Source organism: Lontra canadensis, unplaced genomic scaffold (genome assembly GCF_010015895.1).
Source record: "Lontra canadensis isolate GAN:19392208 unplaced genomic scaffold, GSC_riverotter_1.0 scaffold44, whole genome shotgun sequence".
In the NCBI taxonomy this organism is placed as follows: Eukaryota; Metazoa; Chordata; class Mammalia; order Carnivora; family Mustelidae; genus Lontra; species Lontra canadensis.
In genome coordinates this window covers 13,745,953-13,889,592 of record NW_022631038.1, presented here as the reverse complement: position 1 = coordinate 13,889,592, position 143,640 = coordinate 13,745,953, and the positions used below count along the sequence as shown (strand labels likewise).

General features: G+C 45.4%; 1 protein-coding gene, 1 long non-coding RNA gene and 1 pseudogene across 4 annotated transcripts; all 3 read left to right on the top strand.

Moving 5' to 3' along the window:
• The first annotated feature begins 40,450 nt into the window (after positions 1-40,450).
• Positions 40,451-41,023, top strand: LOC116876170. Its single transcript, XR_004384355.1, has 2 exons — positions 40,451-40,541; positions 40,683-41,023. It is a non-coding gene; the product is annotated as an uncharacterized LOC116876170 (long non-coding RNA).
• Positions 41,024-52,758: 11,735 nt separating this feature from the next.
• ZCCHC2 (zinc finger CCHC-type containing 2) lies at positions 52,759-114,569 on the top strand. 3 transcript variants are annotated; one of them, XR_004384364.1, is made up of 15 exons: positions 53,024-53,752; positions 68,428-68,539; positions 71,533-71,609; positions 73,902-73,973; positions 77,620-77,732; positions 89,218-89,312; positions 91,550-91,633; positions 93,544-93,601; positions 95,636-95,771; positions 96,844-96,908; positions 97,490-97,584; positions 102,147-102,275; positions 106,576-108,069; positions 113,411-113,499; positions 114,334-114,569. XR_004384364.1 is itself a non-coding variant. In XM_032872282.1 (14 exons), exons 1-14 carry the CDS (start codon positions 52,790-52,792, stop codon positions 109,093-109,095), a joined length of 3,561 nt encoding a protein of 1,186 aa, XP_032728173.1. In that variant the 5' UTR covers positions 52,759-52,789; the 3' UTR covers positions 109,096-111,145. The 3 variants fall into 3 exon arrangements, 1 of the variants encoding a protein (XP_032728173.1); XR_004384363.1 differs by having other exon boundaries at positions 113,411-113,651; XM_032872282.1 differs by lacking the exons at positions 113,411-113,499; positions 114,334-114,569 and adding an exon at positions 109,028-111,145 and having other exon boundaries at positions 52,759-53,752.
• Positions 114,570-119,078: 4,509 nt separating this feature from the next.
• LOC116876236 lies at positions 119,079-131,556 on the top strand (annotated as a pseudogene).
• Positions 131,557-143,640: the final 12,084 nt, after the last annotated feature.

Genomic DNA, 143,640 nt, shown 5'->3' with positions numbered 1-143,640 from the left:
TGGAACTGTCCTCGTACTGCCGATGAGGAGCCCGAGGCAGTCTTGCTCAAAGAGTGGCTGCGGGAGGAAACAATGAGCTTTGAGGTGTGGCTTGTAGGAGACAGAGTCACCCCCTTGGCGGTGTGCTGTGCATATGACCCACAGCCCACAGCAGCTCCGTGAGCTCTGGCGCCCAGCAAATGGCCTGGGAGAGGTGGTGGTGGAAGGGGCACTGGGTGCAAGAAATGTGGTCATAAAATGTAAAACATGAGATCCTTTGTAAGTAGCGGTCCTAAGTGGCAGAAGGATGGTGGGGGATGGAGGAGCAATCTCTTCCCTTGCACCTTGGCTAAACAGATCTCTGACAGGCACTTCCCTCACTTGTCTGGTCCCAGGTTGGAGGACACAGTTAATCAGGCCATTTTGCCTGAGAAAGCTGCTTTAACAATTGGCAGCTCAGAAGATAATACAAAAGTATTTGTCCTTCTCATGTTTGATATATTTTTCAAGGAAAAATTTTTTTTTTTGAGAGCTCCGGACACAATCCATATTTCGTTTTCAGAAAGAAAAATCTTCAAGTCTTCTTGCCTTTTCCTTAATTTACAGTTATCACTGAAAATAATAGAAAAGCATTAGCAACCTATGTTGTGTATTTTCATAAACTTAACCAGTTGGTCTATAATCTTTTATCCCCTTTGGAAAGGACAAAGACCTTTTCCAATAAAGAAGTGTCCTCTTTACTGAAGATTTAAATCTCCATGGCATTGTTTGTTCCCCATTGGTGGACTGGAAAGAGGCCAGTTTCAGAGCACTGGTAGATTCTAGGCAGAACACAGCCCAATCTCCTTGCGCTCCCGGCTGGCAGGGGCTGGGATCTGCAAACCCCAGGAATGGAAGGATCAACAGAGGCAAGTGAAAAGGAGGACAGAACACCTGCCTGCAGAGTCTTTGCGTCCCGGGGTCCTCCGGGCCGCATTTCCCTCCTCCTTCCCCGGAGCGCAGCCCACTTGTGCCCTGCTCATCTGCCTCTTTGCTCCTCTTATCTAAGGATGACTCAGAGGCACCGCTGAGCCAAGGAATTTCTGCGGCCTGGAATGGCAGCCATTCGATCTCCGTAGCAATAAAATGCAGATGGAGGAAGGCCTTTGTGAGTGGGGAGAAAAGGCAGTGAGGCTCCGGCTCTGGGTTTCCAACAAAGGCAGCAGCTACATACGTCATGCTGCACAAAGGGCTGGCCGGCCCAGATAGATTGAAATCTTGGGACTGCTCGGATCTGCTTCCTCGTAGCCTCGGGGGCCTGTCCCATGAGTGGAAGGAGCCACGTAGAAGCACAGAACACGGCTGAAATGTTGCTACCTTAACATGGGTTCTAAGAAGGGCCGTTTTGTATTCTTTACACATGCACCAAACACAGGCCTTGTTTTCATGATTCCTGAACCGCATTTTGACACATCGGAGTGGTTTGGGGGGTATATTCTAAATCTAGGTTCATCCCCCCCTCGCCCTTTCCCAGGCATCACGTTTCCCAGAATGCTGTAGAAAGTCTGTCCCTACAGAAGGATGGTACTTTTCAAAAGTCAGAAGAGACCTACAGAGCTGCCCAAGAAACAGCCAAACTGCAGGGTGGGGAGAAGGGTAGTTGCCTCCACGGTGAAGGGGAAAAGGGGAGCGATCATGACCTGGTCTAGACCCAGACCCAGCTCTTCTACTAGCGAGCTCTTAGCTGTTGACTAGCTCTTAGCTGGAGAATCACTGGACTCGAGTTAGCTCGCCTGCTAGGCGAGGCAGGTGTCCCCTGTGACCACCCAGGTCCCATCTCTTCCTAGTAATTCCTGATCTTGAAACCCATTTAGTGCCCAGGTTACCCTCAGACCACTGGACAGATGCCCCGTGGTTCTCTTGGATGGTTCAAACTCCTCTCAGCCCTGAAAAGCTTGTAAATGAAAAGCAGAGAACTTCTAGCTCGCAGGTGTCCCCTTCCCAAATAGTAAGCTTGAAAAGCAGCTCCCTTTCCTGAGGAGTGAGAAAATAAATCAGTTAGAAATAAGAGGGTGACGGTTCAGGTCAGGCGAGAATTTACAAGGGGCTGTTTCGGGAGGGCTGTTAAAGAGGAGGAGGCCTGTGGATTTCCTCTCCATAAATTGTCACAAAGCTATAGAAACAAACTAATAATCATGTTGTCTACTACGTAACTATGTCAGCCGCAGCTGGGAAGGGGCGGGGAGAGGAAGAGACTACCTTCAGCTTCCAATTATGCTATGATAACTGTTTAAATTTTATTGAGTAAATAATTATCTCTGAATTGAACAGGGAACAAAACACAGCCTAATTCCCATTAGTCGTCTGTCGGAGGTAAGACTTATGTATTTTACACGTGTTTTTTGTTTTTTGTTTTTAATTTAGCACCCTGATTCAGCCGAAGGCGTGAGCTACTCATACCTCCCAGGGGATAAAGGACTTGTTCTTTTGGTAAATTAGGTATTTGTTTTCCTCTCTTGTTAGAATCTTTGTTTTGGGTTCTTAATTTATTTTGAACCAAAGGCAAGAAGGGAGAAGAATATGCAGGTGTTTCACGGGGACCTATGTGAGAATGGGTGTGTTTGGGGGGGGGGGGGGGGAAGCAAGTCCAGTGGGGTTTCCATGGGTCTGGGTCACCAGAGAGGGACATAAATGTTGCTTTGAACCAGAAGAGAGGCATACAGCAGAGCTTTGGACACACTGATTTGTCTTTTAAAAGGACTAGTTAGCCCTCTTACAACGTCTGTGCTGGGCTGAAAACAAAGGCTTTGTGGACAATAATAGCAGACGTGACGCTGAGGTAAAATGAAGAGGTGGACAGTGTTTCCCTCTTTGATTATAAGCAGTCACATCAAACCAATATGCGTGTGGCTGGTGTTGATTCTGCTGTCAATTCAGATGAGATCTCTCTCTAATTAAATGTAGGAATGGGTCCGCTTCTGGGGTGCTGACTGCTGAAGTACGGTTTCCTACTCTTGTTCATGATTACATCTGGATTTTCTTCCCACCCACTACACACTTAGGGAGTTGAAATCGCAATGGCGAGAAATGTGGGTGATTACGGTGACTTGGGGCTAAATAGTATAGCTCTGTCCTACGCCGGTGCGGTGGGGGTGCAGGCCGTGGAGGTTCTGGAGGGAGATGCCAGAGAACTCAGAGATGGGATCCCTTGGTGAAGATGAAAAACTATATATTGTCATGCTTTGAACAAGTTTAGATAAAGCTGAGCCATTTGGTAGTGAAAATGTTGGGCTACATACGGATTTCCTCATCCTAGGACACCACTCTCTAAAAAAAACCTTTTGTCTTGGTTTATAGCTAAGCCCAATGCTTCTTGGGAAAAGGAGAAAAAAATAGGTAGATTTTGTGCTTTCCTTCATCTTTGCTGGCTAAGCCATCTTGTTCTAGTTTGAATCTCCTGGGAGTGTGAACTGATTGGCCTGGGTGCCAGTCCAGGAGCCCCTTACCTGACCAGTGTACCTGTCCCCCAGCTGCTTAGAGCTGCTCGCCTAGAGAGCTGGGTTGCCACATGGAAGCTGCCTTACCCAGGGGAGGGGTGGGGTAGCCCCTACTCCCATAAGCACCCTTCCATGTGGCCAGCAGCCTGGGACTGGTGAGCCACCAGGGGACAATGACAGGGAGACATCAAGATGGGATAATTCTGCCTTACAGCTTGTGTTCCAGAGCTTTCTTCAGGTTGAGTGATCTTAGGCTTCAGTAATTCCTCGGACAGTTTTGTGTAAGAGATGACGATGGCCTTCTGGCTGGAGTCCTGCATTTAGGAGCGGAGGTATGATCTTCTCTTTGGTGAGCGAGGTACTTAATTAAGATTTACTCCAGGTGGGTCAGGGAAGTAGGATTCGTACTTCTTTTTAAAATTCATTCATTCATTCACTCATTCATTCATTCATTTGAGAGAGAGAAAGAGCACCTGTGAGAGAGTAGGGAGAGGGGCATGGAGAGGGACAACCAGAATCTCCATTGAGCCTGGAGCCCCATGCAGGGCTTGATCCCATGACTCTGAGATTATGACCTGAGCTGAAATTAAGAACTGAACGCTTACCCGACTGAGCCACCTAGGCGTCCTGGGATCCGGCCTCCTTAACCAGCTAACCCCAGCATGCTGCTGTGTAGGGGAATGGCATAGGACCCAGCCGAGGCAGCTGACACCATGAAAACAGCACGGTCTCCAAGAAAAGACTTGTTACCAAAGCCAAAGCTTAAGGCAGTAATAACAACTTTGATTTATAACGAGAACTATTTGTACATAATTACTAAAATATTGATTGCACATTCAGCAGTATGCTTAAATTAACGACAAACCAAATCTGGTAACGGCGCCAAAGGAGTCTTCTTGCAAAGAGTCACCATTTAGTCCTTTCTGGCAATAATCTGGTGGGATTTTATGGAGCGCAGTCCAGTCCAGTGTGTGCACTGCCGAAGCCAGTGTGGACACTGTTCAATTTGTGGAGTGCTGCATTCATTGACTACGGCTCCTCGTGGCCCTTAAAGAGTTCCCAGTTAAAGGCATAAAACAGTAACCATGATACAATGTCGGTCTGATACAATGTCAGAACAGGGATGGGGGTGCAAATAAATCTGGCAGAAGGGGTCAGGGAAAATACCAAAGACGGACGAGGGGGAGGAGAGGACTCCAGACACAGGAGGGAAAACACCGGACAAGCCGGGATTGTTCCAGGGATTGATTGCAAGCCGTACTTTACAGCTAAATTCAAATTTAAATTCATAACTACTAACTTCATATGGGCCTTTAAAGTGTGATTGCAGGCTGGTACATCCTCTTACTCGGCAGGGCTCCCAGGACCTGCCTCCCATTACCTCTCAGAGCCCCCATCCCACTCTCCCACACTGGCCTCTTTGCCAGGAGGTCACATAGATCAACTGGATCCGTACCTCCAGGCCACTGTACTTGTCGTTCCCTTTGCCCGCTGTGCTTTTCCCTCCAGTATGCCCATGTGTTGTTCCTTCTTCTCTTTCAACCTTCACCCACATGTCCACTTCTTGGCGAGCTGTTTTTCCGTCCTTCCTATTTATTGAAACACAGCCCTACTCACCAGCAGTGCTCTCTAGCCTCCTTCCCTGAGTTACATTTCCGGATATTATGCTCTGTATTTTACTTACTTGCTACAATCTATTTTGTAATCTATGTGTGGGCGGGGACTTTTGTCTGTTCTGTCCATTGCTATTTTCTCCCAGCCTAGAATGGTAGTTGACTCGTGGCGAATATTAAAAACATTTTTGTTCAGGGAATAAAGTGACCTCCTCAGCTATGTCTAATTGGCTGTCTCACCCCCTCATCAAGGGGCATTGTCTTTAACTTTTACAATTCTGTTTTTCGTTTTTCACATTGACCTTTTAAATCTTTTTTTTTTTTTTTTTTTTTTCCCAAAACCTTCCTGGTCATTTTTCTGGTCTCTTACTGCTTATCTACTTTAATGATCTTTTTTTTTTTCCCCCCCAGACTTTCTGCATTGGCTCCATGGTTATTTTATATCTATTTGTGTCTGATAATTTCATTACCTAAAGGACGGAGGTTTAATTCTGGGATTCATAGTTTCTACTGATTCTCACTCACGGTGGCCCGTTTGCTTGTAGGTTTCATGTTCTTTAATTCTGGATTCATTGGTTGATCTTCATTGGGTGGAATCCTGAGGGCCTTCCATGGGGATGATTTATCCAGAGAGGCCTTGAGTTTGCTTCTGCTGAGGGTGGGACAACCGTCCTAGCATAATGCAAGGGTCTCCATCTTTGCTCCTTACCCCCTTTGGCTGATGGTCTGTCCCGAGGCTCACCATCACTGTGCTGACTATGACATCAGAGCTCAAAGCAGCTCTGCCTCCCATATTGGCTTCTTCCCTGATGGTCGCACTCTCGGTTCATCTCACTCTCCTCTCTCCCTTATTTCCCTTGTGGGAGTCTGTTTTACAGAGGAGTTAGTTCTATAGTATATACAACTGCCAGACTAAACGCAGGGCTTCCTTCTGCTCCCAGGACTGTGCACTGGGTTGTCAGCTCTGCTGGCCGCGGGTGCTTCTGGAGCTGTCTCAGGACTCTTGCTCTCTCTTAAGCAGGGCACTTGCAAACAGTGTCCAGTATATAAATCCTGCTTTGTTGGTTAATGTGTAAACATCCAATCAGGCGAGTGAACATGCTTCACAGCTGTGGCCCTTTAAGCGAATGCTCTAGATCCGTGTGATCTATGCTCACATTCTCTCCAGAGCTCCCCTCCCTTTGCGCCGCAGGATTACGGCAGTGTTGCCGGTACGATTTCGCCCACCACCACCTCCGAGCCTGTTGCCACCCGTGGTTTGAAGTGGCTGGGCCGGCATCCCGGAGGCCTGTTTGTTTGTCCTAGTATTCATTACTCCTTGGCTCTTGTCCCATCTGCTGCCAGTGCGGAGTTATTTATATCAAACCAGAGAAGCCCTGGTGAGCTTCACAGTGCTAACTCACATCCTCAGAAAGCCTTGCATCCCCAAGGACTTTACACGTGGTATCCTCACAGGAAACCCTTCCCTGCTGACCCAGGGGGAAACTCCTGGTTTCCCTGGGAAGTGGCAGCTGCTCCATCCATCAGCCTGGCTGATAAAGCCTTTGCATTTAGATGCACAGTGCTGGCCCACAGAACCTGCCGCGGAACTTGCCCACAGAGGTCATGACAGCTGAGTCACAGAGAAGAGCGTTTACACCGCAGTCCTGGGGAACGGAGAGCACATCTCCAGACTGGGTCCAGAGTGCTGAGTCATGCCCCTCAGGCCAGCACTACATGGTGTGTTTGAGAGCTTCCAGAAGAAGGGGACACCGCTTGGAAGTCACCAGCCCTCCCACTTCCGGGCCTGTCCTGTGCGTTCTGCAATTCTGAGACCAGCAGTGCATCCCCCTTGGAATGACTGCATCAGTGTCACATGAGGCCGCAATTTGTTAGCTCTCACGTGTTCAAGCCATAAAACTTCATCGCAGCCAGGGTTTCAGTGTTAGACACAGGACAGAGCCAAGTGAAGGTCTTCTGCTGGCCTGGCGGTGCTCTAACTCAATTAACAAATTCACATGCGTCTACAGGCACAGATCTCTACAGAAATTAGATCAGCTCTGAAAGATAACAGGTCGGAGGTGGAAAAGGTCAATAATCATTTTAAATGAAATTGAGCAAATCACGGTGGTCAAATCCGGACTTCTGTCGGTGTTTGCAGCAGGCAGCCCCAGAGACAGGATGTGGGGGAAGGAGCCAGAGAGAAAATGCACGGCCTGGCCAAATTTTGTGCTGAAAATAAATTTTCAGATAAAATGCATTTCTAAGTCTGCCACACACTATCAAATCACAGTGTGTGGGGAAGCTGCTAGTAGAAAGCCTGCCCCATCCTATAGCCTCTGGGAAGGAGTTTCTGCCAGGGAATATCAACATTGCACCACCAGGCCAGTGTTGAAATTCAGTGGGTGCAGGGAGGTGGCGAGTGTGGGCGGTCAGTTTCAAAACAGTTTTGAAACTCCCACGGCGCTTGGCAGCCCGGGTTCGGTGGTGGCCAGACTCACAGCCATGGAAGGTTTTTCTGATTCTCCTGTTATAAGAAGGCCAGGTCCGGTTCCAGGAGAGCAAAGCAGGCAGTATTGTATTCTTCAAGTTTCATCGCCTTTTCTCTTAAACACAGCACTTACTGCAGAGTGTGGTCATCGGTTAAAATTTTCCCTTTGCTCTAAAGGATTCCTTTGTCATTCCCTGAAGGTTAGTCAGAATAAATATTACAACTTGGACTTTAAGCTTAGGACAAGCAGATGGTAACTATTCCGTCACTTTTCTTTCTGGAGAAAGGTAAACAGAGTGTGGTTTGTAGAAATCCTCTGGAACTTGATGGTGTTCTTTGCTAGAGAAACTGGGCTTATGGGTTAGCAGTTTATTCCAAAGAGAAAACAGTGTGTTGACATCCCACTTTTGTTCATTAGTGAACATTTTAAGGGTTTTTTTTTTTTTGGTGTTTATCATGGGATATAAAAATTTCAGGAATAAAAATAAAAACCTTTGAAAGTTGATTAATATTATATCTGTTTCTCTCCTTTTCTCAAGCCTTCAATATCCTGCTCCCCTTCTTAATTCACCCAGAAAATAGAAGAACTTAGCAGAGAACTCCCGAGGTACCACCTCCCTTGGTCTACTTGTCTGTCTGTCTCTGTCCTCGTTTACTTTGCCTTTACTCCTCCTGTCCTTCCCTACCTGCTGGTGAGATCTCTCTCGCTCTCGCTCTCGCTCTATCTCAATTAAATAACTAAAATCTTTGAGGGGGAAAAAAAAAAGGCCTGACATCACCATGAAGACAAACCAACGCTGCCCCTGGGGGGTGGCTTTCCACCTTTAGGGCTGATCACGATACTTACTCTGTTCAAATTTGTCCATGCAAAACTGAGGCAAACAGCATAAAAAGCAAAATGAGCAAAAACAGTATGAACTTGCAGAGCTTCACAAGAAGCAGCACCAGCGGCCAATAAACACATCCCAAAATGCTAAAATTACAAAACATCTTAGTCTATCCTACTGAATTGATGAGGCTGTAGGCAGAGGCACTTGAAGACACAGCCTTCTTGAGGAGCAGATGGGCAAGATCTCCAAAAGTGAACGCTGTGTAGCCATTTTGACCGCAGCCGTAGAGAAACCCACGAGAACCTGCCCAAGAGTGCGTACAAGAACATAGCACCATTGTCTTTGATAAAGAAAGATTAGAAACGGCCTAAATATTCATTATCAGAGTTCAGATAAGCAGGCTTCCCGTGGAGCAGGGAGCCTGATGCGGGGCTTGATCCCGGGACCCTGGAATCATGACCTGAGCTGAAGGCAGATGCTTAACGTCTGAGCCGCTCAGAGCACTCTGTTCTTAACAAGGCCTGCCCTCAGGAAAGACTGGTTACCAGAGCCTAACTTTCTGGGGTGTTCTCAGAGCCTGGCTGACCTGGGGAAGAGAAATAACCAATTCTGGTGCACACGCTCCACTGTGTCACACCTAAGGGAGAGAACAAAACTGAGAAATGCATTTGTAGTTTGCAGTCCAGAGACAGAGGCTCGCTAGAAGACTGACATGTGTCACAGGACTCTGGGTTACTTCCCCTCCGCCACACCCCACCACCGTATTGCCAAAGAGCTGTTTATATCCATTCCTCTTATCCAGTACACCACACCTGGCAAACTAGAAAAAAATTATAAGGCATACCAAGGCGAAAACATACAACTTGAAGAGACAGAACACGTATCAGAACCAGACATGTCAGGGATGTTGGAATTATCAGACTGTGAAGTTAACAGCAGGGAAGAACAGACGTGGCATACGCAGAGAGGTGGGCATCCTGAGAAAGAACCAGAAAGAAATGCTAGAGAAAAAAAACACCATGACATCAATGAAGACCACTTTTGATGGTCTTATTAGTAGACCGGACTTGGCTGAGGAAAGAACCTCTGAGCTAGAAGAACTATCAATAGAATGCTCTAGAACTGAAAAGCAAAGAGAACAGAGACTGAAAACAAACAAACAAACCAATATTCAAGGACTGTGGGACAAGGACAGAAGGTATAACGTGCATAATGGGAATAGCAGAAGGAAAAGAGAGAAATAGAAGAATAGAAGAAATATTTGGAACAATAGTGACTGAGGATTTCCCCAAATGAATGTCAGACACCAAACCACAGATTTCAGGAAGCTCAGAGAACACCAAGCTGGATAAATGTCAAAACAAAAACAAAAACAAAAACAAAAAAACCCAAAAGCCCTACAGCTTGGCATATTATTTTCAAATTGCAGAAAGCCCAAAATTAAAACAAAAAAATCCCAACAGAAGGCAGAGGGAAAAAATACCTATAGAGAAACAAAATAAGAATTAAATCCAACTTCTATTCAGAAATCATGCGAGCAAGAAGAAAGTGAAGTGAAATATTCAAATCATTGAAAGAAACCACCAGCTTAGGGATGCTTGGGTGGCTTTGTTGGTTAAGCATCTGCCTTCGGCTCAGGTCATGATCCCAAGGTCCTTGGATCAAGACCCATGTTAGGCTCCCTGCTCAGTGGAGAGCCTGCTTCTCCCTCTGCCTGTTGCTCCCCTGCTTGTGTTCTCTCTTTCTCTTTCTCCGACAAATAAGTAAATAAAATCTAAAAAAAAAAAAAAAAGAAAGAAAGAAACTACCAGCCTAGACTTCTGTAGCCTGCAAAATTAGCCCCCAAATGCAAAGGAGAAACAAAGACTTTCTGAAACAAAAATAGAGGTAATTTGTTACCAATAGACTGGCTTTGCAAGAAATGTTCAAAGAAGTTCTTTTTTAAAAATATTTTATTTATTTACTTAGAGAGTGTGTGTATGCACATGCATGAGCAGGGGCAGGTAGAAGCAGAGGAAGAGAGAGAACCCCCAGCAGACGCCCCCCAGTGAGTTTGGGGCTGGATCTCACAATCCTGATATCATGACCTGAACCAAAATCAAGAGTCAGATGGCCAACCAACTGAGCCACCGAGGTGCCCCATCAAAGAAATTCCTTAGAGAGAAGGAAAATAATCCAGGTCAGAAGCTTGGACTTACATAAAGAAAGGAAGAACATCGGAAAAAGAATAAGTTAAGATAACAGACTTTTATTTTTCTTATTTTTAACTGATCTAACAAATAACATTTTGCTCCACATAATAATGGCAACAATGTTTTCAACTATGTATACTTAGATGTAAGTGAAATGAGTGACTGCAAGGGACAGGCAGAAGGAATTAGGATGATTCCTAAATAATTCCTAATACCACCTGTGAAATGGTATAGTGATATTTGAAATTGAACCTGGATTCATTGTAAAAATTTATTGCAAATTCTAGTGCAACCACTAAAAAAGTTTAAAAAAGAAATAGAACTGATTTGCTAAGAGAGAAAATGAAATCATAGGGAATGTTCAATTAAAACCACAAAAAGTAGAAAAAAAGTGGGAGACAAAAATAGGAACAAAGAACAAGGGCAACAAATAGAAAACAGTAACAAATACGGCAGAAATGAACTCAAGTATTTCACTGTATTCACTTAAACTATCTCTTCCTGATGGTGGTTGAGGAGGAGCTGAGTGTCGAAAGTTTTCTGAGCTCTCTGGGCAGAATTTCAATGTCCACTGCCCCCTGCCCCCCCAACACGACTGACGGCTCAGATAGACTTGTTCACCTCAAGGGCAGCGTGTATCAGAGTGATGATGGTAGGGAGTCATCCTATGTTAGCCTTGCAGGTAATTCTGGAATGTTTACCCCTTCCCCACCTACCCCCCCTCCTTTTTCAGGATCCCAGCCTTCAAGGAAGATGTTATTTGAATGTAAGGCAAGAAAACCCACATATAGTCACCAGAGCTAGATGAGTTGACCTCATGGCCATGACCTCAGAACACTCATGATCAGCCCTTCCTGCCCTGACAAAACAAACAAAAAACAAAAACTGTCCCTCTTTGTCACCAGGGCCCAGAATTCCACAATGAACATCATTCACTGGGCTTGAGGCTTTGGTATCAGATATGTCAAGGTCATTTGTGGAAGGGACTTGGACAGGTGAACTGGGAGACCTAACACTAAGATTCCACGGTCACGTGCTACCTTCCTTCAGGGTGAGTAAATTCCAGATTGTGACTTGAAAGGAGATTTGGGGAAAGGATTGTAATCTGAGGGAATGAGAATGAGAACAGGGAGGACACAAACCAAATTTGGGGTTCCTCACCTATGTGTGGGCTTTCCCACAAGCAAGTTTTCCTCCTCTTGAAAGGGTGTGGGGATGGGGGAGGAGAACAGGTCTCAGGGTATGAATTGACAAACCTGATGGACTGGCAACTTACCCGCAGCTTTGGGATGGAGAGTCTAAAGCTGCAAGAGAAGTGTCTGGAAAAAGCCCACCTAGATGGGTGTCATGTCTCTTTAGTCTCTCCAAAACTCATCTGTTCAAGTCCCAGCCCCTGGCCCCTCAGGATGGTAACCTGAGCTAGACATAGTGTCGTTGAGAATGTAAATTAGTTATGATGGGTCCTACATGAGAGTGGGCCTTAATCTAATTTGATTCATGTCCTTGGAAAGGGGGATGTTTAGAGTCTGATACGCACAGAAAGAGAACAGCATGTGGAGACTGGAGTCGTTCTACCAGAAGCCAAGGAACCTCCAGAGGCAGGAAGAGAGAGCTAGAGTAGATCCCTCCTAGAACCTTCGTGGGGAGCATGGCCCTGCAGATATCTGGACTGTAGACTTCAGGCCCCCAGAACTGTAAGAGAATCCATTTCTGTTGTTCTAAACCTCCTCGTTGGTGGGATTTCCTATGGCAGCCCTAGGAAACCAGTGCAGGGAGCTTGTGGGAGATCTGGCCTGGTCTCAGGGAAGGCTCATCAAGCCCTACACCAAAGAAGGGTGTGGGATTGGTTCCCCAGAGGCCAGAGGCCCCCGGGCACTGGCTTCTGATCCCACTGTAGCCCTGGGGGCCCCTGTTTCAGAAGAAAGCCTCTCTTCTAGGACCTCCCTCCTTGGACCCCATCTCCCTCCCCCAGGGGACAGGAAGGGTTAACAGAAATTCCCATCACACAGAAGCCTGCTGCTGGCACATGGTTTATTTAACTATCTGGCCCATTTTTATTACTCCTGCTACACCCTGTACAAGTGACTCATAAAATTGGATATAAAAGGAGGGTAGTATCATTTCTAATCCCTTTAATGTAATATAATGGGGAAATTAATCATTTATTACAGCAGACGATTGAAAACCACTCAGAGTGTTCTCTCCTGCCTGCAACTTGGCAGTAAGGCTCATTCCCCACAGTTTTCTGAAATCTTTGCATCTTTTAAATCTTTGGCAAAGGAAACATCAGATAATTTAAATAAAGGGGGTTTTGTTGTTGTTGCTGTTTCTGTAAGCTTCTTCGTTCAAGAAGACCCTAAGAAGCAAAGTGAAAGTGGGGAACCCAGCCTTCTGGGGCTTCGCCAAGAGGGGACAGTGAAGGAATCATCTGCCCAGAAGGGAAGACCCACATCTAATCTGTTATTCCCATTTAGTAGTCTCTCTCTCATCTCTACTAAGGGCCTCAAAATATTTTGCAAAGGGAATTGAAACTTTATAATCACCCAAGGGGTAGACCTAGGTCAGCTCGATTTGCAATAAAGTAGGGTAAACGAACATCGGGGGACAGAGCCGGTGGGGCCCGTCTGGCCACCCAGGCCGGCCGGTCTGACGTGGGCCTTCTCGAGCGGGCCCGACCTGAGCACTCCCACCGCCGTAGCTCAGTGCAAGTGCATCGAGTCTCACTACCCTGAACAGAGGCTAACTGGCTGTTTAAGGTTCCTCCAGGTCCCCCACCAACCACGCTGGTCCCTTCCCTATTCAGCCTCAGCACAGAGAAGCAGAGCAGATGCTGCTGTCAACAGCCCCTACACTGTCTGCAGGAGCGCAGCCAAGGTGACATTGTGGCACGTGGCCACCAGCTGCCCAGACGGATGCCGTGGTATGATTCAGAAGGCTCCGGCTGCCATGATGTGCCCGTCGCCCAGCTGACCGAGTGAGGAACGTGGATCTGCTCCAGGCAAGCCCAAAACACCAAAAACAAACAAACCCACAGCAACACAGGGGACTTGTTAAAAGTACTTAAAAAAAGAAAAAAAAGTCTCTGGCCTTGTTGGTGTATCATGGATTCAAATGGCAAAGCACGGGAAGGTTTCCAAAGAATTTTTGACTCAAGGTTGCATAGTGGTTCCAAGAGCCTGTCCCTGCGGCAGCGGGGCTGGAGCGAGCTTCCAGTAAAGAACGTCGTAGAGCGCCGTGAGTTCCGTGAGCCCAGCAGCCCTTCTGCGGTCTTCATTCGCCACCCCTGCCACCGTTCATCAACACGGGCGTGAAAATCATGGGAAGACCCCAGAGTAGTCCTCTTCGCCTCCCTTCGCCGGTGCTGGGGTGCCCTGGCTCTGGAAGCTCCCCCTGGGTGGTCGGATGTGATGGCGCGCACTCTCCCCACGGGACCCTGGGCCTCAGCCCATTGTCCCTCCCGCCTTCCTCTGCAAGACACCTGCTGCTCAGGAGCACACGGCCCCTCCCACCTCGGGCTTCGGTGAGCAATATAATTTCTTCTCCTTCACAATTCATCAGTGATTTGTGGGGTGTCCACTGGGTGCCCAATCCATAATGAAATGAAAGACTTGGGTGTAGTCCGTTCTGGAAAATGCCTCGTGTTTCTCAGACCCACGTATTTTGCACAGAAGCATTCCCGCGGATTCAAACCTGTTCGCTTCGCAAGTTTTGGAAAGTGGTAGCAAGAGATTGGATACCAAGGGCTGTTCTTTCTCCAAACTGCTCTATTTCAGAAAATTTTATCTAAATAATTCAGGTCCTGAGTAATGAATAATAAGAGGACAGCAGACAAAGGAGGGACTGATGCTTCCAAGAGAGCTAACAGACTAGCTTCCCAGCACAGTATTAGTTACCTACCTCAGGCTTTGTTTCCAACTTTAAAAAGCATTAGTTTGACCCAGCGTCCCTCTCAGGAATGGACTTTACTCTATTTTTTAAAAATGCTTAATTATTTCAAATATTAAAACAAAAACAACAGGGATATTAAATATTTTAAAATAATGCAAAATTCCCATACCTCACAAACCAACCATTCCATTTGCCATAGTTCCTACTAGACTTTTTAAAATTTTTTATTTATTTTTTATTTTTAAATTTAAATGTTTTTTTTAATTAAATGTAAGTAATTAACATATGATATATTATTGTTTTCAGAGGTGGAGGTTAGTCATTCATCAGTCTTATATAATACCCAGTGCTCATTGCAACATGTCTACCAGTCCCTTTTAAAGTGTATTAACATTTTATACATAATTATAGAATACAGATGGAAATGTATTATCCCTTCCCCCCGTTTTTACCTTAAATCATAAGCATCTATGAAAATTTCATACTTAGAAATGCTTACTGATTCATGATACTTGGTCTTGTAAATATCCTTCAATTTACCTACCATCATTTACCGTTACAAACACCTATGACAAAGATCTTTCTTTGTGAGTCTATCGTTTTTTTCCTTTGGTGGATTATTTCCTTTGGAAAATTCCTAGCACTGCGAATATTTGCTCAAAGGGCATTTTTATGTTATTTTACTGTTTTTGGTAATTTGAAGTGTGTTTTGTTTGGAAAATTTCACAACAGCTCTCAAGGTCATGGGAGCACAAGGGTGTTGCAAAACCAAGGCTGGTGATCCTAGAGCCTGGCATCGCGTCTGCTCTGGCTATACCACTGGCACAGACCTGCCAGGCTGGCCTTGATGCACAGAGGAGGGTTTTTAAAAGCAGACAGGAAAAAGAGACAAGTAAAACAATGCAGACATGGCATACGAATGACTCGACTAGAAAAATGGTCTTTTGCCTTCATTGATTTTTCTTCCTGCTCTTACACAGCATGTTATGAAAATGTCGTTGCCAGTTTTCGTTTATCTGTGACTCATCAGAAAATCTTTTCAGCACATTCAGGGCTAGCAAGGAGCCTTATGACAAGCACTCAGCAATTCTTCCTTGAATTGAAGGGAACTTGAGTTTTATAAGACTTCATTCCGTTTTCCCGTTTCTGCAGTGGACATACAGCATGAGCAATGAGTAAACCATCAATGCTGAAAGCACAGAGCTCTGGGGGCTACTTGTTACCCAAGCGTAATCCAGGCTCTCCAGGCTTTCTTTGAAAAAAATGCCTGGACCCACAAAGGTACTTATTGTGGCGTTCTTTACAATGGCAAAAGAAAAGAAACTGGGAACTAGGGCACCTGGGTAGCTCAGTCGTTAAGCATCTGCCTTTGGTTCAGGTCATGGTCCTAGGGTCCTGGGATGGAGCCCCTCATCAGGCTCCCTGCTCAGCAGGAAGCCTGCTTCTCCCTCTCACACTCCCCCTGCTTGTGTTCCCTCTCTCACCGTCTCTCTCTCTGTGTCAAATAAAAAAATCTTAAGAAAAAAAAAAGGAACTGGGAATTATTGAGAACATAATGCAATTCCATCACTTTATCATATCATCATTAAAATTAGTGTCCACACAGACTTCAAAATTACATGGAAAACCCTCATCCTGTGAAGTTAATATAATTTTATTTTATTTTTTAAGATTTACTTATTTGAGAGAGATCCTGCACATGAAGGGGGGCAGGGGCAGAGGGACAGGGAAAGACAGCCTCAAACAGACTCCATGCCAAGTGCAGAGCAGGATGCAGGGCTCAATCCCACAACCCCGAGATCATGGTCTGAGCTGAAACCAAGAGGAGGTCACTTAACTGACTGCGCCACCCAGACAGCCCTGTAAGATTAATTTTAAAAGGAAGACAATTGCATATATACAGTTAATGTGACATTTAGAAATTATGTACGTGGAAAAAGGATGAAAACAATGCAGCTGAATAACAAGGATAGCTTTCAGGGCACCTGGGTGGCTCAGTCAGTTAAGTGGCTGCCTTCAGCTCAGGTCATGATCTTGGAGTCCCAGGACCAAGGCCCGCATGGGGCTGGCTCCCTGCTCATGGGGCGTCTGCTGCTCCCTCTCCCTCTGCCCCTCACCCTGCTTATTCTCTCTCTCTCTCAAATGAATAAATAAAATCTTTAAAAAATTAAATAAAAAAAAACCAATGATAGCTTTCAAGTTGAGAGAGTTGTTTCTCCTTCTTTCTCCTTAATTTTCTAAGTGTTTTTAAGCGTGTGTATTCTTGCCACTCTGGAAAACAGTATGGAGGTTCCTCAAAAAGTTGAAAACAGAGCTACCCTGAGACCCAGCAATCGCACTACTGGGTATTTACCATAAAGATACAAATGTAGTGATCCGAAGGGGCACGTGCACCCCAATGTTTATAGCAGCAATGTCCACAATAGCCAACTATGGAAAGAACCTAGATGTCCATCAACAGATGAATGGATAAAGAAGATGTGGTGTGTGTGTGTGTATATATATATATATATGTATATATATATATATATATATATATATAATGGAATACTATGCAGCCATCAAAAACCCAAAATCTTGCCATTTGCAATGACGTGGATGGAACTAGAGGGTATTATGCTGAGGGAAATAAGTCAATCAGAGAAAGACAATTATCATATCTCTGAGATGAGGAATTTGAGAGGCAGGGTGGGGAGTCATGGGGAGTAGGGAGGGAAAAAAATAAAACAAGATGGGATTAGGAGGGAGACAAACCATGAGAGATTCTTAATCTCAGGAAACAAACTGAGGGTTGCTGGGGGTTGGGAAGGAGGGATAGGGTGGCTGGGTGATGGACACTGGGGAGGGTATGTGCTGTGGTGAGTGCTGTGAAGTGTGTAAACCTGATGATTCACAGACCTGTACCCCTGGGGCCAATAATACATTATATGTTAATTTTTAAAAAAAGAGTGTGCATTCTTCTCATATTTTGGAGAAGACTTCTCTGCCTAGGGACCAGTTTTTTCTTACCTATTTCTCTTATAGTCGTTCATTCAACAAATATTTATCACTGAGCTCTGCCTATGTGTTTCTCATGGTTCTGTGCGCCAGCACGCAGTCGCGAACAATGCAGACAGGACTATTCTTGTTCTCACAGAGTTTTCATGTTAATGAAAAATTATAAGCAGAAAATTTCCATAATAATCATTTATTTAAATTACTTTGGGGCTTTTTGAAAGGAAAGGAAGGAGAGAGTTGTCTAAATGAGAAATCTGACCTTTTTTTTTTATGAGATGTTTAAAGATTTAATGAAAGTCATCGGCTAGCACTTAAAAAAAATCTTCACTGTTAGAATTGTATCTGCTTTGCAGTTTTAGTTAATATTAATAATTGTTACTAAAATATAGAAAATATTACTCAGTGGTTTCCTCATAAAGATGCCAATCATGGGCATGTACAGTATAGGGCAAGTACACAATTACTGGATTCCAAGTTCCATGGAAATGTTCATCTTGATCCTATAAATTCAGAATCAAAAGCCAGACTCATCAAAGAGCAGAAAGGCATAGTCCCACTGGTGCAGGAAGTGGCAGGGAATGGGATTTCCTCTGGCTCTCAGGGCTCTTACTACATTCTCCAAAGCCAGCCCAGAAAATTGCTCCAATTAACAAAAAATTTTTTTTCCTGAAAGAAGCATAAAACACTTACAAATAAAAAACTAAAAAGAATGAGTGGGGCACTCGCTCTGATTTTTAATAACCTTTATTGTTTTATGGATTGTAAAAATATATGTTCTTCGAAGAAAGTATGAATAATGCAGAAAATTAAGGAGACTATAAAGCTCATCTATAATCCTGCCACACACAGATAACCACTCTTATTAGTATGGTGAACCTCGACTTGTTCTTCCAGAGCAGGGCTTGGCAAATTTTTTGGCGTAGTGCCTGGTGGTAAGTATTTTCAGCTTTGTCAGGTGCAGGTGCCCACCTGTGGCATAGCAAGAAAGGGGCCCTCCGTGACACCTGAATGAACGAGCGTGGCTCTGTTTCAACAAAGCTGCATTTACAGAAACAGGAAGCAGGCCGATTGGGTCCCATCCATAGTTCATTCCTGGCTTATTCTAGAACATTCCATTTGGAGAAGGACCAGCTTGGACTTACAGATTCACATTTGCCCTCTTCTCTCCATCATGCCCATTGCCATCATCCCACTGGAGGGATCTCATTACTGTTCACCGTTATGAAGAAGTCAACAAGAATTCACTGCTAGTCTACTGCTCTGCGTTTGAACCCAGTGAGCCGTGTACGAGCCCACTGCGTCCCTGCCCTCCTTGAGGTAGAGGTGGTAGGAAACTCATTACAAACGTGTAAATAATAACGGGTGTGCCCAGGAGAACCGTTGGGTGCTCTGGGAGCAGAAACCTGGAGGGCCTAACTCGACTGGAGCTTCAGCGACAGCTTTCAGAGGAGGGTCCGTGTAGCTGCGATCAGAAGAATGAATGGGGGCTGCCGGGGCCACATGCTGGGAGAGTGTCAGGAAAAGGGAACAGCCAATGCGATGGCTGAAACGTGGGTTGGCCTGGACAGCCAGAGGAGCTGAAGAGAGGCCCGTGTGGCCAGAGCATGGAGATACCAGACAGCCAGCAAGAGGCATTGACCGAAGCCAGGATGGGTTTGGGCTATGACACCGCCTCAGGCATGCACCTAAAGCATTTTGGACTTGATCATGAGTGAGAAGCAACCTGAGTTTAAAGCCAGGGAATCATGAGATCAGCATTATTTCAATGGATCCTGAATTCAGCACCCTTACCCCTGGCCACTAGGAAATGTCCCTTTCCATCCTCTCTGTGCATGGCTTCAGAATGATCTCTTGAGTAGCCTCGTCTTGTCTTGGCTCTGTTAAGGCACCTTTACTGTCACAGTGTTGGGTGTGGAATGAAGATCAGACCCCTGGGGCAGGCATTACGGCCACCAGACCTCTTGACCTTTTCCCTCACTCTTCCTTCTCAAACAAAATCATTTGCTATTTTCAGTCCATGCCCCCTACTTTTCCATCTCTGTGTTTTGGTTCAAGCCATTGTCCCCATCTAGAATGGCCTTATTCCAAATTCTGCAGTCTAGTCCCAATTCATACGTAGCCTCCTAGATCCCAGTTCATGTTCAGGTGTTGGTGTGAACATCCGATCTCAAGAACAGAGTTAGCCCTCTCTCTTCCCAACTTCTGAAACACGGTGCCTTCCCTCTTTCCACCCCCATCATCATGTGTCTTGTATTAGAGTCACTTGTGCATTTGTCTTATGTCCTTTCCTTGGTGGTGTGAAGGAAAGAGACACGGTCTCTCTAAAAAATAACAAGAGCCACTGTTTGTAGAGAACTTGATAGTGGGTGCTGAGCTAAGTAATTCATGAATATTTTATTTCATGTTTACAATAACGAGGAAAGCTTGTGGTAGTGGTATTACTGTTTTATAGATGAATACTGAGGTACTTGCCCAATATTATCAAGCAAATAAAAGCTGGTGCTAGGATTTGAACCCAAGTGAACACTGCTTAGCCCTTACAGAGATCTGGCTGGAGAGCAGCACCATAAGAGAGAGAATCACTGGAAAGACCTAAAGAAGAATTCTGCCTAAAGCTTGACATTCCCTCCATCCCTGCCTGTCCATCTCATGCTTAGCAGGGGCAGTGAACCTCTTTATTTCACGAGGGTGGTGACTCACAGAGAAAGATCCATCACCGTTAAGGTTGCTAGGTTCAGCAAATAAAAATACAAAACAATGAATGATTTTTTCGTGTATGCCCAAGATTTATTGCTTATCTGAACTTCAACTATAACTGGGCCTCCTATATTTTACCTGGCAACTCCGATCAACAACTCAACAAAAAGCAAAAAGAACCCCATCACGATGTTTTCTAACGTCATTAGTAGAGACTGGTTAAAATTTTTGTTGCTCCTAGAACCTTTAATTTCCAAAACTTACAAAATTTAAAGCCTAACAGAGTTGATGTGCCAAGTTGTTACTAATATTTTAATGAAAATAATCTTTTGCCAAAAATGTAGAAACATTTAAAATACAGAAATGTATACATATTAAGAAAAAAAAAAACTCTGAGAATAAAAATCACCTAAGATCTTGCCATCCAGAGGCAATCATTTATAATAGATGGGACATTTTCTTATGATTGGTATTTTAGCAGCACTCCCGTTTAGGGAAAGCTAAAATGGGAACAACATGAAGGCAACAGTGCTTCTTAGGGAGAGTGAATATTTTCAATCTATCTGCTTTTCAACAGGACAACGAAGAATGCAAAATCTTGGTCAGTGAAAACAACATGCTCGCTCCCCTTTCCTGCACAAACCTCCTTCAGGGAGGGCGTGAAGACAAGAAGTGGAAAACAATGACAGAGAAGAGGTGGAGCAGAAGATGAAAAGGATGGGGGAGAGTAGTGTGTGACCAGAAGAGCAAGACAGAAGAGAAACAAGTGCATCCAAGAGTTTGAAGGAATGCAAGGGAGAAACAAGGGGAATGAGAAGCTTCCAGCACATTCTGAAGCGAGGGCTTGATTATTTGTCTGTCATCTGCCTTCGGGACAAAAGGACAGCAAAGTGGAAACAGATAAAGAGAGACCCAGGTTAGACAACGGCCCCTTTGCCAGACTCAGGTCCTGGGAGCCGAAGGACAGAGGGCCACAATGAGGTTTTGTTCCTATGTTTGCTTGGTAGGGGTTTTGGTGGGGGGAGGGGCAGAGGGAGAGAGAGAATCCTAAGCCGACTCCACACCCAGCGAGTGAGCGATGTGGGGCTCCATCTCACAAGATCGTGACCTGAGCCGAAATCAAGAGTCGGACGCTCAGCTGACTGAGCCACTCAGGAGCCCCGCTGGTTGTTTTTTAAAATATTTTTTTAGTGGAAGCACAACATAAAGAAAAGTACACAACTTATAATTGTGCCATTTGTTGAATTTCCCAAAGCACGCACAGTAGTGGAACCGCTCCCCAGAACAGGAAATAGGACATTCTCAGCACCCCCAAACCCTCCAGTGTGTTTCCTGTCCTCCCAGTACTGAGCCCTCACAGGTAATCCAGGCTTCTACAGTGTGGATTAGAGTTTGCCTGCGTGTTCTGACCTTCAGATATACATTTATATGTAAATTAAATGAGATTTCACCATAAATACCCTTGGAGACCTGGCTTCTTTTGCTCAGTATTACACTTATGAGATACATCAGTGCTGCTGTGGGTGGCAATAATTCGTTTTCGTTGCTCTCAATTTCCCTTTGCATGAGGATATCACAGTTCATTTACCGCTCGAACTGTTCATGGGTATTTGGGGTTGTTTCAATTTATGGCAATTATGAAGAATGCTGCCATGACCACTCTGAAACATGTCGTTTTTGGTACACACACACACACACACACACACACACATTCATTTCTGTTGGGAATGAACCCAGGAGTGAAAATGCTGGATCATAGGGTCTGCATGTTTTCAACTTTAGCAGAAACTGCCAAAGGGCTTTCCAAAGTAGTTTTACTGATTCGTGCTCTTACAACATATGAGAGTTCTGGTTGCTTGACATCTTCACCAGTTTGTAGTATTGTATTATCAGTTATTTGGTTTTCTTTCTGTTTAGCCATTTTGATGGGTATGATGTGGTATCACATGATGGCTTTTTTTAAAGATTGTATTTATTTGACACAGACAGAGTGCGCACGACACTGAGAGCACAAGCAGGGGGAGTGGCAGGCAGAGGGAGAGGGAGAAGCAGACTCCATGCTGAGCAGGCAGTGCAATGTGAGGCTTGATCCCAGGACCGAGATCATGACCTGAGCCTAAGGCAGACACTTACCAACTGAGCCACGCAGGCATCCCCGTGATGGTTTTAATTAGCATTACCATGATGACTAATGAAGTTAATCATCTATTTATAAGCTTATCAGTCCTTTGCTTGTTTTTAAATTGTTTTCTATACTTTTAAAATTTGATCTGTAGGTCTTTATATATTCTGGGAATAAGTATATACTTTGTAAAATGTGTGTATTACAAATGTATCTCTGGCCATGTAGCTTGCCTTTTCTTTCAGTGGTTTCTTGGGTTGAATAGAAGTTCTTAACTACGATATGGTCTTTTCTTTATTATTAGTGTCTTTTGTTTCCTACTTAAGAAATCTGTGTCTATTCTTAAGGCACCTGGCTGGCTCAGTGGGTAGAACATGTGACTCTTGATTTCAGGGTTGTGAGTTCAAGCCCCATGTTGGATATGTTGCCTACCCAAAATAAGAAGAAGAAGGAGGAGTGGAAGAGGAAGAAAAAGAAGAAATCTTTGTCTACTCCAAGGTCATGAGGTTTTGTGCTACAGTAGCCTTTAGAAATTTTATTATTTTACCTTTTATATTCATCCACCCATTATCTTTTTTTTTCCAATTAGGTGTATTTTATTACTTCTTTCTTAAATATATGAACGACTTTACCAGTGAAACCATCTAATCCTAGAGTTTTCTTTGAATCAATGCTTAAATTCAGTTTCCTGGGTAGACATCAGAGTCAGATTTCTTCTTTCATCCTATGTAAATTTGGATAAGTTATGTTTGCCTAGAAATTTGTCCATTTGATCTAAATTTTCTTATTTATTGGTACAAAGGTATTCATGGTCTTTTATATTGTATTTTTCAAGTCTGTAAGATATTTAGCAATGTTCCCTACTCAGTCCTAATATAAGTGGTTTGTGCCCATCCCTTTTTTTTCAGTTTTGCTAGGGATCTATCCTATTTATTTGTCTTGACAAAGAGTCAGCTTTCGGTGTTGTTGGTTTTCTCTATTGTACATTTGTTTTTTACTTTGTTAATTTGTACTCTTCGTTTTTTTTTTCTTCTTTTCTACTTTCTTAAGGTTTAATTTGGTGTTCCTTTTGAACTTCTTGAGATACTTAGGTCATTGATTTTCAGCCTTGCTGTTTTTTTCTAATACATGCATTTAAGGCTATACATTTCTAAGTACATCTTTGACGATATCTCATACATTTGTTTCCATTCAATTCAAACCTTTTTTTTTTTCAATTTCACTAAGATTCCTTTTTCTTTCTGTAGTTCTCAAAAATGTTATCTGTGTTGAGGCAGAAGATGAAACAAGGCAGACCATGAGTTGATCATTTTTGATACTTTTGGCAGGGCTAAATGAGAAAAACCTCTCAACTGAGAATTCAAGATTTGGCAAAACTTTCCTTCAAAAATGAAAGAGAAATAAGATATTTCCAGATAAACAAAAACTGAGAGAGTTTATTGCTAGTAGGACTGCCTGACAAGAAATGCTGAAGGGAGTCCTTCAGTCTCTAATAAGAGAACACTAGGCAATACCTCAAAGCCATATGAAGAAACAAAGAATCATAACCACATAGCTACTATTATATTATTGTATATTTGGTTTGTAATGGTTCATTCTTTTGCCTAAGGACAGATGTATAGATCGATAGACTAGAATTGAGAGTATAGAAATAAATCCATACATTTGTGGTCAATCAATTTTTGTCAAGATGCTCAGATCATTCAGTGGTGGAGGAGTGGCCTTTTTACCGAGTGGTGCTGGGACAACTGGACATCAGCATGTGAAAGGATACAATTGGATCCTACCCCATACCGTAGAAAAAAGATAACTCAAAATGGGTCAAAGACTAAAATGTAAGCACTAATAGCATAAAAATCTTAGAGGAAAACAAAGGTACATCTTCCTGACCTCCGATTTGTCACTGAATTCTTAGAAATGACACCAACACCACAAGCAACAATTAGACTCCATCAAAATTAAAAACTTTGTGCTCTAAAGTATACTATCAAGAAGATAAAAAGGTAATCCATAGAACGGAGAAAACACTTGTAAATAATATACTTGATAAAGGCTTAGAATCCAGACTACATAAAGAGCTCTCACAACTTAACAACTAAAAGACAGACTACTCAACTTAAAAATGGGCGGTGGACTTTAATAGATACTTCTCCAAAGAACATATACAAATGGCCAAAAAGGACTTGAAAGATGTTAAACGTCATTAGTTATTGTGGAAATACAAATCTAAACCACAATGAGATGCCACTTTCTACCAACTGGATGACTATTATAAAACAAAACAAAATAGAAAATAACAAGTGTCGTTGTGGATGTGGAGAAACGGGAACCCTCATCATCACTGGGGGAAACGTAAAATAGTGCAGCCAGGGGTGCCTGGGAGACTCAGTCAGCTGAACAGCCGACTCTTGATTTTCGGCTGGAGTCATGATTTCGGGGGCTGTGGGACTGAACCCTGCACAGGCCTCCATGTTCAGCATGGGGTCTGCCTGAGAGATTTGCTCTACGTTTCCCTCCCTCCAACCCCTCCCCCGACGTGTGAGCACATGTGCATGCATGCTCTCTCTCTAAAAAAATAAATAAAACCTAAAATAAAATAAATAGTGCAGACGCTCTGGAAAACAGTTTGGCAGTTCCTCGAAAAGATAAACAGAATTACTGCATGGCCCTGCGATTCCACTCCTGATATATACTCAAAAGAACGGAAAGCAAGTATCCAAACAAATGCTGGCACGTGAATGTTCCTAACAGCAGCATTCACAATAGGCAGAAACAAGCAAATGTCTGCCAATGGATGGACAACAAAGGTGAAATATCTGCACAGTGGAATACGATTAAGCCATAAGAAGAGCTACAGTTGTACCAAATCTGTGAATGTATTAAAAACATTAAATTATACCCTTAAAAACTTATACTCAGGACCGAAACGGAAGCTCATTCACTTATCTCTAAGTGACTGGTCTACAGCTTATTCTGACTTATTCTATTTACCACTGGGAGAGCGTGAAGGAAAAAGTGGTGTAGGGAGGGTGTGTTTTGACAGGTAGCACAGCCTTAAATCAAAGTACTAAAGCTCTGGGTACATTTTCAGTGTCAGCCCACGGGTCTGAAGTGAGCTTTGGGGTCTCCTGGAACAGTCAGCAGCTGGCTTTCTCTGAAGGGAAGGCTCGTCAGCTTTGCCTTAAAGCCATTATAATCTCCTTTCAAAGCTGTTCCACTTCAAATCTGCAAGGAAAGTCTTGCAGTTAACAAGCCTGATTGTGAAATATTTATAAGGCCTAATATAGCATTTACTCTGCTGTTAAGATATGTTGATAGTGTTAAGATTAGCTCAGGGCAACACTGCGTCACAAGGATTGTGGCAGACTTAATACATATAAGGTTTTCTCATCTCACCCTCAAACGTTCCTTCTGCCTTTTAAAGTAAATATTCCTCCCTTGGCATTCTTTGATCCTCTTTCCTTCCCTCCATTCCACAGCTTCTGTACTTAATGCTGCTTCCCCGCCACCAGCTCAGATCATTCCAATGCATCTGACGAGATCGCAGACTTTTAGAAAAGCGATTCTTGGAATGCCATCTGGCTAACCATTAGATGTGTCCAGACAGACACTTTGCGGATTATCTCCAGGAAGGAAGAAAAATAGAAGAGAGTCTCAGAACTATTTATACAATGATACTGCAGGGTTTGGCCTGGAAAATAAGAAACTAGGACTTTAAGGTTTTTTGACTGAGTTTCTTCCTTCTTGTATTTCCTGAAGTTTAAATTTATAACCATCTGTTTCAGAAGATATAAAAATCCTGAAATCCATCCTCTTCCACATTAACAGAATACTAACCCTTTGGGGAATCTTATGTTAATGGAGGTGCTCAGTAATGATGATACTAAAATCACATTATCTATCTACCTCATTTGCCTCTTGTATCTAATGATGAAAGGGGCATCTGTCTCCAAGGTGCGTCTTCCAATGTGAATGTTTGCCCGTGTGCTGACACTGACAGGTTTTTCTGCTCCTCGGATGATGGTGTTGTGGAGGTGATGCTAGTAGTGATGGTAGAAGCTCTCTTTCCTCCATTTCTTATTAGAGGCCATTACCCATTTGGGCATATTCTTTTACTCATCCTTAATTCTCGGTATAACCAAATCATTCCTAGTAGACTCAAAGGCCTTTCACACTTGGTGATTAATTTATTTTGCTTTCATTTTTACAGCCTATCAGACACTATCTGTGTGAAAAACACCTCTCTAAAATTCACCATCTGCAATGAATCTCATCCCGTTCTTCCCATCCCGCTCCCCCATCCTGTTCTCTGTCCCCCCTCAACCCCAATTCCGTGGGTAATTCTCGGTACCTCTCCAATAAGCTGGAGGGAAAACATGACATTTTGGCTGCACAAAATAACCTTTCCTATGGCACAGAGACTCATTATGTTCCTTTTAGTTAATGTGCTAGACTCCAATTTTCTCTCTCAATAGGCTTCCTCTAGTCTTTTCTCAGAAACACTTTCCCTTCTCCTTCTCATTAATAAACCTTCATAGAACATCCACTGTTTTCTAAACACCGGACTGGGGACTAGAGATGTGGACGTAAGCAAAATCTGGTTTTTATCCCGGAGTAACCAAAATCCAATGTTAATAGGCCATGTGAACAAATAGCCACGATGCAGTGAAACAGGAGCTTTAGGAGAGAAGAGTTGAGTGGCAGCCCCCAGAGAATGTAATCTCCCATGGCTGATTTCCTAGTGTTCCATGATGAAGTTTTTTCTCTTACATTTCATATATAGCCTCCAAATCTCTATGTTGTCAGTGTTTATCTTTTTTCATCATCTTTTATTATCACACTATCTTTTGTGGGTCTCACAGATACATATAACTTTTTATTGTGTCAGTTGGATCTTTGGGATCTGGAATGAAGTAAAGAGAAGGCTTTGGAGTGTGTGCTAATGCGGCATCTTGTTGGGGAAAACTCTTGCAGGCATTGCTGGGAGTGGAGGCAGCCCTTCGATGTCGCACAGCCTCGTGGGGAAATATGCCTCAATGAGTCAGAAGGCATGAGGAGGGGGACATCTTCCCTCCAGCCACGAAGAGAAAAGAGAAAGAGAAGGCTTGGAAGGCTAGAGAGGTTATACTCATGTGCCCTTCCAGGGAACAACAGAACACACTCTAATTTAATGACTGCGTCACTGCCAAGGGGACGCAGTTTTTAAAGAGTAAAACTAAAGCAAGTGATTGCTCCTCAGCATGGTGCTCCTTTCTATCGGGACCCCAAGGCCAAGGATGAGGCCAAAACAAGTTGTCTCAGAGTAAAGGCAAGCAAATGCTTTAAAGTGGTTGTGTGGGGGCTGGATGAGAACTTAAACATGTTGAATCTCATGGTGCTATTTTAGGATGAGGAATTTAGATGAGTAATCTCAGGCCCAGGGATAAGGCGACTTGCCCAAGGACAACATATCAATTTGTGGTAGATGGGACTCTCCTTTCTCAGCAAAGACAGTCATTCATTCTTACCTCGCATCGGGTATCAAATCGGGACCTGTTGCAAGAAGGAACACAAGCCATTATAGGCCCTGGGTGTGAAGAGTGACATTCATTCCATTCTGTTCCTGGGGGAAGGATGAAAGCGTTGTTCCAGAAACATTCACCCGGGAGAGGATTGCAGAAGGACTTTTGAACTAGGTGTCTCAGTCCATTCAGGCTCCAGTAACAAAGTACCATAGATTGGGTGACTTATAAACAACAGATGTTTATCTCTCCCAGTTATGGAAGCTGGAAGTCTGTGATTGAGGCGCTGGCAGCTTCCGTGTCTGGTGAGGGTCTGCTTCTCTGTTCATAGACAGCCATCCCCTCCCTGTGTTCTCATGTGGCAGAAGGAGGGAGGCAGCTCTCTGGGTCTCACAAAAAGCACTAGTCCAATTCATGAAGCTCCGTCCTCAGGACCTAATCACCTCCCAAAGGCCCGCCTCTTTTTTTTTTTTTCTTTCAAATTTTTATTTAGATTCTAGTTAGTTAACATCTAGTGTAATATTGGTTTCAGGAGCAGAATTTAGTGACTCATCACTTACACGTGACACCCAGTACTCACAACAAGTGCCTCCTTTATGCCCATCACCCATTTAGCCCTTATGTCCATCATGACCCTTTAGCCCATCCCCCACCCTCCTTTCTCCATCAACCTTCAGTTTGTTCACTGTCTTGAAGAGTCTGTTATGGTTTGCTTCCCCGTCTCTCTCCTTTTTTTCACCCCCTTGCTCTGTGTTCATCTGTTTCATTTCCTAAATCACACCTGTGTGTGAAATCATATGGTATCTGTCTTTGACTTGTTTCGCTTAGCATAATACCCGAGCTCCATCCATGCCAGTGTAAATGGCAAGAGTTCTTCTTCTCTGATGGCTGAGTCATATTCCATTGTACATATACACCACATCTTCTTTATCCATTCATCAGTCCATGGACACTTGGGCTCTTTCCATAGCTTGGCTATTGTTGATAATGCTGCTATAAACATTGCAGTGCACGTTCCCCTTTGAATCTGTATTTTTGAGCTAATCACGTCTCAAAGGCCCCACCTCCTAATACCTTCCCATTGGGGATTAAGATTTAAACATAAGGATTTGGGGGGAGACCAACATTCGGTCTATGGCACTGGGGTTAGACAGATGGTTGAAGTCCTCGACTCTGATGCTGGCAATGGGACTGGAGAAGAAGAGTTCAATCGGAAACATAGGAATTAGTGACAGGTTGGAAATGGACATACAGCATCAGAAGCACTCAGGAATGGCCGCCAAGGCTTCTAGTGTCCTGTGTTTGAAGCTTAGCTGTTTTCTGATTGCACCTCGTTCAGCAACTGGCTATAATTCTTCATAAACCTCACAACAATTTTTTTCCGGTTAAGTCCCACAAAAATATATTGTTTAACCGCCTTCTCTCTCCATTTTTGCTTTTCTCCTAAATTGCTTCCTGTTCTTTGACCTATGGTACCATCCATATCATACCAATGTCCATAGGACAGTTAGTTACACATCAACGAGATGAAGAATTAAGATAAATAGTCCATTAAAGAAGAACACTCCGCGTGAATGTTTCATGAAGGCTTCTGGGGAAGGCAGTGGGCTGGCCCTCCTGAGTGGTTGCCTCACCCAATCCCCGGACACTGAGGTCTGCTTTGTAGATAATGTCACAGGGATCCTTAAGTGAAAACAAACAAAATCCTGTATTTATATCTTAACACCACCAAAGCCCTATTCCTCAGTAGTCAACTAGTGAAAAGGGCGCTCTAGAATCAGAGCTAGGATCGGGATTGTATAATAAACCTTATTTGGATACAACCTTATTTGGAAACCTTATTTTGGATACAAATAAATGTATGGAATGTCCAGAATGTTGCGGTACTACTGGAGATTAGGAAGGCTGTGTGGTCAAGACTTTTTCTAAATCTAAATACTATTTAACATTCAGCGCCTCCTTTTCAACAAGCCACTTTTCACGTGCTCAGTACGTCATTAGCCATCACATGGCTAATGACCGCCATATTGGAGGGTGCAGATAGAGAATATTTCTCTTGTTGCCGAAAGCTCTGTTGAATAGTAGTGATCTAGAACGTGATCTGTGGTTTTCAGTTTTTAAATATACAGCTGTAGAAAGACCATACCTGACTTTGAAAGAAGTTTAGTAATTTGAAAAATTGATTGCATAAAAAAATGACTTTTTGTTTTGGAATTCCGTTTACCAATTCATGTTTTTAAAGTAATTAAAATGAATACAGCCCAAAGCATGTATTTGCAGAGCAGCTTTCTTCCAAGTTGCTTATCCTTCCATGCCAACATCCATTTATTCATTCACAAAATATTTGCTGAGTGCCTTCTGTGTGCCAGGCACTGTCCCGGGCTCCGGAGCAGCATAAATCAATGTCTGGCCTCACGGAGCTTACGTCGCGCCCAGGGGGCTGAGAGGCGAATGTTACTTCTGTTTTCAGAGGTAGACACAAACGTATTACGTGCCAAACCAGTGAACAAAATGAGAATATTCCAGTTCGTACTTTGTTGCTCATTGAGAAGTCATAGAAAAAGGCAAATATATTAAGAATATAACTTCTGGGGTACCCGGGTGGCTCAGTCAGTTACACATCCAATGCTTGATTTCAGCTCAGGTCACGATCTCAGATCTTGTGAGACTGAGCCCCACATTGGGCTCTGCTGGGTGTGGAGTCTCCTTGGGGATTCTCTCTCTCCCTCTCCCTCTGCCCTCCTCCCCTTGCTCTCTCCCTCACTAAAAAAAGTAAAATAAAATAAAAATCATTGAGTTCCTGACCTCTCTTTCCTCTGCTAAAGAAAGTATGTAAAACTTGGAAATAAAGGGTTTGCTCTGTTTAAAAAACAAAGAATATAACTTCTGATTTTTAAATGATATTCTCACCATCAAAAACAAGCCTTGCAAAAAAAAATATTTAAATATTATTTCTGAAAAACCATGTTTACCTGACAAAGCATGAGAAGAACTTATACACAATTTCTAATGTCACCATCTTCCTTCATGGAATCAGAGCGTCTACAGTTGGAAGTGGTTTGGCTTCTTCTGTTCCAACTTTCCTCCTACAACATCTGGCCCTGAAACAGTTTCCACTACAGCTGAGCACCTCGGGCAACAGAAAGCTCACTGACTGAACGGACAGGAAGGGCATGTTTTCATCAGTCCCAACTTTCTTTAGAATTAGCATTAGTATTAGAATGAGTATTACAGTATCACATATCCATAGTTCAAAGTTTAGATATAACAGATAAAACCAAAAATGTTAAATTAGTTGTATTCCTAACACCCAGAGAGATAACTGCCATCAACATTTTGATGTATATTCCTCGTGAATTTCTATCTCTGTCTCTATCTCTCTAGCAACTACAAATATATTTATATTAAATTAAAATTGTGCCATTTGTATCTTGCTTTTTCTATTTAGCCATATGGTACAAACATTTTCATTCAAATAAGTGTAACTCTACAACACCATTTTAACCACTGTATAATATTCCATTCAATGGAAATGGATACACCTGAGTATCTAGAGATCGTGATTTATGTAGAAAGTTCATGTTGTTTGAAATGTGTCATTATTATAACCAATGTTGTGTTGAACACCCATGTACACATATCTTTTTGATGCTGATAAATTTCAAAGAACAAAATCTAGAAATGAGACTCCAGATTCTCGAGTCAAAGGTTCTACGCATATTTAAAACTTCCATACATATTACCAAATTCTCTCCCAGAAAAATTGTGCCTGTACCCTTGTTCCAGCAGCAAAGAGAATGCCCGGCTCCTGAAGGCCTAGCCCATGATACTATCCTTAAGAAACTTCACCTTTTCTCTGTTTTTCACTCAGTGGTTCCCAGCTTGATCCTGGGACAAACTTTCTAGTGTTTGAATAAAACCATCCTGTCCTGCAGTCTCCTCCTTTTTAGACTTACTATCTCCCCAATATGGATTAATAAATTATTGTCAACCTGGCACCTGCAGGATCAATAGTTCTGTCCTTAAGCTTTTAGGGCTCAACATTCTAAAAATGACTTGGAGGAATCTATAAAAAGCACACTTGCAGATTCTGCTCAACGTTTACTTAGTGCCTACCACATGTCAGTCGTGATGACTTGTTCTTAGGACATAAATACAAATGAGCGCCCTTTCCAGCCCTGGAGGAGCTCTTGGAGCCATCCAGGTGGAGAAGCGTAAGATGTGGCTCGACCTAGTGATTTCCAACATGGCACGCATGGTAAATAGTATTTGTGACAGAGGGCACCAGACATCCCTGGCCCTTCCACAGGGCTGCCACACACCGACTGGGACACTGTGTGACTCTAGGCAGCGGTGTGTCAGGCCCTGTTCCCCAGACCAATGCCATAGAAATCATTTTTTAAAGCATCTCGACTTTTCTCCCAGTATGGCCGCAGCAGGAGCGTGTTTCCAATACGCTGGGACGCAAGTGTCCTCTAGCTCAATTCTGGCTCTCCCTCCTTGATTATTTACTTTCTCTGACAATCTCCCAAGAGACATTTTGGTTGGCAGATACAAAACCAAATGCATTTTGAGAAGTTTTAGGATCCAAACATATTAACCTTAAAGGAGATAAGCTGCTTCAAATCCTTTGGGGAAGATAACTAAGCAGGGCATAAATACGCAAGACAGTAATTCCAAAAATCCGCTGTGAAATATAAATTAGGCGGGGAATAGAGAAAGAAGTGCTCCAAACGCTAAACATACAGCACTTCATGACTGACGGATGATTCTGTTACTGATAATTATGAATACTAATCCAGAAGTTTCTTCCACTGCAATTTGCTCTCCCCTGTGCCCTCCTTCCTCCTGTGCCCTCACAGCCTCGCTCAGTTTATCCTCAGAGAATGGGCTTGTTGCGCTTCTCAGGAAGCTCTCGGGTCTCAGGACTTGGCACGAGAGGCAGCCGCTCCCCACTGTGGGCTTCCTGGGCAGACATCCTGGTGGAGCCAGAAGGACCTAGAAACTGTTACTGCACTTGGAACTGTGGGGTGCTGGATGCCAAAATCAACAGCCCTTCTTCCCAGAGAAGTACAGTCAACCTGTGATTTGAAGAGTGAAATGACGAAGCAAAATGCAGATGTATACGCTTTCATCTTCGGATCATGCCTGATGTTGGACTTGACGGCTAGTGAGTGGCAGGAGCAGAACAGTGGATCTTGCTTCTTGTGTGTCTTATGAACCACGTCCCACTTACAGGAGCTCGAGGAGTGGACCAGCCTGGATCTGCCTTCTTGCTCTCCTTTCCAGAATTCTGTGGCTCCGGAGGAGAGAAACAACGCGCCTGCCCTCGTTCCTCACTGGGTCACCACCATGCGGGGTTACCAGCATTCGAGCTCTTCATTTGCTGAATCGAATGCTGGTCGTAGTCTTTACAACCAGCCACCCCTTGGCCCAGCCGGGGCTCTAAAGGTGTCCACACAGGCAGTGAGTCAAGACCCAGTCAGAGTGACAGCAAGAGGGAAAGGCTGTGCAGGTCCCAGAAACGGGCAGTAGGCTGTTTCGGCAGAGAATTCCAAGGCCCTGGCTACCTGGAGCATGGTTTGGAAAGGAGGAGCTCGGAACAAGGAGTAGGCTCTTGTGGACTCCTTGTCCTAAGGCGGGGGGCTCCTATGAAGCAGACAGGCCTAGCGCAGGGGCACGTCTCCCTTGGGTGTGTGGGCCATACTGCACACATACCCCCCAACACAGACTCTCTTTCTCTTCATTCTTTACTCCTCCTCTTTTTAAAAAAAAATTTAATTTTTATTGAGATATTGTAGATCATTACCATGAAACGATTGTAGTTACAATTACAACTAAAGGTAGTAAGAATAGTAGAGAGCATGGAATGGTTGACTGGAGTGTCTACGTACAGATATGAAAGATTGTGGAACAAACCAGGAAGAGAAATAGGGGTAGGCTGTGCTCAAGGGTTAAATAGGAACCTGTCATCCATGTCATGATGAAGTTACATCTACATCAAGGAAGGAGGACGTGTCATTTGACAGTTTCCTAGTTGATTTATGACTTTTAAATATGCAGACATACGGCCTGTGACTTCCCCTTGCACCTCTGCCTCCCAGCCCTGCCAAGGTTAGGGGTGGGCCAAGGACTGGAGAGAGGTTCATTCCTAAGATAATGAGCCCTAGAGAAAGCCTGAAGATTCTGTAACCTAATGAGAATAGCCTGTTAGGCCCCAGGAAAGGTCCTGTCCCTCCCTCGGGGCACCTGTAAGACTGTGGCAGCCAAGGGGAGGAGCATGGTAGATAGGGGGTGGTGTGTAGAAAACTGGGGTTTAGGAAAAGACCCTTCTAGTGAGACTGAAATCAAGAACTCTGTTCCCTTGGGATAAATAATCCGTGTTCCGTAAACTTGTCCCTTTCTCTGCTTCGTTGTTTGCTTCTTTCGTCTTGTTCTTTGGAGATTTCCCTTAGCATGCCAGCAGAATTCCACAGGAGAAGCTCCTATGTGTCTTGGCTGAGCTGAGAGGCTAGGGGGCCCCATACCTGTGGGCCTGACTAGCTGTAAGCTCAGAGTCCTGGGGCAGGACGTAGCTGGTGGGGCCCTGGAAAAGTGACTTCTGCTTCAGTGCCCTTTATAGGACCAACCGAGGACCCAGCAGCTATAGGAAGACAGGGCCTGCTCCTGCCCCACCCTGAGCCCAGACTGTGTGCGTTTGTGCTCAGACTGTGTTCGCTGAATGAATACACAAATGTCGTCATCCACCATGGTACACAAGGTAAACCCTTGATAAATTGTTGAGTTAAAGAGTTATTTTTAAGCATTTTCATGAATGAGGGATTACTAATAATTAAGAAAATAGAATAACACAATGTGTTATAATTAAATATATAAACATACTAATAATAACATTAAAACATAATTAATACTAACTTAGTTAAAATTTGAATAGTAAATCATAAGTTATTTGGATAACCTGGTTGAATTTATTTGAACTAAATTTACTCTTAGAAAGTTCGATCATTTTGTCTAGAGAGAGAGAAAAAATTGTTATGTTAACCAAATGGAAAACAGGGGGATGATTTAAAGTAGCTTCAAGTTCACACATCGTAATTTCTTCCTAGTTTTAGCCTATGGAGCACCATATTCTGAATTGTTTGCAGTGTTCATGATGGATCTGCCCTTCCCTAAGATGTTTACTTGTATTTGTAGAATGAGTTCAGCCACCAAGATAAGAACCATTGCTTCTAGGACAGGTGTGCCAAGTAAGGCCGCTCAGCTTGTCTTTGTTTAGATATGTTTATTCCAAGTTCTTGAACAAGTCCCTAGATTGTGGCCTCTGCACATGTGTTTGCAGTATTTATGCTTAATGTTCAAAGCTCTGCTCTTTCTCACATTTACCAAGCACTATGTGTCTCAACCTTTGTCCAGGTTATTGACGTGTTACCGTGACTCTGTGTAAGGCAGATCACAGCCCATTCTGACACATGCTTACCCACACCCATTCAAACTATGACATACAGATGAGTGGAATAGAATCAAGGGTCCAGACATAAATGCATAAGTCTGTGGCTAACTGACCAGGGTGCCAAGCCAATAAAATGGGTTTTTGGTAAATGGCACCGGGACAGCTGGATCCCCACAAGCCAAAGAATGAGGTTGGACCTCTGTTCTACAGTGTATACAAAATCACATCAAATGGATCAAAGACCTAAATTTAGAAACTAAAACTGTGGAAGTCTTAGAGGAAAACATAGCAGTAAATCTTCCTGACCTTAGGTTTGGCAATGGAGTCCTTAAAATGACAAAAAAATACAAGCAACAAAAGAAAAAATAAATTGAATTTCATAAAAATTGTAAGCTTTTGTGCATCAATGGACTATTTATGAAAGTGAAAAGGCGACCTACAGAGTGGGAGAAAGTATTTGCAAATTATATATTCAGTAAGGGACTTGTATCAAACATATAAGGAACTCTTTAGAATTCAATGACAGACAAACAACCAAATTCAAAAATGGGCAAAGGACTGGCATAGACATTTCTCCAAGCAGATGTATAAATGACCAACAAGCACATGAAGAGTTGTTCAACATCATTTGTCACTAGGAAAATGCAAATCAAACACACAGCAAAATACCACTTCCCTTCCGTGAGGATGGCTACAATTAGAAAGAAAGTTAACAGAAGATAACCGGTGTTGGCAAGGAGGTGGAGAAACCGGAACTCTCCTACATGGCTGGTGGGAAGGTAAAATGGTGCAGCCACTGTGGTAACAGTTTGGTGGTTCCTCGAAAAGTTAAACAATTACCATATGACCCAGCATCCCAGGGATGTACTGGAGAAGACCTGAAAACAGGTACTCAGACATTTGTTATCTGTGCACAGATGTTCATTGCAGCACTATTTGCGACAGCCAAAAGGTGGCAACAACCCACACGTCCGTCAGTGGCTGGTATGGATGAACGAAGTGTGTGTTGACGCAATGGAATATAATTGGTCCACAATGCCCCAGTGCTACAGGCTACATTCTACAATGTGGGTGAACCTCAAAAACATGACGGTAAGTGAAAGAAGCGAGGCACAAAAGGCCACATCGTGTATGTTTCCATTTCTGTGGTATGTCCGCGATAGGTCAGTCGATAGACACGGAAAGCAAATTAGTGGTTGCTAGGGGTTGAGGCAAGTGGGGAATGGGAGTGACTGCTTCATGGGTATGGGGTGTCCTGTTGAGGGGACGAAAATGGTTTGGAACTAGATAGAAGCAAAGACTGCCCAACACTGTGAGTGTACCAAATACCATTGAACTCTATACTTTAAACTAAAAAATGGTTACTTTTACGTTACGTTAATTTTACCTCAACAAAATACAGGGGGAGAAGTGACAACAACCAGGCCCTTGCCCCCGCTCCCAGAGACCTCCGTGGAGCTACCTCTGTGGGAATGATCCCCAGTCCCCGTGAACCCTCAGATTAATCCTGTAGGTGCTAAGTACGTCCTCAGGGTACAGGAAGAACAATGCAGCCTTGTCCTACCATTCACTGGGTCATAGGAAAAAGTCACACATGCCAGGGCAGTTCTTGATTTCCCTGTGTCCCCCTCTTCACCTTCCCCCAGCGCTCTGCTAAGTGGGTCTTGGATGTCATACCGGGACTAGCTACATAATTGGTGGAGGCCAAGGTAAAATGAAATTATTAAAAGATTATTAAGAGTTTCAAGATGGTGATGGCAGAGGATTTAGATAAACCCAGGGCTCTTCTCTTCTGAGTCCTGTGTCCTGTCTGCATGGCACCCTTACCCTGTGATCCCCATCACCATCTCCTCTGCCTGGCTTGGTCATCACTTGATGGTGCACAGACCGAGCCACCTTGCCCCCTCAGCTGTCCCCACAGAGCTGTCTTATGAAGCCAGATCAGCTTCATGTCCTCTCAGCATTTCTTCTTTCACCCTGTCCCTCACGTTGCTTGGGACTCAGTTTGCCTGGGCCCTGAGTGGGCCCTGCAGAAACTGGCTGCCACGAGAGCTTGCTGTCCTGACAGGAGAGCCGTGGCCCTGAATGTCAAGGGACTGGGAGGAGGCATGGCTAGAACGAGGCCCTGTCCTGGTTGGGGGGTAGGGAGAGAGTCATGCCTGACGATCCCTAAGGCCCCCCCAGCCCTGAGGGTCTGTATTTAATCTTGGCTGATGTGTGCTACCATACCCATCTTCACAGACAACTAAACGAACACTCAGAGATGTTTAGTAACTTTAGCAAGATCACACAGCTGGTGACCTGTTTCATTTTGAGTAGAAATGTAACCTAGGACAATTTAAGACATTTAGTTCTCTTACTTTTGGTAATACTGGCTCGTATCTAGTTACCTGCTACGACTCTGTTAAGATCAGGACTTTTTTTTTTTTTTTAACAGCTTTGCTGGCTAGGTTTCAGTTTCGTTTCATTTTCTATCACTTTGGTTTCGGTTCTGTTTCTCAGGATACTCTCTTTCCCTTTCCAGGGGTAGTATTTGATCCTCTTAGAATCATTCCTTTGTGATTCCTTCTGATTAAAATACACGAATTATTCTAAGGCAGATATTCCTAAACGGGATGTTTAAGCAGTTTTAAAACTTAATACCAGGCAAATTCGGTCCAGCATTAAGCAAAAGGCACTTGCTTTATTAGTGTCATAAATTTGCCGAATAGCTGCGACAGTGTATATGTCCCATGGCTGACTTATTTTGTGTGTGGTTCTTGACGTGTCAAAAGATCACCAAGAATCCCTGTCACCCTGATCAGTCAAACGTAAGAAACCATTGCCTCTTTGCAGGGGTGGGGTGTGGGGGTAGAGGACAGACTGAAAACTCCCTGACTGAGCTGGGATACTGACCATCAAGTGGAGGAAGGGAGGTGTGAGTCTCTTTCTTCAAAGCTTATTCTCAACTCAGTGGAAGTGCAAATAGTTCAAGGACTCCACGGGACAGCATGAGCAGAAAGTTTGAGGAAGAGATTCAAACTAGTGACCGAGTGGTTGGGTCACTCTTCAGACTTGACGACACTCAGAGGGCGACAGAAAAGATCCAACTTCTATTTAGACAACCTCATCTTCTTCAGATGCTAAATAACTAAGATATTTGAGTTCTTAAAAAAATGTCTGCTTGAAACTTAAATCTTTGGTGACCCCGTATTTGAAATTATATTGTTTTCCATTCCAAATTGAATGTATGCTCAATTTCGACAATGTGGAAAACAAAACAAAGCAAAAAAGTAGAGAAAAAATTCAAATTGCAATTTTGCCATAAAAAGATAACGCCTTTTAGCATTTTAGTATACTCTCCTCCATTTCTTTTTTCTACTCCTAGTTTTGCATATTGCATTTTTTTGTTTTTGTTTTGTTTTGTTTTGTACAGAGAGAGCATGAGCCGGGATGGGGAGGGGCAGAACGAGAAGAAGAGAGAGAGAATCCCAAGGAGGCTCCAAGCCCAGCACTGAGTCCCACACGGGGTTTGATCTCAGGAACCTGAGATCACGACCTGAGCCAAAATCAAGAGTCAGGTGCTAAGCAGAAGGGCCACCCACACGCCCCTTTGCTTATTGTTTTGACCTTGCTATTTGTAAACGTTTATATCCTGATGTTTTTCGCTCAACATTATGTTAGAGCATTTCCCTGTATTGGTACACATTTTGCCAACTACATTTGTAATGGTTACATAATATTGTCTCATGTGTATATGATATACTTGCCCATTCACTTATCTGGGGATAGTAAGATTGCAGATTAAGCTATTATGCACATGTTTTCGTATAAAGCCTTTTTTTTTTTCTTTTTCTGATTTAGGATTATTTCCTTAGAATTCCTTCCCAGAAATAAGTATATTAAAAGGTACAAACACTTTTAAGATTCTTGATACATATTGTCACATTGTTTTACAACTTGGTTGTAGCAGTTTATGCTCCAAAATAGCCTATTTAATATAAGTATTACTGGTAAAACAAGTTCTTTAAACTTATATGAAGCAAATATTCCATTAAGACAGTTTGCTACACATCTAATTTATATGAAAATATCCTTCATTTTACCTATGCCTCTGAAAGGTTTTTAGCAGTTTACTAATATATTTGAATTTAAAAATCAAGCTTTAATCAGTTTGTTTATTTAACACAGAGTCATGAAAAGAAATGGAACATATGGCTCACGTCCTATAGGATAGACAAGAATTACACATAGAAATAACTGGGGAGAAAAGAGGCCTGGGTGGTAGAGGGTGTGGTAGCTCAGAGGGTGGGGAGGCTCAGGGGGACCAGATGGTTGGAGAAGACAGGTTAGTTCCTTTCCTCTGGGACTGGTAGAATCTGACCCTGAAGCAGGGTGAGACTTACACACACACAGACAGGGTGAGAAGGGCCTTCTCGACTGGGAAAACAGGTTTCACAAAGATGGTTCATCATAAACATTAGAAAAGGAGGAGACAGCAGGCTAAAATTTGCAAGTGATGTAGACTATATTTGTACAGCAAATTCTGATGTTCCACTTCCTGATTTTTATTCAAAGAATCAGACTGCAGAAGCTCATGTAATTTTAGAGCTCTAAGAGATTGTAGCAATCACTCAGCCCAATACCTCCCATATCCTATATTTTGCAAAGGAGGAGATGGACATTAGTGAGGGATTATAAGCTTTATGTCCTAATTTCAGGGACAATGCTCTTTCTCCTGGGCCCTGCACTCTCAGGCACACTATCTGGGAATCTGACACAGGCTGGGATTATTTAATGCTTTATGTGGTGTTATATTTATATGGTTATGCACACACACACACACACACACACACACACACCAGTCTTACAGAAACTGGAAAAATAATGGAGACGAGGGGAGCCAGGTGGGAGTCATTATGTAACTGTGACAAAGTGACAGACTTTTGAATAGTTTCAAAATTTAGTTCCATACCTGTATTGAGATATCTGGGGTGGAATGATTAAATAATATAAATATTGGAACTATTTGTGTCTTGCAAACTTCAGTATCTTTAAAGAAAGTCTACAAATGTAGTCATCATATAAATTAAACTTCCCTACCCCTTACTAAATAGAAGCACCCGACTACATTTTTTTTTTAAGATTTTTATTTATTTATTTACAGACAGAGATCACAAGTAGGCAAAGAGGCAGGCGGGTGGGGCGGGGGAGCAGGCTCCCTGCTGAGCAGAGAGCCCGATATGGGGATCGATCCCAGGACCCTGAGATCATGACCCGAGCCGAAGGCAGAGGCTTTAACCCACTGAGCCACCCGGGCGCCCCCCGACTACATTTTATAAGGAATGTAAGTAATACGATGGAGGATATAGCCCAAGCAACTCACAATTTAACTGAGAAAATAAGATATAAACACATATCTGCAAGTGCGAAATGATTTGATACAACTTTCCTATAACTTCTATTGCCTAATTGATGTCTTACAAAGAGTGAACCTTCAATACATATTTGCTGAAGGAAGGAAGGAAAGAGAAAAAGGCCATTTCCGGATGGGATGGTCATGGAAGAGTTCCTGAAAGAGGAGATGTGAGCTCAGCCCCTGAGGACAGGTGAGATTTAGAGGAATGAGGAGAAGATAAGCAACATTCCAGACAAGGAATAAAGCACAAACTTAGCATGCTTCTTCGTGGCAGGTTAGATAAACATGTTCTCGGATTGCTAAAAATTAACCTTCCACAATAGATAAATGCCATGTAACCAGACATGTGAACATACACATAGCAGAAAATTAACAGCATATCTCTCCAAGAGGTAATTTTGGGGCAAGAGAAAAAATATATATATTATGCTAATAATACATTATGCTATATATTATGCTATAAATGCTAAGAGACAGCATTGAAAAATAAACTATTCGTTCTCCAAAAAGGAAACATGACTAAAACAAAGACCACACCCTAAAAACTTTTCCTCAATTATATTGCTACAAACTAGTACAATCAGGAATGGAAAATATACCATTTCCTGACATGTCAAAGAGATATGAATGATTAGTGATCACGTAGTCACAAGATAGTGGTGGATGCTGGTTCTCTCCTGGTGTAAAAGTTATGTAAGTTCAGTTCTGTGTGATCTCATGGGGGCAAAGGTGTTACAAGTACACACAGATCACTCACTCTGCACATAATACCTTCGACCCAAATAACCCTCTGTACCTTTTATACGGTGAAAGAATTACAGCTATTATTCTAGGCACTAGTCCCTAAAACACAAAGACTTGCTTGTCCTTTCAAGAATTTTAAACTTAAGAAAAGGCATGTGTTATTCACAGATACATAACATATGTAAAGAGTTTTTGTTATAATTTTCTTCCTTCATTAAAAGCATTTGTGCTTTCTAAATGAAAAGGGGCTTTGTGACTATTCAATCTAAACCCTAAAATTTTTTTGCAGATACCCATAGGTATAGGATAGGACGGGAGATGGACTGAGTGTTTACATTGCCTCTTAGAAATGGTAAATGAACCTATGTATTTTGAGGTGAACAAACTTATGTATAAACCTAACACCAGTCAATGAACCTACACCTCACAAGGTTTCTACATTTTGCATAAAGTGGAAACAACATGAACTAAAGTAGACTGGGAAAAGTTAGGGATGTATAGCTCGTCCCTACAGAAACCGCTGGGGCTGGGGGGTGGCTGAAGGCAGGGGTTAAGGGTGCCTGAGTGACTGAGGGAGAAGCGTGCCAAATCCTTTTCCCAAAAAGCACTGATGAAATTGGACAAAACTATCAAAAACGGCCATTGCGGAACTCTGTAATTTGACCCAAGTCCTACAACAAATTGAGAAGAATTTGGTTGTGATCAACTGTTGAACTTCAGTAAGATCAGTGGAAGTCTGTGGCACTCTAGCCTGGGACTGTTCCCTCCACCCCTTTTCCCAGCTCCCAGTGACTTAGCTCTACTCAGGCAGCCTAGATGATGAGATGCGAGAGAGCTGAAATCAGCAACATATAACAAAAATGATACATTACGACCAAGTGGGATTTACCCTAGGCATGCAAGATTGGTTCAATATCTAAATATCATTTAATATAATATACCACGTAATAGAATAACGTACAAAAACCACATGATCACTTCCAAGACCCAGAAAAAGTGTGTGACAAAATCCAATGCCTATAAAGGATAAAAACCCTCAGCATACTAGGAATAGAAAGGAACTTCCATAATCTAATAAAGGGCACTTATGAAAAAGATACAACGAACATCATACTCAATAGTGAAAGACTGCATTTTTCCCCCACTAGATTGAGAATAAGGTAAGGATTTTCACTCTTACCTCTTCAACATTGCACTAGAAATTCTAGCCAGTGCAAATAGAGAATTTAAGAAGGCACACTAGCAGAAAGGAAAACGCAAAACTTGTCTTTATTCACAGTCTTATGATTCTGTACAGAAAATCTTAAAGCATGCATGCACACACACACACACACACATGCACATACACTACTAAAATGAGTAAATCTGCAAAGTGTGGAATACAAGATCAACATACAAAAATGAACTATATTTCTATATACTAGCAATGAACAACCCCCAAATTGGGAAATCTACAGTATAGTCTTAAGATAAAAATGTAGCACCCCCCAAACTAGTTTATAATACATATATACTCTGCACAAATATACACACATACATACATGCATGCTTACACACATTCAATCACAGAAAAATACTGGAAATGGAAGGCAGTGGAATGATGGCTAATTTCAAATTCTTAACATTAATCAAAGTTTTTTATTACTCAGATTTTTAAAAGCGAACACCTGTGGCTTTTATAGTGAGGAAACTAGTGGTAAATGTTGCTTCAAATCCTTTCGCTCCTTGAATTGAAAGTCTTCCACATTCTCTAGATGGTACAGTGGTTGGAAAGGCAGTTTTGGGTGGCCAAGCAGGGTTTGAATCAGGCCTCCGTCACATGCTGGCATGAAACCTTGGAAAATGGCTCACCTTCTCAGTCCCAGTTTATAAAATCATCTATAAAATGGCATTTATCTGAAGAATGTTATGAAGATTAAGAGAAACTATGTCTAAAGTGATTGGTTCGACAGCACGCAGCTCAATACCCAATAACCATTCTTCATCACTGTTGCTGTTCAGAAAGACTTGGGCTTTGCTGCGGCGAAACGATTCTTCTCTCCCGCCATTTCTTTGCTCCGACGGCTTCACGTCGCCGGAGTCGGGACTACACCGGCCACTCCAGAAGACGTGGAGCTGGAGGGAACCAGGGCCACTCTGCGCGATTGGGTCATCGGGCCGCTAGGTGACGTCAGCTCTTCTGGTCCCTCCGTTAAGTTCACGGGCAGGAAGTGTAAGGAGGTGAGTTGTGCTGCAGCCCTTGCCAGAGCCTTCCCAGGTGGGAGCAGAAGCTAGGATGAATCCAGAGAAGGGCTTTCCTCCTGGCCATGGGACCTTGAACGTGGAGACCTTAAGGTCAGAGGCGGAGGCGTGGGAGGAGAAAGGGGGAGGGGCTTGAGAAGGGGGCGGGGGGGGGGGTGCCTGTGAGTCTTCCCTTGGCCCCAGGCAGTCATCTCCTCCGTGTGGCTGACTGCCTGAGGTCGCCAGTTGAAGCCCAAGGCTCCTCGGAGGCTGGAAGTCGGGAAAGGACAACTTAGCCGAAGTCCTTCTATCATCCCACCCCTCCTGACATCAGCAGGCGAAGCCTTCCGGTAGAATTGAAATGGTTCTGCGCGCCCTCCGAATTTCAACAGCAACGGTGACGTTCGCCGCGAGTTTGCCAATCTTACACGAGCACAGTTCAATCTGAAAATCAGTAGATCTGTGTAGATAAAATCTTAAGGTCTGGACTTAGCTTACATTTCTGGGAAATAAAACTATTGTCCCCGTGCCTGGGTGGCTCAGTGGGTTCAGTGTCCGCCTTTGGCTTTGGTCATGACAGGGTCCTGGAATCCAGCCCCACTCCCAGCTTGGCAGGGAGTCTGCTTATCCCTCTCCCTCTGCCCTGCTCTGCTCTCAACCTCTCTATCAAATAAATAAATAAAGATATTATTTATTTATTTATTAAAAAAATTTTTTTGAGGGAGAAAGTGAATTTGGGTGAGTGGATCGGGGCACAGGGGGTGGCAGAGAGAGAATCTTAAGCAAGCTCCACGCCCAGCCCAGAGGTTTAGGGTCTCAGGACCCTAAGATCATGACCTGAGCCAAAATCAGAACCCTGAGGCTTAATCCACTGAGCCACCCAGGTGCCCCTCTCATGCCTTTTTTAATAGCAAAATATTTAAGAATTATGAAGAAAAACCTTTAAAACCTTAAAGTTGTAAATGTTGATTGAATGTTTTAAGTACAAATATTGAATGCAAGAAAAATAAATTCTGACTTGATGTTTAAAAGCAAAATAAATATTTCTTTTAATATTTCAACTATAGTTAGTCTACAGCACCAGTGTTCTGATGTGTAGATGTGCTCTGGGATCAGTGTGGCAAGAGGACTGTTTAATTTAGGTTATGTTTGCTTTACTTGTATCCACATAGTTCCATCAAAATCAGTTGAAAAAGTGAAAAATAAAACACGTATTTTTCTACATCAGAAATTGGTTTTTAATTGAAGTTTTTTTAATGAACTAAAAAAATTCACCACTTATTTATATATATAATACATATGTATTCTAAACGTAAATTTTAAAAAATTAATTAAATCTTATACAGCATCAGTTGTTTACAGGATTTAAGTAATAGTCTTTAGTATTTAGCATTTTCTTCTTCACATAAAAATTTGTAATCTGTCCTCTAAAGCTGCTAAGGAACATTTTTAAAATTTTAGAGTTTAAAGAAATTGTTTCAAATAGTTTTTTTTTTTTTTCCAAGAGAAAATCTTTAAATTGTATTATTTGGACCTAAATGTGTAGAAGTTAAAATTATCTCAGACAAGAATAGGGACTGCTCAAGGTAGTGTATGTAAGCCAGGATCCAAGAAAGTGATCTTGTTTACTCAGAATTGACAAGGTTCAGGGGAGTGACCCCCTCTAACTAAACCTACAAAGAATCAGTAAGCAGAATGTCAGTGTATTTATTTCAGTATGAAATGTCACTTCCTTGGGAGAGGATTACATATCTCCATTCTCTAGGGGTATCCTGTTTCCCAGCATTAAGTCAATAGGAAACTGAATTGCTAATCAAAAGGTTATTAGGTTCCGAATCAGAATCCTAGGGTGAAAACTACATGGTCTTAAAGACTTTCCATGGGAGTGAGGGAAAAGCCCAAAGAGCTCAGTCTTCTCCTGCCAAAGTGTGTCGTTCTGGGGACGGCAAAGTCATATCCATCAGATGCAACAATGGTTTACACGCGGAAGTCCCACGTTAACCTGAACAAATGCATTGACTCTCCATTTTCCCTAGTTAGATTATAAGAGATCTCCTTAAATCGCTTTTGGTAGAAGGTAAATAAGAAAAATGAAGGTAATTTAATTGTAACATGCTCCGCATGGAACACCATCCTCCTGGTACTTAACCAAGATTTCTCTATTTTGGTTCCAGCAGATTATTTTGCACCCTTCTTTAGAAATGCTTCTGCCTGAGGATGACCTTGCTTGCATCTGGCTAGATCCCAGGTTTGCTTGGGGACGCGTTGCCAAATTGACTCTTGGGACACTTCGATTCTGCAAGCCATTACAGGTTGATCCTAACCAGCTTCACTCTTTAATTTTCGGGAGGTCAGTATATCGAGGTAACAAATTTAGAAAACTAGTTCTCCATTAGGCTTCCCTGTTCCTTTCACAAACCTTACTCCTCCATTTTGTATATAGTTTTAAAGAGGACTTTGATTAATGTTTTGTCCCATTTATAAAACCAGTTAATTCGAAATGGGATAAACAACATTCATAAATTTAATATATATACTTTGTGCCTTTTACTCATCCTGTAGATCCGTATTTGTAATCTCCACTTTCTCACTTTATTTTGAAAAGAAAATCACGCCTACAGAAAGGGGAAAGTTCAATGTTCACCCATATACCCTTCACCTAGATTTGCCTATTGTCAATGTTTTGGCACACTTATTTCTCTCTAATTTTTAAATAAATAAGTTGTGGATACCATGATGTTTAAACCGTCAATGCTACAGCAGGTACCAACTGAAAACAAGGACATTTTTCTATATAACCACAAGGTCATTATGTCACCCAAGAAAGTTATTATTGATAAAGCAACCATGGCTAACAAGAAGTCCGTATTTAAGGGGCTCCTGGGTGGCTCAGTAGGTTAAGCGTCCAACTTTTGATTTTGGCTCAGGCAGTGATCTCCGGGGTCCTGGGATTGAGCTCTGCTGGAGCCCCGCATCTGGCATCTGGCTCCTTGCTCAGTGTGGAGTCTGCAATTCCCTCTCTGCCCCTCCCCCCACTCACCGGCTCTCTAAGATAAAATCTTTTTTTTTTAAAAGTCACTATTTAAACTTACATAATAATCCCCAAAATGTCTTTTAGAGGTTTTTTTTTTTTAAATATTTTAGAGAGAGAGCAAGCAAGCTAGAGAGCATGAGCAAGAGGGGTGGATAGAGAGGGAGCCAGAATCCCAATGAGGGGCTCCACGCAGGGCTCAATCTCATGACCCTGAGATCCCCACCTGACCTAAAACCAAGAGTCCTATCCTCCTCCAACTGTGCCACCCTGGTGCCCTGAGGGTTTTTTTGTTTTGTTTTGTTTAAGCCTAGGATCCAATCACAGATCATTAATTTGGTCATCATGCCCCTTGGCATGCCTCTTTAGTTTTCTTTTCTTTTTCTCTTTTTTTTTTTTTTTTTTTTTTTTTTAGTATTTTATTTATTTGACAGGGAGATCACAGGCTGGCAGAGAGGCAGGCAGAGAGAGAGGGGGAAAGAAGGCTCCCTGCTGAGCAGAGAGCCCGATGCTTGGGCTCGATCCCAGGACCCTGAGATCATGACCTGAGCTGAAGGCAGAAGCTTAACCCACTGAGCCACCCAGGTACCCCTCTTTAGTTTTCTTTAGCTTAGGACAATGTAGTCCCCTGCCTACGTTTGCTTTCATGACATTGATATTTTTTAAGATTCAGGCCAGTTGTCTTGTATCATGTCCCACAATCTGATTTGTTTTATTTCACCATGATTACATTCAGTGTAAACATTTTGTCAAGAAAACTACAAGTAGTATGTTCTTCCGATGGCATCCACAACAGGAGGAAGAATATGGTATTAGATTAGCCCATTATCAGTAATGCTTATTGTGACCACGTAGTTAAGGTGGTGTAGCTTTTGACGTATCCCAATAGCTCCAGATTTCTGGACCAACTGGCAAGAAATCTGGGTTCTCCTGATTGGGTTACTGCTCAAGATCTATCTATGGAGCCGGCAAAGGTGTCCCTCAAAGGATATGGGATCTTTGGGAGAAGGCTGGATGCTTGGGGAAAAAAATTAGGCTTCTTTTATGAGCAAAAAGATAAGAGATAATGGGTTTGACCTGGGTTGACAACCAACAGCTCACCAGTAATTTGATGTAACCATATTTAAAGCAGTATATGAATTCAGCAAATTCCATTCCAGAGAACACTACTGGAATAGTGATTTTCTATCTAGCAAGCCAAACTTCGGACACTTCAACTCTACCTTTCCATCAGTCCCTAGGAAGAATTGTTGTCTTTTCTGGGGAGACAGCCTTTACCTTTCTGAACAGTTGGGCACAAGGTCTATTTGTAGACATCCCACAGAACCAGGCAAGTATCTAATGTCATCAAGCTCCTGAAATTTTTTTTTTTAAGATTTATTTATTTGAGAGAGAGAGATGGGGAGGGGCAGAAGCAGAGGGAGAAAGAATCCCAAGCAGACTCTGAATGGAGCCCAGCTCAGGGCTTGATCTCACAACCCTGAGATCAGGACCTGATCTGAAACCAAGTCAGATGCTCAACTGACCTTGACACCAAGATGCCCCTAGTTCCTGAATTTCTAACACAAGCCAGTAGTCTGAGGATTTTCCAAATCAACCCACTTTAGAATCAGGTTTATTTCTGGACAGGCTTCAAAGATTTGTGGATTCCAGGGCTTCTCCACATTTCAGTGTACAAGTGAGAGAACTTGGGCCATCTGGTCCATCTAAGACCCTAAGAATCTCTCTGACAAATGAAACCACAGCTCCAGGGAGACTCTGAATTCAACCAAACACTAGTCTCCCAGGAAAAGTGCCACACATTAGTGTTGGGCATGGATTCCCAGCTTGCCAATGCTGTCATAGCATCAATACTGATCATTTCTATATCAAATATGTCTTATAAGATGCTTTTGTAAGTCTTATCAAAACTTATCTTTTTAATTTTAAATATATACTTAATTTTTCCTTAAGTTATATATCAATGAATAATTTATGTGTTGTTTGCAGGAACTTAAGACCAGCTTTTTAACTGTAATCTTTAACAACAATATTTAATAGCTCTTAAATGCATGATCTAACTAAACAAAAATGTATTTTTGAGGTACCTTAAATCCATGACGACTTGTGATCAAAAGTATAGACTGTAAGAACAATGGCACTGGACACACATTTGTTGTTTCCCGTCATCCATGTTTCCCTCGCTTTCTTCCAACAGCCCTGGATTTTTTGAGGGGGACCCACGTAGTTCTGAGGAAACTGACTCCACTTCTGTGGCTCCAGTGAATAATCAGTAATGGGCGTGTAACCTAAGCCAATTCATTCAGAATGAATCTCAGGGACTGGTCTGGCAATATTGGGACACAGGTGTTTTCTTTTCCCTTTCAGGTGACCCCAGGAGTAGTTGGAAGTTACTTTTGGTTCCTAGAGCATTATTTATTCATTTGTTTATTCAGCAAACATTTATTAACATCTACTGTATTCTAAATACCAAGACGTAAAACTAAGTACAAAACACATTAAGACTTATCTTCTAATGGAGGAAACAGAGAGGTGTAATGGGAGAGGGAGCAAATAAGTCAACACTCACAAAGACTGAAAGAACAAATTCTTGGTATGGATCAAATTAGTTGCTTTATCTGAGCTAGAAGTAGCTGTATCTGGGCATCCTTCTTATAGACTTGATATCATGATTAGTCTGCTCTGAACCATCCATTAACTGTGCTTTTACTGAAATTCCTCACAGTAACCTGATTACAAAAGGAAGGGTTGCAAAGTCTCCTTAATCCTCAATCACTGGCTAGTATCTTAATCCAAAGTAGAATCTTGAAACCAGTCTTCTGCTTACATATAAATATTTGGACAGTAATGTCAATATGCTTCATAGTTAAAGAGGCAAGTAAGACACAGTGAATATGCATTAAATAGTATATTGAATATGCCTTCAATATCATCTGGAGACAAGAGACAATAGCACTCTGTGTCCTTAAAGATGTCCTTGATGGTATATATCCTTCTGTGAACAACTTAGATAAAAATGTACCCACCATTACCACAGTACCAGTATCTGGCCCATCTGAATAATTACCAGGGAATATGTAAAATACCAGAGAATCTAGAGCAGATTGAGAAGCCCTCTTCTCAATAGGTAGGCTTGGTGGGAGGAATACCTTCCTAAGGTGTCTTATTACAATCATCTGGGTAGTTTTTCCCAACTAAACATACCTACACGTAGCAGAATTTGAGTATCAAAAAGAATAGCATGGTACCAAGTGACTAAAAAAAGAATCCAAGTCTATAAGAATGTTCAAAGAGAAAGTGTGGAGAAGAGTGCAGGGAAAGCTCTTCTTTACAGAAGAATGCCAGCTAAAAAATGTAGAAGGAATGTATCCTGGGACTTCCAACTGGGCCACTCCCAGAAAGGCACTGTAGTAGTACATCCCTCTTGCCCAATGAATGTATCCTCTCTCTCATTTTTAAAGGGTGGAAAAAAAGTTGAGTTGGTCTAGTGAGTTGCAGTACGGAGAGAGGTTTGAAACAATGCACTGGGGTATAAATAGCAAATTGTCCAGCTGATGGAAGACAAGCAGAATCATTAAATCACTGTGTATATGTTGTATATATGCAAAAGCTCTGATCACTGCATTTTCTAATATTGGCCACAGATAGGACAAATGTCATCATCTTATTTTACAAATCTGAATTCTAATATAAAATTCATGGGTCAGGTATCTCTGAGAGCTCCTACCAAATGGCTTCTTGTTGCCAAGGAAACTGTAAAGAACTTCTGCCTGGGTCACATATAAAAATCACCTCCCAACGTATATTATCTTACTACATGAGACACCTGGATCTAGACAGGTGACTCAGTAGGAGCCTGTGAGGATCTAGCTGGGCAAATAGAATTATTGGTTGCCCTAAAGTATTTCAGCCCATGCTTTAGAAACGTGGGAGGTAGATGAGATAGGGTAAAAGATTCCAGGTAAGTTGAAGAGGACAGCAAAAGGGAGCAAGGACTATTAATAAAAGTCTTTACGAAGGTTTCTCCTGATTGTAGGGATTTCTACATTACAGCCAAAGAATGCAAAGAAATAGTAAATTTCATGGAAGAATGCCTTTCATATACTTTGCCAATCTCAGACGTGTTGAAAATAATTCCCTTTCCCTGTTTTATTGCTGAAACTGACTTGGGCTTCAGTTCAGCCTTTTACTCAACTATAAATTAGCTTCTTAGGGTATAAAGTTGTGAGATAAAGGGCATGCTCTCCCATAGATGTCCCAACATTTCAGAGTTACAATGTCATTCTTATTTTTTACATACTCCTGCTATATAGCTGGGCTGGAATAGGACTTAAAACATTAAGGATTTAATGGGGCGCCTGGGTGGCTCAGTGGGTTAAGCCTCTGCCTTCGGCTCAGGCCCTCATCTCAGGGTCCTGGAATCGAGCCCCACATCGAGCCCCGCATCGAGCCCCACATGGGCTCTCTGCTCAACGAGAAGTCTGCTCCCCCCCACCCGCCTGCCTCTCTGCCTACTTGTGATCTCTGGCTGTCAAATAAATAAATAAAATCTTAAAACCAAACACATTAAGGATTTAAAATCAAACCCACCTTTTAAAAATTAACCCTCAGAAAATCCAGATGGGTATTAAAAAAAAAATTGGGGCTACGTTAAAAAAAAAAAAGCTACAATGTGAGAGAAAATTTTAAAGGTCCTCAAACCTTAAATATGTAACAAAACAAAACAAAAATGTTGAAAGCCTGTCAAGGTGGTAGCTTATTAAGTTCCTCGAAATCACCGGGAATTTACACCGGCACAAGGATCCAAAATGTTAGTGTTAGGCACCGATAACGTTATTTAGCAAATAAAATGATCCCCAAAAGATGGAGGCTGAGGGGTGGGGGTGGGGAGGAACTTTCGCTAAACTGTCCTGCAAAAAATTTCCCGAGAGCGTTACAGACCAGAGGCAACCGTTAGGCCAGGGGCGTCCACATCAGCGCGTCCCCCCTCGGCCCAGAGGCCGCGGAAGTCCCTCCGGTCGGGTGGCCTCTGCGCCCCGGGGCCGCGCGTCCCCACCTCTACTCTGTGCAGCCAGCACCCGGCGTGGGCGCTCGCTCGGGCTCGAGGCGTCCGGGCTCCCCAACCACAGCCACAGCCACAGCCCTGCCTCCCGAGCCAGCTCCCCGATTCGCAACCCAGAGAGCCAACGCCACCGATCCTTGTGAAGTTGTGCGGGGAATTCGGCCTCTGCCGACTCCCCGAAAGTCGGCCGGACTGTGGAGGGCTGAGCGAGCTCGTCTTGGGCTTGGCGCGCTCGCTTCAGAGGAACCTCCGCTGCCGGGACACGCTCGATGCGGCCTCGGAGGAAGCCCGGCGGCGCTGGCCGAGGTGGGGCGGCGGCCCCCGCGAGGAGACAGAGCAGGGAAGTCAGGAGTCCAAAGTCGGCCTAGGGCCCTGGGAAAACGTGAAACAATCCCCCTCAGTCCTCTCACGTGGGCCTCGCATGCCCCTCGTCGCGCTCGGGCGCGCCTGGCCACCGCCCCTCCGTCCCACCCGCGTCCGACCCTAAACTGGCAAAGACCTGCTCTTGGGACCGCGCGGAAGCCGCTGAGAGAGAAAGAGAGAGAGAGAGAGAGAGAGAGAGCCGGTCCGGTAGCAGTTGGGCGTGGCTTCTCTGAGAGGCGGCCCCCTGGGGGGCGGGGAGAACTACGCAACCGTCGACTCTGGCCACTGATTGGCTGAGGTACCTGCGCGGAGCCCGCAAGCATCTCCGCCCGGCCCGGGTGCTCCTCCTCCTCTCCCAGCCGCTGGGTCCACACCGGCTCGCGAGGGAACCGCTCAGGCGCCGCCGCCCCAGCCCAGGGCGGACGACGGGAGAGAGGGAGGAGGAAGGAGAACACACTCGCTTGCTTGCTCCCACCCGCACTCGGGCTTCCAGAGCCGGCGCGGAGCCCAGGGGGAGGAGCCGCCGCGGGCACGCCCCGCCTCCGGCCCGGGAAGACGACGCCGGCGACCCCTCCGGCCGGCCACCGCCCCCCTCGGCGGCCGAGACCCGCCCCCGGCCCCGGCCCTGGCCCTCCCCCGGCGGCATGGAGGGGCCCCGCTCCTGACGGCCGCGCCGCCGCCTCGGCCCCCGCCCCCCCTCCCGGCCCCGCCCGCCTGCCCGCCCCCGCTCGCATGTCCGCGCCGCCTTAGCCGAGGATGCTGAGGATGAAGCTGCCGCTGAAGCCGACGCACCCCGTGGAGCCGCCGCCCGAGGCGGAGGAGCCTGAGGCAGACGCACGGCCGGGCGCAAAGGCGCCGCCGCGTCGCCGCCGAGACTGCCGTCCCCCGCCGCCGCCTCCCGCGGGCCCGCCGCGGGGCCCCCCGCCGCCGCCGCCACCGCCACCGCCGCCGCCGCCCAGGGGGCTAGGGCAGCCTGTTGCTGGCGGAGCAGCGGCGGGGGTGGGCATGCCGGGCGGCGGCGGAGGCGGCGGGCCCGCGGCGGCGCTGCGCGAGCAGGAACGAGTGTACGAGTGGTTTGGGCTGGTGCTGGGCTCGGCGCAGCGCCTGGAGTTCATGTGCGGGCTGCTGGACCTGTGCAACCCGCTGGAGCTGCGCTTCCTCGGCTCGTGCCTGGAGGACCTGGCACGCAAGGACTACCACTACCTGCGCGACTCAGAGGCCAAGGCCAACGGCCTCTCGGACCCGGGGCCGCTGGCCGATTTTCGAGAGCCGGCCGTGCGCTCGCGCCTCATCGTCTACCTGGCGCTGCTGGGCTCGGAGAACCGTGAGGCCGCCGGCCGCCTGCACCGCCTCCTGCCCCAGGTGGACTCGGTGCTCAAGAGCCTGCGCGCGGTTCGGGGTGAGGGTTCGCGGGGAGGCGTGGAGGACGAGCCCGGCGAGCGCGGGGAGGACGGCGAAGGCGAGGAGGACGCGGAGAAGGACGGTTCCGGCCCGGAAGGCAGCGGCGCCGAGCCGCGGCCAGGCGGCGGGTTGGGCTTCAGGGCCCAGGAGGAACTGCTGCTGCTCTTCACCATGGCTTCGCTGCACCCGGCGTTCTCCTTCCACCAGCGGGTCACCCTGAGGGAGCACCTGGAGAGGCTCCGCACTGCGCTCCGCGGGGGCCCCGAGGACGCAGAGGTGGAGGTGGAGCCGTGCAACTTTGCCAGCCCCCGGGCCCAGGTAAGGCGCGCGAGCCTGCCGGCACCCGCGCTGCGGTCACCGCCCCGGCGGCCTCCCCGGCCTGGCTTTCGGACGCCGCCTGGCCGAGCCTGGCCCAGCGCAGGTGGCTCAGAATCCCTACCCTTCGGCTCCCGGCCCGGTAATACTAATTCTCGTTCTGCTGGGCGGTTCAGTTCCACTCTCCCACCCTCACCCCCCCCCCCCCCCCCCCCCCCCCCCCATGCACGCTCAGGCACCCGCCATAACAGAATGCTCTAGAAGTCTCTTCCGTGCCGGAGTTGCTACGGAAAACATGGAGCTCTCAGCCTGGCCCCCCTCTTGGAGGAAGGGTCTTAGGGCGTTTTTGGCTTAGAGCATCTCCCGCCCCAGGTGGTTGGAAAGGCGAAGCGCTGGGGGTGACTGTGTTAGCCTCGGTCTAGCCCCGGGCAGCGCCTTCTCTTTCTTGCCACCTGGCGCTCTGGTTGCAGTTTGAAAGCTCTGCCTTGTCCCCTCGCTGAGGTGTTTCCAAAGGTGCGCTCTCGGCGTGCTGCCCTTGTCTTCAGCACAAAGGGGGTCTTTTTGCTCAGTGAATGCCTGAGTTTTATTAAAAGGGGTCGTAGGGCTTTTGGCTCTTGTTGCTAACTTGGTGTTCCCAGAAAAAGCTTGATGTGGAGAGCTGCGAATTGACTCAAAAACTAGAGGAGCCGTAGCGCAGGTTGTCTGGGTCAAGAAACCTCTCCTAGAGTGGGCTGCTTACACTTTTTACCTCTGGCATAACTTATTTTCTGTCGGACTTGAGTCTTGCCTACAGATTTAAATCGGGGGTATTTGCTGGGCCTTTAATGTAGGCATACATGTTATTTTCTAAAAGTTGTTAAACACGATAGTGTAGACAATTCAGATGAGTCACTTGTCTCAAACATTAAGGTGAAATTTTATAGAGCCGTGAAAGCAGTTTAATAGTAATCTAGGCCCAATATAAAGTCCTTGATCGTAATAATTTAATGGAGGAGAGGAGAGCAGGTTTCAGTTAGAATAAAAAATTAGGTACAATAGGTTTATTTTCGTGGTTTACATTTAAAAGGTAGTAATTTGGTTGTCATACTTTTCAACTTAGGTGATCTCCAGGAGTGATGTATTGAAACGGGGATTTTTTTCGGCTTCCTTTCTTGAAAGTTAATTCAACTTATGTATTGCTGTCATTCAATACTTTGGAACTAAAACTGGGCATTGTATTTCTCTAAGGGCTGTGTGGACTCAATACCATTGAATCAAGGAATTTGGGGGCTGGAAGGGATTTAGGGATAATCTAGGCTGAGATCCTCCTTTTAAAAACGAGGCTTCTGTGAAGTGACTCACATTTTAGGGTATATTGTATCAGACTCTAGTGTAGTAATGCTAGTATCCAGTATTTTGGTGAGCTTCAAATTTTGTCTTCTAGTGTCTATTTACTACTAATATGTAGCTGTGTGTACTGTTGGTAAAAGCCCTTTTCCACTCTTAGCCTAGTCACTGAAATAATTGCAGAAAAGTCCTATAAGCCACTTATATTTGGAGAAGAAAGCCTGAAATCAGGAGGAATACTTGTATCTTTTTTTTAATTATATAGTATTAAGGTGATCTTAGATTGTAGGTATATGAAAATGTCACAGTGGAACAGTTTTATTCCATTCATATCATTCCAACAAGGATAATCGATTTCTGATTTTAACTGCTAGGAGTCTTTTTTTTTTTCCCCCCTCCATTAAATTTTGCATGTAATGAGAGGGTCGGAAGGCGACTAGAGAAAGGGAGATATGCGTGTACACTAGAGTAATGAGATTTTCATCTGGACTGTAGTGTGTGGCCTTTTCTGGCTACCGGTGAGTGCTGGGAGGAGTGGGCAAAGTGAGGTTGGGCATCCTGCCATTAATTTCAGCACATCGTTACTTCTCAGGCAGTGCCCTGTGCTGGGGCCATCACATCCGTTGAAGTAGGATAATAAATCATACGGGATACACGTACTACAGGTGACGCTGAAGGCTATTTTTAGACACTGGTGGCGTGATGAACTTTTTCCTCGGGTAGCTTAGGGTTACCGTAACAAATCATTCACGTCTCATTAAATTGTTCTGACCCCGCACTTTCTGCTTGTTAGCCTGGACTCTGAGGTCCTCAGCTGTCGCTAGTTGTTCTGGCCTTGAAGACATTTCCGCCGATCTTGTTGCTCCCAAGCTGTCACTCCAAAGGCAGCTGATGGGGGTGGATGGATTTGCATCCCGATTCGCCGCAGCCCAGACCGCTGACGCTCGGCCTTGCGCCGCTGGGACGCTCCCGGTGGGGCAGGGCCCACCTCCGAGTCTGCAGGGAGGTGCCGGAGTCTGGCACGTCCCTCGCGGGGACGCGCGGTAGCGCGTCGGAGGGCCCCCGCCTTCCCCCGGTCACGCGCCGCCGCGGACAGGCGGACGCGTTTGAGGACCCGTCCCTCGGGGCTCCTCCCCTCCCCCTCCCTGCAAGATGGCGGCTGCGGCCGTCCACGTGACTGGCGCGCCGGTTCCGCCCCTGGGAGGGCGGGCGGGGCGGGGCGGGGCCGCACCTCCCCGGGGCTCCCTTCGGCCTCTGCGGGCTTTAGGCCCCCGCTCCCGGCAGAGCTGAGAACCACGCGGATGGTGCGCTCGGAGAATGGCAGCGGGGAGCTCGTGGGGCAGACTTTTATTGCCCCGGAAGTAACCTTCTAGACACGTGTGTGTAACTTTCATTCTATTTCTCACTACTTTCATCCATACTAGACGCATAAAGTGGAACTGATTTATTTTTCCATTAGAATAAAAGCCCCTATTAGTGTTTCTGTCTCTTTCAAGACTCCTATTCAGTACTTAATATGGAGCAGATTCTCTTTTGAAATTTTCTGTAAAAAACTAGTAACGTTTTGCTGTCTCTCTCTCTTTCTGACAAATAAATAAGTAAATCTAAAAAAAAAAAGCAACTTGTGTTTTAACACGAATTTTATGTTAATTATATGCTTTCAAGTTGACCAGTCCCAGCAGCTGTTTAGTGACCTACCATGTTTACCATAATAACTGATAGTTGAGGGGACAAGTCCACAAGCTTACCGCTAGAATATACAAATTGGGTCATTTTCGAAAACTGAAGGAAGATTCAAGTAGATTTTTACATTGAAAAGTAATATTTCTCGAGTTTTTTTTTAAATGTGATTTGGAAAATGTTATGTGATTTAGAGTAAATGTTACATTGGATTACAACTTAAATATTGCTTTTAGGAGACTTGTGCATAAAGTTCATCTTCTTCAACTCCTGTGGACTGCCAGTCACTTATATAAAATTCAGCATGCAGTATGCATGTGTGTGATTGATGTAGTTTGCTGTGTTGCTAACATTACAGATTGCCTACATAGCCTAGCTGAAAAAAAATGGTTTTAAAAAGGGATCCCTTATTAGGAACCCAAACTGTAAATGACCTGTTAGCAATAGTGACCAAAAACTGCGTAAGTATTTTATTATTTTTTTTAAGATTTTATTTATTTATTTGACAGATAGAGATCAGAAGTAGGCAGAGAAGCAGGCAGAGAGAGAGGAGGAAGCAGGCTCCCTGCTGAGCAGAGAGCCCGGTGCGGGGCTCCATCCCAGGACCCTGGGATCATGACCTGAGCGGAAGGCAGAGGCTTTAACCCACTGAGCCACCCAGGAGCCCCATGCATAAGTATTTTAAAAGATGTAGTTTTGTTGGTGTTTCATTGAAAAGAGAAGAGTCAAGCTTCCTATCTTTGCATGCTTAAAGACTCTCCTAACTGCTCCTGAAAATGGATATTCTAATTTTGGGGACTTAACCCTCAATTAGCAACACAAAGGCTGAAAAAAAAGCATGAAATGCATAGACTATCATAGTAGCGGTTAGTAGTTAATATTGTTTGTGTGGTGGTGTTTCTCTGGAGATTGTGTTTTCAGTATCCTCAAAACATAGTTGCTTGGCAAATATCTTGAATGAAACAGAAACTGAAAACTTCAGATAGTATTTAGTGTGGTAGATAGTATTTAGCGTTGTTTGAATTCACAAGAAACATACCTGAATAAAAAAAAAAAATTAAGTGGCCGTGTGTCTTACAAAAATCAATGAAGAAAACTCAAAAAATTGTTACTTTCTTATAGCATAGGTTAATTAATACGGTACTTGACAGAGTATCGCAAGTCATTGTGATAGGACAGAAGATGCACTGGTAGTGTTGAGGCCTGGAAAAAAAGAGTGTTAACACAAATGCTCCTACTGTAAGAGAACTTGAATGTGTATGTGGCAACACTAATCCTAGTGCGAGCATGACTGAAAATGAGAGGGGAAATGTCAGTGGTCAGGATTCCTGCCATCAGGCACTAAAAAGATGTTTTCTAAAAGTGATTTTTAAGAAGAATGACTCTAAACTCCCAGACGAGAAATACCTTTATTTAATTGTTGGCCACCACTGGGAGATTTTAAACTGAATAGCAACACTGGAGCCGTAGGCGTGGAGAAGGCTTTCCTCCCTCCTACGGTGGGGATAATAACAGTGCTCATGTGAGATTGTTAGGATCAAATGAATGAGTACTTGTAGAATAATGTTTGGCACATGATCTTCGCTAAATGTTAGCAATTATAAGTAAAAGTTTAGTCTTGTTTGGAAGGTGGTGGTAAGAGGAATGGGGAATAGCATCTCACAAATTACCAGTGGGGGACAGAACCAGCCGTATCTTTTTTTTTAAGACTTTAATTTATTTGACAGAGGTCACAAGTAGGCAGAGAAGCAGGCCGAGAGAGAGAGAGAGAGAGAGAGAGAGCGCGCGCGCAGGCTCCCTGCTGAGCAGAGAGCCCAATGCGGGACTCCATCCCACTACCCTGGGATCATGACCTGAGCTGAAGGCAGAGATTTTAACCCACCGATCCACCCAGGCGCCCTCCAGCCGTATCTTTTGTGGGAAATTTTAGATTGGTTTGGCTGCAGTAAAATATAAGAACAGTTCAGTTAATAAAGGCCATTTTCCTGGAAGAGGCTTTTAGAATTTGAGAGTTAGTGATTATTTTAGTAGCAAATGGGAGCTATTGGTATCCTTCTCCAGTTACTTCTGTTTTTCTGTATAGAGATTTTTCTCAGGCAAGAACTCAAGGAAAGTCTTAGACCCACAATAGGAGGAGAGGGTGCTAGAGAGGGAGAGGAAGAAACTACTTTCCCGCACGTTAACTAGTGTGATACATATTTATACACACACACACACACACACACACACCTTTTGTTCGTACTACCTTTTATGATTTTTTTTTTTTTTTGTGGGCGAGAGGACAGGAAAGGAAGTATGCTGCAGAGGTGACCAGAGGCCTTGAAGAGTGACTGCCTGTTTAGCAGTAGACTTGGCTTACATTCCTGCTCTGCCATTCACTCTGTGACATTAGCCAGGATATTTAAGTTCCTGAGCCTCAATCTTATCTGCGAAATGGCATTAATAACTTTCTTTTGAGGTTGTAGTAATTGAATTGATGAGATAACATGCAAAATAATTCACATACTGTCTTGAGTACAAATCTTCTGTTGAGAATGATGCTCCGTGCACTTTCCTTTTCCACTGAGATGTAGCCATCCACATTGTGTTTATCAGTTGTATTCAGGAATGGGCTTTTGTTTTTTTCTTCCCACTTACATAGTATTCTCCATATTGTTCTCCATTACCATACCTCTAAATTGATTGGCATTCAGGAAGGATGGGGAATTGTAAAGGTAGTGTTTGAGGCATTTATTTGGGGGCAGTTCTTTAACTTTTTAAAATTTATCTATTTGAGAGAGCATGCGGGGAAGCATAGGGAGAGGGAGGGAATCTCACGCGTATTCTGTGCTGAGCTCGGAACCCAAGTCCAGGCTCAATCCCATGAGATCATGACCCGAGATCATGATCATGACCCGAGTTGAGATTATGACCTGAACCCAAATCAGTTATTGGACCCTTAGCCAGCCAGACACCCCTAGGGCATTTATTTTTAATATTTACGTTGTAAAGATCTGGTATGCCACAGATAAAAGAAAAACAAAGGAAGCATTTCTCTGGGTCACAAATTATTAAAATACATATTTTCTCCATAGCGGGTTCAGGGATAGAAATGGGGAACATACATACATATTCTGATTTTGGATGATCATTAACTCCCATGCAACCACAATCTACTTTAAATCTTTATCCAGTTTTCACATTTAGTCAGGAAACTATCCTATAATTTAAAGCTGTTTTGCATTTTTGTTAGATTACATAATTTTTAGTTACTTCAGAGCACGGCCTGCAATCCATGCACAATAAAGGAACATTTTATGCTTTTTAAAATAGAAGCTACTAAATTCACTATTTTTAAGCTTATTATTTTTGTCTTTTCTTGAGAAATATTAAGCTAAACTTTTTATTTTTCAATTTTTTTTTATTTTTTATTAAAGACAGAGGCAGAAGTGACATGCGCCAGCCTTGAAGCCAACTGAGCTTCACCTTTATTGACTTTTCCATCACAGAGGACTGTGGAGCAGCGCTCTTCTTCCTCACAGGGAAGGCCTTGTGGCAGAGCCTGCTTCTAGCAGCCTGTGTAAACAGTCACTCTAGAAGGGAAGTGCCTTGTCGCGTGTTGCTGTTATACATGGCGCAGCTCCTGGGCCCTTGGTAGGACATTTCCCTCCTGTCCTTCCTATGCCCCAGGGAACCTTTGGCCTTTAATTCCTTCCTCAGTGTCTTGGCTCATTCAAAATGTCTCATGCTTATTCAAGAATTAACTTACTTGAGGTCACGTACAGGTTTTAAACAGGTCGCTTTGGCAAGTTGTTTTGTCTTTACAAGTTCCCGGCTGCTCAGGCAGAAATCGGATAGCATCAGCGTTCCTTCCATGTAACTGCTGGGAGGATGACCCCGATCGCATGTATGAAAATGCCGGGTAAACAAGAGTAAGATGTACATATCCGTGGATCTGTCCATTGTCCAAAGAGGGACTAGCACAGTCGGGTTGCAGTGGATGAACAGAAATGCCAGAGTTGGAAGAGCCGGTAGGGGTTGGGTCACAGAGGGCCTTGACAGGAAAGGAGTGGGCTGCCAGCAGGTTGGAGTGAAATTGAAAATCTGTCTGGGTGCGCTGGCCGTGTATCTTTCTGCCACGTCCGCTGTCACTTTATGTGTGATGTGTATGAAAAGCATGAATCATTGATTTAGGAAAAAAACCCCAAACTCTTCCAGGCTAATCCAGTTCTCTCAGTGGTACCATTAAACTCCTAATCACTCTGATTGGTTTGATAACCTTAATCCTCTCTTCCCCTCATCCTTGCTGTGCCATTTTCTTCTGGGACTTTATTCAGCACCGATTCTGCTGTTTTCAGCCTTTCCACCTCTTCCCTGTGGGATACCACTGCCAGATATGTCTTCCTAAAGCAGTGTTTAATCGCATCACGTACTTTGCATTGACTGAGGGAACCTGGCCTCTAGTAAGTCTTTGGTCTTAAAAGCCCTGTCTCCCACTTTCTTCACACATCCCATCTTCCATTCAGAGCTCCCGCGTGATGTTTGCTGGAATTGTCCCTGTGGCTGTCTTCTCATAAGATTCTCTGCTGCCTCTGAATGCCAGCAGTGTGGGTATTCTGTGCTGTAATTGTGGTACTTCTATGACTTTTTTCCTGTTTTTTTTTTTTTTAAACTTTACTTTGAAATATTCTTAACTTATAAAATTGACCTTCCTCCTAAATTTTAAGTTCCTCAAAGACTTAGGCTTCATGTCTCTCTCTCTTTTTTTTTTTCTTTTTTGTCGGTGATGCATATATCCTAAAAGCTCACTCAAAATTTCTTATGCTTAGGCTTTTTAGATATGGCTCTGAAAAATACCAGTATGATAAATTGCTTTAAGACAAAGTACATCAGGAAGTGTTTTTTTTTTGCCTTGTATGAATTATGCTTCTCGGCTACTTTATAATAGTCTTTGCAGCTCTGTAGTACAGGCACAACTGTTCTGGAAATGATAAAGGGAGTTGCTGCTTTAGGTAAGAGCATGGAGCAGTATAGATTTGAACTGAATCTCCAATAGGTGAATGGTCAGTAATTGTATTTATTAGTTATTATTCCAAACTCAGGCCATTTATAGTCCAAGTTAAGCCGTTTGTGTGCGGGGCGTGCATGAGTTGGGCAGACCTGTGGATGGTGCTTTGATAGGGTGAAGAACTCCTACATCGTAGGCCAACCTCTTCCTTAAGTAGTTGTTTTTGGTCGCCTGGTGTTGATCTCCAATCTGTGATCCTTTTGAGGAGCGGAGGAGTCAGATGCCCAGCTGACCCAGTATCCTGCTTAGGATCAAAAAGTGAAAAACTGCTCCCTGAAGTGAGCCATCTACAGTCTAAGAATGGGGGATTTTACACTTCTTGTTAGGAATATCTAAGGAAACCCAGCTTTCCCCCATCATGTTATTTTTCGTGAGGGGAGGGTGTCACATGACTGTGATTCGGCGGTGGTCCTAGAAGCCACCACGAACAGCGTCGCGTGTGTTCGGAGCTACTTGAGAGAGAGGCCATCAAGCTTAGGAGAGGTTACCTGATGAAGAGAGTGGTCTTGGGTGGGTTTGGGGATAGTGCCTGTTCTAACAGGTGGCATTAAATGCAAGTCCTAATACAGCGTTTCTCTGCACTGTCCTGTTTACCAACCTATCCATTAGTCACTGTCAAAGATCCATTTTAAACACAGTAACTTGCGCGTCTGCATGGTTCCGGGAACGTTTCCCCGCTGGCGCTGAAGGCTGGGGCTCTGCTGCAGGAGCTGGGGGGCCCCGCAGTGCCGCGGGCGGTCGGGCTTCTGAGCCCTGGTCTTGCTTCCTTCCAAGGACCCTTTGAGCCTCCTGCCTCATCTCCTCTGGACTGGCCAGAGAAGGCAAGGGCAGCTGGCAGGTGTAACGCGCTGGGGAGGAGAGCGCATTCCTCGCTGGATCGCCGGATTGTGAACAGGGGTGTGTTCTGTTCACCTCCCCTGAAACATCTGGTAAGGTGGGATTTAAAGGTTTGGGGGGTCCTAGCCCAGGGGATGTTGCTGTTCCCGGTTTAGCCTCCTAGTTCAAGGGAATAAGAGGACATCTTTTCCCTTCTGTAGTAGGAAAGCAGAAGCTTGGTTGGTAAACACAGATGCTGGGTCTAAAGGTCGTGGAGGGATCCCAGCTTCGGTTTAGGCTGGGAGGCTGTCACCCTCCCCCTAGCCCTGCCTTCCATACTTTTGCAGTTTGTGGTCTAAGTTTATAGTCCTCCCCCGTCCACCTGTGAGCTACAGGCGCCTACTAGAGACTGCGCTATTGGCGTTGAAAGCAAAACATGAGGGGAGTTTTACAAGGAAAACCTCAAGGCCAGTGACATTTTTCTGGGATGAAAGCTGCCGTCCTCCTGCTCCCCAGTAGGCTTCCCTATCAGCATTCTTTTGCTAATTGCATATCCTCCTAGTTCAGTTCGCTGGAAAAGACAGTGATGTCAACAATTTGAATGGTTTTTAAAATTCGTAATAAATTCCCGGAACTTTCCAGAACCCGTAGAAAATTGTGTTTCCCTCCTACCTCTCATTCCACCCACCCAGCTGCCATCCAGCCATGCTCTGCACAGGTCACCACTTCGTGTCACGTCGAGGAGACCTTGCAGAGCTGCAGTCGCAGTGGCCACGGCGGGTCTGGGGCCTCCGGTGGCAGAGAAGACACATGGGTACAACGAACTTTGGGCCTCCCCCCCACCATTCAGTGGCTAGGGTGCATTGACCCCTGCGTTATGGTCCATTCTGCCACATTTGTCTACACCTTCTAGCCAGAAGAAACAAGAAGTTACAAGTGAGGTGAGCCCCGATCCCCACAGAAACTCTCATGGTGCTGTCCCCCAGCCCCTGAGCTGTGGCGCGGCAGGTGCTGGCAGCGGGGCTCTCCTGCACTGCTTACCGGTCCTGCCGCTTCCCGCACATCATTTGCCCTTTCTCAGTTGCTGGAAGGCGAAGCCAGGCTTTACTGTGGGTTGAGTAGAAATGAGGCAAATGCCTGCCCCTTCTCAGCAGCCTCTTGGAGAGGCAGCAAGGAACTCTTCCCTTCTCCCTGGCGCCTTCCCTCTTCTTCCACCAAAATGGATGGAATTGGACATCTCAGGACATGTTTCTTGTAACTAATCGTTTTCTCACATTCAAAGTAAGGCTTTCTATGAATCTTGCTTAAATAATAACATGCTTTAGTTGGGACTCTGGTGATGGAAAGAAGAGAATTTAAAATCTTTGCCTATGTAGGGGCGCCTGGGTGGCTCAGTGGGTTAAGCATCTGCCTACGGCTCAGGTCATGGTCTCAGGGTCCTGGGATCGAGCCCCGTGTCAGGCTCTCTGCTCAGTGGGGAGCCTGCTTTTCCCTCACTCTGTGCCTGCCTCTCTGCCTATTTGTGGTCTTCTCTCTGTCAAATAAATAAATAAAATCTTAAAACAAACGAAAAAACCTATAACTGTGTAACAGGTTATCCCCAGACTTGGTGGCTTAACCCAGACCCATTTTATTATTATCTCCCAGAGTTCCATTGGCCAGGGGTGTAGACAGGCGATGAAGAGTGAGGGAGGCTTGTCTTGGTTGCGGGGTGTCTGGAGGTGGTGGCTGGGACCTATAGCTTCCCCCCACCCTCAGCAGTGCGGCCTCCTCAGGGCAAGTGCACTATGTAGGTGGTGGCTGGGGGGCGGGGGCGATGCTCAGGCCCCAGGGCTTCTGGGGACCTGCCCCCAGCAGTCCCAAATGTTCCTTCCCTCACAGTCTGTGGGTCAGGCATGTCTGGGAAAGCTAGCTGAGACCCACCGGGTGGGGGGTTAGATCCACCTTTCAGTGGGAGGGCCATCAAAGTATTTTTAGCTCTATTTGATTTACCACAGAAACTTAATAAGATGTTGTGGTTAGATACTAATGTTAGTATTCAAAGTCTCACTTGATGAGTGTAAAAAAACTTCTGAAGAATTTAGTCCATTAAAGAAAAAGCTACAAAATTCTGAATTTCTTTATTTTTTAATAGAGAATGTCCTGGTGTTTTTAAATTTAGTCTGCATCAAAGGACAAGAGGAAGCGTTAGATGAGCTAAAATAAACTCCATCTACAGCTTGACCTTTGTTAAAATAAGAGACCACTGTGACCTTTGTTCTCCATGGTATGTTAGAAGACTCTTGTTTTTTTTTTTTGTTTTGCTTTGTTTTTAAGATTTTATTTATTTGACAGAGAGAGAGATCACCAGTAGGCAGAGAGGCAGGCAGAGAGAGGGAGGAAGGGAAGCAGGCTCCCTGCTGAGCAGAGAGCCCAACTCGGGGCTCGATCCCAGGACCCTGAGACCATGACCTGGGCGGGAGGCAGAGGCTTAACCCACTGAGCCACCCAGGCGCCCGCCCCAGAAGAGTCTCTTTTGGATTGTCCAGGCAACTGACTGTTACAGGCTTTCCTCACACTGGTGAAATCTCAAGTCTGTAATTGTGTTGGATATACATGTATAAAAGTTAAATTGGAGTAATCTCTGGAATGAATGAACTGTCCATCCTGCGGTGTTACCTGATGTAGATTTGCGCTAACTAGGAGCTCTTAAGGCTCTTAAGGCTCACCTTAGCACAGAAAACGCTTTACTCAGATGACTTACAGAAAGGAGGAGAGCACACACATTCTCATGTTTTTTTGTGTGTTCCTGTGCATATAGTTTACCGGCTTAGAATTTTTAAATTTCATTTTTTGATCCAAGCGGAGAAAAATTCGCCACTTTTCCCTTGTTCCTGACACTTTAACTAGTCTTTGTAAAATGCCAGTTTTGGCATGTCTTCTATAGTGCGTTTTCCTGGGAATCTGAACTTAATAGAGAAAGGGAGTGTAACGTCTCTCTGGAAGATTCCATAAACCAGTACTTCTCAACTTTTATGACACCCTCCCCCCTACTGAGAGTAAAGGAAGCATATTTGACATGTGGAAAGGGGAGACAGCAGAACAGAGAGCCATTCGCTGTTGGGACTCCTAAACTTGATTCTGACCTCTGAAGCTCACAAAGGCGTTAGATTAAATTTTTACTAAAGTGATAAAATTGCGAATTTTATACATAGTTTCTGAACTTAGTTTAAATAATTTTATAGCATTGAAGCATGCTGAAATGTAGGGTGGGAGAAAACTTAATTAGTAGCTATTTTCATGGGTTGATGAACTTAGGTCCTTGGAAAGACTCTCGAACTTCATTTTTCTCCCTAGGTTATTGAATAGGAGACCTTTTCCTGGCTGTTAAAAGTATAACTTCAGACTTTAAAAATTTGATATTGAATGTGAAGCGGACTACTTTCTCATGATGGTTGCTTCAGTGTAATATTTGTGGAGGCAGCATAATAAAATTATTTTTAAAAATTTTTATTTTTTGTTATAAAATGTATAACATAAAATGTGCCATTTTCACACCTTTTTGAGTGTACAGTACAATAGCAGTCAATACATTCACATTCTTGTGCAACCATCGCCATCATCCATTTCCAGGACTTTTCTTTTATCCCAGACTGACCCTCTACATCCATGAAGCAAATTCTCCTCTGTGCCCCAGCCCCGCACCAGTAACTGCTGTTCCGTTTCCTGTCGGTGACGGGGACCATTCTGGGTACTTCATGGGAGTGGAATAATACTTTGTGTTTTTGTGCCAGGCTTATGTCACTTAGCACCACGACCTCAGGACTCATCTACATTGTAATATGTATTCTAGTTTTATTCCTTCTGTAGGCTGAATCCCACTCAGTTGTGTACACAAGCCACATCCCGTTTATCTGTCCGCCCAGTGGTGGACATTTGAGCTTCTACCTTTTGGCTGTTGGGAGTGATGCTGCCATGAAAAAATTACTTGTTCACGTCCCTTGCTTCTCCACCTGGGAGCAGCGTCGCGGGACCACGTGGTAACTCAGTATCTCAGGGACTGCTGCTCTGCCTCCGCCGGGGCTGCTCTATTTTCCCTTCCTCCGGGGGGTGCACGAGGGTTCCAGTTCCTCCACGTCCTCACCAGTCGCCGTCGTGTTCTGTGTTTTTTGGAGAACAGCCATCTTAATGGGTGCGAAGCGGAATCTCAGTGTGATTTTGATTTGCGTTTCCCTGATGAAAACTATCTGGGTTGGTTTGTTTGTTGTTGTTGTTGTTGTTGTTGTTTGGTGGATTTTGCATTTCTATTTGAAGGTGTTATTTTTAATTTATAAATCACAAATGAGCAGTGTAGAAAAATATTCTATAAAAAAATGGTTGACTTACTCAACTAAACTTCCAGTGAACACAAGTATTTGAGAGGAGTACAGTGCTTACTTACACTGATTTTTTTGAAGTATTTACAGCAGTGTTAGGCCAGTGCTGTTTTATGACTTTGTCATTGATTATATGGTCTAGATTAGGAAACAGATAACTTTGTTGTTGCTAGAAGAATTCTTGCGGTCTACCTTTTTTAAATCATTAGTACTGAAAATTGGTGAATGCCATCATGCTAAATGTTTTGGAATTTGGATGTTGATGAAGAGAGCTGTGTTGTCCTTCTTATTAAGTGGTTCTGTGTAGACAAATGCTTATTTCCTTGGGTTTCTACAGAAAGACAAGCTATATGTAAGGCTGAAGCTTAGCTCCCAGGAGTGTCTAATAGGATGCTTTCTTCCCAGAAATAGAGCTGTCAACGTGCAGCCCATACCTGCTGTCAGGCCAGCATGCGTGAACAAAATATTTTTAAGATGGCAGAACAAAATATTTTAAATTAGGATTCTAGGGAAGTGTTGGGTCTTGTGTTTGCTTCATTTCTAAATTGACACAATTTTTTAAATTAATGTATATTATTGCACGTTTGTCAAATTGTAATTGTCTGTTGAAACTGGGGTGGTTTGTTCTGAGTAGTATTTTGAGATTCTGAATATGAAGGTGTAAGGTGTACATCGTGATAAAGAGTTCTAAGGCTTTTTTTTTTTTTTTTTTTTTTTTTTGGCTTAATCAATGTGTTGTAGGAACAATATATGCACTGCTTTGGTTCTGGAGAGCCGTGGGTGAGATAAGCAGGCCCTTCCTGACTCCAGGCAGTTCTATCAGAAGTAAAACTTCCTCCAGCTCACGGAGGATAGTGATTGGCTGAGCAAACTCAGATTTAGGGCCCAGTCGCTGTTAGGTGGCTTACCGTGACTAATGGTAAACCCACTGGCCACACTCATTCTTGTTCAAAAAGATTTGGCAGATCCTGATGCTAACATTTTGTAAAACTTTTTCCTACCAGAGCATCTTGTTAGACCATCACTAAAATCAAGTAGTGAATAGAAATTCCGAAATTAATGTAAAAAAGAAAATTCTCATGTATATGGGGTGTTACCATAAAGGATATCCTCTTTTATCTGTGTTCCTTTGATTCTGGTTCACTTTGGTTTGAATTGACATTACTGGGAAGTCCCAAGTAATAATGTGCAATATGTCCCAAGAACATTGAGACAGGAAATAATGGATAGAATATTACTGTGAAATGAAGATAAATACTGATTCTTTTTCCTTACTGATAAATGCCAGTTTGTGCCTTTCTACCAGTAATATATGATCAGCTATTTGAGCTCTAAAAATTGCTGTTAAAATCGTTGCTGTTACAAGTATAAGACTTGAATATGGTTTATTTCTGTGGAGTTGACTCTTCTTAGTCTGTGCAGTAGACTAACATTTGCCCCTCTTTCTCACCTAGAACGATTCTGCTCATGGTGATTACACGCCAAGTAACGAGGCCAGTTTACTAGAACAAGCCCCAATACCTCACGATGGACTTCCTGTGGCACCTCATAGAACCCAGCGAGAAGGTATGCTTGTTTTTTTGTTTTTGTTTTGTTTTGTTTTAAGCATTTTATTTATTTATTTGAAAGAGAGACACAGTGAGAGAGGGAACACAAGCAGGGGCAGTGGGAGAGGGAGAAGACAGGGAGAAGTAGGCTTCCCGCCAGGCAGGGAGCCTGATGCTGGCAGGGCTCAATCCCAGGACCGTGGGATTATGACCTGAACCGAACGTAGACGCTTAACGACTGAGCCACCCCGGCTTCCTGGTATGCTTGTGTTTTGTAAACTACAGGGGAAGGTTGCAGAGTGCTAGTTACCTTGGTTAACTCTAATTCTTCTCTCTTTTTTGGAGTAGAGATATCCTCCAGGTCCTAAGTTCGGCTCAGGCCCCAGTCCCCCACCTTTTGGATCTGCATCTGGGCTGCTGCTTTTCAACCCTTGGCCCATCCTGGCTTGTGTTTACTTGGTTCTGCCTTGCGGTCGGTTTTCTTAAATCTAGTTGCATACTTTTGGAGTGCAAAAACCTTCACATTTTCCCAAAGTATTTGGTTGAGTGCTTTATCTGGAGAATGTGCTCAGCATTTCCTGAAAAAAGAAATTTTACGGAAGTTCATTGTAAGAAAGCGAAGAAATTTCTTACAAACCCATGCTTCCTACAGTAAGGCAGATATCAAGAGGGCTGGGATGGGGGAATTGAAAGGACATTTTCATCTGAAAAGAAGGGGGTTCAGATATTCACTTCTCTTAATATTTGGGGAGTCAGTTAACCTGAGGGGAAAATTGGAATGGAGAACATAGACGCCCCCTGGGTAGCCTGGGCCCAGTGAAGTGTGTGCAGTAAGCGTCACACACAGTTATGGCAGCTTTGAATCAACATCATTTTGTCTCCTTTCAGAACCAACAATAGTCCTTTTTGTGTAGTGCATTTTTCCTCACAAGAGGAGAAATAGGTATGCATGTTTAATGTATTTTAAAAAGTCTACATAATTACCTATTCCAGCCTGTTTAAGACTATAGAACTACCTGACTCATAGCCTCCTTCAGCCACACTCATTGCACGTGCGAGTGACCCGAAGCAGAGTTTGCTTTTACAATGAAGGTCGTTTTTTTCTTTTTAATAGAAAATATTTTAGAAAAACAAAAAATGACATCAAAATGCTAACACCCACAAGATGGTACTATAGGTGATTTTTCTCACGTTCTTTAGTTTTGAACCAACGCATGTGATCTCTGCTCCTTAGTTTTAATTTATGAGGGCCGGAGGGTCTCCCTTACCGGCCATCCCTCACCATACTCTTGTCTTGCTCATCTTGATTCTGAGAGATCAGGCTGAAGACCTAGCCCCATTCCCTTACCCCATAATGCCCCAGTGGTCCCCTACCCTTACATAGCCCACGATTGGCAGAAGTAGAGCTGCTTTGTATTTTCTGAACGCAGATTGGTTCAGATGGTTGTTATTAAATAGCATTGTCCTTTACATAATTTAATAGGAAAGAAAACGGCAGCCCTCCCTGCCCCACACTGGCCTTGGTTGTACTGCATCAGATCTGAGGAGTACCAGGCTTCCCACCTGGCTTTTGAGATTTTCTTTTGTTTCCGTCCTCAGCATTTCTCACCCAGTGAGGGGACCTTTTCCTAGAAGCGGGCCACCAAATACTGTATATATGGAAATTTGGCACAAAATAATGATGGCGGTATCTCCTTTGTTAGGAGTGTCTGCTTTCCCCCAAATTTCTGTACCTTTACGTTTCCTGTTTCCCCAATTGCTCACTCTCCGTGGTCTATAACAATCTTAATTCTTCTGTCTGCTTCTGTTACTTTGTGTATTCTCCTTCATCTATTTTAACTTTTTTCTCTCCGAGTAAATCCTTTTCCTTTTCTTCATCATCTCCTGCCCCCTGAATTTAACAGTGACCCTAGTCTGTGGAGTCCCTCTCCTGACTCCCGTGACCTTTGTCATGTTCATGACTACAGTCTCATTAGTGCTTACATGCTGTTTGTTCTATTCATACCCTGAGAAACAGCTTCTCTTGCCTTTTTTTTTTTTTTCTCCCCCTCTAGTCCCTGTATTGCGGTTAGTAGCCTGGCTCTTTTCAATTTGTAAAGACACTTACTTCCTGAAAGATGGTATTAAATGAGTAGTTCCGGAATTTGCACATTTGCTTTACTTCATTAATAAGGTGGCATCTTACCTAGTTCAATTCAGAATTACATATGTAATTTAGGACCACTACTTTATCTGTGTAGTCAGTTGTGAAAAATTTTGCTATAGTGAAGCTTTACAGTGAAGTTCATTAATAACATTACATTTATAATACTATTATATGATATTAAGGGTCCTGTTGAGAACAACAATTTTTAAATTCCCAATTGGAAAGAAATTTTTATCAGTTTTATATATTACATTTGAAAGTTCTTTTTTCAGTTTACTTATTTTTTTTTTTAAAGACTTTATTTATTTGTTTGACAGACAGAGATCACAAGCAGGCAGAGAGGAAGGGAAGCAGGCTCCCTGCTGAGCAGAGAGCCCCGTGGGGCGGGCTCGATCCCAGGACCCTGGGATCACGACCCGAACTGAAGGCAGAGGCCTTAACCCACTGAACCACCCAGGCACCCCATAGTTCTTTTTTCAGTTTAAACAAAAACTAGGTATTTTCTAGTTTACACCTACCATGCATGAAAAATTGAATAAAGTGCTGTTGGCAGTAACTGGAATAACAAACATTTTGAAGAAGGTCCTCTAGAAAAATAATCTTTCCTGTAGGTGTATTTTATTTATTTATTGGTGCTTAACAGGATGCTTGGAGAACCGCTGAGGTCCTTGGCATGCTCAATGGATATAGGAAAAAATTCACAGATGAACAGCACGTTGCTGTGCTTCCGCGCTTTCCAGTTTTACGTCATGATTTAAGACCAGTAGTAAAGGTGAAGCTAAACAGCTTAGTCGTTTAGCACTTGTCGGACTGGGTGACTGAAGCCTGCATCTGTGGAACCAGTCCTCGTGTTTTCTCTCTTTCAGCCGTGCACATTGAGAAGATAATGTTGAAAGGAGTCCAGAGAAAAAGGGCTGACAAGTACTGGGAGTACACCTTCAAAGTAAGCCCCTCTGCCCCAATGGGGTCTCATGTACCGTGTTAAATGACCTTTCGGGAAAAATGAAAATTGATCTTTGGAAAAACTTACAGCAGGTTTGCTAATTTAAGAAAAAGCTGTACGTATACATACGTTTGTCTTAATTAAGGGAATATCCTGTTTTCGTATGTGCTGCATGGTTTGCCAAGTTTTTAATTGTATCACATGAAAGTTACTTGATGATTTTATAAAAAAAAAAAAGTAAGAGCCTTCGATTTAAGGTGTAAGATGTATCTTTAAAAGTAAAAGTGAACGTTTTCTCTAGTATTGTTTAAATCAAGATCATGGGCCTTGTCTTTTCCTGGCATGGTTTTCCCTGATATTTTTCTCCTCCTCTTCTTTCTCCACGAAGGTTTTATTCCCTGGCCTTTGTCGCCTTGTCTTCTTATCTCTAATTGCTTTCCTGTCATTCTGTCCCTCAGACAGCTGTCTAGTTAACCGTAGAGTCCAGCTTTGTCCCTCCCCATGTCTCCTTTTTGCCTGTTGACTGTCATGTGGATTCCTCGTCCACGTCCTCCTTCCTCCTCCCTGCTCTGGGCTTCACTGTCTAGCCCGTCCTCCCAAGGTTGGACTGAGCGCCCTGAAGCCCAACGGACCGACGCCTCGTTTCTGTGCTCGCTCACTTCAGTTCTTCCCCAAAGGTATTGCGCGCCAAACTTTAGCTGTGCCTTTCTCGTGAGGTCATTTCTGATGCCCCAGCACAGTGTGTTTCGTTCATTCCGCGGTGTCCTCCCTTCACCAGCGTCGCGGTCTTCGGTTTGGGGGACGTTTTTCCTCCCCAGTAGGTTATTAGCTCACGGAGAGCAGGACTCTTCGTCCCTTGTCCTCCCACTGTATCCGACTTGCTTAGTGCATTTGTTGAACGAATATCAGAACTCTGGCTTCTGCTCCGTGCGGGGAGTAGCCTCCGATGGCAAATTTTAAGTCCTTAACTCCACATACTTCCCTTAACGTGGTGATAACCCGTGGCACAGGCCACGGCACTCTCTTCAGGCGGTTCCACTGGTACTCCGTTTGTTGCTGGAGCTCTTAGCTTGTTCCTTCCTCCAAGCTTTGTCATCCCCAGCTCTGGAACAGTCTTTCCCAGACCATGGCACAGCTCACATCCCTTCAACTCCTAGGCTGGCTCAAACGCTCCCTCCTGTGAGGTCTTTCTTGGCACCCTTCTGATGTGCTGTCCTGCTCCTGCCCCATGCCCTGTTCATTTTCTCTGGAGCCTGGAACCCCGAGGGGAAGTCTTAACTATTCATTTGTTGTAATCTGTCTCATGCACCAGACCCTGAACCTCAGCCAGCAGAGACTTCGGCTGTCTTGTCCACTCCTGTGTCCCTTTCACTGAGAACAGTGTCTGACACAAGTAGCTGCTCAGCGAACATTCGAATAATTAAAAATCACTTAAAAGATGTGCCAGTTAATGAGGATATTTGCTTTGAGGGTTGGTAGATACAATCTCTTACCTATTATTAACTATCTGATGAATAACAGTGTGACTAGCCGGTAAGACTGAGGTATTTGCATAATGTAAGTTTCACTTGGCTCAAATCATTGTAAAGTAGACATTATTAGAGGGCCGCCATCCAGTCCACTGAATTAAAAGTGTCCAAGAGGTAAAGTGGCATAACAGATTTCAGTCTGGCTCTTCTGCTTCCTTGGGGTCAGACGTCAGTAAGGGAACCGTTAGAGTTGTAGTTTCTCCATCTGGAAATGGGAGGTCATCATACCTGCCCCATCCACCATAAAAGATTGTAAAGAATTGAGGTAAAGATGAAATCTCTTCATAAGCCATATATCCCATAAAAGTACAATGTGGTACTATCGAAGAGAGGCAGTAAACTCTAGCTATTTCCCTGAAGAATTTATGTTTAATAATTTCTAGGAGATAGAATTTTTATCTTTCTTGCTATATAGATCTGTACCATCAAAAGTGTCATTTTAGAGTCATGCAACTTCTCCCTTTTGAAAAATTACTATAATGTAGTCACATTTTAAAAGACAACTTGAACAAAACCATGCGTTGTGAAAGGAATTATTCAAACATTTTTTTGAGTAGAGGATGTCAATGTGCTGTTAATTTTAACGATTTTGAGGAAATTAATGACAATGCCAGATTAACTTTATACTTCTCGTTGTTAATTTTAATAAAATTTAAGTAAGGCCCTTTGTTTTACATGTGGCTTTTTCCAGGCAGTTCCTGCCCGAGAAATAACTATATAATGTGTGTGTGTGTGTGTGTGTGTTTTTTTTTTTTTAAATCAGGTAAATTGGTCTGATCTCTCAGTGACGACAGTAACAAAAACCCACCAAGAACTACAGGAATTTCTACTGAAGGTAAAAGTACAGATTTTGTTGTTAAAATGATTTTTACGTAGTATGTAGAATCCAGAAACCTTAATATCAAAACAGACACCAGGAAGGTTGAACTACATGCATGAAGGTTGACTTAGGATTCTCCATAAGCGTTAACTATAGAAAATGTCATGTTACTCTAAACCCAAGTTTTCTTATGTGACCCATGTAAGGAAATGAAGGGTTTTCCACGTTTAAAAGAAGTGGAGCCTTACTCCTTGTTCCTTGCCAAGGTGTATATTAATGGTGGCTGCTTGCGAGGGTGCTTTCTGTGAAAGGGTGTGTCTGCACAATGCGAGGAGGCTTGTCAGCCTTTGTTGTGCTTCTGAGCCCTAACAGCTCTTCAGCTCCCTCTGTGGAGCTCCCTTAAATCCATGTCCCTTGGTTCCTTCTTTGAGTTCCAGCACACACACACACACACACACACCCTGTGATAGACTCTCCGGGGTGTTGAGAATAAGGGATAATGGAAACATCTTCCATCGACTTGCAGAGGTAAAAGGTATCTCAGGTCATTTTGGTCAAACTCTTGCCCGTTTCTTTAAATTCTGTTTTATTGAAGTGTTTATTATGAGTTGAGCTAAATATTAAAAGGAGGAAATGGGCTTAAATGGTTAACCAGTACCTTCCTATTTCTCAATAAGCAAATATACTTTAAAATGTATTGCTAATAAGGAGATAGAAAGTCCAGAAGCCAGGAAACATTCCTAACTTTTGGGTGAAGGTGGGATGTAGTTACTGACTGAACCTGTAACATGGGAAACTTTCAGCACCATCTGGAGGGTAGGTTGCAGGGAGATGGAGCTAAGGCTGAAATGTCTTGTGGTGTGGAGTTGGCGCGGTGGGGGTCCAGGGCTGCCGTGTGTCAAGGCCAGTTCCCTGAGGTGTTACGGAATCGGGGTGCTACCCATCTGTCCTGTGTCCTGCCAAGAGACTTCAACGGAGGGCACATGACTGACCTCCAGCCTCGGGCCTGGCACCGGGCAGAGTCTCTTCTCTTGGGTTTCCGTAAGCTTCAGCTCGTTCTTCGTCTTGACAGATTTTTTTTTGCAATTGTCCAATTTTTCTAAAAGCTTAAGTGCTTGAAGAAAATACCACCCCCTCTAAGTCACTCTTCAGAATCATGGTATTTAATGATACCCCTAGTTAGTTAACTTTTGAATATAGAATTTTTCTAAAGTGGGACAGATGCCTTATCATTACATGAAATAATTGGCAACGTTGTATGCTTCCAGAAGCTAATTGCCTCTTCTCAAACATCCTTTCGAGTTTACCATTTATCTTTTCTCCTTTTTACCTTTTAAAATCGTCTATGAAAGTTACGAGCAGAAGTGTCCTTTTGACAGCCTGTGCATCCTAACAACCTTTAACTTTTGTAGATGCTGTTTAACTGCACTTAACTGTTTGCTATAATGTGGAAGAGGGAGTCTGAGGTCAGCGCTTTCAATCCTTTTTTTCCCACGTAAATGGCAGCCTCTGTCCTTGCATCCAGGCCCTCTTCCCCTGCTGCTTTGAAGCTGCATCTGGCAGCTGTCTGCTTCTCACTGCGAGGCTGGAAGCTCCACGCAGGCAGGCTTTGCGGCTTCCTACACTGCTGTATCCACAGAGCCTACAGCAGGACCAAGGACAGGGTTGGGGTTTGAATACTTGTTGATTGAATGAATGAGGGATGGCTGAGAAGAGTTACGAAAACTAAATGATAACCATGGTTCTCCATTAGGCCTCAGTGTTTTGAATTTTTTTTTTCTTAAGATTTTATTTGAAAGAGAGAGAGGCAGGGATAGTGACAGAGCATGTACAGGGAGGAGAGGGAGACACACAGACTCCCCGCTGAATGGGGAGCCTGATGCGGGGCTTGATCCCAGAACCCCAGGATCATGACCTGAACTAAAGGCAGTCGCTTAACTGACTGAGTCATCCAGGCGCCCCAGGCCTCAAAGTTTTTAAAGAGAAGCTTGTGCTAGCGAGGAGAAATGCTTCCCAACGCTCTACGCTGGTGTGAGGCTGAGCTGGGGCCCGGGGATGGGGGCTGGGCCTGGAACACAGACCGAGAGGTGAGGAAATTGAGAAGTGACTAGAATAGAAGAGACATGATTTAAAGCTGTATTTTTAGCAAATGTGCCTTCCTCTAGGACTGGAAATAGTCCTTGGAAATTGAAGATAAAAACCACTTGAAAATAAAGCATTTTGCAAATACTGATGACTGCACATCCGTGCTCTGGCCCATCACATGCGCCGTCAGTGACCAGGCGGAAACGTGTGTGCTCGTGCCTTCCGGCGCTGGAAGGGCCAGCAGTGATTCCGTGGTGGAAACAGACTTCACCGAGGCTGGTTCACTTTGGCTGTGTACAGATATTCCGGAAATACATGCATAAAATGGGTACTACGGCATCTGTATTAAAATAATATAAATACTGAAATAGTCCTTTCTCTGGAAAATGTGTAGATTCGGGAGCTGTTTCTTCCCGATAGTGACCAGAGGCCTCGCTCTGCGCAGCGGGTGTGAGGATGCCGGCAGGCCCTTCCACCGTACCACGTGGTAAAAGAACCAGGAAGAGCTTCATTCTGACAAAACATCTTGATTCCATAGTCTCACTGCCTAAAATTAGTGATACTTTATGCTGTCTGTTAACTTTTCTGTTCCTGAATTGTTGACTCAAAACGCGATTTGATGAGAGCGTCCTTGCTTCGGCTTCTCCGGTGAGAGAGCAGAGTGTGAGCTGACAGTTTGTCACATTGTTCTCTTCCCACAGCTCCTCAGGGACTGTGTTAACGCTTCTGCTCCTCATTTTAGTGGAAAGTGCCAGGAATTCAGGAGTTCGTTGTAAAGACTCGTTATCAGAGGTTAAGTTTAAGACTTGGAATTCTTGAAAGACTTGGGAAGTTAGTTTTATAAATGATTGCTTCATTAGGAATTTTTAAAAAGTGAGCTACTTAATAAACAAAATGACTTAAAATTTTGTTTTTAAATAAAACCTTTCTTGGCCAAGTCATGATTTTCTGTACGTGTGGCTGCTGGTACATCGCTCTGCGGGCACCGCCGGCACGTGGCGGGGAGGGTTACTCACCCTTCAGTTAGTGCGTGAGCAAGACAGAGAGTTTTCGCCCCACCTCTCACGCCCAGTTCTTTATCTGGTGCGCCGGCCTGTCAGTCTGGCATTGCCTGAGATTCAGATGCGGAGCAGGAGGCGCGAGGGTGGGAACTGTAAAGGCAGGGATAACACTTCTCAGAATCCTGCTTGAGGATTAAAATAATCATGGCCACGCTAGGCAAAATGTAGTTCCATGTCACTGAAGCGCTTCCGTGTGGATGGTCACTTCATGTGGCACGTGGCACCTGGAACGTGAGCGGTTTGCGGGCGTGTCCCAGGAGCGAGCTGAAGGCTGCGGGGTTGTTCTGCCCCGTTACAGAGCCCTGAGGTGTGCCCAGAAGGCAGAAGACCGTTTCCTAGTAGTAAAATCAATGCTGCTTCAGTATGGGGCCTGTGTCCTGAAGATTTGGAGAAGGAACTGTTTTGGGACGATGACTGAGCAAGAGACATTTATCTTCCTTTTATGCCTCTGGTTTGTAACCTACTTAGCGGTAAGTGAAAAGCTTAACATTGGCCTTGCTGTTTTTCTTTTCTAGCTCCCAAAGGAAGTGTCTTCAGAGACTTTTGACAAGACCATCTTAAGAGCCCTGAATCAGGGTTCATTGAAAAGGGAAGAACGGCGACATCCTGACCTAGAGCCCATCCTAAGGTAACAGTTCACTGACGTGGTCACAGCGGTGTCACAGATGAGATAATGGGCATCGGGGGTCTTAGAATGGAGTTCAAGGGAGATCACTTTCTGTGGTGCTTCTTAAAATGGACTTTTATCTGTGTATTATTTGGGTCTAGGCTCACACTAGGAAACATCAAACTAATTACTTTGATCACTGGACTCCTCAGCTCTCCGATATCATAAATAATTGCTTCTAAAATATACCAACATACAGTGACCCTCTTGTTTTCCCCATAAAATATTTATTAAAAGAGCTCCTGGCCCAAGAGCTCAATTTTAGAGATGTTTTCTATTTTAAGTTGTCAAGTAAGTAAGATTAGGCTAATGGGTTGGAAAGTAAAAGAAATTAACGCTCTGAAGACCAGTTCTTCTGTAGGGGCAGGGAAGTTACAGCGGCGACGGCTGGGACATGGCGGGTCAGGCACAGCACTGGGGTCAGCTCCCGGAGCGTGCTGCGGGCAAGTGGAGTAATGGTGGCCCAGGGGCTCTCTGTGGCCAGGATGGGTGTGGATGTGGGTAAATATGCTTATTTTGTGATGGGAAGTGGAGGGATCTCTTGCCTATTGCCTTTTGTTTTTTCCTGAAGTAAGAATCTGCTTAAGAATGGCTACCCTGAGGGTGGGGACCGAATGTTGGAGAGCAGAAGGGACGTCCAGGACTTGTGTGGGGATGTGCACAGTCTGATGCAGGAAACCTCATCGGCTGGCCAGGGTGTGGAGCCCATTTGAGATGGAATATCAGTAAATTATAGTGGTCTCGGGCTGTCCTGCTGTGTGGATTTTTAAAAACATCTTTCCAGCATTTCAGGTTCAAGTGCTAGGAAAGCAGATGGTTGGATAAGGACTTTATTGGATGTGATGAAAGGACACCGGGGCAAAGGAGTTTAGGGAAGTGCGTGCAGTGTTTAAAAACGGACAGCTTCCCAGTGAGAGGATAGGGGAGCCGGACAGGAGCGTGAACCGCAGTTGAAGAATCCGGCGCCGTGGGAGTAAGCAGGTAATGAAGCCGGTCAAAACATGAAATGCCTGAATTAGGGAATTCCGAGGCAGGACCGGTGGTTGTGACTCTGAGAGGTTTGGGGTGTGGTTTCCGTGATTGTTTAATTGCTGCAACTTCCTCCTCTGTGAGTGTTTCCCTTTAGGAGAGAGAAATGAGGGAGGTAATGGCCAAGGAAACAAATGCCATTTTCCTGGAGACTTGCAGTTATTAATAAGTAAACTAAGGAAAAGCAGTGTTGAAACATATGGGCTTGATTCTGGGCTTGAGTGGGGCATCCCGCCGCCATCTGATCCCCAGCTGGCACCGTTTTGTGGAGTAGCCTTGCCGAGGCCGAGAGTGGGCAGAGAGGGGTGTTCCTCAGTGCCTGGCGCTCCCCCTGTGCCGGGGAGCCAGCACTGTCAGGATGGGGCGGGCTGGGAAGAAGGGGGGATGTTCGCTCCCTGAGGAAGAGAAGCAGAAATCTGGGAAGGAGAGGGGTGTGCTCATTGAACGACAAGATCCAGGGTTGAGCAGAGACAGACACAGAGGAAATCCCTGGGGAAGAGGCAGCGAGGCTAAGAGCCCAGAGTGTTGGCTGATCACCCGTGTGGGCTTGGAAAGTCCTGGACACCTTGGAGGACCAGGAATGGGGGAAACAGTGAGGCAGGGGCCAAGATGAGTATGACTGTGGGAGCGTGAGTACAACAGAGGGCGCAGTGTCTGGAAGGCAGCTGCAGGGGACTCCCCTCACCTTCGCAGCCCTCGTGATAGGGCAGGGGAGCACCCCCGCCCGGATGGGCTCGCAGGCTTCTAGTCCAAGCAAGGAGGTGCACAGCTGTTCATTGAAGACCTGGCTCTCTGGGGCGGCTCAGCGCACCCAGCGGGAGGGCTCAGAGACAGCCCGGGAGCGGCAGGCAGTGGTCCCCGAGCATTCCGGGGGTGATGGTGAGGGAGAGGTGGTCGAATTCCAGGGTCCCCTGTGCTACTCAAAAGTCAGGGGGCTCATGCATCCCAGGGGATCTCGTTAAGGCACATATTCTTAGCCCGCAGCGCAGGAGTGGGCTCGGTGCTGCGATGTACTGGGCTGTGGAGTGCTCCTGGTCCGTGCGGCAGGCGCTGAGCACCTGGCCGTAGGGGGTGGGGAGCACTCAGACCGCTGCCTCCAAGGTGACTCAGGAGGGAGCTTCTCCAGCTGTGACCCTGGGGGGCGGAAGGCAGTCTGGAGCAAGAACCTGGCCCGGGAGGAGATGGAGAGGAGGCCAGCTGGCAGGCTGTGCGGTGTGGAGAGCGGCGGAGTGTGATCTTTAGGACATCTCCAGGAGGAAGTCCGCTTTCACCCAGTCCGTGCTGGCATCGGGATCTGTTTGTTCCCAGCCGGATGGTGCTGGCTACGAGGCCTTTACCTTGCCTGAGACCCCGCAGCTGACCAGTCCTATTGCATACTGCTCCCGTTGAGGGGGATAAAATACAGTAAAGTCTTACTCAGTATATTTGTATACAGACTGCTCCGTATAGAGTTGCTCAGTTTGTTTCCGTAGCTTGGGGCTTTCTTAATAAATCTGACAGATGCTCAATATAGAACATTTGGGAAATTCAGAAAAGTAATGAAAAGATGACAGTTACTCAAATAACTATTACTGACATTTTAAATTTTCCTTTTAGTTTTTTGTTTTGCTTGTAATATTAGTGAGGCAAGTTTTATATCTATTTTCCTTCTCACAGTATAAGGATTTTCTATTTAATTCTTCAAGATTATTTTGAATGTCTACAGAGTATGTCCCATCTGGCTGTGTAATCCTTTGACTCTTTCTTTGTTGTTGGGAAGAACAGTTTCCACCCCCCCCAATACAGCTTTGACCATTTTTATGCATAAAAAACTTTCTAGATTTATGAGTTATTACTGAAGAGAGAGTCTTTGTAATTGATTTACTGATTTAAAGAGTATGATCCTCTTTTAGGATCCCTGATAATACATATATTATTATTTTTCTTATGAAAATGTTACATAAACAGTATTTACTGTTAGTGTTTGAGTTTACTAGTTCATTACAGCTTGGCTAGATTTGAGTATCATTTTAAAAACTATTTCCTCATTTGATAGGAGAATGATTATCTCACTGGCTTAATGTTCACTTTCTTTGTTAGTGAAATTCAGTTATCTTTTTCTAAGTTTAGCCATTTGCGTATTTTTTAAGATCATCTGTCCTTTACCATTTATCTTTGTGGGTCTTAGTGTTTTTTAGACTTTTAACAACTTACCTTTAGTAGTATAACATTTCTCAGTGATGATTTTTTAGATGAAAATTAAAATACTATATTAGGTTTATGTGTCTATATTTCTGTGTTTCAGTTTATCTCTTCATGAATACAAAGTCATTCCCAGGTTGTTTGTTAAATGTTAGGTGCATCTCTATAGCCATATGGGGAAAAAGTTAGGCTAGAACCATATGTCATTCCTTACATCAAAATTAACTCTAAGAGAGGGGTGGGTTTATGGACTTTGGGGAGGGTATGTGCTATGGTGAGTGCTGTGAAGTGTGTAAACCTGGTGATTCACAGACCTGTACCCTGGGGATAAAAATACATTACATGTTTATACAAAAAAATAATAATAAAAAAAAAATTTTTTAAAAGTAAAAAAAAATTAACTCTAGATGGCTCAGAGATTTATTTTTTTAAAAGATTTTATTTTATTTTATTTTTTTAAGGTTTTATTTATTTATTTGACAAGAGATTCACAAGTAGGCAGAGAGGCAGGCAGAGAGAGAGGGAGAGGGAAGCAGACTCCCTGCTGAGCTGAGAGCCTGATGCGGGACTTGTTCCCAGGACCCTGAGATCATGACCCGAGCCGAAGGCAGAGGCTTAACTCACTGAGCCACCCAGGTTCCCCTAAAGATTTTATTTATTTATTTGACAGACAGAGATCACAAGTAGGCAGAGGGGCCGGCAGAGAGAGAGAGAAGCAGGCTCCCTGCTGAGCAGAGAGCCCGATGCGGGGCTCGATCCCGGGACCCTGCGATGACCTACATGGCTCAGAGATTTAAATGCAAGGAAGGAAACATGAAATTTATAATAAGTGTATGAAAGATTTTTCAAAGTATCACACAATACCTAGAAACGATTAAAAATGGAAATTCAAATACTCAGAAATGCAAATTTCTGTAAAGAAAATATAAACAAAGTGAAGACAAACCTCAAATTCAAGAAAAAATACTTGTAATAATTTCTTTCTCATTAAAAAAAAAACCTCCTAAAAGTCAGTTAAGATAACAAAAACTTAATAGTCCAAAGTAGGGAGAAAAATGGGAGCGTATATGAACAAAAAAGCACAGAGAAACTGGAATTTCAGGTGTCATTTTAACATATGAAAAGCTGCTCATAACCAGAAATGTAAATTAAAAACTTGAGTTTTATTTTTTTTTAGGTGGCCACTATATTTTTCTAATTTTAAATATTTTTTTAAAGATTTTATTTATTTATTTGATAGAGATCACAAGTAGGCAGAGAGGCAGGAAGCAGGCTCCCTGCTGAGCAGAGAGCCCAATGTGGGGCTCGATCCCAGGACCCTGGGATCATGACCTGAGCCGAAGGCAGAGGCTTTAACCCACTGAGCCACCCAGGTGCCCTAAATTTTAAATATTTTTAATTTAGTGTTTTTTTTTTAAACGTAAATTTCTTTTGGGTGGGGAGGGGTAGAGGGAGAGGGAGAGAGAGAAATCTTTTTTTTTTTTTTAAGATTTTATTTATTTATTTGACCCAGAGAGAGAGATTACAAGTAGGCAGAGAGGCAGGCAGAGAGAGAGGAGGAAGCAGGCTCCCCACTGAGTAGAGAGCCCGATGCGGGGCTCGATCCCAGGACCCTGGCATCATGATCTGAGCCGAAGGCAGAGGCTTTAACCCACTGAGCCACCCAGGCGCCCGGAGAGAGAGAAATCTTAAGCAGGCCTGAGATCATGACCTGAGCCAAAGTCAAGTTGGATACTTAGCTAAGTGAGCCACCCTGGTACCCCTAAATTTAGTTTAGTTTGTTTTTATTTTTTAAAGATTTTATTTATTTATTTGACAGAGAGATCACAAGTAGGCAGAGAGGCAGGCAGAGAGAGAGGGGAAGGTAGGCTCCCTGCCAAGCAGAGAGCCCGATGCGGGGCTTGATCCCAGGACCCCAAGATCATGACCCGAGCCAAGGGCAGAGGCTTAACCCACTGAGCCATCCAGGTACCCCCCCTAAATTTAGTTTTAATTGAAGTATAGTCGTCATACAACATTGTGTTAGTTTCAGGTATGTTATGTAACACAGCAATCTGACAATTATGTATATAATAGGATAACAGTCAGGACAACATGAGTGGTCCCCATCTGTCACTACACAAAGTTATAGTATCATTGACTATAGTCCCTGTGCTGTACTCTTCATCCCATGACTTACTTATTTTATAACTGGAAGTCTGTACCTCTTAATTGCCTTCGCCTATTTCACCCACACCTCTACCCTCTTCCCTTGGCAACCACCAATTTTCGGTATTGGAGTATGTTTCTGTTGTTTTGTTCATTTGTTTTTTAGATTCTACATATAAGTGAAATCATATGTTGTTTGTCTTCCTCTTTCTGGCTTATTTCACTTAATGTAATACCCTCTAGGTCCATCTATGTTGTCCCAAATGGCAAGATTTCATTTTTTTAAGTGGCTGAGTAGTATTCCATGTTGTGTACCACACTTTCTTCCCTTGATCTTAGCCCGAAGCCAAGAATCAATCCATTCGCCTGTTGATGGGCACGTGGGTTGCTTTCGCGTCTTGGCTGTTGTGAATAAGGCTGCGCTCAGTACAGCGGTGCAGATAGCTCCTCAGATTAGCGTTTTCATGTTCTTTGCATAAATATTCAGAGGTGGCATCCTGGATTGTGCGGTATTTGTATTTTTTATATTTTGAGGCCCCTCCGTGCTGTTCTCATAGTGGCTGTACCCTTCGCATCCCCAGCAGCAGTGCACGAGGTTCCCTTTTCTCCACATCCTCACTGACGTCTTTTTGATACTAGCTATTCTGACTGGCCTAGGCTGAGGTTGTCGGATTTCTGGTAATTTATCATACAGGAGTATTCCCACTGACATGCAAAGATAAGTGACTAGAAAAGACTAGAAACAGCTAGATGTTGATGGAGACTTGGTTAACTCACAGGATGAGTCATTTTAATGTCATGGGACATTCATTGGAATGCTCTGTGGCCTTACTGCAAAAGAACAACAGAGAGCAGCAGGTGCCTTCAGGAGTGCTGGGGGAGAGCTAGGTGAGAACAGTTACTAGAATGTCACCATTTTAAAGGATATGTACGTGTTTGTGTGCAAAGGATATCTCTGAAAAACACAGTAGTAAAGATGCTTGTGTCCAGGGAAGAAGAGGGGCTCTGGGAGTAGGAATGAGACCAGCTGTTCACTTGGTAGCTTCTGAATTTGGGCCATATATGTTCTTCACTTACTTCGAAAGGCTTGAAGCTATCCCTCTCTTGAAACACGATCAATTTACATTTTGTGGGGGTGATAGTTTCTGTTATTTTTATTGTTTGTTTTGGATTTATTTTGTTTCACCAAGCGAGGCCAGGATTGAAATCTATTTTTCTTTCTAAACAATGAATTGATTCTTTCTTATAGTACTGATTTCCTACGTTTCTAAGTAGATAACATTGTGTTCCTGGATTTTTCCTCTCAACAATCTCATTTTTGTTCCAAGATCACTTTTTAATTATTAGAACTTTAGAGTTTATTAGTAGCTGATTGATCTGATTTTTGTGCTGCTGTGCTGTTTCTGAAATACTCGTCTGTGTTCTCAGGCATCTGTTATTCAGCTTAGGTATTAGAACTTGATGCATATGACCTCTAGGAGATGTGCTAAGCAGTGGTTCAAGTCTTAGTAATCCCAGTGCCTGGGCTCTTCGTAGGAAAGCCTTTTTAACATTTTTAACAGTCATTTTTAACAGTCCTCATCGATTCCCTCCCTGTCCCGAACGCATATATCCTCAAGCCACTCAGAGCAAGGCCGGAGGCAGCAGCGCTTTCAGAGGACGCGCCTTAAGGGACTAGAAAAGGGGCCTTAAGTGGAGTGAGGCGTCATTCAGTCACAGGGACGGTGCTGGGAGGCCTGGCAGGGTGGGAGAGGTGGCCAGCAGGTGCTCGAGCTCTGCTGGTGTCAGGAGGGCACCTGCACAGGAGGTGGGAGGGAGCAGGAGTGGGAATAGATGACTACAGGGTTGACCTGATGTAAGTGTGTTAGGAACCGTGAGGTGCAGGTGTCTTTCTGTTGGGGAACGGGGTTACAGTACGGGAAGGAAGACCACCAGAATGCACCCTGGAGCGTCTGATTGGAATTGAAGATACGGACGCGAACCTGTGATTTTGGTATATATATGGAAATAAATATGGCTGTGTGTGTACACCTGTGTTCCCTGGCTCTGTTCTTTGAGATGGTCTGGAAGCAGCCACAGCCAGTTGCCGTGGGAATGCCTGGTGCCCAGAGCTTGACTTGTAACCATTCCGCTCTGCACGGAACTAGGGCTCCTCGGAGGAAGAGGTGATTGTAGCGCTGGCGCAGGAGCAGTACGAGATGGGCCTGCTGGGCCGGAAAGCTTGGCAGCGCTCAAGGAGTGGAGCGGCTCGGTCACGAGGCTCCAGACACCGGCTTGAAGGGGCTCCTATAGTCCTATCTGGAGCAAATCGAACATCAAAATAAATAAAACAGTAACATCGAATAGAGGAGGAAACCACGAGTCCTTGTTGAAATAACTAATGAGTAGATTGAATGAGGATATTTTATAGTATCAAAGCCCTTTCCCACACGGTAATGCTTATTATTCCTAAAAGGAGGAAGGGTGGCTTTAGAGTGGTGAAGCCTAACAGGTCCCTCTCTTCCAGGAACGGAACTTGGTGAGTGATGAGGGCGTCAATCAGAATCACCACACAATAGGCTGTAGCAAAAAAAAACAAAGCCTCAGTCCTCTAAGATTCCTGCTACGAATCTTGTTGTGAGGGCACATCAGACAAACATCAGACAAACCAAAGTTGTGACCGTTCCACAAACCACAGGGGCTGTCCTCTTAAAACCGTGAGAGCCGTGGGAGGGCCGAGGAGCTCCCATGGTAGCTGGGTGCGACATAGGACCTGAACTGGGTCTTGGTGGTGAAAAGGACACTTCGGAGTCAGTTGGAGAAACTTTAATGGGGTCTGAGGATTAGGTTTTAATTTATCATGAAGTGTTAATGTCCCATTATTGATTGTAAGAGAATGTCTTTGTAGGAGATACTGATGTCTTGCCAGGGGTTGGGATGTCAGAGATCAGCTTTTTATGGTTCAAAAAAGTATTTTTTACTGTATTTGCAACTTCTAAGTGTGAGATTTTTTTTAGAGGGGAAAAAATATTTCCATAAGGAGCCACTTTTAGAAATTTGGTTCCTGGCTGAGATGGCAATTAAGAAGTATGTGTCTGACTCTTTCTTATTAACAGCTTTTAGGGTTCTCCTCAGTGATGATCATGGAGGCGTGTGGGTGCGTGTGTTTTAAGATCATTTTTACTATAAAGGTGTTATTTGAGCTACTTGTGAAGAATGTAGAGGAAGGTGTGATGCTGAAAGTCCTGAATTGCCCTTTCTCTAAATTTAGTCACTAGAAATAGCCTTCCTTAAAAAAAATTTATGTAACTTTTCAGAAATTTTCTGTGCATATGCATACTCTGTATTTATGTATTTGTGCATATTTACTGTGCAAATGAAATGATCCTATGCACACTTTCCTGCCACTTACTCTTTATTAAATATAGTGGACGTGGTAGTACATCGGTACATGTAAAAAGATTGCTGCCTTTTTATTTGCCACATAATCTATTTTTAGTGGTATCATAACGAGTGTACTTAATGGCCATTCCGATTCTAAATATTCTGAGACTACAAACAGTATTACAGTGAATATCCACATATGTTTCTTAACACATTTGGATATGTTTATCTGTGAGAGATATTTCTAGAATTGAAATTGTTTGGTCATAAGTTACACATTTTTAAATATGTAATGATTCCAAGTTACTTCTGAGGATTCTAAGGAGGTAGCAGCCCTTGATACCCTGAAAGCCTTGCATTTGAATCTCTGTAACTCAGCAGACGTAAAATATTCTCCATCTCTCATCTTTGCCAATCTTAGAGAGGAAGACTGTATCTTTTTTTTTTTTTTTTAAGATTTTATTTATTTATTTGACAGAGAGATCACAAGTAGGCAGACAGAGAGGAGGAAGCAGGCTCCCCGCTGAGCAGAGAGCCCAATGTGGGGCTCGATCCCAGGACCCTGAGATCATGACCTGAGCCGAAGGCAGAGGCTTAACCTTCACTGAGCTACCCAGGGGCCCCGAACACTGTATCTTATTTTAGTCTGTGTTTGAGTCTGTAGTTAGTCTCTATTTGCACTTTCCTGTGAATGGCTTTTTCAGTCCTTTCCACTTTTTATTGGTCTTACTGATTTATAAGTTATTTGTTGGATTAAAGAAAGGAACCCTGTTTGTTGTTATTTCTTGACCATGTGGGCAGTTTAAATTTTTCTGAGATAGGATTTATCAGTCTTTTTCTCTGACGGTTTTAGGGTTTTGTATCCTGCTTGAAAAGACTGTACTCTTCAAAAACTATATTTTTAGAATACATTTCCACCCCTCCCGCAATATTTCCCTTAAAAAAATCTTTGATTTGTGTGGCTGGTTTGTGATCCCAACACCATTAATAGGATGTGAGAAGACCTCATTCTCAGTTTGTGAATTTTGGGCTAGTATGATTATCATTCATGTCACTTAAGAAAAGGAGCAGTTGTAGAGGAAGGGGCAATTATTGTACGTGAGAAATAGAAAATGAGTTTATAGGAGCAGTAGAGATGGGGCTGGTACAGGACATGGTGCGTGAGTTCAGTTCCAGATCCCTGTAAATCAGGAAGAGAGAAATATGGCACTGAAATGTACCTTTGGGGTTGGGTGGTTTCTGTCCTGTCCAAATATAATCTTCTTTTTCTTATTTAATATGTTAGTTTATGGCCAGTTTGGTTTTTATAGACAGGTATGATTACCATCTTGTGGTTCTGCAATCCTGAAACCTTGACTTTAGTGCAGAGGCCGATTTCCGGCCTGTGCCTTCATCTCAGGTGCGGCTTGTCTGCGTGGCTCAGTGTTCGCACAGCGGTCCGGCACTCAGTTCGTGGATTGGTGGGTGGTATCTAGGCTGTCTCTTGGGACTCAAGCCTGAATTAAAGGTGTGTCTGTCTGTCTGTCAGTGGACAGGCTGGTGCGTAAATGTAACCAGGTAATAGGTTTCACCACTGCCATTGGGTTTTAATCCCCAGCTGTAGGTAATGTGTTCAGACCTGGAAATTTAGATCAGCTCCTTGCTCGGTTTTCCTCCCATCTCTTCATTTCCCCTGTTTGTCTTCCAATTGAATATTTATTTCCACATTTGCATACCAAGAAGCAATTTTGCCTAATGTACAAGGTAATTTTGGTCCACAGGGTCATCTCTTGGTATGGTATCTAATGACTTTATAATTAATATGAATGACAGGTCAAACACCTTGGGGAGAAATTTAAGAATTTTAAATGAGCATTTAACGTGTTCAGAAGTAATGGAAGGAGGTGTGTATGTTGAGCAGGGCGAACAGTTTCGTGTGCTGTGAGTGTCGTAACCTTGATGAACTGGTAGTGTCTTTCCCTAGGAGGGGAGTAAAGCTGAAAGGGTTAGTAACTGGTTCAGGGCGATTCAGCTTTTAAGTGGTTGGGCTGGTGTTCAGATCCTTGAGGAAACTCTCCAGGAGACTGTCCTGTAACTATGCCCCTTGTTGCTGGGTCCGTTTGCCGAGAAGACTTCCCGCTGAAGTCTTAATTACATTAATAAAATGTGAGGAAAGCTGGTTTTCAAAGATAACAGCTCAGACTCATGGTACGGAGCACAGCAGAATGAATCATCAGTGAGTCCTGCCTAAGGATGCAGTCCTGCTCGTAACTGCCCAGACCTCCGCGTGCCACAGGTTCAGGCCCCTGGCACCCCGGCGTCCTAGGCTCTTAGGTTCGGGGGTGGGGTGGGGAGGGGAGGTGCCCTCATGGGACAGGCAGGTGAGGAAAAGCAGCACCTGTGAAGAAGAGTGAAGGAATTGCCGTTCTACTCTGAGCAGAAAGATGGCTGTTGGACCACTTGGGCAAAAGATGGACATAACATATGTATATATATTTTTTCTGCCAGAATTGCAATCATACCACTAGATTACAGAAAATTAAAAATACACCTGTGTATTCGATTTTTGCAAATAGGTTTCTTTTGTCCACTTCCTCCTATGGGAAGTGCGTTAGAAAATAATATTCTTTTCCTTAGGAAAACTGTCTGTTTTTTATACCCGAAGTAAAGGGCTGCGTGCGCTGGCCTGGGCACCCAGGCTGAGCCGGGCCGCGTGGCGCTAACACCGTCTCCTCCTTGCGCGCAGGCAGCTCTTCTCCACGGCCTCCCGAGCTTTCCTGCAGAGCCGGCGGGTGCACAGCTTCTTCCAGGCTGGACCAGCGGACCCCCTGCACAGCCTCAGTAAGCGCCTCCCCTCGCCTGTCCCCAAGCCGGTGCCAGGGTCCCGTCGGGGCAGGGCGGCATTCGGTTGGGAACCTCTGTAGTCGTCCGTGACGCTGCGTGAAAGCTGCTGTCCCAGATCTTACCGACCCCCGGGCGGAGGCCAGCTCTATCCCACCTGTGGGTCCCAGCCCTGGGTCCTCCCGGGCCTCGTCACCCTGGCGTGCGGGTCGTGGAGCTGCCGTGCTGCCGGGCGCCCGGTGTAGACCCTCTCAGCGTCTGCCTTTCCTCCTGGGTCCCCTGTTCCCATAATGACCTCCTCGCCCTCCGAGGCTGGAAACCCGGGCCTCACCCTCTTCCCCTTTCTTCTCTGTGCTCGGTCACTGGCAGGCCAGAGCGCAAGGGAGGGAGCAGGTCTTCCTTTCTGCCCATCCTCCAGGCCCGGCGTTGGCAGTGCAGCCTTCCTTTCCTGCACGCCCTGCGCCAAGCTCGCCCCTCTGGGGTTCTAGCTTCTCCCTTCACTTTAACCTGTACCAGGATTACTGCAGGGATCAGTGGCTTAATCCCCTTCTCACAACTTGAGAAGTTTGCTTTGAAATTGGAGCCGGGCCATGAGCCTCCTTGTACCTTATTTGCTAGTCTCTCTGGCTTGGTGTCTGCCCAGTACACCTGCCATTTCCTGTCCTGGTATCTTGGCTCGTTCTGCACCTGAACTTTTAAATGTCCTTCCTTTTGGCACAGCCTGTTAAAATCACACCTGTCTTAGGACCCAACTGAAATACCGCCTCCTGAAGATTTCCCCATTTTTTTTCCTTCTATTCCTGTGGGTTGGTGTTTGCCCTGATGTCTCATCCTTCATCACAGTTGGCCTCATGCATCATTTTATGTCCTCTTTCTCAACTGCCTGTTTAAACAAGTATTTTGCCAGGAACGTGGAGGTGTGCTTTAGGAGAACGTGCTGACTTCCAGCACAGCCACTCTGGCAAGTGGCTCTTCGCTTTTTTTAATCTTTTCTTCTGCTTTCAACAAAGTCATATTTTCTTGTTACCAAAGGGGAAAGAAAATGCATATTTCATCATTTTGAGGTGGAAGAAAAAGAGGTTATAAAAAGTAAAATGATTGGATATTATAACCCGGGCTAACTTGTCACAGTTTCTCTCATGGGGCACTTGTGCCTTAAATATTTTAAAAAAGTAGCAAGTAGAATGAATGACTTTCGATGACAAGTTAATAAGACAAGATGAACGACCCTGTGGTTAAATTTATGTCTGAATGGTGGTAGTAGTTGTATTTTTTTTTTAAAGGAAAATCCTAATCATCATAGCACTATACAGATTTAACAGTCGGTGCTTCCGCTTGGACTGAGTGTAAGTACTTTTAAGGAATACTCCTTAACTAGCATCTATTTAATTCTAAAAAAGCATCGAAACATGCAGTTAAACTTCACATTCAGATTTTTAGCAGGCTGCCTGGGAAAACTGGCCCAAATGAGTAGTGCTTAGTTAAATAGTAGAAAACTCATCATGAGAGCTTTACAGTATTTAAAGTACGCGAGCAGCGCTAAAGGTATCAGGTTGCTGCGAAATGAAAATGTATTAAACATACATGTTTTGGGATTGTGGAAAATCTCGTCAGGATGACCCCATTGTTTCACCAAAGAATACATTGTTGTCAAAGTTCCTTTGCACTTCTTTTGAAAAGAATGACTGCTCTACCCTTTTCCTCCCTAGGATAGAGCGTAGTGTTCTATATTCCGACGATTGAGAAAACAAAATTGTTAAACTCCCAAGTGACTTCAGTTTTAAGTTCTGGAGTCGCACTGGTCTGTATCCTAATGGAGAAGTCTTCCGGGGCTTTGAGAATGTGTTTGGTGACCGGCCTGTGTTGGCCTCTGAATCACTTGTCCCTGCTCTGTGATAGAAGAATAGAAAGTGACAGTAGACGGAGTCTGTGGAGCAGCGTGACATGGCCACACGGGATCGTGTTTTATAAAAGTAGTAGTTTACAGCACGTGAGAGGTTTGCAGTCCTCAGCCCCCGGTGACCTTGGGACGCACTCACTCGTGCTGCTTTTCACCTGGCACCTGAGCCTGTTTTTGTGCTCTGTCACTTGGGTTTCTTAAAGGACCCAGCTAGCAGAAATGTTCCCTTTACCACTAACTGTCCATTCTCTCCCTCTTGGGAGAAAAGGAATCCTTCCGTGTGTTTTCTTTTGTTATAGTCTTCCTAAAGATTAATGATATTGAATACTTCCTGCAGATAACTTACAGTCCTCTCTGAAGACTTCTAAAATCTTAGAACACTTAAAGGAAGACAGTTCGGAAGCTTCAAGTCAAGAAGAAGGTAAGTGTGGATTCACCGGAATAAATCATTCTGCCTGATACGGGCACAGGGAGAGGCAAATGGACCAGTAGAACAGATTAAGGAGCCAAGAAACAGACATCTGGGAATTCGGGATGTGACAGGTGGCATTATAAATAAGTGAGGAAAAAATAGACTAGTCAATAAATGATGTTGGCTGGCTTTCCGATTGAAAAAAATATTATCTCATTAGATGTATACTTATGTCAAGCCCAGAAACTGCAAGTGAATAACAAAATATATGTAACATAAACTTAATGTAACATGTAAATTATAAAACTGAACTTCTAAATGTTAATCATCTGGGACAAGAAGGCTTTCTTGACAAAGCAGAGCATGACTGTAGCAGAGATCTTTCTAATCTAAAATAACTGAACGTGTGACCCCAAAACCAGACAATTTGAAGACATTCAGAGGATATTCACAGTTGGAGAAAGACTCCATCCAGACGCTAGAAATACTCTTTCAAAAAATCAATGAGAACGTCAGTCTGGAAATATGGGGCAAAAGATAAAGAGAGCTCATGGAAGAAATTCGAATGGCTATTAAACAGTGTTTAGCCCCACAAGCAGCCTGAAAAATGCACACTGTAAAAACAGTGAGGTATCTTTGCATGCTCATCAGATCGGCAAAGCTTTTTCGAGTGACGTTACCAGGGGTATGAAGTAATGGGAACTCTGATCTGCCGCAGATGGGATATAAATTGGTACAACTCAATTTGGACAGGAACTTGACACTGTGCAGTGAGGTTGGAAGTAATTAATTTTATGCTACTGCCCAGCGGTTCTGCTGCTATGAAAATTGTTGTCCATGTGCCCAGGGGACATGAAGTCTTCACAGCAGCCTTGCGTGTAACAGCAAATACCTGGGTCAGACCAGGTCAGGGGCTGTAAGTCTTAATAAACACATGCACTGGAATGTTTCAGCTAGCTCACCCTTGGAGAGGGGGGAGTTGGAGGAAATGGAGGAGGCCTTTGGTTGTTTCTGTGATATATTTTTGTTACAACATGGAGGTTAGGGGTGCTGACCCCCATGCCGTTGTAGATCCTGGGCAGAACTTCTGACTCGCCCACAAGCTGAGCTTACGGGAAGCCTTACCGAAAGTGTTTAACACATAGTTCGTATTATAGGTGTACTGTCTACTGTGTTCTTATAATAGAGTAGGCTAGCGAGAAGAAAATGTTCAGACAATCATATGGAAGAGCAAATAGGTTTCTAGTACTGTACTTACCCATCAGAAAAAGCCTCTGTATGTAAGGGGACCCATGCTGTCCAGGAGTCAGTTGAATAGACCTGGGGCCTGGGAACGTGGGCGTTTCTTATATTAAGAGATAGGTATTTTTTGAATGTTTGAGATGCTTCATTTTTTTAACAGTTAAAATAAAAGCCTGAAACGGAAGGTCGCCGTTTCATAGTAGCACGTCACAGCAGACTTCCATAGTTTCAGACAAAACCAGTTTGCTCTTAGGTGGCCGGGACCACATTTGAGAGGATATTTGAGGAAATTCAGTAGTTCAGTATGTCTTTTAAAAACTGCCTCTTTAGGGACGCCTGGGTGGCTCAGTTGGTTAAGCAGCTGCCTTCGGCTCAGGTCATGATCCAAGGGTCCTGGGATTAAGCCCCGCATTGGGCTCTCTGCTCTGCGGGGAGCCTGCTTCCTCCTCTCTCTGCCTGCCTCTCTGCCTACTTGTGATCTCTGTCTGTCAAATAAATAAATAAAATCTTTAAAAAAAAAAAAAACTGCCTCTTTAAGGAATTTTCTGTGGAAAATGCTCGGAAGTGTTCTGCACGGTCTGTCGACACTGTTACAGTCTCATGAATGAGTTGCATCATCCTTTTGGATTTTTGCAGAAGCATTTGGCATAATGAGCTGTTTTTTTCCTCTACTCTAGACGTGTTACAGCACACCATAATCCACAAGAAACACGCCGGGAAAAGTCCCCTTGTGAAGTACGTATCTAATTTCTAAAACGTAAATGTCTTTGTGCATTTTTAATTAACTGGGTCACATTTACTTGAATTACCGACACATTTGGCTGTAAGTCTGCCATTCTACTGTTTGCTTGTTATGTGTCCCACCTTTTCTGTGTTGCCTTCTTTTTCTCTCCTTTCTGCTGAAGGGTGGCTTTTATTCTGTTTTTCTCTTGTCTTGACCTTGATTGTTCTATCCTGTTCTCAGTTTTTCTGGGGGTTACCCTAGAGATTGTATTCTGCGTCCATAATTTACCCAGGCCTGGTGTCAACTGTGCTGGCACCACTTACCCCGTGAGGACCTTTAATCACTCACTTCCCTTTCCTTCGTCCCTGTATAAACCGTAAATGTCACATATTGTTTTTCCTGTATTTTAGAGCTCGCAAAACTCTTTTTCACTCGTCGGTCAGAATTCCAAGGTCCTTCATTCTGGCCTGCGGGTCTTAGCATCGTCTGTGATTTCCTTCTTGCTGCAGAACACCGGAGTATTTCCTGCATCCTGTCTGCCAGTGATGCGTTCACTTTGTTTTTACTGGGAAAAAGTGTTTATTTGGTCCGTATTTTAACTGGATATAGGATCCTAGGTTGGCGATTACTTTCTGTGAGCACTTTTAAACTCAGTTTTACTGTCTTGCTGTCGAATGCCTTTGGTCACTCACGTGGTATCCCCTCAGCCCAGCTCTGGCTCCCCTCGTTGTCTCCCGTCCTGCCTAAGCCATAAGACTGGCCACCTTCCCCCTTGGGGTACTTGCTGAGTCTGGGGACCGAGTTGGCTCTCAAACAGGCACAGTCCAGAAATGCAAGTTAATTTGTCCCCGGGGCTCAGCACTCAACTGACTGCAGAGCTCAGCTTCCGATCCTTCGGTTAGATAATTCTGGGAGATCTCAGCTGCTTTGAACCTCTGCTGCTTCTGTTGGCAACCTCAGTAACGGACCCTCACGTTGGTTTTTCCTCCTTTCCTGTTTCCATATAGTCATTGTTCCTGCTTCCTAGGGTCACGTCCCCTGTCAACCATGCCGTCCCAGATCCTACTTTTCTAGGGGTGCTAAAAGACAGCCAGCCCTCATCGCTTCAGTCTTCTTGTTGCTCTTTGGAAGTTGGTGCACTTTTCAAACTCTGCTTGCTTTTTAGGATTTTCTCATTGTCTGGTTTTCAGCACTTCACCTAGGACATGTTTGTAACTGTTTTTGACTGAATTCTACTTCTCAAGTCTGAAGCCTGATACCTTTTGGGGTTAGAGAAGTCCAAGCCATGCTCTCTTCAGATACGGCTTCTGCCTGATTCTCTTGTTCTCTTTTCTGAGACCTGGACTTTGGATAATAGACTTCTCACCGTGCCCCGTGTGTCTTGTCCCCTTCTCTGTGTTCTCTGTATTTCCTTCCTCTCGGTGCTCCAATCTAGTTTCTTCTGACCAAAGTTCCTCCTCGCAGACTCTATTAGTCTGTTTCCATCCATTGAGTTCTTACTTTCAGTTCCTTCTACAATTCCAGAGTTGAAATTTGGTTCTTTTTTATATTTTCCAAGATTCTTCCAAAAGGTCTCATCGTCCTGTAGTCAGTGACCTCTGAAGCACTGTTATTTTAAAGGCCCTGCTCAGTACCTCCCTTCCCTGGATTCTTTTTGAGTCTGTTTCTGTTATGTTTCTTTTGGTTTTCAGTCATGTCATCCTGTCCTTTTAACATGCCTTAGACATATGCAACTCTCAGTGATCCTCACCCTTTGGGGCTACGTGCCCCTGTGGGTGGTACAGGACGACCATAGCAGAGAGTCTGAAGACCACGTGCATTTGTTACGTGCATTTGTTACTAATTTACTTAGAGAAAGGAATTAACTCTTAGATAGCTGTGTAATAGTCTTTTAGTATAAACTGTACTTTTTTTTCCCCCTGAGAGAGGTCACTAGGCATTGTGTAAAAAAATAATATACTAAAGACAGAGCTTCTTCATGCTGTGATATGGTAGGCTCCATTATTGAGGGTAGATTTTCATACTTCTGTGAACTTTTCTGATAGCACTATTGGTACAAGTTGTTCTCCATTGGATGGGCTCACCATGCAATATTCTGAACAGAATGGAATCGTGGATTGGAGGAAGCAGAGCTGTACCACCATTCCGCACCCGGAGCACTGTGTGGCCTTAGCTGACCAGGTATTGGAGGGTTTTGTTTCTGTCCTTGCACATCGCTGCTCTAGAAGAGGCGAGTCCTCTGTGCATTATTATCTTGGAGAGTGGAGTGTCGGACTTTGAATGTAAATGTCAGATTACATGTAAATGTAACTGAAATATAAAGTCTGAGCTCTTCTGGGGTCTGAAGGAATACCTTGAGATTGCCTTTATTGCTCAAAAATTTAGTACATTTTGATACAAATCCTGTCATGTTTATTCTAACTAGGGATACATTAAACGGTTTTGCCAACAACATTTTTTGCTTTTGAAACAATTAGTCACATGTCATTCACCATCTTCCTGCTGGTGACGTGAATTTGGAAACAGACCTTCCCTCACGAATTGTTGGGGCACTTTCCCTGAGTCCTGACTGTCATTAGGAAATGCCTGCTTTCTTAGGAGTTGGTGGAGGGAGAGCGCAGAATGCTGTCCGTGTGTCCATGAGGTGGGGTCACGCTGCAGGCAGTGGGGTGCTTACTCTGCAGCTCGGGGGAGAACCACGTTCTTTCTAGAAAATAGATGGGTTAACCTGGTTTTTATTTCTGGCCAACGCTCAGATCCAAATGTTAACCTTTACTGGAATCCGTTTTTACAAACTAAAGCATTGAAGCATATTTTGAGAAATTGTATGTTACCTTAGTCCTACTTAATGGCCTATTTTTGGAGTTCATTTGATTATACCTTTTTTCTCGCTATTTCAGTGCCTACACCTTCTCTTCTTAAAGTTGTCAAAACCTTTTGGAAGTTTTAACAACCTGGACTTTAAGAGAATACTGTTGAAGGTGTAGCAACTACCAGTTTCTTGACTGTGTTTTATTTTGTGGTCAGAAGAAAGAATACAGGTCCATTTTAAAAGGAAAATACAAAGTAGGTATTTTTCTTAGATTAATATTAAGTAGTTATCAGAGAATGTGCATATTTTAGTGCTTCAGGTAGGTATCTTCAGGAAGTAGGTTAGAAATCAGAATTTATTAGAATGTTTGATCTCAGAAGGATAACTCCACAGTGTAGTTTATTGTTAGTCTGTTTGATTTCTTTTTATTCTTTCCATTAGCATTCAACTGAGAAACGAGGCTTATCGTCAATAAATAAGAAGAAAGGAAAGCCACAAATAGAAAAGTAGGTTCAATGTAATTTTTCCAGTAATAGAAATTGGTAAGAAAGGCAACATGGGGGGTTTGACCATGGGCCTGTTTAGTTGACATCATACAGATGGTATTTTTCGACTAGTTTTCCTCCTATTTTTACTGCAGGGCTTAATTTTTTTAAATTCAAAGTTATCAACAAATGCAAATGATTGAAATAAAGCTATTGCCAAATCTCAGTTTGGAGAGGTTCAGAATTCTCAGATTACTGGTGAATCTTGCATTTAGATTATAGCTTACTAAAATTTTTTTATTATAAAAAATTGAGGGGAATTTTATTTGTTTAAAAGGTTTATTTATTTATTTGTCAGAAACAGAGAGCACAAGCCCGGGGGCAGGGGTAGTGACAGGCAGAGGGAGAAGCAGGCTCCCCACTGATCAGAGAGCCCAAACCAGGGCTGGATCCCAGGACCTTGGGATCACAACCTGAGCGGAAGGCGCATAAGTGACTGAGCCACGCAGGCGTCCCTGAGGGGAAATTTAGTGATAATACTTAACTGTGTTCTCTAGAGAAGCTTATAAAAAATGTCGCTAATGTGTGTACTTTGGGTTTAGGGAGAAAATGAAGAAAACTGACAACAGATTGAATAGTAGAATAAATGGTATTAGACTCTCCACTTCTCAACATGCCCTTGGTGGTTCTGTGAAAGGTAAGGAAGTTTCTCTGTTAAATACCCATCACCTAAATGTATTTAGCATGATACCCATTATGATAGGTATTGGAGTGTTGTGCCAGATCTTGATACTGTACTTCGCACTGATTGGAATTTGCACTGATGCGAACAGCAGTGTTTGAATAAATGGCGTTAATTGAGGACGTAGGATTCAGCAGTGGAGGTAAACCTTTCCTTTGCCACAGTTCTACTTACCACCTCCTCCTTCCTCTGGTAGCAACCGGCCCCTCACTTGTCTGCTTCTCAAGCCAGTCACTGCTGGAAGTTCTTTTCTACCCTCGTGGAAACCTGTCCTTGTTCTTGTGTAAAGTCATTTTTTGGTTTCTTGTTGACATTTTCCTGTTCTACTGGCCACCCTTCATGGGGTTTTATGGAGCTTTAGGGGAACGCAGACGCTCGGATTTTTATTGTGCTAGATTTGTCTAGTTTCCATTTACCCACTTTTATTTTAAGGTCTCTTTACTTTTTCTGCTTTTGTATTCATTTGAGAAATGTCCTTTCTGCTGGCTCAATGATAACTTTTCAAGGTCATGTTTACTATCAATAGGAAAGATAAAAGAGAATAAAAGGCCGTAGACTGGTAGGAGAATGTGTTTTGTTCATGCGTGTACCTAACACATTTGTTGAGTGGACTGACCTCACAAGTTAAGGGTTTTTTAGATGTAAATTTTATTCAAATATTAGCATACTCAGTTGTGATACAACACGAATAACCAGAATATGTATTTTTAATGGAGTTTGCTTTTAAGCCAGCCATTTATTCAGAGAGACTGAAAATTGATACAGGAAATAGAGTTACGTTTTGATTCTAAATTCATCTGGCCAACTCATTGAATTAGCCAACTGAACTGTCTTTGGGGGAGAAAATGACATGGGAAAAAACCCCACGTTGTCGATGAGTTTATTTTAACACTTAACTGTCTTTGAGGTTTCCTGTGGTAATGGCACCTAGGAGGAGGAGGAATAGCTAAAACAAGAACGACGAAAGGTCTCTGTCAGTGGATGGTTGGAAATTACTTCCGGCACATCTCCCCGTCTCCGGTTTTCCTCCCTCCAGCTCATTTTCTGCACTGCCCACATGTTTGTCTCCTAGATCACTTACCACGTTGGGTCATTTCCCAGTCGAAATTTGTGCCACCCTCAGAACATTGGCCTGTTCCTTGTCTCTCACATAATATGGGAACTGCTGCTCCCCAAAGAAGCACACAGCTCTTTTCTGCTCGTTAGCTTCCTCTTTGCAGAGAAGTTCTGTGGACTTTGATCTCAGCCCAGTGTAGGTTTGACTGTTGTACTCCACTAGTTTTGTAAACGTGTGGCCTCTCCAAAGCCTTATTTTTCTCATTTGTAAAACAGGAGTAAGAACCTCTTTCCCTAGATTGTAAAGAATTAAATATGGCTGCACGTGAAAAGCATTTCACCCTACTGAGCCCCTCGGTGCCCCGTAATTTAGTTCCTTTCCCTATTCGAAGGTAGAAGAAAACATAACTGTAGGTTATTAAGAACTTCTAAATAACATCCCAACCTCCCAATTCCTTGGGCTCTTTATTTTCCAGTATTCTGAAAATATAACATCAGGATTTTTTTTTTTTATTAGGATTAACCTTATTCTGTGTCCTGAAGTGTGACTGTATGTAAAATCTCTATAAATTTGCACTGATGTCAAATGTAGCTCGGATGTTTGCCGACTCCAATTTAAAAAAAAAACAAAACACAGAACCCTCTATTTATTAATGTCCCTTTGAAACATTAGGGTATAAAGAAGGAATTACCTTTAAGCATTCGGTAAACTCAAGATATATTTAAGATTTTGTTCTTTATGGAAAAATCCTGCATGTCTTAAAAGTGTAGAAACTGTATTTGAGTTGAAAATACCAGATCCTCTGATGGGGAGGTTGTCTGCGTCTTTAAATAACTAAGAGGAGTATTACTCTTTTTTGATCTTAAAATTTAACTTCCATCTTGAGTAATAATACATTTATATAGTTCAATATTCTAAAGATACAAAAGGGAGCAAAAGAAGTCCCTTACTGCCTCCCTTCATGTTGTGTCCTCCCAAAAAAGCAGGCATCCTATTCGTCATCTGTATTCTTTGCAGTATATTTGCTTTTAAAACCTCCAGCTTTAGGGGCGCCTGCGTGGCTCAGTGGGTTAGGCCGCTGCCTTCGGCTCAGGTCATGATCTCAGGGTCCTGGGATCGAGTCCCGCGTCGGGCTCTCTCCTCAGTGGGGAGCCTGCTTCTCTCTCTCTCTCTGCCTGCCTCTCTGTCTACTTGTGATCTCTCTCTGTCAAATAAATAAAATCTTTAAAAAACAAAACAACAAAAAAAAACCCTCCAGCTTTAAATCTGTCCACTAAAAGGCTGTTTGCTTTACTTCATCTGCGCTGTTAAGAACTTTGTCCCACTGTATCACCTGTGTTTCTTCCACCCCGTTCTTCCATTGCGGGTTGTGGCACCAGGAAGTTTGGAGGGGCTGTGAGATAGTTGACCTCTCAGTAGTTCTTTCAAGACATTTCAGAGACTTAAAAATCTCCAGCTTCCTCTAATATGGTTCTGTCATCTGACGGACCTACATACTTCTTTGGTCCACCCGAACTTCTGTTGGTTCGAACATACTAATAACCCGGATTTTTATTGTTAGACTAGAATATGACAAGTTTTGGGGTTTTGTCTTCTTAATAGCATGTATAACCTTTTACCCTTTGAGAGAAACAAATTAAAAAAATGTATGCTTCTGTTCGAAAGGACAGTGGGTGGACCGTCCATTGGCATAATTGTTTCATCCTCCCCATCCACGCCTCCTGACTCCAGAGGATAATGTAATTCCTGATGAGAAAAGTTCGAGACTCTTTACCTTCTGGATCCTTGAAGAGAGGATTATGTTTAGTATAGATTGATGTGTATAGCTCCTGAAAAACTGCAAATGATTATATTTGACAGTTCGGTGATGAGAGTATTTACTAGCTATGTAATCTAAAGTGAATCATTCTATAAATTGGCATTTGGAGAAATAGCTGCTCTTTTTTTTTTTTTTTAAACACATTCCAGAACTTAGGCTTTGAAGTTTCAAAGACTCCACTGGGGTTTCACTGTCTGAGTTTTAGTGAGCAAATCTCAGCTCATCCTACTCCAGGGGCTCCCTTTTAGTGTACCATTTCTGGTGTGAGAACTGTCCTTGGATCTTTGATTCCCTCAGTAGAATTGTTCATTTTGTTCATTTTGCTGCTTGAGATATTTATATGCACAATTTCCACACACGCCACAGTGGTATAGGTTTTACTTTCATCGGTCCAGTTTGGTGCCGGGCTGTTTGGCCGCCATGGCGCATTAAATGGTCTTCTGATCGCCGTTAGTGTTGGTTCGCATCCCTTTCCTTAGTCATGTTGTGACTGGTAATGCAGAACCTATTACCATGTGTAAGTACACTCCAGCTTACTTTTCTGTAAAACTGGTACTTGCACAAGTCACTCCTCTGCCACTCTTACAGGCTCATGAGATTTTGTGCCGTTTTCCTTTGGCAGTTTGGCATTTTATTACCCAAAGGGAACTGCAACATCTGCATTCTTAATGACTTTATTCTTTAATGTCTCCTTACCATTGGAGTGGGTGGGCTAGGCTAGGTCATCCTTAACCGTACTAACTCTGTTATAAATTTAATACCTTCAAAGGACACAGATTAGTCAGCTAACTAGTTCAGTATTACACAAACCATATCTTTTTTCTAAAACATATTTTGTCCAAGCAGTTACCTTTTACTGCTTCTACCACGTTGCCATAGAAATGGTTCACTCATCTATATAATTCCAAAATGCCTCCAGAATTCCTTATATGCGGATTTGTACACTAAACACATGTTGAGTGCTTGCTGCAAGGCAGAAACTATGTTAGCTGCCGAGTTTACAGAAATGAATAGAAGAGTTATCTAAGTTTGCACCAGTGCAGGAGTGTCTAGTACTAGGTATACTAATAATCTTTCCTCTGTGCCCAAAACAGATATGACTAATTGATCATGACAAGTTCTGTACTACACCCACTACGCCACCTCGATGTGGGCCTGGTTTCTGGGCAGAACTCAAGGGGCTACTCGGTCTAGATGGGAAGCATTTGAGTCTTTTTAAATACTCAGGCACAGTGATTTCACTGAATAAGCATTTTTGGCAGTCAGTTCTATTCTTGAATTCTATTAAAGAATGTATTTTCCAATAAGCTCTGAGAAGCTAAAATATCTAGACTTAGATAATGGCTTCATGTGCTAGGACTGAGCAGACCCTACAAAGAAACTAAAGTCTGATTTTTTAAAAAATCAGTAAGATGGACTTGTTCCCTCTGCCTTTATTTGAAGAATGTATTTGTTATTGTTATTTTCAATTAACATTGTATTTTAATAATGAATTTTTACCTAGGTCAAGGACCAGCCTTTTAGGTGTTTATAGACAAACTGAAAGAAAAAAATTTTTATAGCTGTAACTAATTCTAATGGTTCAATTTAGAAATTAACTACTTAACATGATTTTTAAAAAATAGAATTGTTATTTTTTAGATGTGAATTTGGACATTGGATCTGGACATGACACATGTGGAGAAACCTCTTCAGAGAGTTACAGTTCTCCTTCTAGCCCACGACATGATGGAAGAGAAAGCTTTGAAAGTGAAGAAGAAAAAGACAGAGGTTTGCTCTCTGGAAGGGAAATGGGGGTGGCAGAGGAAAATGTATGTTGTCTCTTAAAATCAGTCAGACATACATAATTTTATGTTTCTATAAATGTCATTATTGATTTTAAATTTAATTGGTATAAAGGGTGTCTTATAGACCACTGACTTGGGAGTTCCTAGCAGTGTTGATTTTTTTAAAGCTTTATTTCCCTGCATATGAAATTAAGTAGAAAGAAAACAGTCATAATAAAATAAAGAGTTCAGTGTAGAAAAATTAAAAATGTGTGTGTTCCTGGAAGTACTTATTTATGATATATGTATCTTCTTAATGGATTGATCCTTTTATCATTATAAAATACCTTTTTTAGTCTCTAGTAACAATTTTTGTCTTACAGTCTATTTTATCTGAAAATAATACAGCACTCTAGCTCTCTTAGGTATTATTTATAGCGTACTTCTTTTTCTGTCCTTTTACTTTAAGCCTATTCATGTCTTTGAATCGGAAGTGTATCTCTTACAGACCGCATGTAGTTGGATTGTGGCTTTTTAGCCATTTGCCTATCTCTACCATTTGAGTGGAATGTTTAATCCATTTAATTTTACTGTAATTGCTGATAACATAGGATTCACATCTGCCATTTTGCTATTTATTTTCTGTATGTATTATGTTCTCAATTCTTCCTTAAGCAGAAGCTCAGAGTCAGCCAAAAGTAAGAATGTAGGGCTTTCTCAGGTCTTTCCTGGGCTTACAGCTCAAGATACGAGCATGGCCTTTTAAGATTTTTAGGAATATGTGGAAGCTTTTCAAAACTCCTTGTGGACATCTCATTCTTCGTTTTTTTTCTTTTAAAGTTTTTTGGTCAAGCTCTTGTTAGCCCCAAGTGGTAACACTGCCTGATGCAGCCAAGTTGTTAAAACATTTGCTGCTGGTTGATTGTGACAAATGCCGCATGGGTAAGCAGCTGTTCACAGAGTGAGCTCTAATTGCTAGGCCAATAGTGACAGCTCTTTGGGGATGGGGCTTTTAGATAGCTCCAAATGCATGCTTTTTCTAGTGGCTGCTAGGCTACTAGTTTATAAAGCTACTGTAGCTGCAAAACTTTTCCTTTATAAAGCTACTTCTGAACTGGAGAAAATATATAGGAATTAGGGCAAGGTAAAATGCCACAGTGCTTGCTCCTCTTAAGAGAGTCAATAGCTTTTCTGGAATAAACACTCCTCAGGTTGCTGCAAGCCTTTAGTTAATTTCTAGAGTTCTGAAAAAGTTGATTTTGACAGTTTTTGCCAGGATTCTTGTTCCTTTTATGCAGAAGCGAAGTGTCAGAGAGCCTTACCCTACCATTCTGGAAATGAGATCTCAAAAATGTATATATTGAATGAGGATATCATTCTTTACACATGATAAACACATCTGATTGGTAACATCTTGGTTATAAATATCTGATTAGGAACATTTTGGTTATTTGATGGTTCTAAGATGTACCCATGCTAGTGGGAAGTATTAACTGATTTCTCTTGGGCCACAAAGAGTATTTGTGTAAATACTCCCACCACAGTATTTCAGCCATGTGTGGCTTCTTGCTGGGCAGTGTATAGCTTTCCCAGACCTTTGCTCCTGTGTTAGAGTATCAGGTCATGTCTTAGGGAGCTACAGCAGGAGTTGCTCCTGCATCACGATGTGCACTCACAGCCCGGCTCGACCGTGCGGTTGTTCTGAAACCCTACCAAGGAAGCATGTAGTGACTTGACCACGAGTTCTCATTGGAGGCAGCACTGTTTCTGATCTGCACTTTGCTAACAGAAAAGAAAAAAAAAAGTAAAATGGACATAACTGCCCAGAGCGCTAATGAAGGTTAAATGAGAGCATTCTTACGCCTTATCCAAGATAGATAGGCTTTCAGCGTGTTTCACTTCACATGCTCTGCTTGATTCTGTGGGATTTGCCAATAATCCGGGGGCTCTTGAGCTAACAGTGCACATTTGGCCCCTTGGTCAGAATTGGGAAGAGCACATCTGTGCACCCGGGTTACTTTGCAGCCTCCCTTTCCTGCCGTCCAGTAGGGCGAGTTGGCAGCCTGGATGGAGGAACTTGCCGTTTTCAGATAGGCTCGGTTTTCAAGTGACTCAGTTGAGCCTTCCCTCAATGAAGAATCATTTGGAATGTCTAAAACCAGCAGGGGGGAAAAATATCCACTGTGGGAAAAAGCTTTAATCATTTTTAGAATTTTGAGTGCATGAAAAGGTTGCTTTAAAAAGCATGTGACTTTGTTGTTCTGTTGCTCATAATGGGGTTTTGTTTTGAGACTTCCTACTTTTGAAAGCCAGTGCAGAAAAGGGAGAGACCATCTCTCATTAGCTAGAGGAGTCCTTACAATACTCAGAAAACCACTTGGGATTGTTTAAACTCATAGGGCCGTTTGCCATGACTTGAGATTTAAAGAAAGCCCAGTTCATACAGAAATGTAGTTAACCACCTGAAAAATGATCTGTCTTCTTTGGACTTAAGTGTTGGTCTTTGTGTATTCCTATGGTGTTACAGAACAGATAAAATGCCTTGAATAAGTTACTAATATTTGGATACATTTTGTTTTGAAGTGTTTAGGAAGAAACACCTCAGTTACTCAGGGAAGTTCATGCTAGAATCACTTACTCATATGTTGAAACTCTTCTTCCTAAATTGTTATAATCGATTCAATAACACTGTTGACATCCTGTGTCATTAAGCAGGTTCTGTTTAACCTTTCTTGAGAAAGACTACTAGTATGATTTGTTTTTAGTATTGTTTTAGAAGTTTTTAACATCTTTGCTGAGTATAGCTAGCATTTACCTTAATACGTGTAAACATTTTTAAGTATATGATGCAGTTCTGCTTGTATTTATGAGCAAAAAAAAATGTTAAAATAGGCACTACATTTAATTGCATGGTTTCTCTACGAATTATTGCAGTATCTGGATTTATAATACCTACCTGTTGTGGTCTAGACCTTATCTTTTGCCCTCTTTATACCAGAAGTCAAGACACCCAAGGGAAGTCTAGATTGAAGCTATTTCTACATACAGCCCTAAGAGCGATTGCAGCAGTAATGCCATGTAAAGTGTAATTTTGGATTTGCCACTTTGCTGTTTGGCCACGGGAGAAATGGTGGCACTCTCGTGTTTGCCTCGCTGCTTGTGCTCCAGCACCATTTGGTCTATGACTATCCTAGGAGCTTTAAATGTTCTTTTTCCTACTGAAATATGTCAAAGTACGAATATTTACCAGATATTTATTCCATTCTCTTCTATTCCCTACTGCTAGATGCTTGGGTGAAGGCTAGTCTTGTAATTGAGCTCCTTTAAATGGCATCATGTGTGTGAGACCCATCTGAAGACCTTGAGTTTGGCAGTGCAGAATACAGATCAAGTGCATTGCTTAAAATTGATTAAAGTTAAAAAGACCCAATCCTTTTCTCAGTAATAAGGTGATATTAAATAAAGCTCTGTTTATGTTGTGCTTCATTCAGTCTCCAGTTAACCTTTTGTTGCTTATCTCTCCATGGTTTGGTTTTGTTTGGGTTTTGTTTGTAAAGACTTAATTTTTTTAGAGCAGTTTTTGGTTTACAATAAAATGAAGAGGGAGGTACTACAGAGCTTTCCCCTGTACTGCTGCCACATAGCCTGCCCCGTTAATCACTAGCACTCACTGGAGTGGTGCACTTTTACCAAGCATGAACATCCGTTGACGCGTTATTATCACCCAGAGCCCACAGTGCCCTAAGGCTTCATTCTTGGTGGTTACACCTTCAGTGGCAGTGGACAAATGTATAATGTCTTGTATTTACCATTATAATATCATACAGATCATTATCACCACCCTGAAAGTCCCCTGTGCTCTGCCTCTTCGTCTCTGCCCTCAACTCCCACCCCTGGCGTCCACTGGTCTTTTTATTGTCACCATAGTTTTGCCTTTAACGAATCTCTATATTTTTTAAATGAAGTCCATAGGAAGTAAAAAATTAAATGAAGGTCAGCTTTGTGGTCAGGAAACCGAGGGACATATCTCCTCCAGTTCTAAACTTCAGAGTTCATTTTAGATACACTTAAAATTTGGGGCGCCTGGGTGGCTCAGTCGGTTAAGCGTCCGACTCTTGATCTCAGCTTAGGTCTTGATCTCAGGGTCGTGAGTTTGGGCTCCGCATTGGGATCCACTCTGGGCATAGAAGCTACTTTAAAAAAAATAAAATGTAAAATAAAAGTTTAAAAAAAAGATAAAATTTATTTCTAGCAAGGGATGGGAGTGATGCATGCTTTAACATCTATTTATATGTTTCCCTTAGACACAGACAGCAATTCTGAGGATTCTGGGAATCCGTCAACAACCAGGTTTACAGGCTATGGTTCTGTCAACCAGACCGTCACTGGCCAGCCACCTGTTCAGATTGCTTCATTAGGAAGCGACAACGGAGGCCTTTTAGAAGATCCCCTAACCGCACCCAAGTATCAGCATATTTCTTTTATGCCAACTTTACACTGTGTCATGCACAATGGTGCCCAGAAGTCTGACGTTGTTGTTCCTCCACCCAAATCTGCCGATGGCAAGACAATAGGGATGCTCGTTCCCAGTCCTGTTGCTATTTCTGCAATAAGGGAATCCACAAATTCTACCCCTGTTGGAATCCTGGGGCCAGCAGCTTCTACTGGAGAATCCGAAAAACACCTTGAATTACTGGCTTCCCCTTTACCTCTTCCGTCAGCCTTCCTCCCCCACAGCAGCACCCCCGCTTTACACCTCACAATCCAGAGGCTAAAGTTGCCGCCCCCACAGGGGTCTTCAGAGAGTTGCCCAGTTAACATCCCACAGCAGCCCCCCGCGAGTCTGAGCATTGGATCACCAAACACTGCCTTTCTTCCTGTCCACAGCCCAGGTAGTTTTCCGGGATCTCCTGTTGCTACCACGGACCCCATCACAAAATCTGCATCCCAGGTGGTAGGACTCAATCAAATGGTGCCTCAAATCGAGGGAAACACGGGGACCGTCCCTCAGCCTACCAATGTGAAGGTAGTTCTTCCAGCAGCCGGCCTGTCAGCCGCCCAGCCACCAGCTTCCTACACCTTGCCCGGCTCGCCCCTCGCCGCCAGCGTGCTGCCCAGCCAGAGCTCCAGCGTGCTCAGCCCCGCGGCCACGTCGGCCCCGTCGGCGGGGGCGGGCCTCAGTCAGGCCCCGCCCGCCGGGCCGCCCGCCGTCCCCACCCACACCCCAGGCCCCGCCCCCAGCCCGAGCCCCGCTTTGACACACAGCACTGCGCAGAGTGACAGCACGTCCTACATCAGTGCGGTGGGTAACACGAACGCTAACGGGACGGTGTTGCCGCCGCAGCAGGTGGGCTCAGGCCCTTGCGGTTCGTGTGGGCGCAGGTGCAGCTGCGGGACCAACGGGAGCCTGCAGCTGAATAGCTACTACTATCCCAACCCGATGCCCGGACCGATGTACCGAGTCCCGTCGTTCTTCACTCTGCCGTCCCTCTGCAATGGCAGCTACCTCAACCAAGCACATCAGAGCAACGGAAACCAACTTCCTTTCTTTCTGCCTCAGACTCCATATGCAAACGGGCTGGTGCATGACCCGGTCATGGGGAGCCAAGCCAACTACGGCCTGCAGCAGATGGCGGGGTTTGGGAGGTTCTATCCTGTCTACCCAGCACCTAACGTAGTTGCCAACACGAGCGCTTCGGGGCCCAAGAAGAACGGGAACGTGTCATGTTACAACTGTGGCGTGAGCGGACACTACGCACAGGAGTGCAAGCAGTCGTCCATGGAGGCCAGTCAACAAGGTAATCATGAGAGCTCCCAGAGGACTTGTTTTTGAGTGTGCCCGTTTCTCCCTGCCTTACTGAGCACGGTGGCCCCGGTGTGGCAGAAAGAGCTGGTGTGTGTTCCTTTACGGGTGTTGTGCTTGCGGTAACAAATCCCGAAATGCAAGTGGGAAGACCTAGTGTAGACCCAGGGCACACAGCGCAAGGAAGGGGAGAGGAATTCAGTTTCCAAGGAAAGCATAAAACCACTGAGGCACTTTGGAAGGAGTACCATGGGAATTTGCGTTATATATGTCAAATCTCTTGCTTGCAGCACTTTTTTTTTAAGCTATAATCCTGTTGCGTAGAGTAAGCAGACTTTTCAGATACTGAAGTTGTAGGAAGTCACGTGGTCCTCTGACATGTGTGATTTCTAGTTTCTCTTGAGTGGATCGGTGCCTAGCCAGCTGGCCTCATGCACATTCCCTCATGCTGCCCCTTTCCCTCCCAGCGGATGCTTCCAAAAAAAAAAAAAAAAAAATGCTGTTGCATTTTAAGGGACAAAATGTTTAAGCCCTGGTCTGGGAATAAGGGAATTATTTGAACTCTGTTTAATGTTATTACCACCAGAAACAAGAAAACGTTCTTAGATGAGTCTGCGTAAGACCGCACATTCAGCGGAGACGCCAGACTGTTCTCTCTCGCCTGGATTTGGCTTTTGTCGTTTTGCCAAATCTCACCCCGAAAAAAAAAAAAAAAAAGCTTGAATTGCGAGTGTATACTTGGCATTTTTACAGGAAGGTCAAGTTTGATAGCTTTAGGTTGAACTTAAAGCACAAACTTCATACTACTTTTTGAAGGTAGTTTATTTCCCCATTTTGCAACCATAGTAGTGCGGAGGATGCTGCCTTCTGCCGAGCATGCCGTTTGCTGTCTTGTGGTTTGTGATGCCTTGCCTTGTAAGCAGTGACTTAGCAGTTCTGTTTTCCTGTTTTAGGCACTTACAGACTGAGATACGCACCTCCCCTCCCCCCTTCTAATGATACGTTGGATTCTGCAGACTGAAACAAGTAAAGCTTGACTGCTTAATACCCTGACGTGTTGGGGAGTCATGGTGGGGTGTGGAGGGGAGGAAAGGAAAGGTATTTTGTTTGTGTTTCTTTGTCTATACATTTCCTAGATTTCTATGCAGTTGGGATTTTTCATTTCTCTTGTACCAATGTCCAAAACAAAAAAGAATGCATTGCTTTTGAGCCTCTGGTCTCCTGGTTCAACAACAGGCTTATCTGTATGATACATGTAATTTAAACCTCCAGACAAACTATCAAAAGGAAAATGTTTGCTGTGCTTTTTTTTTTTTTACACTGAATACTTGCTGTGTGCAATGTTTACTGAATCTTTAAAACTGTGTATTTGACCTTTTTTTATAACACTGGTGATAGTCATATGGTTTTGAAAAAGAGAAACTTTGCTTCTTCCGCACTCTTCTCACTTTCACCCTAAAGGACACACATCACCCCGCCACCCTCCTTCAAGCGACCCGTGACCGGGGCAGTTGGCCACGCATCGGTCCCCACTTCCATGACCTGCCCTTCCTATAAATCGAGGGTGGAATGTTTCACCTTCCTGTGAAAGGACACATCAAGTCCCCTGAACTGTGTGTATATATGTACCGAACAGCATCCCGTAAACACATATATGCAGTGCTTGTGGTCCAAATCAATATTAAAGTAAGTGGAAGAGAGCGGAAGAAGTAAAACCATATGAAACAAAAAAAAATACGAAGTCTGAAGAGGACAAAGAGCTTTTTATTAAAAAAAAATAAAATAAAATAAAAAAATAAAAACAAAACAAAAAACCCAAAAAACTTTTTACTTCATCATACTTTTTTAGCCTGTTGCTTCAGAGAGACATAATAAAGTAAACAAACTCGTGTGAGTGTTGTTCTGTGTGTCTGTGTGTAATGAAAGTCGACAGCCGATCTTACTTGTAGTCTACCACTGTGTCGTGCTAAAGAGACACTACCTGAGTAAAGAGTTCTTCTTTTCTCACACCAACTGTAGCAGTGTTACGTTGTGTTTAAAAATGTGTATGGTTTATTGCAATCTGAGCAGAAGCTCTGGTTTCTGCAAAAGTCAGGTTTGTTCCCTAACCCGTCTCTCGTAGCAAAGTCACTTTGATAAGTTTACCACTATGCTTGATTATAATGTGAAAGACTGAATTCTGAGTGTGTTAAGATGGTATTAATCATGTCAGTGTCATGTCACTAAGTTTAATGCTGCTGTTTAAAAAAAAAAAAAAGTTTTTTTTAAAGCCAATCTATGTACTAAATTGCTTCCAGGTAATTTTTGATTTCCTAAAGTGCACTGAGATTATCTGGAAGATTGGGTGTATTTTTGGAACTGCTGCGTTCAACAGCAATGAGCAACTACCACTGTATAGTCCGAGATAAGGGTCGGGGCGGTTTTGTTTTCCCATTCCTCAGTACGGAGCGGAAGGGATAGGTTTTTGTTGTGTGGAGTAACGTCAGTGTACAGCAGAGGGACTTAAATATTTGGTCTTGGTGCAGAAGCCTAACAGATTGCTAGATAAAAGGAAAAACTTGAAGACAAAAGAAGCTTCATTTAATGCTTCACAGGTAGCATTTATATTTATAACAGCGGTGCACGTTTTGAAACTAACTTTCAGGGTGGGAGTTAAAGGGGAAAGGGGCGGGGATGCAGGGGTAGATGAAAGCTTTAATTTAAAAAGAAAAGTTCAAGTAAAGGAAATTATTTTGATTAAATATATTTTATTTGATCTGGGTATTTTTGGACCACATTATTAAATTAATTGTTAAGCTGCAGTTGAGTTGTTCCGGTGAGAGTTTTGATAAGCCACGTGCGGACCGCATTGTGAATCCCTTGCCAGTTGTACTTCACGGAGCTTATTTTATGATTTAAAATACTGTACTGTACATAGGAGGTATGTTACCTTCTCCTTATTTGTATGTTTACCATATACTTTGATATTTGAAATGTTATGTACTGGAAAGGCCACTTATATTTCTAGAACAGATTGGATTTTATGCAACCCTTTTTCCTTGAATTAACAGCAATAAAAAAAATGAAAAACAGCTTAAGAATTGTGGTTTATTGCAAATTGTGTTAAAGTGAAAGGAGGAGGACATCACATGTGGTGATTTGTATTTTCTTTTTAAAGAATCACCCCATTTCCCCCGTAATGTGGGGCGGCGAATCCCCAAGTTTTTTGTTTGTTTTTTACCATTTGGATGTCCTTGAGTTTCTTCCCCACCCCCCACCCCCCAGTCTTACTCTGTAGGTCGCCTGTGTGACACTGGAAGGAGAGCCTGTGTTTCTGTCCTCAGGGCCTGCGCTGTGTGCCCAGGGCTGTTTCCGATGGAGGCTCCCCGCCCCGCAGGTGCAGGGGACCTGATTGACTCTCCCGGATTTATGACGATTGTGTTTTCCAGGCAGCTGTCAGGACAGTGTGGAGTAGCTTGTGTCCCCCCGGTTCTGTCTTCTCCAACCCAGTCTCTAGTCTGTTTCTGCACACCGAGTAATTCACGGGGAGACTCTGGCCTCGCGGGTGTGCACAGCTCTGTCCTGCCTAGCGGTGGTGACCAGGGGCTCGGCCCAGGCCCCTCCGGCCGTCCCTCAGCACTCGCAGCCGTGGGCGCGCAGGGGCTCGGGCGCACAAGGCAGGAATGATGGCCCGATTGTCCGGAGCCACCTTCTGAGTGTTCCCTCCCTCCGGGCCCATTCGGACAGTGGGTTTGAGCAGCCCCAGGAGCCGGCTCCCCCCTCAGCCAGCAGATGCACCTGCGCGCAGGCGCTCGTGAGGAACCGCTTGCCAGTTAGTGCGCAGGCCACCCGTGTTGCCACCTGTGTCCCCTGCCTGTCCCTTGTCCCTTCTCCTCCTTCCTCCGCTGCCCCAGGAGCCCACTGTCCGAAACTGCATTGTTGCCTGTTGCCATCTTCCCCCTTCACCCCTTAGGCCCTCCTCCCCCCACCACACTGGCTCGCTCTTTCCTGAGCTCCGCAGAAAAGGCAGCTCGCGGGCAGTCTCCTGTGACTGTCTCTGCTCATCGGGTGTGGCGGGCCTCATGTCCCGCGGTTTATTCGTCTTCGCTACCTTCACGGTGTTCCCTGCCGAGGGGAGAAGTACACGCACACACAGCTGAGCCGTTCTGTCCACACCCGGGTGGTTTTCGATTTTCGCTCCCGCGGGCGCGCTTTGGCAGCGGTCTCCGGGCTCGTGTGTGTGACGGTTCTCTGGGCTTCAAATCCAGGAGTGCCAGTGCCGGGCTGTAGGACCTACCCAAATCCTCAGTTTTCCAGGATTTGCCAGATCGTTTTCCGAGTGCTTCGCACTCATGCGGACCGCATCCCACCCACAGTCCGCAGCGACACCCCCCTGGGCGGACGCAATGGCACCGCGGAAGGCTCGGCTTGGGGGAGGCCCGCGAACCGTGGCTCTGTGCAGGGAGTGTGCAGAGGGCCGGGCCTTGGAGGGTCCCCGTGTGGAGGGGGCACAGGACTGTAAGGGACAGTGTTTGGTGGCTGAGGCGGGAGGAGGAGATGAAGGCAGGTGTGGGAGAGGGAACGTTTTAGAAGAGGTGTGAGGTTTGTGGTTCGAGAGATAAACCAGACTCAGGTTGGAGGTTTTGAGGCTGATGGAATGCAACATTGGAAGTTTCCAGGTTTTCAGTAGAGGAGGAACATGTTGACTATGGTATTTACAGAAACTTGGCTGGTGGAGGCAGGAAGGTCTGGCCGTTCAGAGACTGACTGGTTAGCGTGCGGGTGAGGCAGGGGGAGAAGCAGGACCGGAGGAGGCAAGTGGAAGGAACCTTGGGCCTCCGAGTTTCATTTTCCCCAAATAGAAAACAAGACTGTATTTTAATGTATGCAAAAGGTCCAGCTTTGGGAAATAGCACCAAGAAGGCACTTGGATGTCTGTTAAATTTGCTTTTGAGGACTAGGAGGATGGAGGTTGTTGGCGAGGAGACCTGAAGACGGGAAAGAGAGCTGAGTCCGGGAGGAGGGCAGCAGGTCTGGTCCTCTGGGTGGTGAAAGACCTGGCAACGTAGTTCGTTCTTATGTTGAGATTAGCTACTTCAGCTCTGTCCACTGACAAAAACCAAAATATTCCTTGTCCTCAAAAATCAGCTCTCGTTGGAGAGCTTACCAAAGGACGGCAGCCCTGGGTTGAGTGGCCCAGTCCCAATTATTCGACCCTGGAGTAGAAGAAGTACATTACAAGGCAAATCCACATTTACTTTTTTATGTAAGTGCTAAAAATCAAATCTTTCTGAGAAGGTTCCATAAAGATTAAAGCACAGGGTAAATTAATCTTTTTTTTTTTTTTTTTTTGACAGGTAGCATCTAGTACTTAAGAGCGTCGTCCATTTGAGCTTGGAAGACACCTTTTTTCAATTCTACATACTGATTACAAAAGCACTCTAAGGTTAAGGCAGTGAAAGCAAATGGAGGCAAGCTGGGACAGTAGCTCAACCCCGTAACCCTTCAATCACTTCATCTCAAAAGAATAAAGAAAAATGCTGACTTTCCCCACCCCAGCCCCCCACAGGAGGGCCCATTTATTTTCAGGGAAATGAGGTGTGCGGGAATGAGGAAAACATGGTCACCGTGTCTCTGGACCTTCCTTGCATGGTGGGGGACTGGGGGCTGGAGGAGGGGTGTTGAGGGACCAGCTATTACGAGAATGGACTCTAGTGTCCAAGGGCTGAGAGGCAGGGGTCCACTCGAGGTCCCCTTTACACTGACCGTGCACAGAGGGCAGCACTGTCCTTTCCCAGAGAACGCCCGTTAGCACACTGGCTGGCGCAGTTTGGCTGCCGAAGGCCAGTCCAACATCAGCATTTCATCACTGCTTACAATTTGCAGCTCTTGTGCCCATAACATGCAAAAAGTGACTTTCCTGGCCGTACCTTGAGAAATGAACCAAATTCTTAAATTCTTATTTTGAAAAATGAGAGGCCTCTGGATGGGAGTGGGGACACGTTGCCTGAACTGCGTGCGTGTTTGCAGACTCTGTCCATCTTGGGAGCACAGGCCTGTAGGCTTCCTCCTGTCTGCTCTGGAACGTGGGGCACATCACTGCGGAGGCATCGGAGACCCTCCGCCCCGCAGTCGACCCCTTGGGCAGCGACTGCAGTTCTCCGTCACCAGCGCTCTTATCCCCAGCTCCCATTTTGCTCACTTGGAATTTGGGTGGGGTGGGGGCGTGTGGTGGGGGGCCGGGTGGTTCTTCATTTTTTTTTTCTTTTTCTTCTTGCAGCTCCAACTTGATCCATGTAAAAGGAGGTCTCAGCCAGCCCCTCGCCAAAAGAAATTGCTAATTGGGAAGCAGCGCCACCTGGTGGGGGACAAGGACAATGCAAGCCAGCAGATGTTCTTTCCCACTGACCTAATTTAGAGAAAACTGAACGTAAGACAGAAAACATTTGAGATTGTAAGCCTGTGCCCCAAACCTTAAAGAACGCAGGCAGCTGGCCATAAAAGTAATTTGAGCCATCTCCTCTTTCAGTCATCGCATTCAAAGTTTATTATAAACCTTTGAAACACACTGATGGTGCCTGATGGTTTCCTCTGCACTTTGTCCCTGTGCTCCTTGGTCAGCACTATATGGAGGGTATAGGATCTTCCTCCTTCCCATCTCACAGATTTGGAACTCGAGTTCAAATGGGGTGAGTGCCACAGACACACCGATGGTGAAGACCAGGCTTCAGATTTGTGCTTTACTTCCTGTGCCACTGCCTGCCCTCCCGGGTGCGTCTCCGCGGAGAGACCCATGGTCTTAACGGCCCTGGGGTCTCTGGGTTTCTGAGAGAGGATGGGGCCGGGATCCTGGTAGGTCCGAACATCTCTTTTCTGTGTCTCGTTGAGGGACTTGAAGATGTGGGATGAGGGAAGCTTTGCAAAGATCGGAAACCCTGGGACTTTGGGAACTAGCTTCTAAGCATTTTCCTATCTCAGATACATTCAGGGAGCAGCAACTCTCACCAACATCCGGGGTTTTAAACATGCGCAAATATTCTGTTGGAGCTCTGAGTTTTTCATTGTCCTCAGAGGTCTTGATAAATTGAGCAGTATGTGAATATTCCATTAGCTATAAACTTACAGACCTTCAGAAATGGGCGAGATAAAGTAGCAGGGCAAGCAGAAGAGACACGTAACCACTGGTTGTTGGAAGCTCCAACATGTAGATGGTCCCAGGCACTCCCTCTACCAGCTGCCATCATTCACAAACAATCCAAAGGCCAAGAGTGACGGCAGCAAGGTCACCTCCAGGCAGGAAGAGTGACGGGTCACATCCACCCTGAAAGCCTTCCTAAATTCTAAGAATGCCACCACATTAGCTAACAGTTACTCAGTGCTCATTCTTGCCAGCACGTCAGGGTTCGGTCACGTTTGTCACATGGTCACTCCGTTGTGTCCTGGATGCTTAAATGACATGAACGTGGGGGAAGAGCTGACACCCTTCATGATTCCACACCACACCACCACCCAGCCACAGTACCCCTATTTACTTACGTGTATATACAGGCTTGTTTACAGGATGGAGGAAAGAGTTCACTCCGTAAGACAGTTACAAGGATCTCATTGGCAAAATATAGAGAGCATTCGATGTCTGACAGGTAGTAGGTGTTCAAGAAATTCATCGTGGTAGCTGATACCTTGAGGCCAAGATACCCTTAGCTCATTTCAGCATCCAGCAACCCTCTGAAGTAGGTGTTTTGCCCCGTTTTAACAGTTGGGGAAATGGCACAAAGGCTAACCACCCAGGGCACGGAGAATTCAGTGACGCACTGGAATGGAACCCACGGATCTTACCCACTGGGCTCCTCCACTTCTTTGTGCCCACGTCGCAGGACTTTTGCAGGCATGTCTGTGTGATGGTGCAGATCTTCCTGTGTTGGAGGCCAGCGGGACTCACGGGCAGGCTCGGCCTTAAACTCTGTCATCTTGAACAACTGGCCCTTCCAACCTTTCTTTTTCTTACCCGAAAGCTGAGTGCTTGCTTGGGAAAAGGGAGTAGAAATTGGACTAATCTCAAAATTCCGACTTAAAGCTTGCTTTTTTCACTTTAACAGGTTTCTTGAAGGTTTAGAGTTCTTTGCCTTCACCCTTACTTTTGGTTTAACGGATTTGAAGTCCTTGTTGGATGTGGTCAGGAACACAAACCCCAGCCATGGCCCTGAGCTGATGGGAGGGGAGAATGTTTTCCAGGTCCTGGGGGGCGGAGAGCCCTCAGAGCCGACCTCACGGGAGTTGACCGCTAGATGGCGGCATAAACGGTTCTGGCTGCAAGGGATCTCGGGGGAGCGCCCTTTCTGTTCCTCCTCACCCCCGTCCAGCCGTTGTTCCGTTCTTCTCTGCTTGTATTGATAAGTTTTCATTTGAGAGGCTTTTCGGTCAAAAAAAAAAAAAAAATCAAGCTCCTATACGAGTCTTATGCCGAAGGACGCGGGGTTAGGCATGGCTCGCAGACTGGTGACACCTAAGCCCCACAAATAAGAATGATTTTTACATCTTGAAATGGTTGAAAAAGAGTAACTCTTCATGACACGTGACAGTTATATGAAATTCAAATTTCAATGTCTACCAATAAAGCTCATTGGAACACACTCATTTATGTATTACTACGGCAGCTTTCGTCCTAGGACCGCTAAGTTGAAAGTTAGGACAGAGCTTGAAATAGCGACAGTCTGCGTCTTTATGGAAGAAGCTTGCTGACCCCCGACAGAGATCAGCCTCATCTAAATAAAGATGCACCTTCCAGTGTCTTTGAAGTTCCAATGTGTGAGTGTGGAATTTGCGGTTCGTCTTCTTGGTGCTCTGTTTCCTTGGTACAAAAATAGCAACTGATGGGGAGGCCAGTGCACAGTTCGGCAGCCACTCTGCAAACATCCCTTGGCTGGGACCTCAGAGTGTGGCAAGGGGTTCTCACTCGCGCCTGACCTGGTGACCAGCCGTGGGATCACAGGGAGGGTGGAGAGGTGACCTCGGCCTGCCCGCAACTGGGGAAGGGTTTTCAAAGGCCACAGCATTTTCACGGGGCCTGGAAGCAGGAGGTCAGATGTTCCTTAGTGAAGGGGTGAGACAGGGCGAAGAAAACCTCGGCAAAGCTGAACCACTGCGGCGGAGCGTGTTGGGCCGGGAGCGAAGGCAGGTGGGGCTCGCCAGAGCTGGGGCAGCCGCGGTGAAGGAGGGCGAGCCCCGGGGAGGCGGGGAGGCAGGAGGAGAAGCAGGCGGGGAAGGCAGTCACGAGTTCGTCTGCTCATCCGTGAGTTTGTGGCGCTTGAGTGACATGTGCCAGTCCAGTGTTTGTCGCCAAGTGTGGCCTTGGATCCCCTGCCGCATCACCCGATAAACAGGTTCCCGGACTCGCCCCGACCCAAACTCAGACCTACAGAACGCAAGTACCCAAGTTCGGGGCGGGGGGGCGGGGAGTGGGAGCAAAGCGGAGCCAAAGAAGCAGGTTGACATGAGAACTCGAAGATGGAGATCGAGGGTGTGCCCCGAGGAGCAAAAAAATACCACCACCACCACCACCCCCGCTGCGGGGAGAATCGGCCATCAGTGGCCCACGCCGACGGGGTCCGGAGTCGGCGACGGGGTCCGGAGTCGCGGCCGGGGAGCTTGGCCGTGGCGGTGGCCGGGGATCGTGGCCGGCGCGGGCCCGCGAACGGACAGGGAAAGGGACCGAGGGCCTCTCTCCCTCGGCGACACGGGCGCCAGGCTTTCCTGGAGCTGCTGCTGGGAACTTAGGGAGCCGACGGGCCGGGGAAACCGCGTCCCCGGGTCGGCCGGGGGTGCGCAGCGCGGTCGCGGGCCGCTTCTGACGCCGTGGGGAGCGGGGGGCGCAGAGCAGACCTTCCCCGCGAGGCCGGGGTGTTGGCTCCCGCCGGCACCAGCCTGAGGCTGAGCGCGAGCGCCGTCCGCGGCCGGCAGGGGGCGCTGTCGCGACTGCGGGCCCGGTCCTGGGCGGCCGCCGCCTCCCGCCCCAGGCTCCGTCCCCGGGGACCCCCCACCTGCCCCACAAGTCACCATTCAACCTCACACCAGCCAGGGACGGAGGAGTCCCCGGGCCACCGCAGGAGCAGCGAGGCCTCCAGGGAAGCCGCCTCTGATCCGCTCCGGCGGATTTATGGAGCCAGAGAAAGGTGAGTGGTCGAACTTTGCCTTCACCTCGCTCAACAGAGCAGCCGGATTCGATTTCTTGGGGCAACGCTGAAACCGCTAGGCAAGCACTTTCCGAGCGTTTCAGAAGGATCTGTTTACTAACAAATACGTGATGTTATAGCTTTGTTTTAAAGCGGTTCCTGCACAGCTTTTTAAATTCAGTCGAATTGCTAATTTGCTTTTAAGGCAGTATGTCCTAGTGATGGGTATGCACCTGTTTGAATCCCAAGACGGGCTGGGAGCTGGAGCCTCTCTCTGAGCGAGCTCCCTTACCCATAGGTACAGACGACAGGTTTGTCAGGGGCCCTGTGCGGGTTAATACGTTCAAGGCCCATACCCGCCCTAGCATATAGGGAGCTCTAACACATCCTTCCATTTCCTTCAGGAATGTTTTCTTATTCAAAACCCGCCTTCCTGTGTTAGCGCCTTCCAAAATTGGGAATGCCTCTTTTCTGTGGATTCAATTGCGTTGTATTAGCTATTTCTATTTCATAAAATTGTAATCATCCTATGCGTGCATTTTATCTTTCCTTTTTATAATGAATGAGCCAATATTGATACTTCAATGACTAAAGTTCATTGCATTAGAGTTCATGGCTGTGTTGTACATCCTGTGGGTTTTGACAAAGGTGTGACATGCATCCACCGTCTTTTTTTTTTTTTTATGATGTATTCATTTATTAGAGAGAGAGACGGCAAGCACAAGTCTGAGGCAGAGGGAGAGGGTGAAGCAGGCTCCCCACTGAGCAGGGAGCCTGATGCGGTTTTCTATCCCAGGACCCTGGGATCATGACCTGAGCCAACCGCAGACACTTAACTGACTGAGCCACCCAGGCGCCCCCCACCATTGTAGCATCCTATAGAACAGTTCCTTAAAAATCCTCTGTGCTCTGCCTCTTCATTCTTCCCTCCCACCCTCAGTAACCACTGATCATTGTATTATCTCCATGGTTGTGCCTTTTCCAGAATGTCATATAGTTGGAATCATACAGAATGTAGCCTTCTGACTTAGCAGAAGGTACTCAGTAATCATGGTGACTGAATGATTGGCTTCGTTCGCAACGTAAGTTGCATTTTTGGTCCCTTCATGTCTTTTCATGAAATAATAACTCTTTTCTTTTTTTTTTCCAAACAATCCAGTGTCTGGATGGGCCACAATTTATATATCCACACACCTGCTGAAGGATATCATGGTTGCTCCCAGGATTTGGCAATTATGAATAAAACTGCCCTAAACATCCACAGGCAAGTTTTGTGTGGACGTCCGTTTTCAACTTCTGGACAAATGTCAAGGAGCATAATCACTGAACCACACGGTAAGATATGTTTAGTTTTATAAGAAACTGCCAACCTGGCGTCCATTTTGTCTGGCGTCCATTTTGCATCCCCACCTGTATGGTGCGCGAGTTCCTGTTGCTCCACATCCTCACCGGTGTTTGGTGCTATCAGCCACTCTAGTTTGCCCACAGTGGGGTGTTATGTATGAACCTGCAGATGCCTAATGACCTGTGATGGGGAGCATCCTTTCATAGGCTTGCTTGTCATCTTTTTTGGTAGGTGTCTGTTCAGGACTTCTGCTGATTTTTAAACACTGGGTGGTTTGCCTTCTTATGTTGAGTTTTAAGAGTTCTGTGTATGTTTGGGGTATGAATCGTTCATCAGATAGGAGCTTTGAAAAGATTTTCTCCTTGTCTTTTGATTCTGTGAGTGCTTCGTTCCTTCTGCTGCAACGAAATGGAAACGTGGGAATGTTAGGAGATGGAAACCAGTCAGAGGGTTTCACTCTGTCGTTATTCTTGTTAGAGGCAACACAGAGCAGTTGCCCTTGGCACCTCCTTAAACAGTCAGCAGTGTGCCAGGAGTGGGCTCCTCAGTGGTGGCAAAGCCCTTGACCTGGAGCTGGCACCGATCACTTGGCAGCGGGGATAGACCCTGGGGGCTTCCAAGTCCCTTCCTTGTAGGGACAACCAGGCACTTTCAAGGGGCTGGGCCACCGCCAACCCCATTTATTACTTGCCTGGAAGACAGACACTGCAGGCCAACAGTGACATCCCTTCCTAACTTCTTCCACCTTATTTGGGATACAAAGGCTGAATTCCTCCCCCATTCATTTCTGGAGACATGCGTTGTAAAAGAAGAAGTCAGTTTTAAAACGCAGGCCCCAGGCTGGGTTTGCAGGTGCTGCCTGTCCCTCCTTGGTGCAGATGGGACTCCTTTCTGGAACACAAATGCACAGACCTTCATAGGGCCTTGGTGGAAGAAAAGACAATAGGCTAGACCACTAATCCCATCCATTTCCCACAGGATGGAAAATCTGTGCTTGGCACTGGGAAGGAAGTTCAGCTCCAGAGAGGGGCTTTTCCTGTGGGTCTCCAGAACCCTCCTCCCACTCCACCCTACTCCACCCTCCTCACGACACGCCGATGTGACATCCCAATACTTCACAATACCAAAGGAGCTGTTCAGTATTAAGACAGACATATTTTCAATATGGCTATATGGAAAAACATGGCAAAGCGAAAGTGAGCTTCTCTACAGTGGGTATGGCCCAGGTGAAAATAAATCATTGTGACTGCTGAGCTGGTGCAAAATCCTGTTCCCCTTAAATCAGACTTTCCACCTGAGGGAAAGGGAAAGCCAGAGGTGTGTTTGCTCTGGCTAATGTGGCAGTAATTCCTGGTTGCACACAAAGTTGGAAGGGTCCGGTGCAAGACAAGGAGCACCGTGGGTCATGGCGCTTCTCCCAGTGTCACCCAAGGGCCATCTGGGGGCCTGTGACATGCAGACTCCAGGGCACAGCCTGGCCTGACTGCACGGAACACCCAGGAGAGACCCAAGCAGGGGCATCTCAGAAGTTTCCAGGCTGCTCAGAGGTCCATTGACTTTGAACATCATTAAGTTAAAATCACAAAGTTTACAAACCTTGAAACCTGGATTTAGACGCCCTGTCCTCGTTCTTCAGAAGAGCAAAGTCTCTTCTCTGAAGTTCAGTATTACTGGAATATTAATTAATTCAGTAGTAACTGTGGGCCTGCAGTGACATCTCCTCATGACTCCTTTAACCTTATTTGGGACACAAAAGACTGAGGTCCTCGTTAGTGTATTTTTAGAGATACGTGTAGTAAAAGACGAAGTAAGCCAGGTTTTCAGCTCAGGTCTCAAATGGTAGTTGCTGTAGCTGAGTGACTTTGGACAAATATTTAAGTACCTTAATTCTCATCTGCAAAATGGGTATAATGGTCCCAGGACCCGCACAGCTGTGAAATATACTGAAGCTAAAGTGTTTGAGACCCACACAAAAGCACACAGAGTGTCTCTGAAGACAGGAAACGGGGATTCAGAAAGTACACAATGTCTCCCTCTTCTGCTGCTGTGTTTTATTTCACATGAAATAATAATAATGACTAGCTTTGAGGCTTTATCGTGTACTAGGTATTTGCCTAAGCACGCCATGTATTATTTAATTCTGAAACAATCCTAGGAAATAGGTTATACTCACGATGCCCATTTTATAGATGCAGAAACTGAGAAAGGAACGTGAAGCAGCTTGCTTATGGCCGCATAGCTAGTAAGTTGCTAAGTCAGGATTTGAACATGGGACCTCAGAGCCTGGAGTTTCCCTGTCTCTTTGGGCCTCCAGCCCTTAAAGACCCAATAATAAGCTGGAAGAGGAAAATTGAAGTCTGCTTTCTGAGAAACAGTGAAAATTTAATTCCTCTTTAGCAGTCATATGGTAAGAAGGTCCAGATAAAATTATTCTGGTGCCTAAGGCAAAGCAAAAAGTTTTCTCTGGTGAGATTTATATATAGCACCTGTTCTGAGACGCTTACAGTTTAAACCTGAAATGTCCAATTTGGTAGCCATTGGCCACAGGTATTATTTAAGTTTAAATTTTAATTCATCAGTGGAATACGAGAGGCCAGATATAGGCCCACACGTGTATCAAAAACTGATTTTCTTTTTTTTTTAAAGATGTATATATTTATTTATTTGACAGAGAGAGAAAGAGAGAGCACAAGTAGGCAGAGAGGCAGGCAGAGAGAGAGGGAGAAGCAGGCTCTCCGCTGACCAGGGAGCGGATGCAGGACTCGATCCCTGGACCTGGGATCATGACCTGAGCTGAAGGCAGCCGCTTAACCCACTGAGCCACCCAGGCGCCCCCAAAACTGATTTTCCATAAAGGTACAAGGTGATTCAGTGGACAAAGGATAGTCATTTCAACAAATGGTGTTGAAACAATTGGAAATAATAAGCAAAAAACTGAATAATCCCCACCTTGCTCCAGATACCAAATAGTACATTTAATGGTCCATTTAACTCAAATTGGACCATACATCTAAATGTAAAGACAAAAACTATAAAATTTATATTAGAAGACATAGGGAAAAAAACCTTTGTGACTTTGGGCTAGGCAAAGATTTCTTAGGTGCCACACTGAAAACATGATCCATAAGAAACAATAAATTAGTAAGTTGGGCTTCATCGAATTCAAACTCTGCTCTTTGAAAAACACTCAGAAAATGAAAAGTCAAGTCATCAACTGGGAGAAGATATTTGCACATCATGTATTTGATAAGGTAAGGGACTTGCATCTAGAATATGTAAAGAACCCTCAAAACTCAATACCAAAAAAAAATTACAAAATGGGCAAAAGATAAGAACACTTTACTTAAGAAGATATACCAATATCAAGCCCATGAAAAGATGTTCACCATCATTAGGCAGCAGGGAAACTAAAATTAAAACAGCAATGAGGGGCGCCTGTGTAGCTCAGTGGGTTAAAGCCTCTGCCTTCAGCTCAGGTCATGATCTCAAGGTCCTGAGATCGAGCCCTGCATTGGGCTCTCTGCTCAGCAGGGAGCCTGCTTCCCTTCTTCTCTCTGCCTGCCTCTCTGCCTGCTTGTGATCTCTGTCTGTCAAATAAATAAATAAAATCTTAAAAAAAAAAAAAAAAAGAGTACAGACTACAGAAGGCAGATCAGTGGTTGCCTGAGTGTGAGGGGCAAGGATGGAGGGATACAAATGGGTATGAGGAAATTTCTGGACATGACAGGTTTATTTGTTGTCTAGATTGTGGTAATGGTATCCCAGTATATATGTCAAATCATCCATCTTAACACTTGATATGCTGTTCACAGATGCCTTTTATACCTCAAAATAGCTGTTAAACATTTTAAATGTTTAAATAAAATTTAAAATTCAGTTGCACTAGCCACACTTCCAGTGCTCAGTAGTTGGCCACCATATTGGATGAGAACATTCCCTTCATGGCAGAAAGTTGTATTGAATAAGCTGGTACAGACACAGCATCTCTCGTTCCAGGCTGACAGGAGGTTCTAATAAAAACGAATGTTTCTTCTGGCCACAGAGCCCACTGCCCCTGTTGTCTACATGGGAAAATGGATGACGCAGGGGAGGGACATTGTCAAGCAGGCATCTGCCATCAGGACAGACCATTAGAAAGAGGCCAGGTGGCAGGTGCTGCTGAGGTTAGGGAAGAGGGGAGGTCCCGAAGCTCTGAGCTCTGAGGTGGGGGAAACCTTCTGCTAAATGAATTGAGAGGAGGAATGACGGGCGCAGAGGCAGCAAATGGTAGAATTGTAGAAAGTTCGATCTCCTCTAGCCATCTGTGGTTTCAAACTGGATGAGGGAAATAAGAGTGAGATGGGAAGGGTCCAGGTCTCAACAGAATTAGAAAAAAACAAAAAACCAGAACCAGGAGAATCCAGGTGTTCTGATGCTGGAAATCTAGGTTTTGATGATTAGGAAAATAAATAGAAATTTTAATTGTGTGGCTGATGTTAAACATGCTTGTTTCTTCAGTTGTACCCATGGAGAGCACAGTTTCTAGTTGCGTTCCTCGAACTTGGTGTACCCCTAAGTAATCTCCCTGTTCAGTGTGGCCTGGGGAAGCCACAGCCCCTCTGAGAATGATGTTTTGAAGTGGTGGAATCATGCACATAGAATTACAAAGAAAACCGATGGTGCTGAGCAGCGGTTTTGTGCCCAGAGGCCTGCTATCCCCGACCAAGAGTGGAACTGCAGGGGCAATGAGGCCACTCACCAAGTCGGTTTCATCGATTTGGAAATTCTCACCCTGATTCCATAATTCAATGGAACGAAGAGTTTGGCTTCGTTCCAAGCCAAATTTCTTTGGCCCAAGAAATTGGGCCTTTTTGAAGAAGGAGTTGAGGGGACAGAGGACTCCTGCTGTCCCCAAGTCTGGTGGTGACTTGTGACCAAATCCAGCCTCTGACTGCTTCTCCGTAAATAAGCAAGGTTGAAAATATGCATTGGACAAAAGTAGGTTGGGGCGGAGGCCTCAGTGTGGCCCTGGGATGAGACCCTCACGCGGAACCCGGGATGGAAGGTCGTGCGGTTTGAGGGCGCAGGGGTGGCCCGGGGTCGCTTCTCCCCGCTCCAAGGAGGTTCTTGGGGCCCGCGAGGGGGGGTTGTGCCCTCGTCAGGGGGGAAGGTCCCCCCCACCCAGGCTCTCCAAGCCATTTTTAAGAACCAGAGAGCCGCCCAGAGGAGGCCGCCCCCGGGAGTGTCGTGGTGCGGGACGGAGGATGCTAACTCCAGAAATTGCTGAGACCGCCGGGCCCGCAGACTGTCGTCCTTGCCGGAGGTCGTGGGGACCCCAGGAGGAGGAGCCCCGCCCGCCGCCCGCCGCCCGCCGCCCGCCGCGTCGAGCCCACGAGCACCCTGGGGGCCGGCAGGAGTGAGTCCCCGAGGCGCCCCGCGGCCCGGCCTCCCCGCTGCCTGCGCCCCCGCGCCGTCTCCACTGCGCGCCTGGAACAAGGCGAGGAAGGGCCCTCGCCCGGGGGCTGGGACGCAGCCTCCCCACACGGGCAGGCAGCCCCGCAAGGCCCGGAAATCTTCCCCTTCGGACGTCTTCTTCCTTCTCCGTCCCCCCAGGATCCTACGCCATCGGCCTCGGGTTTGCGACCTCAGCATTTGCGTCCATCCTGGGTGGAGAAGGGAGAGACTAGACCTGGGGCGTCTGCGAGAAGAGCCGGGTCTGCCCACATAAGCACTCGGTAAATGTCGAAGGAATGAAGCGAGGAGCCACCCCCCAAGCCCTCGCCTGCACCCCCTCCCTCGCCCCCCGCATCGCCACGGTTCCCTCTGGTTCTTCTGGAATCAAGCAACGATGATCCTCCGAGCGGACAGGGCAGGACCGCAGCCCAGATACGAAGAAGTCGGGCGGGCTTCACACCCCTGGACCTTTTCCCTTGAGACGAGGAAAGGCCCTTCAAAGCCATCAACTTCCTGAGAACAACAGATGGAAAGGCAGGAAAAACAAAGCAAACGCAAATGGCCTCATTTATCTATTTTTAAAATGATATATCGAAAACATGGACACATGTTCAAAAACATTAAAAACAACAAAAAAGAGTAAAACAGTTAAACATCCCTGGTCTCAGACCCCCCAGTCTTAGCTCTCTCCCCAGGGATAACCGCAGTTAATGCGACGGTGGCCGCTTCGGGCCACCGCCCCTTCCCTCCGCCTCCCCGCTGGGCTTCCCCGCCGCTCCTCGTCCCCGGGCAGCGCCCCCTGCAGGGCTTTGGGCGTTATTGTTCCCTCTGCCTGGAAACCCCACCGCGCCCCCCTCTGTGCTCTCTTTTTTCTTTTTTGGGAAGGAGGTATTTTATTTGATGTTTATTGCAGTACAACCTTCATATAAGAAAGTGCACAAACTTTAGAGTGTGCAGCCCAGTGAGCTTTTACACAATCCTGTACGTATATATTCCCCCAGGTAGAGAGAACAGACGCCGGCTCGCCAGAAGGCTCCCTCATGCTTTGAGCCAGGGTCCTCCCGGAAGTAACCATTGTTCTGACGTCATCGCCACAGACTCCTCTAGTCTGTTCACGTGAGTGACGTAATGTCCTTTTGTGTCTCCAGCACTTCCTGTGGGGGCTTATTCCCATCTTCCAGATCTCGGCCCAGATGTCTCCTCCTCCCTCCCTCTTCCTTTCCATAGCACCACCCTGTCTTTTTTTTTTTTTTTTTCAGAACACTTCTCTGTTTGAAATTTCTGTTTGTTTACTTGTTTACAGTTTTTCTCCCCAACTGGAAGGTAAGTGTCCTCTTCTATTCCCTGCTGTGTCCTGAACCCATAGCTCGGGGTCTAGCATATGGAGACGATCAACAGATATTTATCCAATGAATGAATATGTGTGTAAATGAAAGAAAGAAATGCCCCAGGTATCCATTTGTATGGTCCTGAATCTAGAACGAATTATAGTTTGTCCAAATGCCGGCCTTTGCTGGAGGCCTCTGTGCTTCTTGTCACAAAGACGATATTCACCAGATTCAAATGTGAAGACAGAAATACTGGCGTTGTTCCAGTCTGCCTGGAAGCAGAAAGTGGGCAAATCCTCACTCTCTCTAGCAGGATTGCTTTCTTCTCCAAGACTAGGCTTTCCCTCTATGCTGTTGAATCAATGTTTTAGAAAACAACTCCACTTGCACTACCTAAAAAGACTCTCAACAGTGGTAATCTCTACCGGAGGGAGCGAGGATACTGTGTTTTAAAATTTCCTTTGTATTTTGCCATGTTTTAAAAATAAGCATGTAATAACTTTTTGAAAGAATTTTAATGGTGGTAAAACACTTAACATGAAACTTTCCATCTTAGCCAATCTGCAAGGGTACATACAGTTCGCTGGGCCACCAACCTCCCAACTGTTTCAACTTGGAAAGCTGAAATTCTGTAGCCTCTAAACCACAACTCCCCCTTCCCCTTTCCCCTCAACCCCTTCTACTTTCTGTCTCCGTGAATTTGAGCCTCCCTAAGGAGAATCTGTAATGGAGCATTCGACATTTGTCGTAGTGGCTGGCTTATTTCATTGAGCATAAGGTCTTCAAGGGGCATCCATGTAGCGTGTTGGAGTTTACTTCCTTTTCAAGCCTGAATAATATTCCGTTGTATGTGTACCCCTCATTTTGTTTATCCATCACTCCTCGGTGGACCTTGGGTTGCTTCCACCTTTGGTGGTTGTGGCTAATGCTACTGTTATTAGCAGCGTTATGCTAATGCTCTTTGAGGCCCAGTATATATCCGAAGTGGAATTGCTGGATCGTGGGATAGTTCTGGTTTTAGTTTTTTGAGGAACTGCTGTGCTGTTTTCCGCTGCATCTGCATCATTTCACATTCCCACCAGTGGGGCATCAGCCTTTTGATTTCTCTAGATCCTCCCAAGTGCTTGATATTTTCTGGGTTCTGGAGAATGGCCGTCCTGGTAGGTCTCGGGTGATATCTCGTGGTGGGTTTTGGTTTCGAATTTCCCTGATGACAAATGATGTTGAGAGCATCTTTTCATGTGCTTGTTGGCCATTTGTACATCTCCTTTGGAGAATGCCTGTTCAAGTCCTGTGCCCATTTTTAATCAGTTTATTTGTTTTTGTTGTTGTTGAATTCTGAGCAGGTACTACTTTTAACATCAGAAAAGAATTTTGTATTATAAAGAGGGAGAGGGGGGCACCTGGGTGGCTCAGTTGGTTAAGCATCTGCCTTCAGCTTAGGTCATGATCTCAGGGTCCTGGGATGGAGCTCCTAGTCCGGGCTCCCTGCTTGGTAGGGAATCTGCTTCTCCTTCTCCTTCTGCCTTCTCCCCTGCTCATGTTCTCGTTCTCTCTCTCTCCCTCTCTCTCAAATAAATCAATGAAAATCTCTAAAAAGAAAAAGAGAGAAAGAGAAAGAGAGAGAGAAAGGGCATACAGAAGGCCAGCCAAGAGAGTGCAATGGTTAAAAGCTTGGGCTCTGAAATTAGAACATTCGGTCACTGTAATTACTGAGTACCTTCTGTGTAAGTCAGGGTAAGCCAACTAACACAGAACCCTAAAAGCTCAGTGACCTGATGCTCTAAAAGTCTTACTCCGAGTCCAGCGTGGTCTCAGGTGGAGCAGGAGAAAGGACGCACGTTACGAGGGTCAGAAGGTCGTTCCAGGACTTTGTGTCATGCAGTTAGGGACTTAGGTTGTTTCCATCCCATGGCACTGATGTCCATGAGATGTGGCCTCCACGGTCACCATGGGAGGGGATAAAAGGGGGGATTACACAAGGGTAACTTTTTATGGACCACTCTTGGCCTGTATTACATTAACTTAAGCTGGTCATACAGCCCCACCCACTACCGAGGAGACTGGGAAACTTGCTTTTCCTGTGACCTACAAGGAAAGGATATTGCACTGTCTCTGCCACAGTCCATCCCTTTGGTCATCAAACCATCTCATTCTTCCCACACATGGAAGCACTCATCCCCTTCTCTTGGGAGATAACACAAACTCGCACCCAGGATCTCTAGTCATGTACATTCTTCTCCCTCAAGACCGTATGTTGCTCCTGTGTTCTGATGACCAGTGAATTAAGGCGGGTAAGTTGTCTGTCCCACTCCCCACACTCAACACACAGTGGCAAAGTAGAAACAACAAAATTCCCATGCAGAAGAGGGAAGGCACGATAGCCCCTGGCCCAGAGAAGTGATAGACTGCTTCCTGTAAGACAGGCTTTGGGAGGGGTCCCTGCCCTGGCAAGGGGAGGAGTCCCCCATTCCATTCTGGTCTGACCTCTGAAGGGCACGCCTTGCCCGTTTTTCTCCATGAGCTCATCTTCACCTTGAAGGGGTTCCTCCTGTTACAATCTCTCCGCTGACGACACCTGAAGCAGTCTTCAGGAAGGCAGCCCTTCTCCTTGACGACATCCAGTTCTTGGAGCTTTCCTTCCACTTGCTTATGGAACCCAAAGGGTTGCTTCCTGTCTGCCATTTATAGGGTGACTTCATGATTTCCCTGGCGGTAATTCTCCCAGGAAGCTGGTGACCTTAGTGAGTTAGGGAGAACTCTGTGAGGGGCAGGCCCACTAGAAACCCACGCACAGATGTGGACAGACTAGTCAGATGTAGTAGCCTGGCCTGAGGGGAGTGGTCTGGGCCGGAGGGGGACACTGGGGAGCCATCGCCATGCCGCTGGCATTTATTAGCAGTGTGGACGGAGAAGAGGTCCAAATACTGAGCCCTCAGTCACTTCAATGGCCAGGGCAGAGGGTGGCACCAACTAGGAGACGAAGGACCCAGCAGCAGGTGACAGTGGAGAAGTCTGGGAAGACAAGTGAAGAACATGTCTCAAGGAGGGTGTGCCGACCGGTCACTAAGATGAGGACCGAGGCTTGACACTGATGACCTCCTCAAGGTCACTGGTGACTCTGGCAAGGGCAGTTTCCTCAGAGGAGCAGATGAGAATCTGAGTGAAGTGGCTTCAGTCAACAAGGGGAGGAGAAAAGTGAGTGACCGTGACCATGAACGGAATCGTCTTGCCATGAAGGTGAGCAGGGGCAGCTGGCCCTTGTCCCCCAAGAGAGGGCACAGGGTATGACACAGATGCTGGGGGACAGAGCAGCGGGAAATGAAATCTGCAGAAACGACATGTGTCGCCTGAAATTGGAACCCAATGAGCAGCTGAGAGGGAGGATGTAGAGACACATGGGGTCTGTGGAGAGCAAAGTAAGCAGGAGGGGGCCGGGGAAGGGCGGGTGTGCTGGGCAGCAGGAAGGGTCCCGCATGTTCAGGTCCTGCATTTAAGGAAAGACTGCCCCATAGGGCTGGCGTCTGTCTCCATCGGGGCCGCCACGTGAGCGGGGACATGGAGCGGGCACAGGGTTTGATCGAACAGAAGCTGGGGTTTTGCTACCATTGGCACTCCTGGTTCTTGGGTGTTCGGGTTTGGACTGGAGCTCCCCGCCTGCGGTCCTGGGCCTCCATCCCAGATCGAGAGACTTCTCAAGCTCTGTAACTGCACGCACCTGTCCCTCATCATAAACCTTTCTGTACTCTTGGTTCTGTTTCTCAGGAGACCCCTAGTACCAGGAATGGAGGGGCAGTAAGAAGGAGAGAAGGATGGGGTGTGGCAGGGTCAGGGAGGAGGGAGGGGGTCCTGGAAGAGCGAGGGGAGCACCTGGCCCACACGGAGGTCACCTGAGAGCCTCAGCTGCAGCACTGCCCTCAGGACTGCCCCCCCACCACCAGGTTTGGTTTGCACGTGGAGGTAAAGAGAACATTCAGGAGAGAGGATGCCAGTGTAGGAAGTGGGAGGGAACTGGAGAGAGCGGGAGATGGGGTTACAGAAGGGATGCACAAAGCCACGGAAGGCTTCACACCCCAGGGGAAGGGCTTAGGGCCTCAGGTATTTAGTGGACACAATTGTCCTTCCTCAAAGAGGATAAGAAACACCCAGAGTCACAAGACAACTCAGTGACAGAGACGGGACACAATCCTGATGTTGGAGCCTGGACTCCCCTCGATGTTCTACACTTCTTGGTGGGAAACACTGGAGTCGCTTGTCTACCTCCTATTCGAGAAAACTCCAAGACTCCGATCACCTTTCCTTTCCTATAAGGAGACCCCTACTTCAGTGGTTTAAACCCTTCTGGCCTCACAGGTCCCTCCAATTCACGTGTCCACAGGGTATCACCAGCTGTTTCCAGGGGTTGTGGACTTTTCGAAACCCATCCAAAGGCCTCCGGTCACTACCTCCAACCCTCTGGCCTCCTCTGTCTCATGGAGGTGGAGCTGAGGCGAGCAGGAAGTGGGTCCTGAAACAGAATGGCACAGTGGTCCTGATGTGACCCTGTTAGCCATGCCCCGTGTTTAAGGGCCAGGGGACCAAGCAGTCATTTCTGTACCTCGCTGCCTGGGCAGAAACCTCCCTGGCTGCTGCCTGGACACCAGGACGGAGGAGAAGGCATTTGGGTGGAGATGCAAGGAGTGGCCTCCTCGGCGGCCAGTGGGGTGGGCAGCGCGCAGCTCAGAAACGGACAGCCCGCCGCGCCCCAGCAGCGCTAAGTAGGTCACCTGGGCTCCCCGGGAGCCCTTTGGCAGTGTGTGCTCTGCCAGCAGGTCAGCCCTGTCTGGGAAGCTTCCAGGCGCTCCTCGCTTGAGAACACCCAACACAACCCCAGAAAGCCAGCCCGGTGGCGGTGGGGCTAGAAAGTACACGTCCCCTTCCCCGCGCCCCAAGCCCCACAGGGAGTTCCTCCCGTGGATGCCTTATGTTCTTTTCCAGGCTCCAAAGTAACAAGCATCTCCAACTGGAAACCAGACTTCTGCCTGGGAGCAGAAAGCACAGCTGTCCTGATGGACCAGGGCTTGGAAGCAGTGACCCTCGAGAGACAAGCCGGCTTTAGCTGACAGGAACCTGCCATGTCGTAGAACGCTCTGGAGGCCTGAAGAGGTTGACACAGATACCTCTGGGGAATTAGCAGGACCTTGAACAAGCTTGCCTGCCAAACATGCCTTGTTTTCTAGGCCCCCAGGAGTACCTGTTTTTTTCTGTCTTCTCATTTGATGCTAAAGAAACCAGCCGTTATTTCACGCTGGATGGAAACATTCCATTCGCCTTCTCTCCTCCTCTCCTGCCCACTTTTTACTGGAGAATATGAAGACTCTCATCACAGTAAAAGCAGTCCTTAATCTTCCTAACGATAACAAGAATAAGGAACATCAAAGTAAGCAGCTATCTTAGTCATTGGGGTATTAAACCGTACTCGGGCTGGATATGCTGAGAAACCAGGACTCTCGTGTTTTGATGACGATACCAAAGCCTGATTTCTAGGCAGCTGCTAGATCACCGGATTCCTAGCACCCATGTAGAGTATTATCATTTCCCAGACCAGCAGGGCCCATGTATCTGCTCTAGTAAGAGTCTTCGGTTACTTTAAAAAAAATTCATTTTTAGGATACCTGTGACAGGTGAGAACTAGCATGGGTCACTGTCTGGACCTGAGGGCTCTGCACACTGGCCAGCAGGGCCCTGCTCCCTGGGAACCTCTGCTTCTCCCTGGACACCCTCTGCTGGGTGCTCCTCTGTCCCCTGCCAGCTTCGTCTACCTGCTCACAGACCTGCTCCCTCCAGACCTCCACACCTCAAGTCTCTGATTCCCCTTCATCACCAACCGCCTCTTAGCTCTGATATCCAAGAGCGAAGCGGACTGGCCATCACATCTGCTAAGGCAGTCCTTGGGTAGGGCCCCTTCGGTTCTGATCCACTGTGGAGAGTGTCTTAGAGGATCCAACACTGGATAAAAGCAGGGACAGCTTGCTTCTCCTAGGAAAGGCGAGCATCTAAGAGACCCCATAACATGTCTCCCAGGGCAGAATTTCAAATGCACGTTCTCCTCATCCAAAGCCACGGCTAGTTATTGCCCCAGGAACAGTAGGGCAGGGCCGGCTCTGAAACTACTTGCTCATCCCGGAGACACTTCTGCCCCTGGTTATGGCGATACCCCTTCTAGATATTTTTCTCCATTCTGCAGTCCACTTACTAGCTGGTTACTATAGGCACAGCTGCTATAGATTCCAAAGGACACCGGGAAGAAAGGACTCATTGCATGGGCACGGAGAGCCTCCTTCTGCGCTCACCTCCTGGACCCACACGTTCCAGCGATGGCAGGGGCAGCAGCATCACAGCGACCTGTCCCCAGTCTGGCACTGAGTCTGCAGACACCATCCTCGCCTCCCGGTGTTGGACCTCCGCTCTTAGATTAACCACCTCACTCTGCACTGCAGTGACTTCTAGCTGCTTCCATGTGGCTTCTGGAGCTTCTGCGTGCTGGACGCTTACGCAGCGTTTCAGCCAGTCCTGCATCCCAGCAGGAACTACCCAGCTTCCCGGCTCTGTTCTCAGTGCTCAGGATTAACTGAGGGATCAAGAATCCTTGCAGTGCTCGTTTGAGTGAGACGTGCCCCCTTTTTATTAGGCTGGGGGTTTTTATGATGCTGTGGGCCCCGCAGAACCTCTGGGGGCTGCCCCTCCATTTCCCGCTCTGGGGTCTTCGGGCGGATAGATGAGTGATTTTGGATCTCCATGGGTTCGGGTCACCACATCCTTTGGAATGTGTCTTTGCCACAGCAGCTCTCAGCAGCTACAGTTGGGCCCAAAAGACCATAGTCCCAAAGCCTTGGTGCCTACTGATCCCCCTGGGGCAGGCCTCCCCGTGCTGGTGGCCGGCAGGGGGCGGGGGAGCATGAGAGCCTAGCGTTTGAGTGCTTTTCCTCCTGGATCTGATTTTGACCTTGTTGCCTGACTGGAGGCTGGATGGCTTCGACACATAAGAAGTGGTGGGTGGGGCAGGCACCGTGAGCACACACTGCAGACTATCATTATGTTGTATGAAATCCAGCGATGTTTAAAAATAAACTCAGGCCGCCAGTGGGTTCACATTTCCATACCCAGTGCCACCCCCCATGGAGGGCCCCAACCGGGATCTCCTGGGAGCCTCCAAATTATCCCCAGGTCTGGTCTTCAGATTCCCCACCTTACCACTGGGGAAACCGAGGCAGAGAACATTTAAGTGGTTTGCTTAGGGTAACAGGGCAAGAACAAAGAAGGAGGGCCTTCAGTTTGATGTGAGAAAGTCTGTCATTCTCGGGAGGAGGTGTGTCCCTGAGGGATGTTTCTCTGGAAACGGAGGACGAGCTCCCATCAGGGCTTAAGAAGGTCACCCTACTTCCTGCCTCCGGGCATCTGGGCTGCTTGTCTTGGCTCCCTCGTTATCTTACCTAGGAATTCACTTTGCCTGCCGGTGTGCTCCTCACACACTGTTCTGCGGGGACCCAGGGAATGATTAACTCCCAGGCTTGGCCGTCCCTCTGTCCTGAACACTTTGCATGCTGTCCGTCTTTCTCCTCTGGAGATCAAACTCTCTATCCCTTTCTCGGCTTTCCTTTGATGCAGGCCTTTCTGGCTGGAAGGATGTGCTTGTCAGTCCCTGTTCTAAGGACCCATGAAGGTCATTTCGGTCCGGGCTTCTGGAAAAACAGCGACTTTGGAGGAAGGCCACCCAGCCACCGCCCCTTCCTCCACTTTGTTTCCGTGTTTACATCATCTCTTTGCAGCAGTTCTGTCCTCTGTATGAAAAGACGAGCCCTTATTTTGACAGCTGGGCAGTGTCTTTGATATGGGAGATGTCCCTTGGAAAAAAGGGGGAGAGGACAGCAGATGGGCAGCAGCTGGTCCGCACGGCGGTGGCCCCCGAGCCCAGCTGCGGGCGGCTCTGGCGGGACTGGGGAGAGGGGGTGCGCTGGTGTCTGTTTGGGGTTTTGCCAGGTTCCCAGGGCTGCAGCCACCAGGCTCTGATTTGCTAGAACAAGGAGCTCCCAGCGGCGGGAAGAGGGAAGGGGAAGGAGAAGGAGCGGAGTGAGAGGAGAGGACAAGTCAGGAGAGGAGCCGGGAACCGACCCCGAAGCAAAGGTCCTGAGGTGGGGAGAGAAACCCCCGGAGGAGCGAGGGCGATAGGCAGGAGGTGGCCTGGGGCGTGGGGCGCGGGTGGGCTAATTGCCTGGACTTGGGCTTTGTCTGGGTCTGTTCAGGCCATTACGACAAAGTACCACCGACTGGGTGGCTTGTGAGCAACAGAAAGTTCTTTCATTTCTGGCGGCTGCGTGTCCAGGACGGGGCGCCCATATGGTCCGTTCTGTGAGGCCGCCTCGTTGTCGTCCTAGACCTCGGGCTTCCCGCTCTGTCCTCACGGGGAGGACGGCAGGGGTGAGGGGGCTCTGCGCCTCCTTTATGAGGCGCCACCCACATTCCCTGGGTTCCACCCACACGGCCCAAGTGCCCCCCAGAGGCCCCACCTCCTAACACCAGCCCTTGGTGGGGGGAGGGGAGGATCTCCGCAGGGGCTGAAAGGGGACATCAGTCTCTCTCTCTCTCCTGAGCTCTGGAAGTCGCCAGGCCTTCCTGCAGACGGGCATCACAGACGTGGCCGCCGCTTAGCCCAGGGAGCCGGAAGCCTCTAGGCCCCCCCATGACCCCCTCCTGAGCTCTCATCAGCCAGGGGAGCTGAGAGGGACAAAGCCATTTGCCAGCTGGCCGGCTCTGCGGGCTGCCTGTCCCGGAAATCAGATGTGTGGGGAGAAGAGACTTTCTAGCTCTTTCTCCGGCTCCTAAGGGCAGACAATGAATGTCTACCCAGGTATTGCTGTTCCCTCAGGATTGTGGGGTCCACAACTGCCCAGTTCACATGTCGGTCGGGCTGCGGGACCAGCTCACCGCCAATCCTTTCACTCACACACACACACACACACACACACACACATGCACACACAGGCCCATGCACACACAAGCACCCCTTCCCTCCTCCCTCCTCCTGTTCTCAGTTTTCTGTCCCGGGTGCTCCTTGTCACCACCAGAAGCAGGTCCTACCTGAAGGCCCACAGAGACCCGGACTTTGTGGGGGATTTGGACTGAGCGCCATTCGCAGGGCTCATGGGTCCAGACAGGAATCCCAGAGACCAGTCTCCGCCTATTACTCACTGAGGTGAGCCTTTGAGTAGAGCGGGATGCGGGCACAGGAGTAGACCCCCCTCCAGGGTCTGTGACAAGGACATTAGCCATTGGACCTCAAGGAGGACAGCCAGGCCCCTCCCTGGCTCCCTGCCCTTATCCCATGAAACCAGGGCAGCCAGGACCAGCCTTGACTGTGAGGCGGAACACAAGCCCAGAGATGTTGCTGGAAGGCCCAGAACCTGCTTGGTGTCAGCTGCTTTCCGCCTTCCAGTCTGTGGACCAGGAGCTGGGAGCTGCTGCCCTGCGGGGGTGCCTGGAGCCCTCTGTGGGGCTGAGGAGGCCGCCCCTCATGCCCACCCCCGTTCTGGCTGCAGCCCTTTCTGGCAGCCATTGTCGACTCTGCCGTCGTGGAAGGCTTTCCATCGACGGCACACTTGGCTGGTAGAAGCTGAGTACTGCAGGGAGGAATTCCAGAACTTTCTAAAGAAGGGTCTGGCCACAAAGAGACCCACTCCTCAACTCCATATTTTGGACGGAAGAAAGAGCACGGGGGTGGGGTGGCCGCATCTGACTGTTTCCACAGGCTTCCGCCATCGTGTCCATCCTATATCAGAAGTTTCCAGAATGGCCACCACCTGCCTGTGGCCCAGCAGGGGTGGGGTGGGGGCCCAGCAGGGGCTGTCGGGATCCACTCCCTCCTTTGTGCTCAGCTGGTGACGAGGGTGGCTGTGTGGCCTAGGGGATGAGGAGTGGCCTGCCTTGCCGGGCAAGCCCCTCTGCGGAGCCCTTACCTCGCGGGTCATCGACACCCACTGCTCCCGCGTGTCTACACGTCCGTCAGACATGGTCACACGCTGGGGGAGGGAGTTCCAAGGAGACGGGTGGTCCCCAGCTCTCGGTGTTGCAGAGAGCTCAGGAAAGCATTTACTGAGTCTCGTAACCAGGAACCCCCTGAAAGAGAGAAGCTGCAGACAACGGCAGGCTCCTTGGGGAGCCTTGACTGAGAAAGTATGAGTAGGCAAGAGGGGGAATGGGAGGGACTCCAAGGAGGGCATTTAAAAGGGAGGAAATGTAAGTAGGGGTGCCTGGGTGGCTCAGTCGGTTGAGAATCCCACTCCCAACTTTGGCTCAGGTTGTGAGCTCAGGGTGGCGAGATCAAGCCCCACATCGGGCTCTGCATTCCGCTTGGAGTCTGCTGCAGATTCTCTCTCCCTCTCCCTCTGCCCTTCCCTCCACTTGTGCACATCCTCACTCTTTCTCTCTCTCAATCAGTATAGAATCTCGAAAAAAAAAAAAAAAGAGGAGCTGTAATTAATTTTTAAGACTGAAAAGCTCAGGAAGCATGGTATTAATAATTCGGGAACAACACTGTCATAAATATCACAACATTTCCTCGCTTCTGAGCTCTGTCACATGACAGCTGACGTTCACATGTGTGACCTACACTGCCAGGACCGAGAGCCAGCATGTTCCTGAATGTGATGGGAGTGATAGGACTGTCCTTCTGCCTCTGCCAAAGAAAGCATCCTAAAACCATGGAGTGACTTTATTACAGAGACAACATTGAATTGCCTGTAATTTGTCAAAATATGGTAATAAACCAAAGACCATTCCTTTAATAGTAACAAATTACTTGAATCGTGCCTTGCAAGAACATAACACAGTAAGAAACTCAGTGAGATGAAACCATGATGGTTCAAACAACACCCTTGTATACCCATGCTTTAAAAAAAATAAAAAACAAAACAGTGCAAGCAACTTAAGAGAAAAAAAAAACGAATAAACACAAAATAGCTATTTGTTGCACAAACACTCTCTCTGGGTATGTATTGATAATACACATCAATTTACAAAGATGTACTCAGTATGTACCTACAAACTCATGTTCTTTCCTTCACTATTTCCTTTACGCATTTCTATTTACCAGCATAGCCTCCCAACCTCTGGTAGCTAAAAATATATTATTGATTAATAGTTCCTTATTCTTGAGTATTAGTGGTTTTCATTGTCTATTTTGTATAAAACTATTTCAGTTTTGAGGTACAGCCTCCCAAAGTGAAACTATAGGGTCAAAGGGGGTAAAGGGTTTGATACCTTGTTATGGAATCTCAGATTCCTTTTCTGCGAGAATAAACTTATTTTTAGTTCCACTGGCAATATGTAAATAACCAATTCCCTTCAGGCCGAACAGATTTTTCTTTCTCTTTTTTTTCCTTCTTCCTTCTTCTTCTTCTTTTTCTTTGCATCTTCCTCCTCCTTCTCCTTCTTCTCCAATAGTATGAAATATTATGTAAAGAATTATTTTACATTTTTATTCCAGAACTTGAAATGAGTGGTAGATCTGGGCTTCTGATGCCACCTCGGTGTTCGAGGCTCTGACACCATCCAGCCCTGGCTGGTTCCCGCGTTTTGAATGCATGTGAGTGGCCAGAGGGGAGTGTGCAGCTGGCCCAGACACTGTCCCCTGCCACCCCTGGCTCGGCACCTGGTGAAGGGTGGACAGCGAGCAGTCAGTGCTGAGCTCTCGGCATCTCGGGGCCACTGGGGACAATATGGCATCGTGAAGCCATGTGACACTACACATCACTCCTCAAGAGCTCCCCTTACTGTCTTTTGTTCTAAGTATGGCGACACATGTCCTCAGTCTGCTACCATTCCAAACAGTTGGTCCAGTAGTCCCCTCACAGTGCACCCATTCTTTTCAAGCCCATGCGTCCTAAATTTGAATCTGGAAAATATGGTCACTACTATTTTGGTATTTGGTCTCACCCACTCTACTAGATGCAAGCCTAAGAGTAAGACTGCGTCGTAGTCATCATCCAAACCTGTGTGGTCCCTTGCCTCCGACTTACCCTACCCTTTCATTCTAAAAGTGGTTCTGTTTGCTGTCTTGTCACTTGGAGAGCTGCTGTTCTTTGAAAATACACATTTTAAAATAGCATTCTTTTCTTTCTTCTAAGCCGTGTGTGTATGAAAATGAGTTCTGCAGCATAGAACTTTCCTTAATCTTTTATATGCAGCAATATAGAAGCTAGGGATAATAACGTTGCCTACCTGGTTAATTCTGAATACTTCACTGTGCTGATGACAACCGAGAGGCATTGGAAATCACAAATGTCACTGCTTTCACTTAGTATACAAATTAAATTTGGCATGGCCAACGAAAGGCATCATTCATATCCTGAGCTTTCAGTACAGTGCTATGAATCCATAGCTTTCAATAAATATTTTAAAGATGTACACGGAAAACACTTTTTAGAAATTACACACTAGTCTAGCATACCCAGCAAATCTTATAGGGTATCCAGAGAAGAATTCTGGCAAATGCTTTGATTCTAAATTCTTCACATTCCACTGATTTTATTACCGACACCAGCACTTAACATTTTCTTCCAGATTCCCCTGGTATAACTCTCCAGGAGCCGGACTGGCTGGATTGGCCAAGAGTCTTTGATATGCGAGGGGACTGTGGTCGTCCTCAACCTCTGACAGCTCAGAATCAAGCTTGTGCTGCACAGGTTGGGTGAGTGTGAACAAAGGGATAGCTTAGCATTTATAAAATGGTGTATTTGAGCCAACAGGGATCATCTGTCTTTCATTGTCCACTAGGTGTTTAAATTCCCCACAAGACTTGAACCACAAATCCAAGGCAGATGAACAAGTGTGCTTTGGAAGGTAAACATCTCTCCTGTCTGTGGGCTCCCAGGATCTAGGGTGGTATGGGATGCCTTCCACATCTCCTGACTCCATTACTCGGGGCCCTAACCCTGAGCCTTCTAAGTCCAGGGGACTTTGTACTTCACAGTCATCTGCGACCCAGAAGTCATGCTAGACTGCCGTGGCTTGCCTGCTCTAAGGCCCTAGAGCTTCAGGTCACCCAGCAAGTATCTGTTTGGTCCTCCTCCCAACTTTCTGCAGGACAGGAGCTAGACCTGATGCCCAGCAGGAGGGAGCAGGCTGGAGGCTCAGCCCATCTTAACTCTGAGACATGTCTCCAGGGGCCAAAGACAAAGCAAGATGGGAACTCTGCTAGCGTTGGAGGCCAGAGGTGGGAATATGGACTTGGAAGTCCAGAGTGTCCACTAGGGGGCTGTCCACGGAGAACTCCAGTGGCCAGCAGGACCAGGGAAGAGGTACGGCAATGAACAAGAAAGGGCTGGGCCTAGGAACGGCAGGGAGGGCTCTGAACGGAGAGATCGGGCTTCTAGACCCGATTACATATCGGAGCAAGTAACAAGGACTACGGTAAAACCGTAGTTCTGGACCCTGGGTGAAGGTGAGAGAGTCTGTGACCTAGAAACTTCTCCTGGCGCCCCTGGCACTGAGCGTTGTTCGCTCATCAGCATATACACTGAGCTCCTCTCCCGGCGGGGCAGGGACCGGGGCCTGCGGAACCCAACAGTAGTAAGGTCGGTGTGGCCCCTGCTTCTGCGGCAGAATACATTCGGGGGTGGGGGAGGGGTTCGGCAGGAAGAGCTGGGATCCACTGGGATCCGCCGCAGAAGCTGGCGTTTCTAACCAGGCCCCGGGACTCACCCCGAGCTAGGACTCCACTGCGAACCCTCCAGGTCACAGTCCGTTCCTGCCTTCCCCGTGTCGGACTCAGGAACGGGAGGGACCGCGTGTGCGGCCAGAGGAGCGTCGCTGCTCAGCAGAGAGCGCTGGGAGCACGCTCCGGGCACCGCGGCGAGCTTCACGGCGGCCGAAAGCTGGCGGCAACCCGGAGGCCGGTCCGTGGATGGGGGGATAAACAAAATGGCCCCCCACACGGCGGAATATTACCCGGCCTTAAAAAGGAAGGAAATTCTGACAAGCTCCCCCCTGGATGAACCTTGAGGACCTTATGCTGATTGAAAAGAGCCGGCCCTAAAAAGACTGATGATAACGCGTGATCCTACCCACCTGAGGTTCCCAGAGTCTTCAAATTCCTTAGAAACAGAAGGTGGAAATGTGGTGGCCTGGGGCTGGGGGCGGGGCTGGGGTGTGGCGGGGGTGTGGCTGGGGGCGTGGCCGGGAGGGGCTCCCTGAGGCGAGACTTTCCGCTTTGCAAGATGAAAAAGTTTCCAAGGTCCGGCTCACAACCACGTGAACCCCCTTAACACTACTGAGAGGTACACTTCGAAATAGTTAAGATGGGGGATGAGATGTGTTTTCTAGTCACCATAGAAAATAAGTAAGAGGGGGAGAAGGAAGGAAACTCTGACATATCCTGCAACGTGGATGAACTTGGCGCATCTTCTGCTAAGTGAAATAAGCCAGAGCAGGCCAAGTCCTGCTTGACTCCATACCTGGAGCGGTTAACTTCACTGAGACAGAAAGTAGGTGCTTGCCAGGGGTTGTGGGGGTGGGGGTGGGGGGTGTGAAATCCGTGTTTAATGGGGACCACGTTGCCGTCTGGGCGGGGGTGGGGGTGTGGGGGCTTGAAGCAGTTCCAGAGATGGGGGTTGGTGATGGTTGCGCGACAGTGGGAATGTGTTTCATGCCGCTGAACGCTACACTTAAAAATGATGAAGATGGCATGTTTTATATTATGGTTCTTTTCCCACAATACTTTTTTTTTTTTTTTTTTTTTTAAGCCCACAATATAGTAGAAAAGCTTCCTTCAAACTCAGAATTCTTTTCCAGGCCATCTTCCCCACCTGGCATGTCAGCCCCATGAAATTTAGGAAATTCCAAAAGAATAAACTTACATGTTCTCTGGTGAAAAATAAAACAAAAGAAAACTGGCAAGAAGCAGAAGCAGGGGAAATAGTTGTGTGGGGGGGTGGCCCTTTCCACGGGCTTCATCTGTGCCAGGGGCTCCAATGTTCTGTGCATCTCCAGCAAGTTCTCAGGTGACGCTCACGCTGCTGAGCGGGGACCACACTTTGAGAACCGTGGGCCTCTCCAAAGCTCTTGAAAGTGTCCAACCCGCAGCGGAAGAGGTCTCAAATTTTAGCAAGAAGGTTTAAGTGGAAAGTGCATTGCAATGCTGAGATCCTGAGTCCTTTAGTCACTGGCACTTTTGAAAGCTTCGCCAGCTGATTCTGATGTGGAAGATTCTCATTCCACAGAGAAATAAATGCTGCCCTCAGCATGCACTCCTTAGCCCCTGGATCTCAAAGGCAGGTGGTGGGCGGTTCTCTGGACCAGTGGCAGCAGCTAGAGAACGGAATTGTCAAGCCCCACCCCAAACGTACTGAAGCAGATACTCAGGGCGTGGGGCCCAGGAATTGGCTTTGATAGGCCCTTTGCGTGGTGCTGATTCACCCTAAAGTCTGAGAACTTGAGCTAGACCTTTTGACAATTCCTTTTTCATCAATGTGCTGATGACTAAACCAAGGCTTTTGGACAACTGGATATGTAGTTTCCCTGAGCATGTGACCAGTTACTGAAGAAAGGGACAGTTTATTCTTTTCTCTTTTTTAAAAGATTTTATTTATTTATTCGAGAGAGAGAGAGCACGCAAGAGAGAGAGAGATCGCGTGAATGGGGGGAGGGGCAGGGAGAGAGGGAGAAGCAGACTCCCCACTGAGCAGGGAGCCTGACGTGGAGCTCGATCCCAGGACCCTAGAATCATGACCTGAGCCGGAGGCAGTTGCTTAACCGACTGAGCCACCCAGGCGTCCCCCGCGAACTTTTTTTTTTTTTTTTAAATGTTGGCCTGGAAATGTGATTCAGATATTACTGAGGTTGGAAAAGTTAATGGAGAAATTTACAAATACTCTGACTCCAAGAACCACACCTAGCATAACTCATGCAAACTTCAAAGAGGCAGATTTTAGCTTAGGAAAAGGAAAAGACTTTAATGACTGGTGCGGGGGGGTGCCTCTGGTCATGGGGAGGGTTTTCTTGGGTTGTAGTAGTTGTGCCCTCATTGGATGGGTTCCATGGGGACCCCTCCCCATGGAAGATGGGGAAATTTAAGAAGGAAATGGACTGAGTCATGGTTCCCAGATGACTGTCTGAACAAGGTCAACATCAGAGTCACCTGGGCTTGTTAAAAATAAATTCTGGAGTCCCACTCGAGAAGATTCTGACTTGGCACAGCTAGGATGGGACCCTGGCATGGCACTGGCCCATGGGGCACTTTGAAGTGCTAGGTTTGAGAATCTCTAAATGGGATATATTTGCAGTCCCTTCCCAGTTCTACAACTGTACGAAAGAGGATAGAAAGGTTAGCTTCTAAAGGTTGGAAAATGCAGAGAGATCAAATAATTTTCTCCTTCAGATAAGAAGTCTACATTAAAAAGTAAAAGGGATGGTAGTATTTTTAGCTTTACTAAGAGCGCCCAGAAGAAATACGTTTAAACTACAGCAGATAGGATTTGGATTAAAGGAAGAAAAAATTCCTAGCAATGAGGATGGAAGAGCCTTCTCTAGAAATTTCTAGAACTGCGAGACCTTTTCATCTGTCTGGAACAATGTCAGGGGGAGATTTTAGACTCCCTTCCAGCCTAGATGCCGATGTTCTAATATACACAAAGCATAGTCAACTAAGGCAGCACGTTTCCCTCAAGTGTATAAGATAGCCTTCATGAAAGCTTCCCTCGCTATGAGATTGCTAATAAAACCGAATCAGGAGGGCGCCTGGGCAGCTCAGTTGGTCAAGCTACTGTCTTCAGCTCTGGCCATAATCCCAGAGTCCCAGGATCGAGTCCCGCATTGGGCTCCCTGCTCAGTAGGGAGTCTGCTTCTCCCTCTGACCCTCCCCCCTCTCACATTCTCTTTCTCAAATAAATAAAATCCTCAAAAAAAACAATCAACAAATGGTGAACTGATAAAGTATTCACACAGTAATAGACCTATGTTGGAATAGGAGGACAGTCCAATTTCTCATCAATTAGTCACCTAGTCCCCTGTGGCTAGTGTCACCAGCATTGGCTTTTGTCTGAGACTTTGTCGATGGGCACCAGGTCGCTATATTTAAAAAAAAAAAATGAGAAAGGGGCTCTTCCTGACAACATCTCTCTGAAACTCTGATGGTGAGGTTCAGTCGGAGGTAGACACCAAGGCCAAGCACCAAAAAGGGAAGACCTTGAAGAGAAAGGGGAGGCAGGAAGGAAGCCTCTGGACGGATGGAGATATGAATAGCAACTGGAGAGAACAGGCGGGATCCACCCTGGGTGTCA

What these genes read in the sequence shown, in the direction of transcription:
- ZCCHC2 (XM_032872282.1), top strand. Translation starts at nt 52,790, where the DNA reads ATGCTGAGGATGAAGCTGCCGCTGAAGCCGACGCACCCCGTGGAGCCG. An exon ending in GGGAAAAGTCCCCTTGTGAA is followed by an intron (nt 93,602 to 95,635) that starts GTACGTATCTAA and finishes CTTTTCTGATAG; the next exon opens with CACTATTGGTACAAGTTGTT. An exon ending in GGAAAGCCACAAATAGAAAA is followed by an intron (nt 96,909 to 97,489) that starts GTAGGTTCAATG and finishes CTTTGGGTTTAG; the next exon opens with GGAGAAAATGAAGAAAACTG.